The sequence below is a fragment of the Lytechinus pictus genome, chromosome 8 (genome assembly GCF_037042905.1).
Source record: "Lytechinus pictus isolate F3 Inbred chromosome 8, Lp3.0, whole genome shotgun sequence".
In the NCBI taxonomy this organism is placed as follows: Eukaryota; Metazoa; Echinodermata; class Echinoidea; order Temnopleuroida; family Toxopneustidae; genus Lytechinus; species Lytechinus pictus.
The window spans coordinates 2,957,555-3,101,733 of NC_087252.1; the positions used below are offsets into that span (position 1 = coordinate 2,957,555).

Below are 144,179 nucleotides of genomic sequence, written 5' to 3' on the forward strand. Positions count from 1 at the left end.
CCCAGACAAATGATCGCTCTGGTAAAAATATATATACAAATGGTTTTAGATACACTCTAAAAAACGAAGTGCTAATTCAGCTCTTAAAGAGCGTGTATAGTGACTGCACTTCGGAGTGCTGATTTTCTAGTTCAAATTTGAACGAGAAAATCAGCACTCCGAAGTGCAGTCACTATACACGCTCCTTAAGAGCTAAATTAGCACTCCAGTTTTTAGAGTGTAGAAGTGACATCCAAATTTATTTTGTAAAAATGACAATGATGATGATAAATGGCAATAGTTATGATGATAATACGACTATTACTTCTACTCCTTTCCTATTACAAATGGTAATAGTGATAATAATAATCATAATGATAATAATCGTAATTCTTATAATGATAATAATATGAAATGATAATGATATCATCAATAACACTAAGTATAATCACTAGTAATTAGATGACGATAACAAATATTAAAATTATTCTAAAAATTATATGATTATTAGTGCTGATAATTGTACGAATTTCAAGAGTGCTCAATTAACTTCAAATGTGGTGTAAAATTGAACACTTTGTGTTCGAGATTTCTAACACGATTGACTATCCAAAGTTAAATATTAGATGAAATGCTAGTTCATAATACCGAACAAAAATGTTAAAAGCTACTGAAATAGTTGAATCTAATTGGTTGAGAGCAAGTTTGCCAAAACTTTCCCTGACATAAAGAAGATAGCATGTCAGAGCCAAACCAACATAACCGACTCAAAAACGACCAATTGTATGTCTTTAGTAATAACGTAATGCCTTTGGTAGGTCTCGAGTCGGATTCACGGGTGTAGCTGTGGTGAAAAGAAGCATATCTTACATCTATTGTCGACGGCAGGATTGGTTGTACAGCAAGCATTCCGTTGTGGTAGTTGACTGCAACGCCGATACCGGTTTCTTTGAACATGACGACGACACCGTGGATCTCGACATCGAGTTTAAATTCTGTGACGCCCACGGCACAGCCTGGAAAAAAAAATCGTTGAAGTTTGTAAGGTTGTAAATATCACAACTATTCTACATCGTTATATCTGGTGTGTATGGATGTTTCACATTTTTTTTAAATTTCTCAAGACTATCTCAATTTTTATTTGCTTTTTAATTAAGCTGAATTGTTATTAAAGACCTGAGGCAATATGTAACATCAGATTCTTAAGAGGTTTCAAAATCTGATGACAAAAAAGGAACGAAAAAATCAAAATAAGAGAAAGAGAAAATAACTAACATTTAGTCTCTGCCGGGCTTTATCCTCAGCAATGCTTTCCAATTCTCTAAATTTAAGTAAAATTGCATGCGTCATCTTTTCATAGAGAGCAGGGGCTTCCAATCATTTAAACATGACAAAGCACTATTATTCGATTGGAAATATATTCGTTTATTAGCTGTATCAATCCTTACAAAACTATCAAATCAGGGCCGGATCTAAAATTCAAAAGGCTGGGATGTCAAAAAATGCATATCATTTGAATTTAGTGGAAATTATATTTTACTATTTATCCGACACTGTGGCTCAGTGGTTGAGCGACCACCTCTTTAACAGGAAATCGCTCAAATCCGGGATGAGACCTAGCAACCCGTGAAAAATGAGACCTTCTTCCTTTTTGTCAGCCTCTCGTTTTAGAAGAGTTTTATGTTTTGCTCGACAGAAAAAAAAAACGATCACAGGAGCTAAAGTGGCAACATTGGGTAAATAAGTATTATTATCACCATTTACCTCAATTAGGCTACGTCATAATGTGATTTCGAATTAAAGGGATACTCTGGGCTGAAAATTTTTATTTCTAAATAGAGTAAAATTCACAAAGCAAAATGATGAAAATTTCATCAAAATCAGATAACAAAAAAAGATATTTAATTTCAAAGTTTAGCAATATTTTGAGAAATCAGCAATATACACGTCATCATGAATATTCATTAGGTGGGCTGATGATGTCACATCCCCACTTTTCTTTTTCTTATGTTATTACAAGAAATCATAATTGTTTCATTTTTTCATAGATGTGTATATGATTTGTCTCCATTATAATGTAATAAGTTTCAGCAACAAATAACTAATGCACTTAATCAGTTGTTAATCCAATTGTTTTAGTTCTTGGTAGAACATTTTTGAACAAACCTAATTTCATATATAATAAAATACAAAATAACAATTGGGGATATGACATCATCAGTTTGCTCATTGAATATTCATGAAGACATGCCTAGAACTGTTTTAGCGGAATAATGCAAATCTTTAAAATTCAATAACTTTGTTATTTGTTATCCGATTTTGATAAAATTTTCTGCATTTTGCTCTGTAAATTTTACTCTATTTATTAAGATATGAATATCTTGAGCCTGGAGTATCCCTTTAATAACCGCCGTACAAGAAACGAGTTTGTTTTCCACTAACCTTGTAAATCTGTGAAGGTCTGCTGTGAAAAGTAAACTGACTGCCATTCTGCATTGTCTTCCGTGCCCCTTCTGTAAACGTCCATACCGCTGCTGGCGCTAGCATCCACAAAGATGGCATCCGAACCGCTATCCTGCATGGCGACCGAAGATAGTTGAGTCACATCAACTTCCCTACCTAGTGGTTTCAAGTAATTGAAAATTGTTTGTTTGTATTTTTCCCCATATAGAAAGACAAAATATACATGTTAAATATCAAACATTGGTGATGTGACAGATAATCTATTTCAGGGGCAAAAAACTCAATTCACTTCAATTCAATACAAAGAAGAAATACAAAGAAACATTGAATGTGAGTTGATGCGAAATCAATCGCGTGGCTTTGCACGAAGGTAATAACAAAACTTGTAAGGCTGAATAGTCTAAAAAATAATAAGCAAAACATTGATAATAATATTAATAAAACATAAAATTTCCTACCAGTAATAAATTAAACGTAGGAAAAAAGAAAGAAAGAAAAACACACAGTTATAGTACACTAAACACGATTTGAAGGGGGTGGGGTTAAATATGGCACAAGTCATACATTGACATCAACTGTTAAAGTTAATAATAATTTACGAGAACATTTTTATACTGTTTTCTATAGGAAAATGTATATTGTGAATTAGTTATTATTAGTGGCATGGCACCAGTGCTAGTGTTCTCCATGGGGCATTTTTTTTGTTTGAAATTATGAAGTTAATGTAGGCCTATATTGTTGTTTTATGTAATTTTGCTAATTCTAGAGTAAGGTGGACCAATATCCTTTTTTGTCTCCTAAGGCCAAAGTGTCATAATAAACTAAGAAAGTACAAACAAATAATCATCTAATCTTTAAAACATATAAAAGAATGTGCAATATCAATTTCAAGAAAGAGATATAAAATCATCTTTACCGTTTATATCCAGTGTCTTTATCTGTCGCCCCTGGAGCTCGAAGTCAAATAGACCTGTCTTAGTCCCACTCATAGCATAACGAAGTAGGGTGTACTCCCCGAGCCCGTTGAATGTGAAGTTAGTCCTATCCATTGTGATATAATGAGGATCACCAAACGACAATGCTGCAATAATAATGATGATAGGAGAGTGACCATGTAAACATAAGTATGCATTGGTAAAAACAAATGAGATGGGGTAGCAGAAAAGAAGAAAGATAAAAACAATAAGGGGGAAAATACTGAATGGCAAGTAAATATTGAGGAGGATAAGCAGATGAGGATGACGAAGAAGAAGGACAATGACAAGGGGTCAAAGTAAAATAACAGTCAGAAAAAATCTTAGAAAAGAAAATCAACAAAGAACAAGGAAACGAGAAGGAAATAGATGAAATAAGTTAAAGATGAAAAAAAAGTAGGATGAGAAGGAACACTAGAGAAGTAGAAGAAGAAGACGGAGAAGAAAGCCAAAGAAAGTTCTTTTCAATGTAATTTAACGATTTTATAATGAAGAAAGTTAAGAGAGTAATTAACACGATTAATGAGGCTTACAATTTTTCATGTTTTATCGACGTCCAAGGCCCAGCTTAAAGAATGCTACAATTGTTTGAGGTAAGTTACAACTATGAACGGGTGGTCTCAGAACCTGAAATGCATCGGTCAAAGTATTGCAAACAATTACGAACAGGATTAAAGAGAAATATTTACCTATAGTTGGTGGTTCGTAAGCAACACAATCAGTGGTTGGTCTGACTTTAGTGTATTCGAAGCATTCCTTCTCGCTAGCCCATCCACAACAAAAGTGCATGGCAATGACGTCGTTGGACCAATGGGAAAGTTCTGGAACTAGATATCTCTGCCTGTAGGGACTTGCTCCTCGAATATGTGATCGGCCTGCCATACCTGCGTACCTCGTGTCACCAGAGTGCATCAGGAGGTTGTTTTCATCATAGCAACATTTGGTACCGGACATAGTAATACGACTACAAATAAAAGAGGAAAGAAAAACACTTGCACGAACAAATCGCAGCAGATATTTCTTATTCTGGGCCTGTAACACAAAGTTTAGCGATTAATTGCTAATTTGAAAGAACAATCCTAATTAGCCTAGTCAGTTTACAGAGCGAAATGCGCAACGATGATCTTGATAAGCCATTTCATTAAGTTATCAATCGCTTACTTTTGTGTTACGGGGTCCTGATGATGAGTAATATGTTGCAGTTGCGTATGTACGAGGGGCATGTGTCGCTAGCTACCAATCTCAGGATGACGCAAAAATAGTAAAGGCTTAGGGGGATCTTTGCTGCGTCATATTCCGGACAGGCGCATGTTTAGCTACATAGCCGGTACCAATGTACAACAGGGGTTTTGGTAACAGAAGCTACATAGGGTTTTAAGAATACATATTTTGTATTTCATATTTCGTCACTAATTTAACCAGCTACATCAAGACCAGCACCGCCACCACCTATGACTGGAGTAACACCACCAATGGCTACAACAATCACGAATAACTAGTAACTACTTGCTAACACTATACGAAGTGTGAATAATGACGAATTCAAGGTAAAGAGTAAGCGAAATTCAAGGACCTGTCTATACTGACCGTTAAACATTACGTCCTAGAACATTTAGGAAAGTATTTGACATTTGGCAGTTCTCCAACTTTTTTTATACCATCTAGAGAGATAGCTGGCCGTTTTCTGTCATTTGCTACGATCAGATGAAAATATGGCTGTCTAACAACGTTTGAGGATAAAACAATGTTTGTCTGATGTAGTTTCGTGAGACAGTAATAAATGTATATGACAGAGTCTTGTTGTGAAGTGGAGGGGACAAACGAGAAGACGCCCCCCACCCAGAAAAAAGAGTGAAATATAAAATAATCAATGTGGATTTGGCGCTTTAGAAATACTATATATTGTTATTATTATACAATGACGAGAAGGAAAATGGAGAGAAACAATAAATAATAAAACAAAATCAAAAGAAAAACAACTACGATAGAGCGATCGAGAAAGCCAACAAACCTTGCATAAGCGCTGAGAACGCAATATATGGCTCCTTCATTTTCCGCACAATTTGCATCCGTGCTCAGAGTATTGCAGGAGGGGTCGGTGACGAAGGTCCCTACATCTTGTGTTGCCTGTTCTAAGGTGCACGGACAAGCCGGAAGGTTCTGAAATAGGAAAGTATGAAATGTCATTATCATTATTACGTTTGGAGTCACCCGTGCCAGGGAGGCGAAAAACGTACTGAATCACTAATGACCCGCAGGTTGACCCCTACTCTTATACGAATGGTGCAGTGGGTTCTTAACGCACAAAGGAGGTGACTCTGTTCGGAACTAGGCCCACATTTAACGTCGTATCCCAGGGACGGGGTGTTTTTCACTGTAACATAGTTTGCATCTATGAAACAGGGGAGGGGCATGTTTACACACAACGAAGGCTTCATTTATCGGTTCCATGATAATTGCTCCGCCGACAGTTGCTCCGTCGACACTTGCTCCGCCGATAATTGCTCCGTCGACACTTGCTCCGCCGAAATTTGCTCCGCCGATATTTGCTCCGTCGACATCTGCTCCGCCGAAAATTGCTCCGCCGACAATTGCTCCGCCGACATCTGCTCCGATTATACGACAATTGCTCCGCGACAATTGCTCTGCCGATAATTGCTCCGCCGACATCTGCTCCGCCGAAAATGGCTCCGCCGTAAATTGCTCAGATAATGCGACAATTATTAATTTATTTTTTTATTCGTACTTTCATACGCATAACAATTGTAGCACAGGCTGAAGGCGTCAATTTACAAATTTGTAATATAATTATTACAAAGTAAACTTAAACTATGCTTGCATGATATATTATATGACATACACAGGGGCCGCGGAACGGTTTTCAAAGTGGGGGGCTGAGTCAGAAGTGGGGGGCTGACCATGCTAAAAATCACAATCATATGGTCATTCTTACGTTTTTGTACACGGTTTTTGAAAAAAGTGGGGGCCTAAAGCCCCCAGCCCCCCGGTTCCACGGCCCCTGATACATGCATATAGAAAGAAATAGTAAAAAGGGGTAAGCACAAATGAGGGATATATATTCGTAATACTTATTCATGGTGGGGGGGAGCATTTGTGTAAGTTTTATTACGTGCCTGGTGATTAAAATGAAAAAAATACGCGTTTTCATGTACTTATTATAACAGTACAAAAAAATTAGATATACCCCATTCTTAGCGTCAAAATCGCTCAGACTGGCGAAATATGCTCCGAAGTGGAGACATTTGCTCCAGGTGAAATTCAACGGTACCCCACCTTAATTGTCGAAAGCCTGTACTGTAGTCACCCAAAATGTTTACTCTCGGCAAATTTTGTCCCACACAAACATGACCAAGACATTCAGTAAGTAAAAATTAATATTCAAGAAAATACCAACTTGTGAAAGGCTACATGTCGTGTCACCTTCTCGGCACACCCCTCCACTCTGGTTTACATATCCTCTCGTATACACAGTGCTCTCAGTCTGGTCTCCACATCCACATTATGTCATAAACACCGTAGGTTTTTAGATTATGATAATACCGTATATAATAGTCAGTTGCTTTTTTGTTTTATGTTGATCATGATTGTTTTCTTCACTGATAGAAAAAGGATAATTAAATTTAAAAAAATAATCAAAAAATAAAATCTATATGGTCCGCCAATAGTCGAATTATATTCATTATGATGTTATAATGTAAGTAACAGTTTGTTGTTGATGGGGGATATAATTTTACACGTAGTTTCAAAAAATAAAACAAATCAAACAAGATTTTCTTCTATAAATGATATACCTTCATCTGTATATGGCCGCCTGTGTTTTTCCAAGAATGAACTTTATGAGAAGAAAACGTGTGTTCATGTACTTATTATCATTATCATTGTACCACCATTATCAGCATCATTATCATCATCAGCATCTTCATCATCACCACCATTATCATTGTCGTCGTTTTGCTTATGCGGAAATCAAACAAAAATGATTGTGAAAAAGGTTATGGAGGGAAAGAGAGAGAGAGAGAGGGGGATTGAGTGAGAGCTTGAGGAAAAAAGGAGGTGTATGGCTTATTATTTCTGAATATCGCGATTTCTGATTATTCATGGGATTAAAATAGAAGGATAAACTTAACAAGTTCTTGTCATACTTTTTTTTTTATATTTGATTTACTGATCAGAACATGAGATAAGAAAAATAATGAAAAATGTACGCTCTCGACAGTTTTATTAACGTTTTCCAACCAAAACTACACTTTAATGACTCCAAACACCTTCATTTTCACACACTCGGAACTATGGACACGGTACACATAGGCGGATCCAGCTTTTGGCGAAAGGGGGAGGGGCGTACTGCCGAGCGGCGCACATATTTTTGCACTTTACCGGCGCCATAAAAGAAAATGTTGAAAAAGGGGTAAAGTCTGACCCTGTCAAATGCTCTTTTCAAAATGTAGGATTTCCAGTCATGCCATTTTGCATGACCACACGCATATAATATTTCCGGGGAGGGGGGGGGGGGGGGCAAGACTCGAACATATTTTTGAAAGAAAAACGATGGAGTAAACGGACCGAGCTGCTCAATGGGGCGATTATTTTTTTTTACAAGTGTGATAAAAGTATTTGGTGCACATCTCACATATGCACATTTTTCATAGTTTTCATGAAATGTTAAGGAAAAAAAAGTGTTTTCACAACAGCTGATCGGGAATTCCCCCCCCCCCCTTCCCCCCTTGCTGCGTACGACCATTCCCTGAAGTCCACTTAAACATATCTCATTATAACAGAAAATATACATCAATTTAAACATATAATCTTTCTAAAACATATATAGAGAGAGATTGAAAAACTTATTAAAGAAAGAAACAAGCAAAAAGTAACACAAATTATGCATGTTATGTGCGATTTCAAAATCTCGTGTACTAACCCTTTTATTGCGATGAGGCCAATACTTTTGTATATTAATTGAGGTACAAGTTTTTTTTTACTATATACAATGATACTACATCATGAATCATTTAGAATACATCACCAATCCAGGTTTATATATTATCATTCAATTTTCATGTACATGATGTATAGGCCTATATACAGAATTTGGTATTGATATATATATTGTGATGCTTTTCACTAAATCTAATGCAATTTGCAATGATGAGTAATTTTTATCTAATTACTTTGACGAAACTGGATATAATGCGTATGACCTGAATTCAGAAAGAGATCCTTCAAGACATGCAGAGCTTTGGAAATAGTTCTCCAGTTTTACAGGTATCGTTATCTTTGTTTTTAACTTCTTCCTGAGTGATCAGATGAATAATATTTAACTTAATGGAAGATGAAAATAAATCAAATTTTGTGGCGTAAACATTTAAACGTTAAAACAAAGATATTGACAAACTGTATTTATACATTCAAAATGATATTAAGTGGTTTAAGGTCTAACGAATATACGTCTGGTTGCGTAATTATACACTCCCGGTATTAGCAACAGGTTTTAGCAAAGTTATGAACTAAAATATCGAATCATCTTCATAATATTAGTACTCCTTTTCTGCGATGTAATTTGATACTCATCAACTGAGATTAATATTTCAGAATTACTTGTGATATGCAAATAATTGTCTATACAAAGGAGAGTCTCATGATGGTGCGACACTAGGAAAGGAAAATATATGAGAGAATCGGGGTTCGAGGTTAGCAACCAAATATACCCAGAAAAAATAAACCACTAGAATTTGTCAGAATGTGTCGAAATTCTGCAAATAGGTCAATCTTGTGACTTTTGGAAAGGTACTTTTGGGAACTTATGTAATGAATCTCTCACGCATGATTTCACTGGAGTGATGATTATTTTTAAGTAACACATGAACAAAAAATATTGATCAATTTCAGCAACGTCCCTGCTTAAAGAGCAATGCTTTCAATTGTTACGGTGCATTGAAAAAAAGTTAATAACGTTTAATACAAGTTACTCAATGGATAAAAAGTTAGGATAATATTATCTGAATGCTACTGAAAAACATTTTTTTTGTAAGCAACCATGGGCAACATCTTTAAAATACTACTGAAGGACTTGATTTAGAATCGCACCACGTGCTTAAGACTCTGGCAGCGCCGATTTATAACCAGATAGCGCCGATTTATAACCAGATGGCGCTGATTATTCTTGACCGGCCCCAATTTAGATATAGGTGGCGCTGATTATCCTTGATCGGCGCCGGTTAAGACTCTGGCAGTGCCGATTTATAACCAAATGGCGCTGATTATTCTTGTCCGGCGCCGATTTAGATTTAGGTGGCGCTGATTATTCTTGATTGGCGCCAGTTATATGCAGTCAGCGCACTGCTGATTATTTTTAAACGGCGAAGTTGTTGGGAAAAGGGTAGTTAAAAGAAAATATAAGGAAGATGAGATATGATTGTGCTTTGCTGGGGGATAGTCTTTCCTTACTGTTGCTAATATGATCAGTGTATATTTTTTAAGCGGCGCCTTTTCTTTCTTTTACTTTTCTTTTCTTTTTTTTGAGCGGCGCCTTAGGCGCCGCTCAAATATTATGGGGGGGGGGGGGGCGTGCGCCCCCTGTGCCCCCCCTGGATCCGCCACTGGTATACATGTTATTGAGAGTAGTGTCACTTTCAAAACCTTTCTTAGCTGCAAGGAATACTGAATCTCATTTCCACAATGTGCTCTGAATGCACAATGCCTGTGTTTCTAATATGTACCCAAATTACCAAATTTAAAGAACACATGTTAAGATCTAATGAATCAGCAAAATAATCCACCTTCTATCATGATCAGCAGGCATAACAGCCTACTCTTGAATACTTCAATTACAGTTTGTCGAAAGAAATAACACAAAGAAAAAGAAACATATCGAATTGTAACTCTCGTAAATATATCAAAAATATTCAATTAACGCATCGCGCTCTCATTTCTTTTACGAGATACCCCCCCCCCGAAATATGGTTCATGTTTACAATTTAAAAAAGGCGTATAAATGTCCCCTTTCCAGGTCAATAACAGCTCGCGCTTTGTGCTCGCATTATAAATTAAGTGAGATGCGTATTGGGTTTCATGAATTTGTAACTATATTATTGCTGGTATATATATTATTGTCTTTTCAAAATAACATTATTTGTTTAGACGTAATGAGAGAGATACATACATATATTCATTTATTATAATATATTTATATTGTCGCTATTGCACAGAAAAGAGCAAAAATACAACCGAAGTCTAGTTTTATAGTAACTCACCAGTAACGTAATGAGCCAACAACAAAAAATGGAGGGGGCCAGACAAGGATGACATTTATTTTCCTTTCCTTTATTCTTTTTTTTTCATTGGTAGGGAGAATGGGGGGGGGGGGGGGATCCGTGCCCCCTAGCACGCCCCTCCCCCATCTGTACGCCAGTGATGATCATACTTTCGTTTGAAACAAATTGAAAGAAAAAAAGTGTAAGGGTAGATAAGGCCCAATACGTAAATACAAATTATTGATAAAAATATTAATAATTATAATGCTGATAAATATACAATAAATCAAGCGGTCACCAATAAAAATAAACAACGTGAAAGAACAAAACGAGAAAGAGAGAGAGAGAGAGAGAGCCCGCGCGAATGTATGGTGTATAAGTTGCTGGAAAGCAGAAGAGATATTGTGTCCAGCACCCCCCCCCCCCAAAAAAAAAAAAAAAAAAATATATATCTCCACCGCTCAAGACCGGAGTGAAACCAATGATAATAATATATGAACAAAAATCCAGATTCACAATTTCAATGGGGAGTGTGTCATTCCCCTTCTCCGTTTCAATTTGTCAAGTGGCAGCGGCAGGGAGAACAATCTGTTTTGTTTTCAAAGCAGAAAGCTGTGATGATAGGAGGAGAATAAAATAAATAAAACATTAACGAATAACAAGAACAAAACAATTTGTATCAGGATGAATCTCTTATTATTTAACATAGACCAACTTGGAATAATAAGATGTTCATGCAATTGTCGTATAATCGGATCAGATGTCGGCGGAGCAAATATCGGCGGAGCAATTGTCGCGGAGCAATTGTCGTATATTCGGAGCAATTTTCGGTGGAGCAAATATCGGCGGATCAATTGTCGCGGAGCAATTGTCGTATAATCGGAGCAATTTTCGGCGGAGCAAATATCGGCGGAGCAATTGTCGCGGAGCAATTGTCGTATAATCGGAGCAATTTTCGGCGGAGCAAATATCGGCGGAGCAATTGTCGCGGAGCAATTGTCGTATAATTGGAGCAGGTGTCGGCGGAGCAATTGTCGGCGGAGCTATTGTCGGCGGATCAATTTTCGGTGGAGCTGATGTCGGCGGAGCAGATGTCGGCGGAGCAAATATCGGCGGAGCAAATATCGGCGGAGCAAGTGTCGACGGAGCACATATCGGCGGAGCAAGTGTCGACGGAGCAACTGTCGGCGGAGCAACTGTCCGGAGCAATTGTCGGCGGAGCAATTGTCTTATTTTGCGTAGCAATTGTCGGCGGAGCAATTGTCGGGTCACCCTTCACCCCCCCCCCCCCTATTTCCCAAATCGTGTACAAAAACGTAAAAATGACCATATGATTGTGATTTCTAGCATGGTCAGCCCCCGCACTTTTATTGAAAACCGTTCCGCGGCCCCTTTGTATGTCATGTAATATACCATGCAAGCATAGTTTAAGTTTACTTCGCAATAAATATTATAATATACAAATGTGTAAATTGACGCCTTCAGCCTGTGCTACAATTGTTATGCACAATTCTTCTTTTCTTCTTCTTCCTGTAAAGTACAGACTGCCGTTGGCATATTATCATACTCGTGCTTGTCAAGTGCCCAGATGAATAGTGCGATTAAAAATCTCTACAAAACTATGTGCGGCTAAAAACAGAAGAGGCCTTAACGAAGCCTCCTTTGCTGCACCTCCTGCTTGAAAGACGCGAGGGAGGTGCTGTGAACTATCTTTGCTGGGAGTGAGTTCCACATTCTGATAGCATCAGTAAAGAATGTTTTTTGATATATTTGTGTTCTGGCATATGGGATTTGGAACTTATCAGGATTTCCACGTGTACATGGTCCAGTTGATGGAATAAACTGGTCATCCGGGATGTCAATAAGCTTGTTGATGATACCGTAGACCATGCTAGCTCTCTGTTGTGCCCTTCTTTCCTGAAGCGTAGCCCACTGGAGTTGCTTTAGCATATCTGATACGCTGCTGGTACGTCGAAAGTCTCCTAAAGCAAAGCGGGCGTAACGGCGTTGTACCATTTCCAGTTTTGAGATGTTCCTCTGGGTAAATGGGTCCCATACCACAGCAGCATATTCCAGTACTGGAAGGACAAGTGCTTTGTAGCACAACACTTTCGTCTTGAGAGGGCAGTCCCTGATATTTCTCTGCAGGAAGCTGCTGACTGAGTTGGCAGACTTAGTTGTTTTGTCTACATGGTGATTCCACTTCAGGTTTTCTCGAAGTTTACACCAAGGTATTTTGCTTTATCAGTCTCCACCAGGGGGGTTCCATGAATGCAATATGGTGTTGAACTCTTGATAACTACCCTCTTATTGGTAACATGCATAACTTGGCATTTTTGCGGGTGAAATTGCATGAGCCAGTCATCTTCCCATACTTGAAGAGCATCCAGGTCCCTCTGAAGCTGTTTAGTGTCCTCCTTTGTCTTGACCTTTCTGTACAAGATGCAGTCGTCAGCAAAGAGGCGCACCGTAGACTGTGATGATACATATTCAGGGAGGTCATTAATGAAGAGGAGGAAGAGCAGAGGTCCGACCACGCTACCTTGCGGCACTCCTGAGAGAACGGGGGCTTCATGAGATGTAACTCCTTCAATAAGAACCCTCTGGGAGCGGTTGCTGAGTAGATGTTCAATCCATGAGTGAATATTGCCTCTGACTCCATAATAGTTGACTTTGTACATCAATCTACCATGGGGAACCTTGTCAAAGGCTTTTGACAAGTCCAGTAGAATCACACCAAGCTGATCGCCAGCATCAATACCCTTGGAAAGGTCCTGAACAGCATGTAAGAGCTGAGATGTACAGGAGCGCTTCTTGCGAAAGCCATGCTGGGCGTCACATAAGATGTTATTGCTATCCAGGTGGTCAAGAATGCTACTGCAGACAATGTGTTCCAGGGTCTTGCACACAATAAATGTCAGCGAGATTGGCCTGTAGTTTTCTGCTTCTTGAAGACAGGAACTACATTAGCTCTTTCCAGTCATCCGGAATAATGCCTTGGTCAACAGATGCTTGAAAGAGAATAGTGAGGATAGGCGTGAGTTCTGTCGCAAGTTCCTTCAAAAGTCTCGCTTGCAAGCCGTCTGGACCTGTTGCTTTGTGTATCTGCAGTGTTGATAGCAGATTGTCGCACTATCGGAGCAATTTACGGCGGAGCAAATGTCGGCGGAGCAAATATTGACGGAGCAGGTGTTGGCGGAGCAATTTTGAGAAGAAAACAAGTGTACAAATAATTTGCCATTGCTCGCCATTTAATTCCATACGAGGCATCAAAACACATAGGCAATATGCCTAAATAACATAAAAGGTAATGGACATCAACACAATCTGAATAATGTCGTGAGACATAACAAAAGACTACATATGCATTAGAACTGTGGCATACTGAAAGATATGGTCACGTGAACACCAGGAGGGTAGTAACTCCTCCCTGGGGCTGTTGATCACGTGACCCACCCGCAGGATATTAGTTCTCACGGGTATTTCCCCTAAATCTTGGTAATCAACATCTTTGGAGCATATACTTTGATATTAATATTGGTGATCTGTCAGGTTTCAAACAATTTGTTTCTGAACACAAACCTTCTACACATTGTATAAGGCTATCCTTTCATGCTCCTCCTTACCATTTCCGTGTAACAACCAAAATTAGCCACATTACGTACTATGCTAAGTCTGAAAATACATATGACATGTATATGCATATATCCATACTATGGTTGTATCCGCAACCATGTTGTATCTGTGCATGCTTCCTTGATAAACGCTGTAATTGCCCGCCCAACCTTATGCAAGCCAAAGAGTTACCTTCAGATTTCCTGTGCTCCTAATTTCCAACATAAAATCAATGTCTCTCCCAACTTCCCAACCAATGCTTACATAATTCTTCCCAACCTCCCAACCATAATGTAATGTCTCACAGGAACATCATAAATCGTGGTACACCACATTTCCTAAACATTTCCCATGCTCCTACATGTAATTACATCCTAGAGCTCAAGGGCTCAATGTCTCTCCCAACCTCCCAACCATGCTGACATAATTCTGCCCAACCTCCCAACCATAATGTAAAATCTAAAAAGAATATCATAAATCTTGAAACACAAAATTTCCTAATCATTTTACATGCTCTTAATTCCACCAAAGAGACTCAAAACTCAATGTCACTCCAAACCTCCCAACCATGCTGACCTACTGTCGTAATTCTGCCCAGCCTCCCAACCATAATGTAATGTCTCACAGGAATATCATAAATCGTGATACACGAAGTTCCTAGATATGGTTATTCTCAACAGTAACTCAGCTCCACGTATAAAGTCAGTTGGTATGGTAACACTCAACAATCATTTATTGTTCCACTGCAATGCCTCACAATCATGCAGCCCGTACACACTTTTACCTTGTGTGTCTAAATTTTGTACCATAGGTCCTCCCCTCTCGATATTATAAAATAAAACCCCGATATCATAACAAAGTACATAGGGTGGGAGGGGAGGGAAACTTGTTGCCTCGATGGGAGTTCAAACTGCAATGGCTTTATACGAGCACATGTCACTATAGAGTCGGGGGTAATAGTATGGAGCGCTTAGAATCATTTGTATTAAGCGTGATATGAATGCTGCATATTATAATGCAAGTTCCCCGCTGTGATTAATTCACATGATATGCAACTAGTGATCAGATGCACGTTCTAACTCAATTTAAAATATTTACATAGTTTAGCACCTGACTTATTCTTCAATAAAGCTAACACTTGTCTCTCTCAAAATTTTACTGATCACTACCTTATCGGCGGAGCAATTGTCGCGGAGCAATTGTCGTAAAATCGGAGCAAATATCGGCGGAGCAATTGTCGTATAATCGGAGCAGATGTCGGCGGAGCGATTTTTGGCGGAGCAGATGTCGGCGGAGCAAATATCGGCGGAGCAAATATCAGCGGAGCAGACGTCGCCAGAGCAAATATCGGCGAAGCAAATCTCGGCGGAGCAAGTGTCGACGGAGCAAATATCGGCGGAGCAAGTGTCAACGGAGCAACTGTCGGCAGAGCAATTATCCGGAGCAATTGTCGGCGGAGCAATTGTCTTTATTTTGCGTAGCAAATGTCGGCGGAGCAGATGTCGGGTCACCCATTTATCTGTTCCTGGTGGACTCGAACCCACGACCTTTTGTTCAACAGTCAGGCGACTGAGCTAACTCGCTTCCTCATCAAAAGGTTCTAGGTCCCTTGATATTCCTTTATCGCCATTATTGCTTTAACGATTCCGAACCTGGTGTCTGATGAGGCATTTGCCTCGAGAGTGCTCAGAGCTCAAAAGACCAAAGACTCTTGAGATGGTGATAAATGCCGATCTAAAGTGCCTTAAGGTAGTATCTGTGAGTGTTTATATTGGGCAAAGAGCAAGCCTAGGGTGTCACCAGGCGATGTAACTCTACAAAATATAATGCCATGAACTTAGATTTATATTTAAAAATGCTGTTTAGACAACAAAAAACAAGTAATTTTCCATATAAATGTTTTAAAATTGTCGAGATGATAGCTCTTCTAATAATTGTATTTTATAGTTGTGATACACTTGTGGATTCGGCATACACCGATATCCCTTTTTTTCATACCTCGATAAACGGTCCTTTGGCGTCGTCTGCCGTAAGCCAGTCATTGCATTTATCTGTGGCCCACAAGACTGGATCCTCCTGATAGGACTGTTCCATTAGATAGCCCAGGGGATGAATGTCGCTCCATAGGACACGTTCACGACTGAATTTAGGCAGAAAAAGTTGGAATGTCTGGTCAGTATAATAACATTTTTGTGCATCAATATTTGGTAAGTATTTTAGTTTTAAATGCTATATTCTAGATGCTTATGTTATCATTAATTGAAAGACTTCTATTCTGAAGTGGATGACTGTTTACAAAGGGACATACAAAACAGTAAAACATTACGTCAATATCTAACTGGGCTAATATACGAACTTTATTGTTAGAAAAAACAAGAAAATATTGTGTAGGAAGTTCAGGGTGATTTGATAATGATGTCCTTGGAATAAGAGGGTGTGGGAAGGGGGGGGGGAGTGATGATTAAATATCACCTACAATGTATGCCGGTATTGATTGATCAAACCATCGCAAATAATTTAAAAAAGTGTAAAAAAGTGTAACATTGAAAGGGAGAAGATATAATTCGAATGTTAAATTTGAGAAAAAGCCTGTCAGCCTTAAAATGTCTACCCATATGTAGACCTGGCTGAAGTGACAACTTACCCGTTTGCATTCCCAGTAATCCTGATCACTCCGAATGCATTGTCTTCCGTCACTTCCGGTTGTGCCGTTGGAGTGAACGTATGCGAGCCATCATCTGCTGTGCTATTAGTTATCAGATACACTGTTTCCCATCGCGGTCCAGGACTGTCCTCGCGGTATGCTAGAACATTGATCGAGAGGGCGCTGTCCGAGCTGCCAAAGCTTTCTTGGTCTGGTTCCCAAGTAATAGTAAGAGAGTTGTCGGCCACATCCCAATTGAAAGAATCTGTGTCCCTTCTTGTTATGGTAGGCGTTATTCTCCCGCTTTCAACTAGGAATGATAGAGGATGGTACAGTCAATGAGTTTTTCCCGTTTGCCCTCTTAGCAATGTGGCTATATAAAAGGAAAACATGTAGGTATATAGCGCGATAGAAATATGGAATTCAAATTAATACGAATCTGATTTCTGGTGTTGAAACGTATTTCGCGTGATTATTCTGATACTCACGGAGGGAATATATGGTTGAAGGTGAAGAAGCAAGTTCGTCATCGGCCTTTACCACTGCAATGGTCACCTCTCCGACGAGGAAGAAAGGGTCAGGGACGCAATATGCCTCGTTGGTGTTAAGGACCGTCGCATTGACTTCCTGGATGATCTCACCACCATGGGAGAACACACAGGTCTGGACTCGCTCTACCGCCCAGCATGGTCCATAGAGGTATATCCTTTCGCCTCCCATCATACCGCAGCGGGCTGGGGTGATTGACAATTCTGAAAACGGTTTTAAAGACAATAGGGTTTTCATGTGTATATGTTACATAAATAACATTGGCTCACTAGCTGCAGCGGTTGTTTGTTACTGTGGACGAATGTGGTAGACCTTTATTCAAAATCAGTTGATTAACATTCGTTAAAATACATATTTGGACCATCACACACTAAAGTTGCAGACAGTTTTTCTGGCATCACAATTTCTCACACACGCCTAATCATGAAATCTAATAATTCATGCACTTGCTATCACCGTCTTTGACGTCTTTTTCCCATAAAAGATAATTTCACTAGTCCCATCCCTTTTTCCAACTTTTCATTCCGATTTTGGTGAGACTCGACGTCGATGTCATCAGTAATATTTTCTCATCATCCCATTAGCGTTGTAATCATCACACGTACCATCATCAGTCTCGTTTTTGTCTTCATCATCACTACCACATCTACCAAAGTGATCTAAGTCTTCTTCACAATCATTATCTTTTAAATGTATGCAACGGCAGTCTTGACAACAGTCTTCTTTCTCCCATTCTTCCTCCTAATCATCATTATGAACAGCAACGCCACCCATTTATTCGATAATGTCCCTCCGTTATTACCTGCTCCAGGTCCAGTTTTGCAGACTGGATCAATGATTGAACTGCTGTCTACCTTGTATGCGTAGACTCCATCTACGTCTACGTTGCTGTCAGTAGGCAATTCCCGTAATGTATCTTGATCGTAGTTAAAAACTTCGGAAATCTCACCGTCTGACATCAGAAACCCAACCTGATGGATAAAACAATGAAATTTCCAAATTGTTTCTCAATCTTATATGCGCCAATGTCCCAAACAGCACAGCTCACAAGTCCGCGCCTTCCCGAAACACTCAGCGGGGACTTTGCTTGCATTCGTTACCCTGATTGCACTGTGGGTAGCTTCAGGACTGTTTAAAGGACATGCCCACCCAACAAAAAGTTGATTTGAATAAAAAGGGAAAAATCCTACAACCATAACACTGAAAATTTCATCAAAATCGGATATAAAATAAGAAAGTTGTGACATTTTAAATGTTCGCTTTATTTCACAAAATAGTTATATGTACATCCTGGTCAGTATTCCAATGAGGAGACTGATGATGTCCTCCACTCACTATTTGTTTTGTATTTTATTATATGAAATATTCTAATTTTCTCCTCATTGTCAAGTGAAACAACGATTATTTCCTCCCTGAACATGTGGAATTATCATTGTTTAATACGAAATGGTTCAGTCAAGTTGGCCCTTATTGACAAATCCGTAAAAAAATGAAATGTTTAATTGAAACAATAAAAAACAAAAGAAATAGTGAGCGAGGGACATCATCGACTGTCTCATTTACATGCCACTGAATTGTGCATAACACTGTTTTGTGAAAAATAAGCGAAACTTTAAAATGTCATAAGTTTCTTATTTTACATCCGATTTTGATGAAATTTTCGGCGTTATGCTAGTTAGATTTTTCTCTATTTATTCAAATCAAGATTTTTCTGGGGTGGACTTGACCTTTAAGGAAAACGCTGTAATTTTCTGGAAATTTAGTTGTCCCTGATGGCGAATTCTTAAGAACAGCAAGGGCAGGCTATCCAATGTGTCAGAAAGTCACTAAACGTCCGAACTTTTGTCGAGACAAATACTTTGATGGGGACATTTTTGTGTTATCGAATACCAGAGAGAGTCTTTTTAGGAATGGCAAAGGAAGCGTACAGGCTCTTTCATGGGATAGGACGCCCTGGAATTCAAATTAATTATGTATGATGGCCCTAAAGGGACATCGCAAATATACCAAATCGCGAATATTCACGACGAAATTGGCGACGAAATTCACGACGTCGCCAATTTCGTCGTGAATTTCGTCGTCAATTTGAATATTCACGACGAATGGCCAATGTCGTCGTGAATTTGTTTTGCTTGCCTGGGCGGTATGCGGGTTGAAACCAATTCGTCTGCTGCTAATTCCTCCACTGCAGGGTCGATCTACATTCATTTAGTCTAATGCAATTCTGTCCATTAACTTTTCGCCTAACAACCATATGGTCCAATAACCATTTGGTCCAGTCATCACTTCGTCTATAATCACCAGTTCGTCTATGACAATTTCGTCTCACAACTAGTTGATCTAATATCAACTTTATTTTCCTTAATTTCGCCCAATTAACACTTAGTTCAATTAGACCAAATGGCATATGGAATAAATGGCAATTGGACCAACTTGGTTATTAGACAAAATGGCAGTTAGACCATGTGGATAGTGGACGGACTGATGGTAGACCAAATGAAAGCAGACAAGTTGGCATTAGACCAATTGAAAAAAAAACATTGAAACGATAGAACGATGTCCACTGCTATCCATATGCTTAGGCGGATCCAGGGGGGAGGGGGCCGAGGGGCCCGCCCCCCCCCCCCTATTGGCAGAGCAAAAAGGGAAAGAAAGAAAAAAAGGGAGGGAAAAGAGAGTAGAAACAGAAGAGGAGGATCGAGACGAGTGAATAAAGTAAGATGAGGGGAAGACATGGAAATAAAAAGAATATTTCATGTCACTATATAAAATTTTCGCTCGCGCTTCGCGCTCACATTGTCTGTAAATATGACAGTTTTATGGTCTGAATATCAACATTTTCCGCTCGCGCTACGCGCCCACAAATTTCGATTTATCAGGTATACCTATTATTTTCGTGTATTCCATAAAGTTTTCAAAATATCCCTTTTCAGGTCTGATTGTCAAAACGTATCAGCTGGCGCTACACGCTCGCATTTTGATCGTATGTCTCAATATTGATTATACAATCCCCTTTTCATGACAATGCAAAGATTTAGGCTCACAATTTGCGCTCGCATTAATTGTTAAAATATATTAACTGATGCATCCTATTTATAATTACAAAAGTGCTTGAAATGTCCAGTTTTCAGGCCATAATATCATCAGACTTCACGCCCTCATTAGGCATTAATGAATAAGATATTAATTTAATAATTGAATTGTCCCTTTTGTTTCATCTCGCGCTTAGCAAGAGGAATAGGAAGACATTCATCATTTCCATATGTTGACATGTCCTACATGTCCTAAGGATGTACCGGTCCTATGTCAAAACTCAAAGTAATTATAATGAAAAAATCAGCTCTGTGCAATCCATATCCACTTTACAATTTTCTTACAAAGTGCTTGAAATATAGAGCTGAAATTGACTTTTTTTTCAGACCGGAATATCAAATAGTTTAAGCTCGCGCTTCGCGCTCGCTTTGATTTTCATGATAAAAGATGTATTTAGAATGCCCAGATTCTAGGTCTAAATATGAAACACGCGCGCGCATGTTTATTCAGATATTCAACTTGTTCTCTATTTAAATCATTATCCAGTTTCAGATCACAATATAAACAATTTTCTGCTCGCACTTTGTGCTTGCATCATTAATATAGGAATTACTCATTCTTTTCCAAATTTACAAAACATGAATAGAGTGTCCCGTATTTAGGCCTAAATCTCGATTTTTTTCGCTCGCGCTTCGCACTCGCATCAATTGTTTAGTTATATAGCTATCCTGTTCACGATTACAAAAATTGATTAAAATTTTCCATTCTTTATGTAGAAATGTCAAAATTTTTCAGCTCGCGCTTCACGCTCGCATCAATTGTTTATTATATACCTATTCTGTTTAAGTTACAAAAAGTCCTTAGAATTTCCATTTTTAAGTAAAAATTTCAAAAAAATTCAGCTCGCGCATCGCGCTCGCATTATTTGATTTTTAAAATATATAACGTCTTCATGACTAACTGCATGCAGTCTTTAACAGGTACCTATTCCACCAGTTCATTTCTGCTCGCGCTTCGCGTTCGTAGTAATTATTTATTTGCATACACATCTTTTTTAAGAGAACAAACATTTCCCAGAATGTACAAATTATAGGAAAAAATACATAATATTTCCAAAAAAAATTAGCTCGCGCTTCGCGCTCACATTATATAAATAAGGATTATGATATTATATATTTATGTTGATTTATAAGAATAAAGCTAAGACCACCCCTTCACAGAAACCAAAAATCATCTTCGAGCGGCCGATCGGGGAAAATATGGCTGAACAATATTTGGCCCCCCCCCCTATCGGCGAAGGCTGGATCCGCCCCTGGAACACCTAACAGGCAATGCGCGCGCGAAGCGCGCGCGAGCGAAAATTTTATATAGTGACATGAAAGATTCTTTTTATTTCCATGTCTTCCGGCCCCTCATCTTATTTTTTTAACTCGTCTTCCTCCTCTTTTTTTTTTCCTCTCTTTTCCCTCCTTTTGTGTTAAAAATTGGGCGAAATTAAGGAAAATAAAATTGATATTAGACCAACTAGTTATGAGACGAAATGGCCATAGACGAACTGGTGATTAGACGAAGTGATGCCTGGACAAAATGTTTATTGGACCATATGGTTGTTAGGCGAAAGGTTAATGGACAGAATTGCATTAGACTAAATGAATGTAGATCGACCCTGCAGTGGAGGAATTAGCAGCAGACGAATTGGTTTCAACCCGCATACCGCCCAGGCAAGCAAAACAAATTCACGACGAAATTGGCGACGAAATTCACGACGTCGTGAATATTCGCGATTTGGTCTATATTTGCGATGTCCCTTCAGGGCCACCATAATTATGCGGCTGGTTACGCCGTGCATCGCCCTAGCAAATGCTTTTACTGTAACGTGTAAATTTTATTTCTTAGTTCTTTCATTGCGACACCTAGGCGGGTGGTCTCGGGTAAAGGCATGATTATACGTCGGGCCGCAACGGCTGGGAAATGCACAAGTGTTCAATAAATTATAAGATCGAAAGTGGAAACAAATAAATAAAAGTTTGGAGGACTAAAAATCACTGCATTTTAATTTTCATTTTATTGAAAGAAAACTACCTGACCCCATGCATGATTTACGAGTAAATATGAATAAAGTAACTTTGTTTGTGAAATCATGTGCAATTATTTCTAGGCGACATGGTCGATTACAAGTCTCCATCTAATTCACCGTGACCATAATGTTTGGGAGGTTTCTCAATAGTACCGGATCCACTTACCTATAATAGATAAAAAGCAAACAGTGCAATGGCCATTGGCCACTACTGATGATTCATATCTCGTTTTTGATAAATTGGCATGCTGATTTTTTTAATAGTACTTACTATTGCAATGCCGATTTTGGAAGAACCGAAAAGGCCAGTATTTTGGTCCCCTTGCATCAATGTCCCAACTACCCAGTTGATGGTTTCATAGTTGAGAAAAACGAACGACTCTTGACCATCATGGATAAGCACTGCCTGGAAAGTATTCCTCTGTTTTTGAATAACGGGATAAAAAATACAAAAAATTAAATATATATTAATCGATAACCACATTTTAAATTTATTACAGTACTATTTGGTGTAATAATATGTTTTATTCAATCACGTGAAATGATAAAATAACGAGCAAGTGTTTTCGGTATGCAGTTACAGAAATCATGAATATTCTTACTGATAGTTCGAGTTATTGAATCATTGAACGGGAAATGCATAAAAAGAAAACGTTATAAGGATTTCCCTATTCCATAAGTCACTGACATGTTATACTGATTAAGTATTATTACAAGTGTATAATTAATTTCACAAACTATTCCTATATAAATTTATGAGCATGATGGTTGATTTTTGGCAATTCAGCGCAATCGAGGATATGTACAATACGCGACAAGCACCAGGGTGTTTCTTTTTTCAAGAATTGTTTCTTTCCTAAAAGGAAACTTACAGGGTCTTGGTCACCAGCTTGGTCGTAAAATGAGACTTGGTCCCATGTGACGACAATAACTACTTGAGCTTGAAAGTTGACATTGCTCCGGAAGTAATTACGGACGTCTGTCGTAGCTTGATCGAGGGTTGACGTAGTGGTTGAAACGCGATAATATATGTTTCCACCGTCACTAGATATGTCAACGTCTGCCCAAAATGGAAATATTCCGTCAGGGTCCTCGACAACACCGTCCTCGTCCTTTTTTACAAGGGATAAAGACACACACGCACACACATTTACTATTTTCTGTGAAACGTGGTATATATCATTGAATTGATTTAATATTTTTATTTATTTATTTATTCCATTTATTCGATTTAAAACATAAATACATGGTACAAAGCTCAAAGGACAAAAATGAACATGTTAAAAAATATATATCCCAAAGTTGATAAAATATGATAAAGCAAATAGGCGGCAACAAAAGATATGGTCCTTAGAGGTAGCCGTTATGACAAGGTATTTATCAAAATGAACATGTTTACCAAAAAATATATACAGAAGATTACAAAATATGATAAAAGGAAATAGGTGGCAACAAAATATAATTCTAAGAGGTATTCAATTCTGGTTTAAACTCTTTGTGATAACCTACACTTGATTTGCTTTAACATATCTATAAAGTAAAGTTTGCAACACGTCCACGAAATCTTAGAGTGAATTTCTTGTTCCTGCTGGTTTTGGTTCGGTTGAACGCGGATACGAACCAGGAGCCTCAATAGCGCAACTTAAGTCATCAACTACTCGAATAGGACCATATACACTGATGTAGGCTCGTAATGCATAATACAACATTCCGAGTGGTGTAGTCTTGTAAAAGACCAAATTAATGATAATTACTCTTTGTTAATCTATAAAAATTAAATTAAACAGTTTATTTTCTGTGATGCCTCACAGGGTATAGTTCAAGACTAGTCATTTATAACACGAAGTCTACAATATACTTCTCAGTGATTCTTTTTCTTTAGATTGCTACTCTTCAAGATTTCATTTCATTCTGGGATATTTTCTAAAATGGAAAGCATATTTAGTTTATAATGAAGGATAAACTTACTGCATCGTAGTAAATTGGTAAATTCCTATTTTTAGGTACGGTAGACTCCACGTAAATTGCATCCTCAAACGAGATTACCCCATTGTCCCCTATCTATTGAAGAGCAATGCCACAACAATACAAACGTGCAAAAAAGAAGATTAGTTAGGAAATATTTAAGAATCAATATTATCATTATTATTATTATTTTTTTTTGGGGGGGGGGGGTGGGTCGATGAATGGAAGCATACAAAGAAACTAAGTTTCGAAAGGCTTTCAGAAAAAATACATACACATGCAAACAATGGAAAATACAATATGTCAGAACAATAGAAAACTATGCAATATAAACTTGATAACTTTCTGCAATAATACCTCTTAAAATTAATAATTTATGAGTATAATTATCGTTGTCTGCGTTCTGCTATACCCCCATTTAGTATTCGGTACATAACCATAATATTTACATTTTGAAATCAGTGATCGTTGAATCTTGAATGAAGCCCAATATTAATGCTAAAAATAAATAATTGGAAAAAATACTGTTTTTCCTCTTAAAAGGAGTAAATCGATCAAGATGCCTTAATTGCGGGTATTTACGTTTTGGAGAAAAATTAATAATAATAATAAATACAATATCAACTTTCTTCAAAATTTGTAAATAAGTACGACAAAAATAATAACATTTATAGGGAGCTTTGTGATGGTGTTTTAAAGCGCACAGATAAATGGCTGACAAATAAACAATTAATCCATTAATAAAAAAAAAATCAAGAATAAAAAGGGTGCACAAAGATTTTGAATAAACAACATCATTGTATCGTGTTCTTTCTGCTCACTTGAACTTTACTGATACTTTGCGACCCGAATAAGCTTACTTACGTATAATACATTATGGTATTTCCCACCAAAAGGGAAAGCTCTATCTAATGTCACGCGTTCGGCAAAATCGTTTTCTTTTCTGAGAGCGGTGTCGCCATTTCCTGTTCCAAATGGGTATACTAATATGGAAGAAAAAATTATGATAATTGTAAATAAAATATTTCAGTTGTCAACATGTTAAGGGTTAGAAGGGAAATAGGAAATTTGAAATTGGTGATTAAACTTTTTGACATACAAAATGCATTGTTTTGATGTGTTGAATATCGTGAATTTCACTGATGTTCAGATTTAAGCACCAATAAAAGAATGAGAAAACAGAGAAAATGAAGGTTAAAGAGTGAAACATTGTATTATTTTCTAATTATGCCAAAATCTATTCCAAGATAATATGCTTACATGCATGAAAATGGTCAAAATCTTTGATCGCTCGCTTCGCTCGCTATCATCTTTTTAACACCTTTTGGTCCATCCGCCAAATCAGGTGGGTGTTTCATAAAGCTGTTCGTAAAGTTCCGCACTATTTTACGAAAGACTGAAACAAGTTCTTAGGTCAGCTATATAGCGACATACCAGTCAGCACAAGAAAGGGTAACCAGTACATCTATTTGTAACTTCAGAACAGCTTTATGAAATACTGACTCAGCCCTTAGAGTTTTTGACTCATTATTTGCACTGCATAATAATATATGAGTCAATTCCAAGACGGCTGCATTCAAAAGCAGTAATATAACAACACATATTCTCAGTCAAATCAAGGTCAAAGAGAATTCGTCTCGGGAGTCCATTAAGATTGCAGTCTTACGAAATTGTAGGAGCCCTTGAAATGTTCTTCTGCACTTAATTTCTGTGCAAAAACTCTCAAATGAATTTAAGGGGGATCGACCCCCTCCCCCTATCGAGCACGATAAGATGAACTAAATTTGATTGTAAATTTCTTGTTGCAGTTGATTCGCCTACACACTACACACTAAGAAATCCCGGTGCAAATGGAGTGTACGATATTTGCGTATACACCTCGTGATACCATCAAGGTGCTCGCGGGATCTTGCTAGCGTGCCCGGTCCGATCCCCAAGTTAGCTCTTATGCGAGAGTTCGTGTCTGTTAGTCTGCTGTACGCCCATGTACCACCACCAGTCTCACTGATAGACGTACATGTATGGTATAGATAGAGTTGGTTTTGTGATCGAAGATTACCCGAAATAACAATGCGCTAATGCCACACTTAAGTGAAATAATTGTTAAAATATATATTCTACAGTATGCACCCTAAGGGGTAGACGTGTACGCCCTCTTAGGTGTAGTACGTGTGCACAGCTAGGGGTACTCGTATAGGGACAAGCCTGTGCACCCCTAGGGGTGTAAAATTGAACCCATATTATTAAGCGTATACGACATCAATGTCTAATATCTTTACAAAAATGGTGTAAACGAACAATCAATTCTAATATTTAATGGAGTTTAGAGCGCAGTGCGAAATCGAACTGAAGAAAACAGTGGTTATGTAATCACTTGTATTTATTTAATGGCCCTATTCTCGAACCAACTATAAGCGATACAGAATGATCGGGGTTTTTATTACCCTGTAGTAATTATACATTTTTCTGCAAGTTCAAAGAACATTCCATTTTGTTGAATATCCTTTTTTTCTAATTACTTTTTGTGTTCCTGTATTTGTTTCTTTTGAAGAGCATGCGAGTTCGCAATACAAAGCTCCGACAATCTATTAAATTCGATGTGTTATCACTTTCATTCACATGATAATAAATGATAAGACGAGTTTCACATTTTGTTAAATAATTGCATGTATTTCATAATTTGGGCAGACCAGAGAGCTAATTCATTTTAAGAGACTTTACTGAATTGCATGTTTAGTTATTATTGCGGGAACTATGCCCCAGTTTAATACCTACTGTGTAAGAGGAAAGCATGGAAGAGGCAACAAAATTTCAAAATTACGATACTATTATGTTTTATTTGCTATTTTGGTCATCTTGCGAATTCACTTTGTGTGCTGTTGTTAAAACTTCAACAGCGACATAATTATTATGATAAATATGATGAGAAAGTACCTAAATTGAAACCGTTATATGATACAATTCCTAAAGTACATGTATATTGCTTCTCATAACTTCCTGGCCAACGTAGGTACACGCAATTTATTACCATTCTTGGCGATAAAAATGTAAAGAAATGCCCAATGTTGGTCGGACACATAATTACCCTCATGGACTATTATTTCCCAATGTTTTGTAGAGTGGAGTTGTTATTCATTCCCCTTAAGTTATACCCTCTACAAATTTGGACACCCCCAATTGTTCAATATTCCTTATCTTGATGCACTTACCTTCGATACAAAATTTCAAATGTAATCTTGTGTATTTTTTTTAGAAGGCCAGTTTTTATAAGTAAATATGGTAAATGTGACCTGCAAACTTCAACCCATCTTTAATGTCGCCATCAGGAAATGTTCTCTGAAATTCAACTTGAGGTTATACAGTCAAAATGATAAATAATTAGATAGCACATCTGGGAAAAAGGTAATCCTATTTTCTCCATGACATTAATTAAAATTTGTTGAGTTAAACAAAATACAACAACAACAAAATGAGATAGCTTTTCTTGGATACCGCTTTTTTTTCCTGGACTGCCTGGAGTTTAACCCAGATTGCGTAATATTCTCGGGACAGTGGCGTAATGAGCAAAAACTTGAGGGGGCCAGATATGGCTTATCGGACAATTTTTTTTTAAAACGGGCGAGCGAAAATTCAGACCTTTTTATTAGGCCTACACAAATCCGATTATGTGACATATCTTTACATAATATTAATAAAATATTTTACCCTTCTCTCAGTCCTTATTCTTTAATTTTCTCTTTTTAATTGGTTTTGATTTCTTTTATTGGGGGGGGGGGGGGGCAAGTGCCCTAAGCCCCCATATGTATACGCCACTGTCAAGGGCCATGCATGTCTGATCACTTAATTTCAAACCCGCTTTCTCCAACCTCTTTGAAACTCTCACTGAAATTCTTGTACACTAAATTAAGTTCTGTCTTGTCGGGCTATTGTTGATCGATTTTGGCAAGCTTCATCTCAACTTAGACTTAGGATCTACCTATTCAGACTTGATACAAATTTCATAATCATTTTGGCCGACTTATTGTGGGTGTTGACTTGAGGAGCAGGGTCACCTACAGTAACTTTCTTTCTCAGACAACTTATTTGTGGTAAAATAGAGATCATAGGATATGAGAATGTTGAAATTTTAGTCGAATTGTAATAAAGACTACTTGATCAAACTATTGTAGTATGGGTAAGGGGCATGGAACAATGTTATTGATACCAGGGGAGCGTTTCATGAAAGGACTTGATCCAATAAGTCCCGTTTTATCCGACAGTTACCATAGTAACAGTGCTTTTAAGCCAATCAGAATCAAGGAAAGTTGTCAGATCTGACAACTTGTCGGATGAACATGTTGATGAAAGGCTCCCCTGGACTAGAGTTGGAGTCATTAAAGATGGGCATGCAGTGCAGATTTATTCGTAAAAAACTGCACCTGCAGATGAAGGACCGCAAGAAACCATTGCCACCTTATGATGTTGGTAATGGCAAATAAATCCATGCATTAAAGAGAGTGTATATGTGTAAAATTTTGTGGCATTCCCACCGTGAGTTCTGACGAATTTTGTATTTTTTATCCAAGATGAACGGACTGTATCGGTGATACCGAGTGATAAGGCTCAGATGTCCCCGGACCTACAAGCACAGCGTTATAAACCACAATGTTTAATTTATTTTTAACGTGCAAGTCATGCAAATGGGATGAATATTATGTCTCTTGTGTGTTCATGTATGCTAGGTAATGAACCAGAATTGGCGAAAACATCTTCAAGATATATACATATAAAGTCTAATAAAATAAACGGTGAACGTTTCCTAATTTAGTACTTATACGAGAGATCCAGATCATGGCTTAGACTCACTTTCATTTCATTCCAGGGGACAAAGTAATTAAATGACAAAAGCTCCCCCTCTCCAGTAGACTTCTTCTTTAAATCCATCATGTCCATGGTATTAGTAAACCATCCATCACTAGCGTACCTACGGGGGGCCGGCGCCCCCCCCCTGACGAGCCACAACCCATGCAAAGGACGTATCCCTGCCCCCCCCTGACGAGCTTGAAAAACTTGTATTTTTTTGCTTGTCATTTTGTTTTTCTGGTACGAAATCCTTTATTTGTGATTGAATATCTTTTTTTGTTGCTTGTCAATTTTTTTCTGGTACGAAATCCTTTATTTGTGATTGAAAACCTTTTTTTTTTTTTTTTTTTTTTTTGCTTGTCAAATTTTTTGGCGGACGGTTTTGCCCCCCCCCCTGTGGAAAATCCTAGGTACGCCACTGCCATCCATGGATAGTATAATATCACGTTTTGTATATATTTTTAAAATTATTTAGAATTATTTTATTCTTGGAACACTAGCTGGTACTGGTCTTAACATCGTGGATATTTAGGCCTGTAGTGCATTGTGGGTAACTGTGTTATCTTATTAACCGCCATAGTTCTGGCTGCTGACCCATCCTAATAAACAGTACGTATGTCAATTACCCGGCAGGTAAAACATGCACAATGCGGATCGCTCCAAAAGCGGTCCCTTTCGATATAAAATTTCATTTCATGATCTATACAATAAAGTTTCCTTTTTAACATGTTCTTCCATTCATAATGCAAACGATATGTTTCTTAATAGCTGTAACAACCTTGCTTAAAGTGCTTAATACAGGTGTTTTTAGATTATCATGACGAGTGGCTAATGATTCACTCACATCATGGTCACAACACCGAGACCGACTCGAGACAGATAAAAATATTACTGTTTGTTAACAAGTGCACACATAGTTACCAATAATGCGTGTAGCATTTGCAATTATTTGAATGTAGGATAAAAAGCAGGATTTATGAAATTTCTTCACGGGGATCGAACCCCGTCATGCGCATAGACTACTCGGTCACGACACCTCCGTTACGTTAATAATTAACGTAACGGAGGTGTCGTGGACGAGTGGTCTATCATAGTGAAATAAATAAATAAATAAATATTTATTATCTATTTATTCATTTATTTCACATCTTTATACAGGGTAACCAATTCAGCTATTCACGATAACAACATTCACAAAGATAAAAAGCTGCTTTGCAATTTGGCCCTGTTAATTAAAAAGCATACAAATTATAATGGTAAATATTATGTACATAATATGCAAAATAGACAAGAAATGACACGGTCGACTTGGAGTCGTTTTCGTTGGTGGGACTCTACATTCTAGATATTCAAATCTAAGTTCATTTGAGTCATTCCAATCATTGCCATGACATTTAAAACGGGTAAGGTATTCAGTGATCTCTTGTCATACATTAAGCAATGATCACGCGTTTTTATTTTACTTTGGTAAAAATTACACAACACTTTTTTGTCAGTTTATAGCTTCTTAGGTAACGTATAATGTAGGCAGTGCATAAAAAGTAGCCTACTCGAATATTCAAACATCAGATATACAACGATATAGTTCTACTTACATTCCGAGTTAGCAATCCAAGCTAAGCATAATATTAAGAGAAGGCGGGTACAAAATGAGTTCTTTCTCCTTACACCAATCATGATGGTCATTTAAGATTTTAGAACAGATCCTCAAAAGAGTGAGGCATGGATTTCAAGTAAAATCATCAAAATATTCCAATACGTCGTATCAATTCATTATGATAACGGTTTCCCGTGTAATGAAAGACCAGATTCCCAAATGACTAGTTCGTGGAGGAGAATTCGATGGCGCCTTCCAAAAGTAGGCCTATATGTTTCCCCGTTGGTAATATGCAGACGATGGGAGATGATTGAAGCAGAACCGATCATAAAGAATGTGTTGAGAGGGGCAGGCAAAAATGGCGGCAAACATACGCGGAGGTTAGAGGGCAAATAAGCGGACTTTGGTAAATGGGCAAACAATTATCAATTTTTATGATGATAAGTGTAGGTTGGAGTTGGCATATCATGTCTGTTGGTGGTTTATTCGAAAGATCGGTGCCTGTGAGCATGTAGGCCCAGTATTTCAAGAGATGCGTTCAACTTGGACCGTACCATGTTGGCAACGGTGATGCGTTTGTTTACAAGGGCGTGATGAGTTAATGAGTAACGCATGACTATGGAATGCCGATTGGGGTTTTTTAATGAGTCTGATCATGGTAGTTTCAGTTTACTTCTCAAAGATCTGACTCATCGGGAACAAAATTTGGGGCATGTCTAGAGACTTGTTGAGGTAAACATACAATCACTTTCCGGTCCAATTTAATTTTGAAATTAGAAAATCGGACATTGAATTCTCTTTTTTTTAATCACCTCTTTACTGATCAATCATAAAAAAAATCAAATAAACAAAGGTAAAAAATATAAAACCCAGGCTATCGGTTCTTACCGAACACGATGCAGGGTGACAATAACAAATTATACAATATATATGTGATTATAAACATGAATATGCAAAAATGAACAAATATATTAGGATAAACATGCAAATAACAATGACATGAAGGAAGTGCGTACTTGGAAATGAATGATATATGCCTAATAATAATGATTTGTCCTATACATCTGCATGCACAGAATAAAGGATTCTCTACTTCTAATATTTTTTTTTGTGGAAGTGGGTTTGGATGTCATATAATGGAGCCAACATATAGTTATCGAGACTGCGTAAAGCATTTCCATTTATTTGAATGTAGGATAAACAATCACTGTCGATTAAATCCAAAATTTATTTTTAAGTAAAAGTTGGATACGATATATGCATAAGATGGTCAAATTTTCCCTCTCACTCTACCACCACACGTATGGTGACATTTAGGACAGTAGATGCAAAATATTTTTGTTTTTGTATTTTTTTTCTCCAATAAAGTAAGGCATGAATTCCTAACGTTTCCCTATATATCTGTATATATATATATATATATATATATATATATATATATATATATATATATATATATATATATACATGTGAGGGTGTGTATGTGTGGGTGTGTGTGCGTGTGTTTGAAGTTATACATGTACAAAATATTTGGCAACTCTTTTATTTAAATATTTTGTGAAAGAAATGGATGAAGAGAACAATGGTAGGCGTAGCTTAAATCAAGGTTCCCCAGAACTATCTGCCCTTTGGAAAAATTGGTTGATGCTTTGATGCTATTGTACATGTATAATTTCACACATTTACTTTCTCCTATACGTGTACTGTATCAAAGCAATAGCTTTGACCAAGCTGAGGCATGGCGGCTTGTCATTTATAATTGTTCAAAACCCACCTACACCCGACAAAGGAAATTATAATTGGTATAGTGTCGAAAATATGACGGTCAATCGGATCGGGGTCGCCCTAGCCACTAACCCGTCTCTGTGGTCTAGTGGTTAAGGCACCGGCGTTCAAAGCTGGGGGCCCGGGTTCGATACCCGGCAGATACATTTTTCGGCATGACCAATTTTTCCAAAGGGCAGATAGCTCTGGGGAACCTTGATTTAAGCTAAGCCTACCATTGTTCTCTTTATCTATATATATGTATATATATAATATATATATATATGACTAGCTCACTTGCAAAGGGGGTTAGGTCCATTTTTCATCAAATTTGATTTTTATGTCTCAATGTATAGATTTTTAGTAGCTCTATAAGATGATACCAAAGAAAAGTTGAAATTCCCATTAAAAAGTGACTTGACATGGCAAAGAAATATAACTTTTTTTTCAAAAAGGGTGAGGTCCGTTTCAGTTTGGTTGCAAAAGTGGTTAAGTCCACACATAATTTTTAAAGAAAATTATATCTTAAAACATATGAAGACAGGTAGATTTCTTTTCTACCCAATGTTATGTTCTTATGGTAGGGTAACATGGAATTTCAGTTCCGCATTAGAATATTGCAATATGGACGAATTAAAAATAAATGATTTTCTTGGAGTGGACCATGCCCCTTTTGCAACCAAACTCTTCTGAAAAACTCATTTGTCAAAAGGAGTTAGGTCCATTTTTCATAAATTTTATTGTTTTCTGTCTCTAAACCCCTAAATTTTTAGGCTATCTGATGATACCAATGAAAATTGGAAAATTCAAATGAAAACGTGGCAAAGAAAAATCACTTTTTAAATCAAAAGAGATTGGATTCATTTCAGTTTGCTTACAAAAGGGGTAAGGTCCACAATGATATTTAAAAAAATATATATATAGACAAAATTTGAAGGCAGGTAGATTTCTTTTATACCCAATTTTATGCTCACATGATAGGGTAGTACATCATGAAAATTTAGTTTCTTATAAGAATATTGCAATAAGTGAGAATAAAAAAAAACATGTTTTTTTGCTCGGAATGTACAATGTGGACCTAACTAACCCCTTATGCAGCTAAACTCTTCATATATATATATATATATATATATGCATATATATATATATGCATATATATATATATATATATATAATATATTCTGAGTATACTCCCAAGTAAGTTGAAGTAAGTGAAATTACCCCTCAGTTTTAATGATTTTTATTTCATAATATCCACTCGCTCGATTTGAAAACAAATAACCGGGACAAATAAATCCTAACACATATTCCCATCATTATCCGTTGTCTGATTCAGCAATAATGATCCTTACTTTACGTTATCATGGTTATGACTATTAGCTTGACTATCCGTATAATATCGACAAGGCAATTAAGGGATATCGATGAAATACAATGATAAGATAAACAGTGATTTATCACCGGTTTATTTTAAAGATAATACACTTTTTAAGCGTTAGGGTGATACAAGAAAAAGCATTGCAATCGATCTCAACTATAGCGAATCAAATTATCCATTATATTTCAAGGGGAAGGCAATAGAACACTGCACTTAATTGCAAAAAAAGTGATAAATTATATGGTGACATGGAATCAACTTTCATGGATTTTCTTTGTAAGTGGTGTCAAATTACTTTTTTAAAATTTTCGTTTTCTTTAAAACAAGCAATTGGGAATGCATAATGATTTCCCAACAAACATTTATACACAAAAGTAAGTGTTCTGAAGTATTATATTTACAACAATAAACAAAAGGAATATCACTTTTGTTGTCTCAAATCATTTGCAAATCAAAATGATACGGTTTGGAAAACAATACACCCCTGAAATGTGTAGGGAAATAATTTAGATCAGAAAAGAAAAAGCCTTATGACTTTTTGTTTTACTTTCAACCTTTTACATATTCTAAAAAAAATGTTAATCTATATATTTTGATTAGGTTAATAGTTATTCCATTAATTTGTTTATTAATTCATTTATTAACAAGATTCATATACACACATTGGTGGATATCGTTGTAAGAAATAAATATTTTCCTCTCATACAGTGACTTTTTCTTTAATCTTGCCTTCTTTCTGTAAAGTGGTTTAATAACCTGTCACGGTTTGTTTACCCAGTGAGTGTGTGTCACTGTATGGCAAACACGGAAACAAGTGTTTGGGGCTAATGAGACATGATTTACCCATTATTTTAATTTGCAATAAATTAAGAAAAGGTTTAAGTCTTCAATCTCGTCCTAATGGCGAATTAAGGACAAACTGAAATGCTTTCAGAATGTGTCTTAGTAATTGTTTGTAAGTTGACATTTATGAAGCAATGACCGGTGCAGTGTTTGTGAACATTATTTTTCACTGCCAAACAATCAATATTGGATATATTTATGAGCGGGTGTGCTACTACATGTACGACATTGTGCTATTGAACAAAACATTATAAAGAATAAAAAAAAAAAAAACAAGTTAACGTATACATGACAGACTTTGATCATCGAACTTTTCATAAAGTGGTGTCTGCGTCATGATAATAAACCAATAAAAGCGATTAATACCGTATTTCTAAGCATTTTATATTACCATGGTTCCAACACTTGCTATATGCATATCCTAGCACGGTTATCCTGATTTCGTTTTGATTATATAGGCCCTATTACTTTATTTCCATAGACACTCTGAAACTGGAGAGATTTCTAAGCAGGTTAAATAATCAAAACGACTTCCTTTTGTTTATAGCATTGCCGTGATTATTACGTGTGCTTTTTTTTAATACAGTTTCACTCATATTGACGTTTATAATAATCATGGATTATAATTGAACATGGGAAATATATTAATGCACAGATATGCTTCGTGTCACGATAATTTGAAAGATACATCACATTCGACCCCATCAGTAAGTTTGTAAACCTGACTCAAGGTCTGCTATAGGCAAGTTTTATTCAAATTCTGAACTTAGATCACTATAATTAAACAAACTATCCCAAGCTCACTTAACAGACCACTAAACAAACAAATACCATACCGCGTCATCTCTTGTGTATTTACAGGTTAATCTTTAACAACGACATCCAAACTCTCGTAAAAAGAAAAATACAAGAAATAAAATTTATTTAAGGAGATACGATCGTGCGTTGGCCCGTATTAGTTTAGTAATGGCTCATACATCAAGCATGCCTCACGTAACTGCGAAGTTAGTGCATGTACTCAGTAAGAGCTCTGTAGGCGGGGAAGCAATGCCAAAGTTATGAATCTTTTGATAAGATGGACTGATGCTATGTGCTTTAAACAGCGAAACATATATTTTGAAAATATTGTTTAGATGTGAAGTTGTAATTTTTTTGTCTTTAAAGAGCAGAGACAATACCGAGGAAAGCAATTATATTTTTATAACTGTATTGTAGGTAGATATGAGCTTTAATTAAAATTTGGAAAAAAAATAGTAGGGCGTAGATCAAACTATTCAAACAATAACATAATAACTATGTATATCATGATATTGCCTCCTTAATTGAAAGCCAATATAGTTTTTAATGTCTTTCAGTCTTTTTAGTTTATGTCTAGAGTAGAGAAAGAGTTAAGGATATAATTTGCCAGAAAATGTTCGTTGGATGGGAATGTGAAATCAATGTTTCAGAGATCACAGACCCCTTACCAAAATTGGACATTGTCTTTTCCCCCTTCAAAATCAGAAAAAGGAACTCTTTTAGAATCATAGACCTATCAAGGTTGTGACTTTTAATTCTAATCATTTGGGGTCAAAATATCCCAGTTGCATCTCATAATCATCGTATTCATTTTAGTACAACTGGGGCCCGTTGCAGAAAGAGTTGCAATCAAACGCAACTTCAAAAATCATGCGCAACTTGATTTTCAACCAATCAACAGCGCGCATTTGGGACTTGCGATTGATATGTTGACTTGCGTTTAAACGCAACTCTTTCTGCAACGGACCCCAGGTCATAACTCGCAGCTATTAATTATGTTATTTTTCATAGAGATATGAATAATAAATCTATGTGGTTTTTAATTGCGGGCATCTTGCAAATAAAATTGCTGGGATTAGACTACTCTTTAAGTGTTCCCCCAAGAAAAAAAAATATTTCCTACATTCAAATTCAATTCAAGATCATGGTTTATTAACAAAAACACATGTCTTGCAATAAAAAAATTGAATTTCACCATGTTTCACATCATATTAATTATAATATACATTATTGGTAGCACATTGCGAAAACCGATGTTTTTCATTTTCAAAATCTTCTTATATCAATATCAACGTATTTATTTCATCGCTGAACTCGTACTGCAAAAATGGTTATAAATATAACTGCTCATTGAGCAAATATTGAAAATGAAAGAAGCGGGCTCACAAATGATAGACTCTAGTTTGGGGTAGGTGGCGCTATCCAAACCATTGTAAAGGGCGCCTTGAATTCCCTATCCTTTTAAATCAGGCATACAAAGTATCAGTTTGTAGTTGCAAACAAGAAAAATAAATCATTGATAACGATTTCTAAAAGCCGAAAATCGGGTCGGTATCAATTATGAATGTTCAATGCCTTGCCGAGTATTGAACCCCGAACATTCCTCGCGTAGTATGACCTTAGACCAGTCGGCCACGGCACCTGATCACGTGAGATCAAACGATTAGATATCACAAAACCATGACATCATTAATCAAACAAATAAAATGAATAGATTTGTTAAAAAAAAGTTTCCGATAGAAAATTCATTTCCGATCGGATCATAAAAAATAGTTAACAGCGGCAGCCCGGCCCACGATCTATTAAGGCCACCGCACACCTTACGACTGGTCGCGATCCGATTTCAGAATAAAATGAAGTAGAATTCGATGCTTATAATGAGACTTGGAATATCTTACTGTGTAGGCCTAATGTTCTACATCATCTTACGAATACCTATTTTCAAATATGTGACTATGCTATCATCCTTTTTTAGAATAAAAGCGAATTTAATATCTAGTCGTAATGACGTCATAGCAGTCGCACGATTTGCTACGATTTGAAACTAATTTGGCATGTGCTCCAAAATAAAGGCTTGCAATCTCTTAAAATTGTTAAATTAGTATTCTTTCAATTAATTTTAACCTCAAATAAAATGATATGTTCCATTCACATTTTCAGAAAATGAGCAAACTGCGATTTGTTCCAAAATCGGATCGCGAACATTTGTAAGGTGTGCGGTGGGCTTTAGACAAAGCACATTTCGGAGTATTTCATTTTTATTTCGAACAATAAAATATGGATTTTCATAATTTTTCATTTTTTTTTCTTATTTCATCTTTATCTGGTATAACAAATTATGTAGTGGATTTTTAAAAATCTCGATTCTGTGCAGGATATGTCATACATTACTTTTGACACAAGAGGTCGCTGGTCAAACACTCTGAAAAAGGCAGGTATCAGTTCATATTTTCAAATGCAACAATGAGACCTCTATGTAGCTAACTGCACCCTGAAAAGTGCAGAAAGTCTCGTAGTGTGCAACTTGAACCCGGTAGGAGGAGGTCTCATTGTTGCATTTGAAAATATGAAATGACACCAGCCTTTTTCAGTGTGTATGACTAGCGACCTCTTGTGTCAAAATTAAAGGTCAAGTCCATCCAAGAAAAATGAAGATTTGAATAAATAGAGAAAAATCAAACTAACATAACGCTGAAAATTTCATCTATTCATTCATTAATGTATGGAATATCCTGCACGCCATCGAGATTCAATAAATCTCCACTACATAAATAGTAATACCAGATAAATATTATTTGCATGGTCAGGTGTTCGATGACAACTGCTCCAGCGACAATGGCTCCGATGGAAAATCTGCACGTTAAGCCAAACGTAAAATCTATATATGCTCCAACAATATTAAACCCTAATCCATATCCTTACATTATTCTGAACCAAATACTCTATTACAACCCCAACTCTAACCTTATGCCCTCTGATATATTAAGACCGGAGCAAATGTGTCATCAGTTTGGTTCCCTAACATGTCACATGACAGGTCACATGGGCAAACACGACATCACACCGATCAAAGCCTTTACGTCATTGTGCGTAGATATGTACCCTTTAAGAAAGGTGTTGATTTTCAACATTTTGCACTGGAAAATATGTTCCCTGAATGGTGCAAACTTGCATGTTTTAGGGTGCGAACGGGCATTTTAATACGGAGAGCACACAGGATCAATAATTTAGCATTTCACAGTGAGCCAGACTGGTTTGGGTGACTCGCCGTTTTTTTGCCGTTTTTTCTCTCTTTTTTCTCCCTTTTTCCCCACAGGAAACGGCTAGAAAAGGGCGAGAAAACGGCTAAAAAACGGCGACAAAAAAAGTGTACCGACTATGGAAAGCTAACTGTATGCAACAATAATTTTCATCAGAATAAAATGGCGAATACCTCCCTTGTGGAAAACGGCTACAAAACGGCTAATAAAGGGCGAATACCTCCCTCGTGGAAAACTGCTTCAAAACGGCTAATAAATGGCGAATACCTTGTGGTAAACGGCTACAATACGGGTAATAAAGGGCGAATACCTCACTTGTGGAAAACGGCTACAAAATGGCTAAAGGGCTAATATCTCCCTTGCGGAAACGGTAAAACGGCTAATATAAGGGTGATACCTCCCTCGGGGAAAAAGCCTTCGAAACTGCTAATAAATGGCGAAAGGCACAAAAGTAATAATAAATAGGACTAAACAAGTACAAATTAGCAAATAATGTACCACACAAGCGAGTGAGTGTACAATTGTGACAACTTGGAATAAAATTGATACTGCCGTAATGTATGGTGATATACACTGTATAATTCCGAACAATCTTCATTTTTTTTCAATCATATCAAACCTTTTCTTAAAATTCATCAAACTTCCACCATAAAGTAATCACAAATACCTACAAAATATGAAAATTTAAAAATGGCTGAAATCAATTGGCCTATATCTATAAAAAAAAACTCATCAGATTCCGATTGCGCCCCTCTTCGCATGTGACATGATTTTCACTTGTGGTTCGTATACCAAACATGTGTTTGGTATATTATTACAAAAATCTATAATTAACTAATTTTCACCATATTTTGTTATTTTTAGAAAATAGATACTTCATAAATATGATTTTTTTTCATCATCTTTTTCTTTTGGAAAGATGTTGCAAAGTGCTAAATGTATGCAATATATACTGTACTGTACTGTATTATTTTCTTTATCTTCTTGGGCTTGTTACCACAAAAGACCACAAATAGTAGACGGGGATTTTATATTATGCCCCCCCCCTTTCCAAAAAGTGAGGGACGCGTCCCCCTCAGGTTCCCGCCCATGAAGACGGGAAAATAAGAGTAAAGAATAAAGTATTCAATTAAGTTTCAATCGAATTCAATTAAATTTTATTTTCTTCTGATTGACATTTAATCAAATTTCACATGAAATATAAAAAAATATTGAAATAAAACAATGAATGGAGGCCTATACAATATGTAAATTAGATTTATGAAAGAAGGCGTAACCCCCCCCCCCACAGAAAGCAGGTATGTTATGCGCAGGGCCCGATGGGAGTATAGTAACGTTCATAAGAGCTGAAGTGGCTACCCCGGGTAAAATAACAATATTTTTATCTGTATGAAATGAGAATTATTACTAAATATTCCCCATGAAAACGAGAGCTTATTTCCAAAAGGAGTTCTTAAGAAAGTCTTAAGTTTATAGAAATGTTGAAAATATATATTCTACGCTTTCTATAGTCGCTTTTTCCCATTTTATGGAATGCATATCACACATTTTCACAATTTTTTAGCCATTTTATGCAATGCATGTCGTACTACCCATTCGCCCTTTTCTTTTTAACCCTTTTTTTCTCCGTTTCATGCTCTCACCTCTTACTACCCATCCGCCCTTTCTGTTTTATTCGCCCTTTTCTCTCCGTTTTCTCGCCCTTTTCTCTCCATTTTATGCACTGCACGCCTTACTACCCATTCGCCCTTTTGTCTCCGTTTTCTCGCCCTTTTATCTCCGTTTTATGCAATGCGCGCCTTACATGTACTACCCATTCGCCCTTTTGTCTCCGTTTTCTTGCCCTTTTCTCTCCGTTTATTAGCCGTTTTCTTTCAGTATCTTCACTCCTCTAACAGGATCCTTCGCCGTTTTCTCACCGTTTTCATGGGGAAATAAATAGCTCCGCTTATATTGGACAATGATGGCACTCCATAATAATTCAAGGTTTACGTAGGAAACCTAATGTAGCCGTTTTTTGGCCGTTTTTTCTCCAAAAATTCTCCCTTTCATCGCCCTTTTCTAGCCGTTTTCAAAACGGCGAAAAAACTGCAACTTTGAATTTCCCATAGGTTATAACACACAAAACGGCTAAAAAAGGGCGAAAAACTGCAGTGGCTCACTGTGTTTGTTTATAGCCGGTGCCCACACTCTTAAAATGTTGGGCAACATACTTTCCACACAACAATTGATTTAAAAAATGTATCCAACCCTGGGTAGTTTTCAACCAATACTGTGTAGTTTTCACCCAAAGCACATATTATTGGTTTAAAAATACCTAGAATTGGATAAAGTTTTAACAAATTGTTGTGTGGACAGTAAGTTGCCCAACATTTTTAAGAGTGCAGTGTACTTTTGGTCCAATCGTGAACGATTTGTGTTGGTGTGTAGCGCCAGCTTCAGGCGAAGGATGCACGCGAATGTCGCGAATGTAAATAAAAATAATAATAAAGAAATAAAATAATAGATGTCAACATGATATAAACTTAGTCAGTTTGGACGGGTATTATTTAGCAAAATTGTTTCTCTTCTTTCTGGAAATGCATATGTATTATCGCTTTATTCTAAGACTCCTCTGCTCGCTGCCCTCATAATTGCGATGTACTGATTATTGAGAAAATGTAATTGTTTCTGACTAGATGGATTATCTTTTTTATGGGGATTAATATGGAGTACTACTAATACAAAATATAAGGGTTCTCTTCCCAAACCCGCATAATTTATCAATCATTTTCCTTTCACTAATTGAATGTATTACAAAGGTAGTGATATTTTTAAGTAGGGAAAGTGGGATATCTTGGACATGTTGGAGATTATTATTTCTCCATCTGGACAAAATATCATCCCGTTGAACATGAAGAGGGCATCGTAGAACATTGTCCTGACAGTCTACGCTGTTTTACCATAAGTTGTATATATAGATGCATGGATGTCTCTTACGCACACCCTAAAATACTTTGTAAACATGACAGCGAATTTTTGCGTGAAAATTTACCCATAAGCCCCATAAGACATGATTTTTTTAAATACAAAACACAAATTTGTAAAAATGTATGTTGATGTTTTCGCTTTTCAAGTGTGATTCATTTGGAAATTTAAAATAAGTTAATTTCTTCATTTGATTTTGAATAGATTCCGATATTTTTATTTTTCTTGTTTTTTTTGTAAACAAGATACAGAAATTGAATTTATGAAATATCATTTTGATGCGTGAATCAGTTAAAGATGATTTTGTTTGAGTTAGAGCATATCATCAATGTAATGGTGTAATAATCGTGAGACACTCAGGCAGATTCACCGAATGAGTGTATTCTTAATCGTCATCTTGAACGCGCATTCCCATTACAATAATGTTCAGTATGTGCTACACCTATGATAACACAATGACAATGGGCCCCTTCAAAAATCTGCCTAAATCCACAACATTCCACTCCATATATAACTTATACTTGGTCTCGAATGACCCCAGGTGCCCTTCCAAACAAAGTCGAGTTTTCCTGCCCGACTTCCCGAACTTTCAAAAACCGCTTGTGCATTTAGCATTTAGTGATGTGTAATGTACCTCCATAGGCCTCATCATTACTACATTATGGTGCTACCGATTATTTTAACTTTTTTTTCATTTCCATTATCTCCACAATGCCCTAGAAAAATTTAGAACATGCACGGATGACATAACCGGTAACATTATTATAATGCATTATGCATAATATATATCAGTAATATATTTAACAAAAAACATTATAACGACACAATTAGCTCTCGCATTAACCACATTAATACACAAGGCCTACATCACATTGTGCATATAGGCCTAACCGTAAAAAAAACCGTTACACTAATTTTTAAATCATCATGGCTTAACCCACTTGGTGAACTATGAATTGTTGCTATATTAGCCAACTTTTGGCCATGCAAGTATCATTTGGTTTGTAGTCCATACGGTCTTAATTTCCATTCATCTAATTATTTTGGCGCGTTTGGATCATTCGTCATTATCACAGAGACTTATAAGACTTAGACCAGCCGAATACAGACTGAAAATTGGACAGAGTGGTAATTGGCTAAATGGCAACATGGACTAAGTGGCTAGTAGATGATATGGTTTCAGAACTAGGATTAGGATATACCTTGCATCGGGGATGTTGTGATCAAGCAGAACATAAACAAAGTTTCAGCAGACCGACTGGCTGTTCGAGTGTCACCAGGTGCGAATTTAATCCTGCATCTGCATATTTTTTCCCCCATTTGGCCGCTATTTTTCTATTTTCTCAATTACAGGCATAATCATTAAATATATTACCAGTGCACATTCAAGTTTTACTGGTATGATGGCCTCCGTGAATAAAGTACAGACGCGGGCCAATGATCAGTTCATGTACTTGGCATAAACATGATAAATGCAGATGATAACGTACCACTCCCCTTTTTTGCAAGTTTAATGTTATGGTGGAAATGTGTCCATTTCTATCAGTCAATACGTTTTTCATCTTCTCACATACTTTGATAGAAACTATGGCTGATAAAGAACTAATAACCAATTTCTGTCTTCAATATTTTTTGTCAAAATACAATTTTGGAAATCCTGAATCAATATCATGTTCAGTTAACGCAAACTTTAAGAAATTAATTTATGGAACTTACAGTTTTTGTATGTCACATTTGCCAATTTATTGTAGTCTTTGCTGGATATTTTTGTTTTGTTTTGATTTCTCATGCATATGCAAATGATTAGATAGAGTGAGGGTATATTTGGAAGCAACAATTTAGTCATATCCTGCCACAACTATCATTTAAATTTCATTTGAGTTGACGAAACCTCTTTTATAATGTTGGAGATCACTTTACTGAGTCTGAAACCCTTACGTTGCTGATTTTCATAACAATAACGCTTTAGGCAATCAGTATGATATCTTAATGATCAATGTAGTATGTGCGACTTTGACGAAAACACAGCAAATATGTTTACGAAAGTGACGCGAAGGCTTTTTTTGGCTCGGGCTTTGTAATTGTGTATTTGAATAAGCAGACTACACAGTAAACACGCTGTGAAAAGTTATACAACGCTGAACGCTGTTTAATATAATGGACATTACAGTTGTTGATTAAATGGATCAAACAATTTTAATATTTTTTAACAATAATGTTTTGTTTATAATATTCAATTCTCAATTGATTAAACATGGTTGTTTAAACTCTTAAACAACCACTGTAAAGTTCATATAGTAAACAGTGTTGTATACAATTTTAAACAGCGTGTGCCCAGCAGTACGCTTAAATAGTTGAGTTTGGAAGCTTTTTTTTTAGTATTTTGGAGAAAGTGAATGAAGGTAAATGAAAGTAAATAAAAGTAACTGGGAATATCAATGGCGTTATGAGCAAAACAATATTAGACCAGAAAATGCACAAATCTGCAATTCCATAAGCTGGAATCATAGGAATCATGGGGAAAGAGAATGTAAATATTGGATATGAAATATAATAACGCTCAATAATATGAATGTGGTCTACAAACTATAAGGCTTTGCCTTGACCTACTAGGTTTGTTTAGTTTTATTTTAACTATCAATGGATATGTGATTGAAGCTGGCACGGGTCGATAGTGTTGGTCAGACGACAAACCTTTTTATATGCAGTTTGTGGTTTAACACCCCCGAGGATGTCCAGATGTTTGGCGATGAATACCAACGATGAAATGATTTTCCATCTCTCTCACCCAGGTGAATATCTATTAATTAGTTAATTGATTAATTTACTTATTCATTTATTTTATTTCTAGTTAAGGTAATACAAACACATAGAAGCCTGAAAGACCACCGACTGGTCACCGTCACGGGTTGCGAAATTTGGAAAGTAAGTGGAAACTGTTTTACTACCATTACGTTATTTACTTGTGTTTATTTAATATAAGCTATTTGAAACACAAGCCTAAACACCAACATTTTGTTTTGTTTAGAAAACTAAACGTGACTAAGTGCTCCTAAAACCGTAATCTAACATTACAAAAAAGAAGAAGAAAGAAATCAGTATGCCCCAACCTCGAATAATAAAAACAGGGAAAAGGAAAGCGAGAAGTTGTCAGAAAGCCAGCAAAAACACAATCGAGAAACGGAAAGGAAAGTTTGACAGTCTCGGGTAACTTTATCAAGGATACAATGGCTCCTTTCCCTTTTGTAAAACTAGTCTGTAAGTATTTATACTTGACAGGATATTTCAGGGAAAAAATTATGGCTTAAAGGGATTCGAATTTCGCGTCGTGCTACACTTGCCTCGCCAACTTCATCAATAGGGAAGATTGTAACTTCGAAATGCAAGGACATTTGAGATTGTACAAAACTATTTTTGAAGAATAGAAGGATCGCCGAAAATTTGAGGCTTTTAATAAACATTTGATTGGCAAAGAAGATGAAGAAAACATTAAGTGGATTTGTTTTGTTTTTGTGTGTTTGTTTCGAGCAGGCATTTGATTCTCTTTGGCAATTTTACAGCTGCTTGTCGGATGTTTATATGTATGTGTAATGATATAATCTTTTCATTTTTCGCTTGCCACGTGATTACGTTGTTGGCCGGATATAACCATGATAGCGGTAGGCCTATATGGTAGATATATCCATATCCTCGGAATTTGAAAATTAAAATAATTTTGGCAAGTGACTATAGTATCGTTTCAATTTTCAAAACATTTTTTTTCTCGTTTTATGACAAGACAATAAAACCTGGGTGGTTCCATTTGCTCTGTCGTCAAGTACTCTGCTGTACATTTCACACATTAATGAGATGACCAACATCAACCCTGGATTGACCACTATGCCCTACATGTATCCTAAACCTTAACCTTAACCTAGCATAAAACCCTGTTGAAATCCTAACCCTACATCTTAGACAAAATTGAGCCCGGAGCAACTATTGCAGAAACAAATTTCGCATCACCACTTGGGTTTCCTACATGTGTTTAATATAATTTACATTTATTTCATTCTCTATCATAAAAATATAATACAAAACATAGTTCATAAACAAATGAAAAATTATTAGCGGAAACTCCGCCTTATTATCAAGCCTGCATTTTTTTAAATTTCCAATTGTCCCAAATGTCCCCAATGATGTCCCCAATCAGAAAGTATTATCATCTGTGTAAGAAGATTATGTTTTCTCATCTCTTTTGAGTGGTCTTATATGGTTTCATTATACGTCGACTCCAATGCTCTGCCTTTTGGACGTAAGGCCCGGTGAGGGCGGTGTACCATGTCAACATTAATCTGACCGTCGACACAATTTAGAGGGGAGTTGAATACGAACATTTGGCTACTCAGCTCGTACTCAGCTACGATCCGATCTTAAAGTATCCCACGAAATCGCTTGGACGAAAACTCTACTTCAAATTTTCGACTGATTCAGAACAGGAAAACAGGAGGAAGAGGCTTTATTCAACGTTATATACGAAAGACTATTCATCTTCTGAGGGAGGAAACCACACTTTTCATCAAATCTACTCAAGCGCGCAGACGGACACAACTGTGGAGTTTCCGACTTCAATACCCTCAACAAAAACCAAACAAATATCTCACTCTGCTGTTATTATCCCATTCAAACTTGTAGAGTAAAGGATCGGACGGGGTCACATATTTTAGTATCTGGAGCAGCCGAACAGCAATGGAGGGGCACTGGAGTGTTATGGTGCTTGTATTTACCGCATGCCTGGGACCGCCCATGTGTTCAAGTGAGTAGAACCTTTATCAGTACTGTATAATATGAATGTCCAAGTTTTTTTTCCCACGGTCTTGAAGTTCGAAAGAAGATGCAATTCACCAGCTTTCGACATCGATTATTAAGCAATATATGGTCTATACAATTTTATATTGCATAAAGTTTATTCTAGACTTTACAAATCATTAATATGTAGTATTATGTCACTATTAAAATATTTCTCAATTATTTCAATATGTTCCTTTTTTAAAAGTAGGTACAATTCAACTGCACATTCCACGTAACAGCAACATAGTTTCCCTTGCTCGAGGATATAAATCAAAGGGAAAGCGCTTCCATTTGTTTTCTTAAACTGCATTCATTATTTATTGATATTATTGTTGTAATCTTATTACATTAGGTGTACTGTTATCGTTTTAATCATCCTCGCCATTATAATGTGCAATATCATCTTTATTATAATGATAATCACCACCGGCATCATTACTATGATTATTACCATTGTTGCCACTTGTTACACCTGTGAACTTTTGATCGACCACTTCATATAAATCCCTAAAACCTCTTTCAAAACTGCGGGGTTTAATATTCCATTTATCTGTATAACCTATGCTGGTAGAAACTTCCGCTGTATATGACAGATGACTAGGAGTAAAAAAAATAATCCGCCAATCATGACATACCAGTAAGACAGTAATCAAAATCTAGTTTGGCTGGTGGTTCCATCTAGTGAGAACAGCAGTTACGCTTTTTTTTAAGAGGGTTTCTTTACTACTCAAAAAATATTATTTTCAAAATTAACCAGACACGAAGTCCACAATGTCACCTTGAAAAGAAAGAAAGAGAGAGAAAGAAAGAAGTTATAAGTCAAGAAGCAACTGCATGTTTTTTGGTTAAGGGATGGTCCGGGCTGAAAATATTCATATCTAAGTAAAATTCATAGAGCAAAATGCTGAAAATTTCATCGAAATCGGATAACAAATAACGAAGTTATTGAATTTTAAATTTTATAAATATTTTGTGAAAACAGTTATATACACATTGCCATGAATATTCATTAAGTGGGCTGATGATGTCACATCCCCGCTTTCTTTTTGTTATTTTATTACATGAAATCATAAATGTTTCATTTTTCAAACATGTGTAAATGATGTGTCTCCGTTATGATGAAAAAAGTGGCGACAATAATGCACTTAATCAGTTGTAGTGCTTGGTAAAAAAAAAAAAAAACATAATTTCATATAATAAAATACAAAAGAACAAGTGGGGATACGACATCATCGGCCCACATAATAAATCTTCATGACGACGTGCCTAGAAGAACTGTTTCACCGGAATAATGCAAATATTTAAAATTCAATAACTTCGTCATTTGTTATCCGATTTTGATCAACTTTTTAGCATTTTGCTCTGAATTTACTATATTTATTGAGATAGAAATATTTCCAGCCTGGACCTTCCCTTTAAGTAATATCACAAAGAGTGTGAGTTTAAGTCAATTATGTGAAACATCTCCTGAACTATACATTTTTTTTTGCCCAACAAACGCGGGTCGGTATCGGTATTGTCCTTTTAAACCGATGTTAGGTAAAATATTGGGCAAATGTTAACTCAAGTCATTTTAGATTCATGAAATTAAGATATGATTAACACATGCTAACATACCAGCTTAAAATCATTATAGAATTGTAAATAAATAACAAAGGAATATGCATGAATCGTTATACTGACGTGGCGATCACCGGCTTCCTTGTATTTCATTCCAATACCCTTTTTACCTCAATGTTATTTTTTTGTTTCTAGGAAATCGCCAAAGTAATAGCGAAGTAGATTAGTCTCTTGTTATTAAACATTCGTTATCATCGTTGATTTTAAAGATAGTCGAGGAATGTTTTAATGTTTGATCATGTTGGCTTGTCAATATTTACCTCACTCCATGAACATGTAGTAGCATGTATTGGATAAGGATATAGATATTTAATTCATGTAAAACAATCACAATGTTATCAACTTGTCGCAGACGACAAATATAAATGAGGCAAGATATCAATAATCAATTAGATGGCGCTGTTTTCCAGAGGTGAGTTCTTGTTTTAGAGATAGGGGCAAACCCAAAGTGAATAACAAAACAGAACACAATTCAAACGCATATGCTGGAGACATTGTCAAATAATTTATCTGTGTGTGATGAGGGCCCTCTCTTTTGTTGCTTCAACTGGCGTACAGATTAGGGAAGGGGGAGGCTTGGGGTGCTCTCCCCCCCCCAAAAAAAAAAAATAAATAAAAAAATATGTAAAGATATTTCACAAAATTTGATTTTTGTATTAAGAATGTCGGAATTGTTGCACGCTCGCTCGCAACTTTTTTTTTATAGGTTTCACGCAATAGGCCATATCTAGCCCCTTCTAAATTTTTGTCTCATTACTCCACTGGTGGCACCACATTAACCACAAGACGGAACACAATGTCCTCATTTTTATATTTCTAATCGTGCTTGCGGCAAAGTTTTTGTGGGCTAGTAATGAACTCGAACTTTAGACGCACCATGTCAATATTGATGTCGCAAAAACTATTGAAAACGGTCGAACGGGGTGTAAAATGATATCATACGATCTTTTGAAATTTGACTTTTAGAAAAAAGAGATGGATCGTCTTGAAATATAAAGTGTGTGAATTGAGTCAGAAATGTCATTCAGTGGAGGTTTCCTTACCTAGATGAGCTCCATTGTATATGTTTAAAAGAAGTCAAGGGTCTTGAGAATCGTGTTAAAGTTAATGTGATATCATGCATTCCCTGCCAAGTACAAGTATTCATACTTCCCGATAGGTGTGCCAAACGGCATATAGAAAGAAAGTACATTATGAAATCATGATCAGAGATGTGGATTCAATCAGTCGCATGCAGGGTGAACACGAATTTCGGAATCCTTGAACAGAAAATGAACCATAAGCGATTTCCTCAGTAGGAAGATACGACTTACGCGTTAAAAGAACTTCCGAAACATTTAATAGTTTATAGTTCCAATTTCTCAGAGGGCATGGTGAAATTGTATTTGTACCACACCTCCCTGATTATTAACAATTTATCTTGAAATGAATTGAATTGAATTACGATTCATTATATCATCAGCTCCAAAGCAAGATGGGATGACCATCGTAAGCTCCTAAAAATCAATTTAAAGGTGGCAATTATGGGCTTGGTACTTGTATGTAGGCCTATACATAGTTGTGGTTAGCTGGTCAATATCAAGATCATTCATTAGCTAGGAATACTTGTTGTATTTCTTTATGATGTAAACAAACCAACAAACTCCCACATGGTCAGTATATTGTGTTGACCAGTGCGTAGGCATGGGCTGAATAGGGCGCGTTGGTACTTCAGATTTTGGCGCGGGTTGTTCATTCGGGTGGGGTTGTCTCTTGTCCTCCGTTTGTTTACATAGCCTCCGCTCAAGGACTTCGTTGTATTTTCTCCTGCCAGGTAAATATCGTACCAGGCACTCCTGCGATTCTGGATCTTTCTACTGAAGCATGTCAGCCAAACCCACTGCCGTCCTGTGGGATATTGAAAGAGTATAAACATAATTCGCCCCTATATCCCAATTTACCATGGTTACGACGATAGCAACGCAAGTACAACTGTCGTATCGACATGTTTTGGTAGCCCAAATTCCCCCCTCCCCATGCTAGCCCGATTTTCCCATTGGCAGACATGTGATCCCCAACCCAATAAATTAAAATACATTTTGTTCTTCATTTTCTTTATCTTGTTCGTAAATTATGATTATTGCAGATGAATTAAGCCCTTATTGAGGCATACACCCATCTGTTTTCCTACGACGTTTGAGAACACACACGAATGAGTCAACCAGTGGAATGCTGCTTTGTAAAGCATCGTTTTCAGGTTTTCAGACGAAATGATCATTTCGCATTTAGGATTATTTCATTCTTCTTATTAACATGCATTACCTTTAGGGTAAATTCCATCTACAAAACGCATTTTTGTGTGAACCTATGAACCACTTGTTAACGGTGAGAAAATTCATAATCATATTGTGTTCTTGTCTCCGTCTACTAGGCAAGTTTGTGGGAAGGGAGATTTTAGGCATCGTTCTACCATGGTCTTATAAATTCACCTTTACACAATCCGGATCATTATGCCTATAAATTACCGAAGATTGCAATCGATATTGTATATCCAAAATTGTATATTTTCGTTTTAAGTCCAACATCCACTGCAGTTTATAAAAGACGACAAGTGATAGTCACTGCCTTTCAAACATGATACAAGAGATACAACCAGTCTTGCAATTAACAGGGATTATGTTCGGGGTTGTTAAATAACTAAAACAGAAATAAAGATGAATTCCAAACGAAGATTAGTAAGAAAAAAAGTAAGAAAGATAAAAAAGAAATATGACATACAGAGAGACAAATTACGCCACCGTGAAAAATACATTTTAATTTATCATTTTATCTATTCATAATATAGATTGAAATATAGAAAAGGGTAATGTGGGGGTAAGAACGAGTAAATATTAGGATGCGTTGTTATCAAACCATGATGTTGACATAAAGATGATAATGATATTTAGGTTCCACCTTTATGTGACATATAGTTCAAAGATTTTCTAAAGGTCACTGCAAGGTGTAAGTCCAAATGTTTATCACATCCAAGCTGAAGAGTAATAAATAGAGCCTTCATAATCACTTGTATTTGACAGTAGCCTAAACAAAAGTCAAATGTGCCAAAGGCAGACAATAAAACAGATTTCCAAACTTTATCCCTGATGTACTATTCTAGTCACCTGGTCTATACAATGCCTTTTTGTTCTTAGAATTTGAATACTCTACCGGTAAAGCTTACGCAACATCTACATTTGAAAATGATAGTGCTTATCCTAATGAAAAATCACAAATGTCATTTGAGAAAAGTTGATCATGAGCTAACCGTGAACTGGCTTATTTTCTTCGATTTTGGCCCATCGTATGATAATTTCACGGCGCCATTTGGCAAGACTATTTCGTGATGATGGCCTGTATCGTTCGATTCACTTCCACGCCTAATACCGTGTGAGAAAATCTTCTGCGGAATGCATTTCCATTCGGTATATGTCGGGGAGTTGGTGTTTGGGTGTTACACCTTTCTTTGTAGTAAGTTACATTACATTTTACAGTAGATGACACGAATTGTCATATCGTCATTTCATTCTTAGATGACAGTAACAATGACACATGGTTCACATTTAATTAATTCAAATGATACTAGAGTATAGCGTTAATTACCTAGCCCTTCCCCTAAAAAATAAATAAATATAAAAAATAACATAAAAAAATGAAATAAAATAAAATAAATGAATAAATAAATTATAAATACCAAATTAAAAAAATCCGAATAAGTAATAAGCAAAATAGAGTAACAATTTATCAGATATCTTTAAATTTTAATTGATAAGACAATTGCTGGCCTCGTAAGATATTTGGAAGTGATTACACGGACCAACGCTGGCATCAGTTAATTGTTCCAATGTCTTTAAATATATACACTATATATATATGCAGTTAAAAAGGTAAATATTTTTTTTGTATGAACGTGGTATTCGCTCCAAAGACTTCACGCGCCAATGAGCTAGTCCCGTTACAAACATCGCCGTCAATGGCCCGAAATTAGTATTCAATAGTCTGAAAGAAACTTTGGTATGCGGTCACGCTAAAAGCGCCACAAAAGATTTTAAGGGGCATTTGTAGGGGTGGGCCTAATCTGGAAATGGGTTATTGAGGGGTGTGTGGTATTGACGTTGGTTATAGTAGCCTGTACTTCCGATATTTGCATAATTCCCAAACATAAACACTAGGTTGTATCGACAGAGCCTACAGTGTAGTTACATGTATATTACGAAGAAAATACGCAATGCACGCTCCCGTGTAGTGTTTACTGTTCTTAGGCCACGTTCCAATAAAACAAAAATCATTTGCGACGACTTCTTGATTTGTTAAGGTTTTTGTGGGGGGGGGGGCATATCACAATCTCTCAAAGCCCAAAGCTGTTTGTACCAAATTTGAAATTCGAGGGTGGGGCCCATCTCATCAAGACCCACTGCCAATGCAGAAAATACACAATAGGCCTACACTACATCAACCAACTCCCTCGCGGCGCCCACATGAATTCTATTTGGTTCTAGGTGTGACTTTGACATCGATCCACATTTTATTATCAATCTGGGTATAAGATTGTAATCATTTAATACCAGAACAGACATCATTATTCACGTCTTTTATACGAAATATCAGCTCTTGTGATGTCTAGGCGTATTTTTTCTTCTTTTTTATGAATTCAGGGATACCATTTGCAGCATGATGTAAACAAACCACCATTTGCTGATATTGCACCAAAATTTAGGCATCAGAGGAACTTGACCGTAGACCGGAAGGAAATTACATAGTACAGGCGGAAATAAAAGTGCTGTTTAACTGATTTGGTAAAAGTAGGCTTGCAAATCAAAACTTCCGGAATCCGAAAAAATAACATCAAACAGCATAAAACAGAAGCAATATTACTCCATCTGAGTTTCTGTATGCAATAGGCAATTTATGTTACTACATGTACATACAATTCAATTGTTTTATAGATCCAATATTGCTAAAAAACGTATTTATCATGTACAAAGTCAATACAACATCTGTTTCATCTAAAATTCATAAAAATGATTTATTATGCTCACGTTTATTGACAACAGCCGTTTAATATTATGCTAATAATGACTGAAATAATGTCCCCGGTTAATTTTTTCAAAACAAATATATATAAATAAAATAAATTACATAAGAAATTGATTTTATTGATATTGGTACCATAATTGTTTTCTTTTACAGTTGTTAGGAATGGCATCAAGAATATTTTCACCACAAATTAGCTTTCTAGGAGCTTTATTCAGTGAATTAGAGATAAATAAATATGATTTCATCAATAAATTAGCATAATTGATTCACATGAAAATATATATTGTGCAATTTAACTGTGCAACGACGTAGATAATGTCATTTTCTACCTTCGTGCACATTTCTATCACGATCGCGCGAGCTTGGGGAGGGGGGGGGGGCAGAAGCGGATCTAGAGGGGGGGTTGGGGGGTTGCAACCCCCCCAAAAAAAAAAAAAAAAAAATCCGGGGACCATTTTTTTTAATCTTATCTTTTTTTTTAAACTTGTAATTTTATTTTATTCTATTTCTATGTATTTATTTTTCAAAGATTTTCCCTACTGTGGGAGGGGGGACACCCCCCTCCCACACCCTCCCCCCTCGCTCGCTCCGCTCGCTTTGACTCGGTCGCTACGCTCCCTCGCATACCACCCCAACCCCCCCTTTATAAAAAGCTGGATCCGCCCCTGGGGGGGGGGGGGGCGGCTAAAAGGCCACCATGACTTAAAGCTCGAAAATAGCCCAGGTAAGCTAGGGTTAAGCGAATTTTGTATTTCATTACCTTTTGGTGTTAGTTTCCTTGAAATTAAGGGACGTGGTTGGGGTATCATTGGAGAAACAAAAGCTTTTACAAAACAAAAAAGGGCAACGTAATAAAAGCAAAACATAACAGTATGGAAATAATGAATTAACTTCCACACTTAATCGACTTTGATATTTGTATTGTTTATTAATCTCTCCAGATGTGGTATACGCATGTTTACATTTTCGTCGTATGGAAGATTGAAGATTCTTTTTGTAACCAACCAATTAAGTGGAAATCTCCTATGCAATCAGTAAACTTCAACATTTTCACAATTAAACCAATATTATGACACCACAATCCAAAAACCATACACCAAAGCACTTAAGTTGGACGTCAATACGAGAAGCTTTCCTTGTTGGCCAAAAAACTCTGGAGGTGAAGATGGACAGGAATGAAGTTGGTTTTGAGGGGTTTTGTGTTTGATAATCAAAGCCTGACAGTATATGGAAGGCCATAATCACCATAAACCAGATTTAAAAATACATAGTTTGCTTAGTCAATATCTGAGAGTTTTGATTGATACTGTGTGTTGTATATTGATATATTGAACAGTTGAAGGCGTACGCAGAGGACAGATAAAACAAAACTTATATAAGAGTAAATATATATATATATATATGTATGATAAAATTCACGTATATCACTAATACCAGAATTCTCTTAGCGTGCTTTGATTATACAACGTTAAAAAAAGAAAAAAAAGAATAAGATCAGAAAGACAGGAAAATAGAATAGAAGACACAGAGAGAAAGGAAGAAAGAAGTGGGGGTATTTAATATGAAGAAATGCGAAATAACTAATAGTAATTTGTTTAGAAAAAAAAAACATAAAGCAGTCAAAATATAATTGACTTTATATTACCACCTTTCCAGCCAGGGTTAAATCTAGTCCACTTCAAATTGTTGCCGTATAAATCTATGACGACGCAAGTAGACCGCCGAATTAAATATTAGTGTGGGTGCCTTTCAAATTGTAAAATTCATGGAAACCCGTCAATACATAGGATTAAAGACGGTTCAAGTGTATACTGTTATGTAACAAGCCAGAATAATCACTCTTCACAATTCCTTAAAAAGCATACAGTTTCGGTCGGTTGTTCGAAGAGGGTCGACTGATGGCGTACTAATACAATCATGAAATTAAAATGGTATAATGGTAATAATAGTAAAAAAAAATACTTCTCCAATGACAACGACGATGATAGTGCTACTACATTGTTATGATAGTGATAATGACATGATAATGGCAATAATTGCAGTAATAGTCATAATGATGATGTATATAATACTCATGAATGTAATGACAATAAAGTTCTTGACGATAATATATGGTGTGCTAATGGGATAAGATTCCGTATCCTGTCGGTATATTGGAAAGATAATTGAATAAAGAAGGTAGCCTTCTACTTAATTAAGTACCCTGAAACTCCATATTCATTTTTAGAATGTATTTTCTTTCTTCTTCCTGTACGCATCAGCAGTGCCAGTAAAACCCAGCTCCACACTCTTGTTTTAAACTTCATTCGCAATCTTCACACAACCTTCTCGTCAACCTGTCTAACCATGTACCCTAAGGGTCCATGGTCTCTTTCAACTCTTCAGTCAGTTTTACTGCTATCAGCGATCTCCAACCACAAGAGAGATAGAGAGAGAGAGGGAGGGGGGGGGGGGGGAGAGAGGGGGGGGGGGGTGCATCATAATTAAACTTCATACACATTTGTGTCTAACACTAATTTTTTTCCAGTGTGGGCTGCATAAGAATAAAAATTGCTGAACAATAAAGCGTGGTGAAATCCCAAAACTGTAATGTTGAAAATATTATCCATGCACATAAAAATTTACTGTCTTTCCGAGTAGCGGGAAATTATCGTTCATTTTTGTTCGGAACTATAGGTTAATTGTTTAATATGTTAGTCAAGATAATGAAGAAACTTTAAATTTTTGTTTGTTTTTGGACAAAGGTCCTTATGAAATAAAAGCCAATCGGATATATGAAAACGTCCGAAAAGGAAGCATTAATAGTTCATAAATTTTCTAAACAATTGTCTTAAACAGGGTATTCCTCATTTTCCTAACCTGAGGGAATTCCAAACGATTCATAACGTGGACCCTGTCATATGTATGCCCAAAATAGCTCCATTTTATATCTTTACCTATGCACGTGGTTTTCGATTGTTTATAGTCGAGAAGTCTGCAGAAAGTTGCTTTCACTTATGTCGGGGAATTCCTGAAAACCTAATACTTATTGCTACTTGCCTCGGTAAACTTTTACAGCAGTACGGTCCAATCTATGTGCACCCCCAAGAAAAATTAAATAACACAGAAGAAGATTGGGATATTTTTAAAGGCATACAAACCAGTAGCCTTGATAGCCCGACCTCATGTCCTCAAGATATGGCCAGGTTCATTACCCAAAATGCATCATTCTGATCAGTGTAGTCTTGTGATATAGACCCGCTTGAAGGATAGCACCGTCATTAACAACTAAATACATTAAAATCACACTAATTGTGTTTCCACTATCAAAAGGGTTCCTTTCCTCTCAATTTTCTCTACTTAAACAACTATGGAATAATTTTCCTCTATCTAAATAATTGTTATCTCAAAATATTTTTTCATAATACACAGCTAATGAGAGACAACACACGTTTTTTTTAATTGAATCATAATCATAAATCATTATCAAGGTAAAACCGCAATATTTACAAATTATTATTACAGATCAGAGTTATTGCGTCATAAACAAACTTAAAATCAATTACCATTTGGTATACACTTGATTTGGTACCCACTTAGTCTAATCCACACATGTATAAATTTCCATTTCGTTTTTTGAATTATTTTTCATTTTTTGTGTAATAAAATTGGATTTACAGAAAGTTCATAATGATCACATGACAATTATAGACTAAGTTGTGCTAAAAAATGATACTAGACTAAATGGTTTGAGACGGATTGGGATTAGATCATGCGGGATGAAAATGAGATCAACCGAAATATATACGAAAATGTTTAGACCAGGTGGCAATTGACCGATTTAACCACTCCTTGGCCCATTTAGTATTGTTCCCGGTTTCCTTAGGACTTTCAAAAAAATCTTTACTGGAAAGCGCTATTCAGGAAATCAAAACATCCGATTCCTCTGTCATTTGTAAACTTAAAAGTGTGTGAAGATTCCTCTGATCAGTTTGACAAGTTTGTCAAATAGGAATAGGGTTCATGTAATTACAAACATGACCAACTCGATGCATCACTTGGAGTATATATTATATCAGCGAAATTTCAAGAAATCATGCAATCCTTTTTCATTCACTTTGTTTTACTTGCCTTTCTTTTCTTGATTTCTCGTGAGTATACTCCGCCGCTTTAGGTATGTGTCTGTCTGTTTATATCTTTCTCTTTCTCTTTCTCTTTATGAGTGTATGTGCGCGGGAAAGGTCTGCCACACCCGTCCCTCTCTTATAGTAAAGCATAAAGCGATTGGAAATCTTTGAAAATTGTATTTTCGTGACAGGGTGACAGTGTGAGCATGATCACGCCGAAAACAACATTGCTTGTTTGAGTTTTCCTACTGAAATAAATTATAGTATCTTACCCTGTTTTTCCTGTTTGTCTCTTTCTTTGTGAGTGTATGTGTGTTGGTGAGGGTGTGCGTGAGCGCGTGCGCGTGTGCTTGATTGATAATGAAGTCAAATCAATCGGTCTTCTCGATGGATAATAAAAACGAACTATTCGGATAATTGGCAAATATACAGCCGAAAATGTTTATGTTTTGAATCTGCAGCACAAGTCAAATCATTAAAAAGAAACAGTAACACAATATCACGAGTTATGATAAAATTAGTAAACAACAAATTTCCCTTAAATTTTAAGGGCAGTTTGGAAGAACGTCCATCCAGAAATGTGATAATATACGGAAGTCATGCGCTTTATGTATGATTGTATTGTATCCTATGTCATTGAAAATGCAACGAAAAATATTTGTTGATGTACTTTCCTTTCCAACCTATGTATATTAATGACAAAACATAAATAATTATTATGTGATCATGTGCTTGGCATTAGTTGCATATATTTGAAACAGGATTCTTGGAATTGACTGAAATATTTTACTTTAGAAAATACAATATGTATATGATAATATAATATGAACGATGCCGAGTAAATATTTTTTTTTCTTACAATAACACGTAAAACTGAAGATGTACAAAATGCGTACCGGCTTGTTTCTCAAAGTAAAAATATATAACCTAAAACATAAATATTGCATTCATAACCATAATAAAGAAATAAGGCCCAACATTGCTATAACTTCCAGTGAATCTATGACAAAGAAAATGGAACGTTCAGCCAAGTTATATGTCACCTATATTCTACATCCCTTCACCTTAGAAGACTGTAGAATGGTTGGCCAGTTATAAGTAAGAAACATACAGGTCTATCCAACATACTTTTATATAAGCCACTGCCGAAAAGTGTGACGACACATACTGGACGAACTTTTAGTAGGCGAGAGACTTCTCATAATCTTTGAACATACGTGTATATACACACACATATACATAATTATATATACGTGTATATTGTTCAGAACTTTGTATCAAGCATAAATGAGAAAACTGTAGGTCTAGTGATAAGTTTAAAGGACAGTTGATATGAAGCCTATTTTTATACACGTATCAAAGTTCTATGTCCGACATTCATAAGATAAGCGCGTGAGAGATTAAAAGATATGCACTTGTTTTTGGTGACTTTTTAACCAAAGAATATTATTGCTAACCGTAACTAAATTACCTTTCTGCCCAATAATATAAAGAAAGTTTCGCCTTCACGACGCACGGCGGATAAAAAAGTAAATGTACTGAAAAGGCCTGTTAAATGACAATGAACAACTGGGAGGTCTTTGTCGAAAATTGTTGAAACAGAATAGCGCTTTCACTCTAAGTTTCGGAGCTGACGAAAAATTACAAAATAATATGTTGTTTGTTTAGAGTCCGACCCCCTATATGTTGGACCTTCTGGAACTTTTTGTCTCTGATTTCTGGTTCTTTTGACAGTCTGTGATGTTCTCAAAGGACCTTGATTTGCTGAGTTTATAAAGTGAAGTAAGACTTGAGAAAAAAATGGGCTCGGACGTACAAAAAGGTTGATCATTTTACGGATCGCCCAACTGCTCTATTGATTGACAGATTTTCAGCAAATATTCATTGGGTGTATTTTGTCATGACGATCATTTGACAGCATTTTTTCTATGTTCTTGAATCCGTCGAGCTTGGTGGGAGCAAAACCCCCTTACTGTCATTTTAAGACGAGATACTCAGAACTTCGGGTCTATGCGTATATGTGTTGCATAAACGGAAATACCATTGGTTCTACACGGACTGGCTTTTCCGTCGGTACCCACAATCGATATTTATGCATATGTATATATCATTTTTGTTTATTCCATCTTAGGATGATGTTTAATATACCACGTTAATGTTTAACCTTGCATTTTATTACCACTTTCCCTTTTGAAATATCTAGATGCAGTTACTGTGACAACGATAGAGCGAAAATCAACCGTAGAGGGCGCCACCGTGCAGCTTTCTTGCACGTATCTTCCTCACACTACCCCCGAAGACTTCGGATACCTTGCATGGTCGAAGGATGGCACAACATTTCTAACCTACGCATGTGAACAGTCGTGTGGGATGCAGGAATCGACATCGACCCCAATGGGCAAGTACGACCTCAACGTTGACACGAGTTCGAGTGGGAATCTGACGATTTTCGACGTTGGTCTGGATGACGAGGCCACGTACATGTGTTCAGTGCTTACCAGTGACCTGGTCGTGTATTCAAGCACAACTCAACTATCTGTTGATGGTAAGTGACCAAATAATGCGGTTACCAATGTATTGCAGATACTTCGCAGTCTTTGTTTCTGTTATGGTAACTCCCGTAGGAACTCGGCAGGTCTGGAGAGCCTTTTCCTGGTAAACATCAAGCTGATATATAAACAATTACAATTGAAGCATTTTAGGAACTGTTATTGTTATTATTTCAAATACATACCCACCAATTTTCTCTACAAAAATTATATTTGGATAAATTTGTTATTAAATGGACTTTTAAAAATGATACAAAAGTTTGTATGACTTCTGGTAGGGCAATAACTAGGCTAGACCGGTTTGAAATGTTTACGCTTTACCGAATTCCCACACTTCTAGATATTTAACTCGGAAGCAGTGTGCAGAATTTCAACAAAATCCTTATCTCGCCTCCCTAAAGTCAATATTTTTGTTGAGCTCTTATGTTTTCCCTTAGCGGTCTGACCTCGAAGATGTGAATAATTTGTCAGAGGATAAGAATGTCAAACAACACGGTTGTTATTTAATGTGTATTAAAGGTTCGCATGAAAAACGACAGGAATTGGAATTTGATCTGTATACAATTGTCCTCCAAGAGAAAGAGAGAGAAAAAAAAATTATCCTACATTTAAATATTTTCAATCAAACAACTTTCAATTAATATTTAAAAGAAGAGCATGCCAAATACTCCAATTGCAGCTAATATAAACTAAAGCTAATTTAAACTCATTATTGAAATAGGAGCAATCATACTAAAAACGAAGTCTTTGGGACACACATTAACGAATATATGCACTTTTGAAACGGCAGATATTTTCTAGTTAAATTACATTTATACACTTAATAATAACAACCATTAAATCAAAAGACGATCAGTCACTGGTATAAAAGCCTACAGTCATAGTTCAATTTCAACCCTGAAAATCTGAAGTGTTTTACTAATTCAATGGGATATTCTATCCTTAAAAGTACAAATTGAAGTGGGTCATTTCTTTCCGAAGTTAATATTCGATTTGATGATAAGCTGTATGGACAGAGATCAATATTGTATCAATCAAATATCATGACTAATGATATTAGGAAACCAAAGGTCATGTGTATCTCCGTTGCCGGGCTATTTATATATCTTTGTTTATTCATTGCTGGTTACACTGTTTGCCTCTTGGTCGACAGTTTTTTTTGGTTTTTTTTCAAGTTCAAATTAAAATATCATGAACAATAATATAGAATGTGAATTTCATTGCTTTACTGATATTAAATACCTTTTTAAGAGACACCACAAGGAAAAGAAAAGCAATATAACCAACAACCGTAAATATCACGCGAAACCATGATTATTAAGATACTTTGAAAAAAAAAACATACGTTTTGAACCACCCCTCCCCCCAAAAAACACCAAAAGTCACTGTTTGATCAAAAACAGTACTACGGGGTACACGCTTTAAAATATGATTATATTGGGTTCTTTATCTTTTTTCTTTCTTTCATAGAAAGATTTTGTTCAAAATCAAACACGAAAGCAATGCAATTTACAGAAAAATCATGAAGCGAACATATTTACAACAACCGTACATGCGTACTACTATCTAATGATAAAACAAAATTATGATGTTTTTGAGTGAGAACCCTTTCAATTTCACAATAGCGTTTCAATACGTTCTTAAAAGAGCTACAACACATCCGATCACCCTTACAACGTGTCGAAAAAATAAAATATTTAGCGTAAAGAATATAACGGTTAACAGTAGAGTATTGAGCGATAGGGCAACCAAACAAAACAAAAATCGTATTCAAATACTCGTCATTGTTCAAAAAGAGGTTTGGAAGTTTTGAATAAATTGTTGAGTTACAGGGCAGTCCCAAAACAGATGTGAAATACTTTCAACAGAGGAAGAACAACATGTACATGAATGAGATTCAGACAAGCCAATATCGTAAAGATGTTTGTTTACCAAAATTATCCGATCGAGAAGTTTATATTGAAAGTAGCGGAGTTTTGTTGAAAGACATCGTTTAAAGGGAATCATATACAATCTATTCCAATTATTAACCGGTTCATTTAAAATGGATGCCCATTTCGGTTGCGAAGTCGGGGACGTTAAGATTTTATCAACATGAATTATATGGATAAACTTGCATACCTTAAAAACATTATTTATATTATATAACAAATATTCTTGAGTTCTACTCTCAACAAGATGTTGACGAAAATTTTTCCATTCATTGGGTACGACTCCAAGCAATTAAAATTTCTCGAATTAATTGATTATTTATTTGTAATATTTTGGGATCATCGTGTTTTAAATTACATGTCCAAAACAATTCTCATCTTAATCTTTGGGGTCTTAATCTTTGCAGCATGTCCTGGGATGGAAAAAAGTAACAGGTATATTTATATATGTGTATAAAATGTACTTTCAAACCCCAATAGTCAATTAACTGCATAATCTAATGAGATTTTTGTTCCAATGTATGACGACAACGCGAACTTGCTGTTGATTGTATTTCTGTCATGTTAGTTTGCCATCCCTAAAGTATACATCTGCTATCCTTTTTTGACTTTCCTATAGTTCTTATTCAGGATACTGTAGTCTCAGACTACAGGACCGCATACACCAATAATTCGGTCGTGCAAATCCAAGTTGAACAATCCTATCAGTTTCGCTGCTCCCTCGTTCTTCCAACAAAACCTCGCGTTGAGATTGTCTGGGAGGGACAGCAAATAGATTTCACAATGGATGATCAGGTCGATGAACCGAGCAGTGACGACAGTGGCCTAGTGACGTCACATCGTGTGGTCCACGTGACGGGAGGCATGCAGGATTCTGGGAAGGCTTTAAGCTGCTTAGCAACGCATCCCACGACGGGTCAGACGGTGGTTTCTAGGGTTGTTTTGGATGTCCAAGGTAAGACAAATTTCGAGAAAATAACTAGATTAGTAATGAGCTTAGTAAAATTGATGCACTAATTTCTTATACTCTAGTAATACATATTATTATTTCCTACTAAGGAATAGCCCATTTCACCCTCTCATCTCGTCATTGTTACTAGATCCTAGTTAAACTACTCAGTTACTGTATATATACTTATATATTTAAGAAGTACCATCTGGCTCATTTTTTTAACCAAGGAGCCGCAATCCAAATCTGGACTTAAAATATGGTGACACTGAAAATGAAAAATAATAATGAACTTCGCAGCATGATCTCCTCGCGTGACAAACTATCGCGATAAATATCAGTAGAACGGGCCTTAAGTTCTTTTAAAATTAAAAGAAAATATTTACTTTTACTTTTTTCTTGGTACCACAGCATGCCCGTTGTCTGTCATGGTCCACGAATGCCCGACATCGGTAATTTCCGGGAACTCGGCAACTCTTCGATGCCGTTCGGCAGCTACTTCGCCTCCACCCGTGCTCTACTGGCTCTACGACGGCGTCCGTGTTCAAAATTCCACATCGACCATTGCCGAAGACGGTGCGAACGTTTTATCGCATACCAAATTATTCGACAGATTAGACTTCAACAGGGAGTTCAAATGTTGTATCGAGTCCACTGCAATGTGCAACCAGCTATGTTCCGATTCATGCAGACCAGATATTCTATGTAAGGATGGAGGGCAATTCAATAATATCCAGTTGTGTATAACTGTTTTTGGTTAGAATATAATAGAAATACACTGGTAATGATATCAACAACAATGATATTGACAAAGGTTATTGATTTCTAATGATAACATTTTTACTAAAATGTGATATGGGGTTCCAGGAAAAATAATGGATCTACATGAACATTGTGCTTCGGTTTCACCTTAACATGTGGTGATTCGCCGTAAGGTTTGTCTTATCTTTCCTAATTAAGTTGTTCTGGAACAAACCCGTGCGTTTTGTTACCCTATAGTACGACATGAATTCGTGATATCAATTATAGTATTAATGATTCTGATGATGATGTAGTCTGATAAATCGCTAAAATTTACCCAAGCATGACGCAACAGAAGAGCAGTCAGCTACAGTTCATGCATTTTAATACCAAAGAACCAATATTTTACCTCTATATGCAGATCCTGTTTCGAATGTGGTGGTCCACTCCAGCGTACCCATTGACAGCGTGATAGAAGGAACCCGGGATTTTGAAGTCAATTGCACTGCGAGCGGCAACCCAATGGGGTCGTCCTTCATCGGCTGGACGCGTATAGACGAAGATGGTAACGTCGCTGGACCACAGAGGGAATCGCCGATGAAGTTTACCGCGGTTAGTCGGTCGGATGCCGGAAGGTACCGCTGTACGGTCGACAACGGTGTGGGTTCAAGCCGCTTTGAAACCGTGAAGATCATAGTCTACCGTAAGTCTTTGGTAGTGGGTTAGACACTGGCGTAAATCCGTGTTGATTGGTGGGGGGGATGACTGAAATATTTTGGCATTTTTTTGCAATCATGTTTTTAGATATGCAAGGAATTGTCATTGATATGTCCACAGTGGCGTACCGTGGGTCACGGCATTGGGGAGGGGGGCACCAGTAAAATTTTTGAATCACTAAGTGAGTGCGCGAAGCGCGCTAAGTTGCCAGTTATACTGACCTAATAGAGACATTTTAAGGACAATGTCATTAAACGGATATGTATCTCACTGATCAAATAATGCGAGCGCGAAGCGCGAGCTGAAATATTTTATATTCACACCTAAAAAGGGACAATATAATCAAATTTGTGTAATCATGATAGGTACCTGTCTCGCTAAACAATGCGCGCGCGAAGCGCGAGCTGAAAACTTAGATAATTCAGACCTGAAGTGGGGCATTCTAAGGTTTCTTTGTAGGAATTAACTAGGACCATACGTATTTCATTAAACAAATGATGCGAGCGCGAAGCGCGAGCTGAAAATTTTTGATATTCAGATCAGAAGGGACATTTTAAGGACTGATTTTAGGAATTCATGAAGAGCAGACATATCTCACCAATCCACTAGACTAGTGCGCACGTAATCACGGACAGGAAATGTTTCATATATAAGAAGACCTTAACATGGGGCAATCACTTTTGAGTCATGAAAAAGAAGCATATGTCACTACATAAAACAATGATAACTCAAGTGCTAGGAAATATATTTGGTTTATATTGACTTGAAAACGGGATGTTTTAGTACAACAGGATTATATATCTCGTTAAACAGACAATGCTAGCACCGGGAACAATAAAAAAAAAGACGTAGGCCCTGGGCAAATTATGTTTCATAAAGTTGTAATGTAACATAACATAATTATAATATAATATAACATTATAATGAATATTTTCTTCTTTCCCACTACGTTTCTCTTCCTTTCTCCCTTTTTTCTCCTTTCCCCCTTTCCCCGTTTTTTTTTTGTCAGCCGATGGGGGGGGGGGGGGATGTGCCCCCCATGCCCCCCGTATTTACGCCACTGTATGTCCATATGGCAAAACCCCTCCAATATTATTATCCTTTTTTTTACCCCATGATGGTTTAATGGTTTTATTATAGATTACATTAAAAAAAAATTGACATTCCATCTTAATCCCTTCCCAAAGACCCCAACATTGATGAATTGGAAGAAACAGGGGTTTCTCTTCAATGTTATAATAAGGACATAAGTATTTCGTTTGGAAATGGTGAAATGGCTCTTTATTTGCATTTTATGATTCAATAATATTGTTTTATTTGTTAAGCGGTATTTTAGGAAGAATTTTCACCAATAAAACAATTATCTCTTGTGATTTTTTTTTTCATTTCTTTCGTAAAAAGTGGGGGGGGGATGTTTGTACAGGCCATCCCCCCCTCCTCGAAAAGTGGGGGGATATATCCCCCCATCCCCCCCGGGATTTACGCCAGTGGGGTTAGAATCATCGAGTCTAATTTCGATTCCATAGGAGGTCATATGGAGAAAAAGAAATGGAATCTTTTTTCATTTGGGCAGTTAAAGTAAATATGGCCAAAATACATCAGAGAACATCATAAAAAAAATCTAAGTGTCTTTTTTTCTTCATTAATTTTCACCTTATTTGTGAGCGGGGCCTTTTGTCTGGTGGACTTGGGTCGTTTTTAGGACCATATACATGGTAGACTTCTGTACTACTGAATGTATACAATTGATACACAAGAGATTTGCTTTATATATCAGACAAATATAGTGCCACTTTTCTTTGTGTATTTTAGGTTTTTTTTTCATAGCTGATGTTATTTGGGATGAGCGAGCGGGTGTGGGTGTGTGGATGTTAAATGTGAGGACATGTGTATGTGTTGCAAATACTTAAAAAAAAAATAGAGTTTGCAAAAAGACGTATCATTCATGTTTTACAGTTCCATCTTCCTCCATCCATGACACCAAGAAGTCTTAAGCACACAAACAACAGTTCAAGAATGGGTAGGGGTGGGTATGGTCTTTCCCTTTTATTTTTTTAATCAAATAGAAAAATAAGAAATACAGAGGATCCCCACTAAAGTTCAGTTTGAGGGTGTAAATGGAGTGAGAACTTTTCCTTAGCAAGGACCTTTATCTCATGCTTGCCAGAGATTTTATGGTAAAATGTTGCTTGCCAGTGATGGGGGGGGGGGGGGGGGGACAAGAAGTACATGTATAGACATCTGCAAGTTAACTTCAACTTATTACTTTTTAAACATTTTAGACCAGGTCCAAAACAAAAACAAGATTCCACTTTACATCTGATCAATATTGAACATACCTATCTCCTCACCCCCCCCCCCCCAAAAAAAAACACAATAATAATAATCTAAAATTGAATAAAGTTAAATATTCAGACGAATAATGTTAATCCGTCACAACGATTGAACAACATCTCTGTCAAATAAAATATAAAAACACCACTAATATAATGCAGTTAGTGAATGTACAGAGTTGAATGTAATGAGAGAGGGCGCTGTGATATGAAGGTAAGAAAAGCCCAAGTCCTGGGCTTGGGCTTTTCTTACATTCATACCCGTTGTTTATCCCCCTTTATTTAAGTTACTTCTAAGATGATTTCAGATTTATCATTTATACACAAGGTGAGTCATTGTATAAGGAACAATTTCCCATATTTAATTCAATTTCGCCAAAAATTGGACTTGGGCCGTTTTTATATTCAGATACTCTTGCAACTGTACTTAGCCATCTATGACATCGAATTCCCATCGGACGAATAAATAATATCGTTTCAGAAGTTTTAGACAACATTTAAATCCTAATTAATTGTCATAGAATACCATACGCCATAGACTTTCAACTGTTGATCATACCCCCCTTGTCATTATATAGATCCTCCAAACATCACCAACGAAGAATACCGTGCCCATCGCAACGAAGGCGAATCAGTATCACTGACCTGCAACGCAACGGCGAACCCTAGGCCAAAGATCACATGGTACACTCCCGATAACCGAACGATCAGTGGCCCGCCCTCTGCAGTAGAAACTACAACAGAGCAAAGTGACTACTCTATCAACATCAGCAGTAGGCTGGATATAGTCAATATAGTTCCGGCCGTCCATTACGGGATATATTGGTGCGTAGCGGAAAATGACTACGGAAGGGCTGAGATAAGTGTGACTCTCGGCGGAAAGTGTAAGTATAATAATCACAAAAGGGACTCTATTCATCTAGGAAAGGTTTTCACTTGATTTTGAGATAATCCTGCTAATTAAGAAATGAGGCACTCATGATGGGCTCCTTATAATCAATATATCAAATATTGTAACCTATCCTGTCTACTTACCAGTGCATATTATTTAAGAAAAAACGTGGCATTGTAAAGACTCTTCTGCTGCTTCTGAATATTAAAACGAAATATCACTTATCGGAGGCATACTGTTGTATGTCCACTACAAAATAAACCCAAGATAACAAGTATGACCACATAAAACCTGTCTGATATTAGAATACCATTGCCCTTCTGATAACTTATTTTCCTCGAACCTACAGCCAAACCCGCCCCACCAACGGCAGTTAGTTTCATCCAAAAGACAACCACCCAGACATCCCTGGACGTCATCTGGCGGCCGGGGCACGATGGAGGCGCTGATGAGACATTTACCGTGAGGTCATGTCTAGTGGGAGCCAATGAGAAGTGTACTGTTCATCGCGGTATAACAGATACGCATTTCAACATCACCGCGTTGCTGCCGTACTCGCTATACGACGTCACAGTAACCGGAGTCAATGTTTTCGGGGAGAGCGAAGCGTCACAACCTGCTCGAAATTCCACAGCTCGTAAGTTTCCTATTTTTTTTTACTCACAAGTATAGAGACTGATCTCGGCCTTTGCGCAACCCTCCCTAAAGATGAAGACTTTGTAAAAGCGCCGTGATGTAGCGGTTCTGACTCTCGTCTTGTAGTCAGAGTGTCTTGAGTTCGAATCCCACCATGGCCTAGCGTCCTTTCGCAAGGCGTCAATCAACACTTTGCCACTCTCACCCAGGTGCTAATTTGTTACCGATATAAAATAACTGTCATTGTGGTCGGTTTGGCAAGTGTGCGCCTAACAGGCTACTAAAAGATATAAATCGAGTGACCGCGTAATAATAATTCTTAAGCGATTGAGAAGTCGCAGATTGATAAAGCGCTATATAAAAGCCAATTATTAATATTATTATTAAAATTATGAAATTTACAGGAGTATCACCAATTATTTTGAAACCTTTATTGTTTATGTTTTTCACAAACGCATCAGAATATAACTGTATGCAAAATCCAGAGTTGCACTTAATGTGAACTCGACTCTTATATCTGTGAAATGCTCAATCATTTTCTATCATGTGTTTAAGTGTTGTATTTACATACAAGAACTCATGATAATTGTTGATTATTTACCAGCTCGATCAATATTCAGAGGTATTTCACGTTTTAGATTAATTGTGGTATAATATTTTTTTTTCTCTCTATTCATTTCCGGTTAGCTTTGTCACCTGATCAACTAGGTAAGTTTACAATCGTGTTATCTCATTTCTTTCCATTTAATCACATTATGCTCCTCAATCTCAGGATATCACATTATTTTAATTTAGTTAAGTCTTATGCCTTTTTATCAAATTGATTTAAACAAACTGCGTTTTGACAAATTGTTAATTTTAAAGCTATTATGTAATCTTCCTTTTTCGAAAGGGTTAAAAAACGGATACAAAGACATAGATAAAACACTGGTTAAACAGGGCTACAAAACGGTAATCAACGTATTGATTCCTTCATGGCCGTTATTGACTATGCCTGCTTTTGTTTTTCTTTTTTAAGAACTTTCTACTGCATTGTCATAAAAGTTAATGATGACGGTTGATAGACGATGCGATGGATATGACGATTATGATAACAATGATGATGTTGAATGACGGTGTGTATAGTATGTAGATATCTCATGGACAGATTACGTTTATTATACCTTAGTAAATAACTTCAACCCTCTTTGTATCCGAATCCAGGTGTAGTCGCTACGTTTGACATCACATCTGGGTATATTACTGTTAAGCGCAAATCAAACAACACAAGTCCGATTCCTAATGACCTCTGCTTTGACTTGGAGGTTAAGGTGATCGTTACTCGACGCGAAGAGGCGTGTCTGAAGCTCAACAATCCAGTCAAAGTGGATACTGTAGTCTCACAGTCACAAATCTGGTTGCTTAGTTGTGGGCGGGGCGTGTGCAGCGAGGGGGATCACGTGATGTTCCCAGCTCCGCGTAAGTTGTTTTATTTGATATGCAAGGGAAATACGAGGATATGACAAATTATCAGTTTATTAAAAAAATTAAGCAGCTAACGCAAAAAAAAAAATTATTTACTTTTACAAATTTCAGCATTTCACTTGTTGCCGTATGTTGATAATCTACAACTACCTGACTATACCATGGCCCTGGGAAACGTGGGTGCTTCTCCAATTTGTCATTACCAAAACCATCGTTATTTCGTAGCGAAATGATCGCTTTTATTTATTTCTGTTTGTGTGTTTTTTGCGTGTCTAATTTTATCTCCCCAAAATTATCTTCATAATTGGAGTGAAAACCCTTTTTTTTTTACTTGCCAATTTTTTTCCAATCAACCACCCCCTCTTCAAAAATTGCCCTAAGGTCCCTTGGTTATTCCAGTTTGGGGAGCAGAGTGAATTTGATATATTCATTGCATCCATTTTTGTTTTCTGAACAGCCTTGGAAAGTAAATCGCCAGAAACCAATGACCTCGACATCACCAGCCTTGTCGCTATCGTAGCGGGCGCTGTCGTGTGTCTAGTCGTCATCCTTATCGTATTCGCAGCATGGAAATGGAATAAAAAGAGAGGTAAGACTATTGTTGGTATAGTATCTTGAAAATTACAACAGATACTGATATCAGTGCTCTATCCATATCTGAATATATTGCGTACATCTCGATTTGTTTGTCGTCACACTTTAGGCTGCTCTTGACGTATCGGAATAGGTAGAAATTACCAGGTTCCATGGACAGTGGCCTGCTAGCATTGCATGTAGACTATGCTGCTTTTCCATTTCAGATTTCATGCATGCTATTTTTTAAAATATATATATATAAAAAAAGATATCACCAACTTCACATCATCCACATTTTTTGTTGAACAGGGCTTTCGTTGTTATTATCTCATAATATGTAGCCGATATCCAGTAATGACAGACAGCCAACTATTAAAGATTCCTTTAAGCCTAAATATTATTTTACAAAGTGTTAAAGGGGAATCCAACCCAAATAAATTCTTGTTAAAAAAATGAAAGGTTGAACAATATCGGATAAACAATAAGAAAGTTATGAATTTTTAAAAGCAAATATTGGTAATCAGTATACCAATGGAGACTTTAAATTTGCCGCATATGTGGGGTCATAGTGATGTAAGGCAAGGACCAGTCTTCCATGCCCTCCAAAACATAACTGACCAAAATGGCATTTTTCCCAAAAGTTTTACTTCAAGTTATATTTTACTTTCATGATGACATAAAACAATATACTATCTTGATGCCCCAGGGAAATGGGTACTTGGGAGAAAACCAGAAATACCTGATAATTGAGTACATATCCTACGGGACAGCTGTCCTTGCCCCTTGTCATAATTTACTTCCCAAGTTGCCAAATCTGGAATCAACATAGTCTTATGAATCTCAATTTTAAAGCGGTCATAACTCTGTTATTGCTTTTCCAATATATCCTTGAAACTTCTGTTTCATTTATTTTTCTCTTTTCCTATACAACATTTTATGGCCAAGACTTGATTCCCTTTTAATGTACTGTTGACGGGTTTGTTATTTAAAACAATAGGTCTATATTATAGATATTTGTTTTAATTAAAGGGGATTCACCGGGCTTAAGATAACTATAAATGACTAGAGTAAAATTCTCCAAGCAAAATGCTGAAAATCTCATAAAAATATGAGAACAAATAACTAAGTTATTGGATTTTAAAGAGGAACATTTTGTGAAATCAGTTTTACGCACGTCGTCATGAATATTCATTGCATAGGCTTATGATATCACATGACTTGTCAATCAATTTTTTTTTCTTGGAGGAAAAAAATGTGAGGATATGACATTATCAGTTTGCTGATTGAATATTCATAATGACATGCATACATCTGTTTGCCCTAAATAATGTGGATCTTCAAAATGTATCTTTGTTATTCATTATCCGATTTTGATCAAACCTTCAGTGTTTTTTTTGTCTTATTTTTCGCTATTTGTTGAAATCAGCCTGGAGTACTCCTTTAAATGGCATGAAATTAACACTAATCTGCTTAATAATGCAATTGACATACGAATGACTCCCTTGACCTTGTATCGCAGGTCCTATGCTGCACCAGCAGATGAGCTCTCGCAAACTTCCAACTTTACCGCGTGGCAATAGTTGTGGCCCGCCCTCACCGTCTTGTCAAGAGGCAATGGAGTCTCAGGTACATGTACAAAACTAACCTTAAAAAATGAAGAAATAACTTACAGCTTATTGATGCTATTCATGCACCCCATTTACAGATAACACCAGCATTTGCTTGAAATCTTGGACGTCATGTAAAACATTGATCTTATGTTAATTTAATCACTTTCGAAATGTTACTAAATAGTGCATGAGTATGGTAAATCAAATAGCCATCAATTTAATTTTTATTAAAGCCCGTATAAAGGTTTGGTGAAGTGTCAATAGTATAAATGGTCCATTTGAGCACCTACCTTTCATATTAAGTAATTGGATAGGAGAAGGAAGCTACAAAGCATATTTCCTTAAAGTATTAACCCATTCCATGATTTAAATACACCCAATTTCGATGTTCAATTGCTGTATTTTTTGGTAAAACACATTTTTTCTCCAATCCTTCACATCATAACAGTTTGAAAGCATACCTATTTTTATAATCTAGTTCTGAGGTGGACTATTGAAATGGACTTTGGAGACTTGGAGACTTCAACATTGAAGATCAACTTCTAACGAATGTTTGTATGTTTTATAAAACACACTTTATAAACATATAAACATTTTTTTTTCATATTCCTTTCCAGGTATACGACGGTCTCGAGCTGGGATCAGTGAACCAATACATGCATCCTTATGCTCAATCAACTATTCCTGCCAACAAACACTGCAAAGCTCCTTCTAACTGCCCTCCAGACTCCGATCTCCAATATGGCGACTTAAAAACCGATGATATACCGCCACCAAGCGGCGATAAGGTGAAACAGAATCACATCGAAGGTACCTACACGACTACACTCAGTTACTTGCCAATGGGTTCCCCTACCGTTTTAAAGAAATCCGAGCGTAAGCCGAGCAGCCCCGTGGATAATATGGTGACGAGCGAGCCAGCCTTCATTTATGTGGGTAAAAACAATGGTGAGCCGGAAAATTCCGATGTTCAAACGGCGCTGCTCGTCGACATCGGAGATGAACGAAGGTCGCCGAGCGACAGCGATGATGGGTACTACTCGGTTCCGAAGAATAGCCGAGTGGCGTCGATTGATGAGACAACCCCGGCGCTCGGGGTCTATTGAAGCTGCACATGCACTTTTCCTGTGAGGAATGAACTAAAGAATAGTCTACCCAGGAGTGATACGCTTGTCTTGTCAGCGTCATGGCTGCTGGAGTTGATGGGACACATTCCATTGTTGAGAAACGCAAGGGCATTACGAATGCACAAAGTTGAAAGACCGGCAAGGTTGTTTAATGAGTACTAGCGGAAAAGGAAGCTGTTCGACCTATATGATTGTATGATCCATTTATCTAAAATCACAGCACGCTTGTACCGCCGAGTGATTTCAAGATACATGTATTTGTTTGGTATGTTCGTATTGGAAAAAATGAGCTAAAGTCGGCATAAACTTTTATTTTGTGGGAAATTATCGTACCAATCTGAATTTCCAACTTTTCACTAATCAAAGTCAGAGTCTATGTTGCAATCATTATTAATCAATGACTACGAACACTTGATTATTTGAACAATCAGAATTGTAATCAATTTTCAGCATTCCATGGAATATTTAAGATTCGGTTATTATCACCCTATATATTATTCTCGAGCAACCGATATTGTCTGTTTTATGTTCGTCAATTTACACTAAAATGAAGAGATCGTAAATTTGTCATTATACATTTAAAATGAACAGGTCGAAAGATTTTCCTTTCAGGGTTATCAATCATGTTATCATCTGAGCTGCTATATAAAGCTGGTAGTATTTTACCTATTATAAACGCTCCGTTCATGCAATTTACGCCTTATACAATGTAAGATATGAAAATATGTTATTTGTTAAAGAAGGCTATGCCAAATTTCTGACTAACGATATGCATTTGCTTATTCCATCCTTTGCACGGTAAACATTCCAGTTTAAATCAATTTGTACTTTAGTTTAGATATAAGTTATGCAATTTTTTTTTTTTTGGGGGGGGGGTTAGAGTTGTAAACACGGTGTAATTTTATAAAATAATTCAGTAAAAAGCATTTCGTGGGAATTATCGTACAATGTTTCATATTTCAAATCGATCCCGTCATGGAATGGCCGATAGTCAACGTTAGTGCTGCCTATACTATCAGTACTAGGTTGTCTAGTAAACAAACAGGCCGGGAAAGGGTCTAGTCGTGATTCATAAAGACACATGTGGTACATACCGTGTGAGTAAAAAAAAAAAAAAAAAAAAAAAAACGAAGAAGAACAAAAACCCACTTTACACTTCAAAAATCCCCAATTTAATAAAGAACTGTATCATGAACGCATATGGTTGGAAAAGTATCCTTCCCCAAATAATTTGAAACCATATTTATGTAACCATACTTTCGTGAATGCAGCAGCCAAAGATTAATTGATCAGTTGGAAGAAACATAAACATACACAAAATAAATGATGAATACTTGTTATCATTGAGTTACATGTTTGTCTAATTTAGGTGTTTCTACATAAAGGCCTCAAGTTAATAAAATGTTGTAAATACTAATATTATATCAAATTAAACTATACATGTACATGCTTTCTTTTAAACTGTTCAATTGATTATAAATATTCAACCATTCCTTTTACACTTATAATTTATTATGAGACTTGGTTAAATGTGATAACATAAGTTCAAAGCAAGCTGCGAAATTTGTGTACTGTCATATAATCTAACAATATATATTTTGGCCATATTTTTTAATTGGAAAATTTGTATATAGTGTAGATAATACTGATCCAGGGCCAAAATTAGTCATTAAAAATGACCCATTATATATTGTGTGTAATCTGTCCATAAAGTAGAATGTGTATTTTATGTAGTAATAACGTCATCATTGTAATAAATGCAATTGAAATATTCCAAAATATGTAATGACTATATTCCACTTCTGTTGGTCGATGTGTTTCTGCGATACTCTACCCCCCCCCCCCACCAGTCCAATCCCTTATATAGTTTTCCCTTCGGTTTAAGCTTGAAATGGGGCATGTTCTTTGCTTGTGGATGGGTCTTGATATTTGATGGGTTGTGTTTGTGAGTCATCTTATTAAAGGACAAGTCCACCCCAACAAAAACTTGATTTGAATAAGAAGAGAAAAATTCAACAAGCATAACACTGAAAATGTCATCAAAATCGGATGTAAAATAAGAAAGTTATGGCATTTTAAAGTTTCGCTTCATTTCACAAAACAGTTATTTGCACATCTCGGTCGGTATGCACATGAGGAACTGATGACATCACTCACTCACTATTTCTTTTGTATTTTATTATATGAAATATTTGTATTTTCTCGTCATTGTCATGTGAAATGAAGTTTAATTCCTCCCTGAACACGTGGAATTCCATTATTTTAACATTTTGTGCTTCAGGCAAGGAGGTCCTAATCGTCAAATTCATAAAAATTGAAATATTGTATAATTCAAATAATAAAAAAACAAAAGAAATAGTGAGCGAGTGACATCATCTACTCTCTCATTTGGATGTAACTGGCTCCTTCATATAACTATTTTGTTAAAAATAAGCGAAACTTTGAAATGTCATAACTTTCTTATTTTACATCCGATTTTGATGAAATTGTCAGCATTGAGCTTGTGTGATTTTTCTCTATTGATTCAAATCAACATTTTTCTGAGGTGGACTTGGCCTTTAATTAATATTAGGGGAGGGGGTGATTGTATTTGTGTGTTTGTAAGGGTGCATGGGTAGAGGTGTTGGAGAGGATAATTGAGAGGTAATGTTAAATCTAAAGTGCGTCATTTTAAGGGACAGTGTTGTTCTCCCCCCCCCCCCCTCTCTTCTCCTCTCTTTCTCTCACTACCTCATCTTCACATGTACATCAACACATTCACCAACCCATGCACGTTTTAGGAATGCATTCCACCCCTCTTTTATCTCCTTTCCCCTTTTCTTCCCAAACCTCTCTTTGTCGCTCTTTCTGTTACTTGTTCTTGTCTTCTTGTGTCTTCTCCTTCTTTCTCCCCTCTTTCCCTACTCCTATTCCTCCTGGAGTCCCATTGCCCTCGTTCTTGTTCTCTATATCATTGAATTTCTTTTGACATCTTCGGGGTTTCAATATACATTTTCATACTCTCTGGCTGAGACACACACACAACAAAAATTATTGAATTAATGTCAATACAAGAGTACGAATATGCACTATGGTTAGTATTCAAATAAGTTACAATTGAATAATTACAATTTTCCTTTCTCAGTGGAATAAAAAGAAGCAAATGCTGTTTGCAACGGGGCGTATAGTTATTATGTACATGATAATTATGCTTGGAAGTTCATGAATTGATAGAATGAAATAAGATTCGGGGTCTTTAAAAGATGGAGTTTAATATAACATACTGGGTGGACAATGTGGAACAATTCAGTGTTTTTGTAGTTTGGATGTAGAGTAGATCATTTGCGTTGAAATCTGAAGAGAGAATGAGATACAAAGCAAGGGTGTGTTCATTTGAATTCGGGAGACAAAAGTATCAAAAATTCCAGAATGGCTCCTGACCGCCATTTTGAAATAAATCTCAGTTTTGGAGGGCCAAAAACAACAGTGATACTGAAAAGTGAATTATGGGGGCTTAGATGACAAGTACACCCGAAATGAGGAAAAAATCCAAGAAGCATAACACTGAAAAATTTAATCCAAATTGGATGTAAAGTAAGAAAGTTATGACATTTGAAAGTCTCGCTTAATTTCACAAAACATTTATGCACATCCTGGTTGTCAAGGGGGAAAATGATTAATTCCTTCATGAATTTATGGAATTAGCATTGCTATATGGTTAAGTCAAGTGGATCCTTGTAGTCAAATCTGTAAAAAATTGAATATTCTATAATTCAAACTATAAAACAAAACAAATAGTGAGGAACATCACAGACTCTCTCATTCGCATACCACTGAGCAGCTGAGTTGTGCATATCACTGTTTTGTGAAAAATAAGCGAAACTTTAAAATATAATAATTTTTTTTTTTACATCCGATTTTGATGAAATTCCAGCGTTATGCTAGTTATTTTTTTTCTATTTATTCAAATAATTTTTTTTTCTGGGATGGACTTGACATTTAAATATAGTGAAATCCAATTTCGCGATTATTACAATTATGTCTAATGATTTGATCTTTATTGGGCCTTTAAATCCAAGAATGCCAGCATATTTTCTAATTATCAGAAAAGCATAGTATTAAGGCCTTGAAGAAGGGCCTGATCACACTTAAGCTAGTGATTTACGTATAACATCATGATATTATTATCAAAATATCTGTTGATGTTTATACCCCCCCCCAAAAAAAAAAAAAAAAACATAATCCATATACCTTGATTCTTATTTTATTATCAAATTATTCTATCATGGCTCTACGGTTAGTTGGCTTGCCCGAGTTTAATCTATACTTTCGGAATTGGTATACTTGACACATTTTTTAAATCTATACCTCAAGGTACATCATTAGCAGAACATTTAGTGTTACAAATGACCCGACGATCCAAAAAAATGTCAATGTGCTTAGCAAAGCATACAGAGATTATATATGTTAACGTGCAATTAAGTTGTCGGTATTTAATTAAAATAGAATGAGGGTTGATTTCACTTTCTTTTTTCGAGAGAGATAGAAAAAAAAACTCTCAAGCGATCCATATTTACAAAAAGGCATTTGATCATGCATTAAGAAGAGTACACAAGGTTGATTTGTTTTTTTTAGTTATAAAACATGGCGAAAACAATCTTCCGATATTGTTTTCGCCATGTCATATAACTATCAAAGCTGAGCTATGCTTCTTTTATTTATGAATAAGGAGCATCGTGTTTTTTTTTTTTTTTTTTTTTTTTTTTTTTTTTTTTTTTGGGGGGGGGGGGGGGTAATTTAAACATGGTCCATGATTTAAAGAAGCGAATAGCAGCTATGTTTATACACGTCGCTATATAAAGCACCGTATTGTGTATTTGTTACCCTTTCCAAGCATTTTGGTTTCTGAAAAAAATCCGATAAGACCTTAGTTCCTATTTTTGATCATAAATTATGCCATATTAAATTTATATAGAAAATATTAATCGGCAATCACCCTAAACTTGAATCTTCGAATATCAAAATGATTTCAGGCACCACGGAATATACAAATCGATATAATTTATATGACGTTCGAAACATGTTAAAGTCTTTCTTTCTGTAGGGTTGCAAACAGTGGTGTACCTAGGATTTTCCACAGGGGGGGCAAAATCGACCGCCAAAAAATTTGAAAAGCAAAAAAAAAAAAAAAAAGGTCTTCAATGAAAACATGAAGGTTTTCGTACCAGACAAAAATTGACAAGCAAAAAAAAAAAAAAAAAAAAAAAAATTCAATCTCATCAGGGGGGAGGGGGGGGGCAATAAAGGTCTTCAAGCTCGTCAGGGGGGGGGGGGTAAAAAAGGTCTTTTAAGCTCGTCAGGGGGGCAGGTATATGTCTTTTGTATGGGTTGTGGCTCGTCAGGGGGGGGGGCAGAGTGCCCCCTCTGCCCCCCCCCCCCCCCCCCGTAGGTACGCTAGTGGTTGCAAATCGAATTCGGAAAGCAAGCTCTTGCTAAATATGCGTGATTCTTATATTCAGTACATGATCATTAGCCAAATAACTATATCCTGAAAACCAGCTCCAGGCACTTCCTTTTAAAGCGTGTCTCGTCCCAAATAAAGGAATTTTATCGCATAAGATATTTTCTTTTTATTCTTAAAGTAACCTTTACCTTCCAAAAATCAAGTAATATTAGATGTGCTTGTAAATGCCAATTGTGATTCACACACCATTTGTGTTCATTCTCCCCTCACGTCCGTGATTCTACCATGGAGCTCCATGGTTCTACCGATCCACTCCTGTTATAACGATATGCCAAGCTCAATCACCATGATCACACATAATTATAACTCTCATAGAATCATCAATAAATACATGTCTTTGTAAATTGTCAATGTCAAGAATGAGAATTAAAAAAAAAAATCGTTAATTGATTTATTCTGTTCAATCATGTTTTTCTTTAGAAGAAGAGAAACATTTCCGTTTACAGAACCTAAGAGCGCATCGAATGCTAAATAAAGAAACCGCTAATATTACTGAGACCAAGGCTAGGAGAAAGGCCAAAACATCTAGCATATTACGCTGTATAAAGTTGAGCCCAATCAGTGGGCTTCTCATGTAGCCACCTCCATGCTTCATCACGTGATTTACCCAGAATGCAGCGCGATCGCCAGGATGCATCGACCTACTTTGCAGACGAGAGGACAGTAGCTTTGCCACCTCCGAGTAACTGCGAATACGAAAGGTAAAACATTCATAATTAGCACTGTGAATACGGGGAAATTCTGAGTTCAAATCTTTCTGAAGGAACAGACCAAAATTCGTGTTGTTTCCAAAGACATAGGGGGTGTTGCAAGAAAATATTTGCGATCAATTGCAAATATTCTGTTGCAATTTTACAACTGACAGATCAACGTTAGCTATAGCAAATCAGATTTCAACTTCTTGTTTTAAGGAGCAGATTAGCAATCAATCTTTAATTTGCAATTAACTGCAAGACATATGATTGATTTAGGGACCAAAAATAGACTTGCAATTGATCGCAAGTTTCTTGCAACACCCCAATAGAATACTATCGGTCGCTTTGGCGTCACTTCCACGATAGCGAGAGTGAAACATATCTAAAAGAAACGCTTTTTGTAACCAGGGATTTAATAGATGTTTAGGAGAAATTGGGTTATCGAATACATTATTTTGATGATGTGGAAGTAGTATTGATATGTAGGAACAATTCACAGCACTCTTTAAAAGATGAACGTGATATGAGCGTTGAACAAAAATAAGGTCATGGATGCGATTATATCGCTTTATCCATGGGCGTCAATCCAGGTGGATGGAACAAGAGCAAACGTTAAGTGATAATTAATTGAAAGGCATGTGTTTCATATCATTGTTTTTGTTTTCTTCAAAATATATTGAATACAGTACGAAATGTCCTTGAAATGTCGATAGGGATTTTTTTTAACATACAATGGTGTGAACTGGATCCGGATTTGACTGCACAGCCTAAAGCCCGATTTCAACCATATCCCTCAAGGTTCTAAAATAGAAATCTACTCCCGTGCAATAACCATGAAAAATAAATGATTAAATACCTATTGTTGTTGAAGATTGTCTTTATTGCATCGTCTAGTACATCAACAGTTACTTTGGTCTTGTCAAGGACTTTCCCAAAACCGTGATGCGTCAGTCGAGACCCCTGATCTATGGCATCCCCTGTGAGTGGTATTAGAATAGCTGGGACACCATGGTACATGGTCTCGTAAAACCCGTTGTTGCCGCCATGGAAGATGAATAGACGTGTCTTCGGGTGACCTGAAAGACCACACAATTGCAAAGTTTGAATGCGTTAAGATTACCAACGACTTTTGTGAAGATTGCCAACTTCTTTTGTTAGTTGGAGACAATCTTTAGCATAATCTTCTTCAAAAACAGAACTCTCAGTAACCCTAACCCCAACCCTATCCTTACCTAAAATATCATTCTGTGGCAGCCATGGCATCATCTTTACATTTGACGGTATCTTGAACTTAGGTTCACCGACGAACTGCCACAAAACCTTGTGCTGCGGATACCGACCAAAGACCTCGGCAAATGGTTCAAGGAATTCTTGTTTGATTTGGGTAACATAAGTACCGAGTGTGAATAAGATGACGCCACCATCGCCAGATGACTGCATAAGGGCCTCTAGGTCCTGGAAAAATAAAGGAACAGTTAAGCATCAAAATTGTAGTCCTGTGGTATTTACTCAGAAATTAATAAATTTATATACATTCATACCGTTGAAATCTGGTGGGAAAAAAAAATCATTTTTTTTTTTTTACAAGTTTACACCTAGTTACCAATAATACATATAGTATTTCCATTTATTTTAAAGCAGGATAAAAGAGCATTGTATATTAAATGCCTTGCTCACGGGCATAGGTGCCGCGGCCGGGGATCGAACCCGGACTTTATCATTTATAGCCAGGCGCCTTAGACCACTCGTCCACGGCACCTCCATCGTTTAACCGAGTATATTAATCTAGCTCTCTCTCTCTCCTTTATGTGTACGTTTTTTCCTTTTTCTTCTTTTTTCTGTCTATTTCTCCTGTTTGTTGTTGTTAATGTGTTAGTTTGTTCAGCTTCGGTGTCTGATTATCCGGGGAGAAGGGGGACTCATGGGGCGGGAGAATGAAAAAAAAAATACACTCAATCATTCAATTTGCTAACGTTATGTGATAATTTATAATTGCTTTAGCTGCATACAATAGTCGTTGAAAATGCTTTTTTTGTATGATTTTGGATTATGTCTCTGTCTTGAAATTATATGTTATTTTTTATTCATCATTTGATTTGTGTGTTCACAGCCGCAATTGATTTGTTATGTTATTTTTTGTATAATATTTTCTATATTATGTATGTATGAATTTCATTTGAAGTGAATGAATAATAAAGATTACTACAAAACAATAATAATTTTCATAAAAATACGTTAGAAAATAGATGTATCCCTTACCTGAGGGCAGTGGTGAATTTATTTCCCACATACGTCAATTTAAAAAAAATGTACAAGATTTCAAAATGTGTGGTTATGATTAACGGTTTCCCCCCTTTGAACGAGGAATAGATTTCTTTCACAAACACATCAAGGGTCCAAAATCAAACCACGGTAGGTAAATACTAAATTTGATTTATTTACCCAATGACAGATTACAAACTTCGAGCAAGTTCAATTATTACCAAAAATTATTGAGGTCAATAGAACCTTGGGAGGAAAAGGCAGAGCCAGTATTGTTTACAAATCATTCAAACATCGGTGGGAATCACATTGACTTAGATAAACTAATGATGAATTCTATGAAGGAGGATTTTCGGGCTAAAATTAATGTAATTCTTTCATTAAAAAAAAAAAAAGAAAACAAGTTTTTTTAAGAAACAAAATATCTCCGATAGAGGGTGCTAGATATCCAAGATTTGAATATATGAAATGTTCACAGAGAAGTGGCGGTTGGAAGATCTAAACTGTCTTTACACCTCCGTTAGCTTGGTATGTTAGACAATACTAGATTATAATTCACATTACTTGCCCTTGTTTACTCAACGAAAGACAAGCGTTAAAATTAAGTTGTGTTTGTTAGTCTTCTTGCACCAAGCCTCAGGGTCCCGTAACACAAAGGTTAGTGATTAATCGTACTCTTAATTTTTTTTACGATTGATTGTACATTTTATTCAATGCAATCAAACGTAAAAAATGTTACAGGATGATTATTGAGCTTTGTGTTACGAGGCCAAGAGCTTACATCTGGTAATGGTGCTGCCGGCCTTGCAGTGATTCCTCCGATGGTGATGATATTCGGGAGGAGCGGCAGCGGGTACTCCACCGCAAAATCCATATTGACCAGGAATAGATCGGTGTAGGTCCCAATGAGGTCCGAAATAGATCCTTGCAGATCTTGCCTGATCTGATGTCGTTCTCTGACTGTGTTGAACGGCCCATGCATGTACTCTAATACCTGGAATAATATTTGATTGGCTACTACGTTGTTTACACGCTGTAGATAAAACAAAAAGCGAAATAAGATTATTTTAAAAGATGTTCCATTTGGATTTCAACTTTCAGCGATTGTCATATAAAGGAATGAAGACGTTTGGTGTACATTTTTTTATTATGGTCTAACTCTAAGGATACAGAATGTTGTAGCCAACAATGATGTATGTGGTAAGAGAAGACAAGCAAAATCAGAAGAACTGAAAATGGGAGTTAATATTTGATGGAAATCTAATTTTGTAAATTTATAAAAGTTATGCTTCTGAGATTATTTTTAAGGCATCAATTTAGGCCTTTGATGACAAGAATGAAGTTTGCAATCCAGTATATACAAATGATAATTTCCACGTGTGTAATATAAAGGGATCTAAGTTGAGAAGGTTAGTATTGTTGGCTTTGTCATGCAGTAGATCTTTAACAGAATTTCTCTGCTACATAAGTATCTAAAACTGTATTTTTAAGGGTGCAATTTATGGGCGCAAAATGCACATACATACACACACAATGTTCTTCCACACACAATATTATTTTATGCAGTAGCCAATGCGCAAAGTGTTTATTTCACATTTTAATGGGCATACTTCATCATTTGGCGCACAATTACATTTATCCCAACTTGTTGCATTTGATCTTGAAGGATGCGATTTGGGAAATACATATATATTTTTTAAATGAACTGAAACATTTTGGGAAAAAAATCATTCAACCATGCTTACTTGTAGAAAGGACATTTTATTCGTATAGGCATTCATACAGTCTGGAGTGTAAGCCAAATTGACTGGATTTCGTGCGTACATGGACAGCATCGTCGGCACAGCCATTGGGGAAGACAACACTGCGGTTGTGTTCAGTTTCATGGCCACCATCAGACTGCACAACCAGATCATGTCATAGACGACCACGTCGAACTTGCCGTCTTCGAGTTGGTGCATGACGTCGGGGTTTCCGAGGAGGTCTTCGCAGTCGTCCGCCGCACCTTGACGATGGGTTTGCATGAGGTTGATGATGTATGTCGCCGTACTTGGTTCAAGGGCATTCTATGAATAGGTGGATGGTGAAACGACAATAGAGCTTGATTAAAAAATGAGTTAAATCTACTTTAGACCAAAATTGATTTTTGTTAAATACAAACATATGTATCTTAGACGTGGGAATCAAATGCAATATATCGCATTTGATAAAAAAAGGGAATGGTTGGTAAAAATTGATTGCAAATTTGAGTTTTGTTCCGATAGGAGCTAAATCCAAAACAGTTTTGTTCCAAAGTAGCTGCAGTTATTTGAAATTTGTTATTTTCCTATCTTAAATGAAGTAATGCATTCAATTTCGTAGGTACATGTTGTGGATACAAGTTCACACCATCAGTGCAAATTTTGACGAAAATAGAAGATTTTTACATTGTTTATGAATATTTTTGGATTTAGCTCTTTTTGGAATTAGATATCGAAACGTCACCGTCCTTAGAAAAGATGACAAAATATCATATTTCTTTCTTTTAGTAATTTTCGATGCATAAACATAAGGAAAGATGTGAAATGTACTCTAACATCCATATTTATGAGTTTCGTGTTCAATTTATAATATCAAAACTGTCTTAATTGACTAAAATTGACATTTTACTGGGGTTTTAATCCAAAAGGAGCTAAATCCGTGAAAAATAACATTTCATTTTTTTTAATTGATACTAAATGCTAGATTTTTGAAATGATGATTTAATTAATCTTAGATGGTAGTACTATCATCTATATCAAAATAATTTGCAGAAAAATACCAAAAGTGGATTTAGCTCCTTTTGGAACAAAACTCTTATTGCTCCTGCGACATTTGCTCCTGTTTCGACATATCAGACATGTCAGAGGGCAATATTATAGTTGGAATTAGATTGTAACATAAATTTTGGTTCAGAATAATACAAAGATAATGATCAGTTTATAGAGTTATGGAGGTTGAATTGTAGGTTTGGCTTAACTTGCAGATTTTCCATCGGTGCAATTGTCGCCGGAGCAAACGTCATGGAACCAAAGAAGTGAAATTTAAATACTCTTTATATGTATATATATATATTTGACGGAAATGGAACACATGTTGCCCCGTTTTACATAATATGAAATCAAGTTGCAATTATTTTCATTATGCTTTCGATATTGTCTAAGGTGGTAACATTTCTCCGTTCATATTTCAATGCGTTAACGAGGTGCTTGAATGACACTTTTATATATACTTCAGTTGAAAATACATTAAAATGACAGCTTACGATAAAAAAGTGCACCTACAATCTAAGTTAATTTCATATGGATATTGGCTAATCCTATTTGAATTATACATTTTTTTCTATTATGACGTTTGTATCTTTAGGGATTTATTCAAATTTAGTTTGCTTTATTTATAAGATTGTTTATAAATTTGCATATTAGCAATGAGATAATTAAACAATGACATGAATGCAGATGATTTGATTGTTGATAAAATCTAATCATATTTGATAAAATCTGAACAATTTTCGGTCAGGCTTATATTAATTTGCATATTAGCAATGAGAAAATTAAACAATGAAATGAATACGGATGATTTAATTGTTGATAAAATCTAATCATATTTTGATAAAATTTGAAAAAAATTTGGTCGGGTTTATATTCACTAAAATGTGAGCAAGGATTAAATTAACTAATTGGTCACTACTCCATCTAATGAACACATGTAGGCAACACAAAATGGTTGATCAGTCTTTACCTTTGAGAAGGCCAAATGTCTTTCTTTGACAGACTTAATCTGCTCAGTCGATTGATGAAACACAATGAAATTTAACTCCGAGTCGTCAGGATTATCTGCCCGGTGAGCATACGCTTCGCTGACGAGAACCGTCACATTATGACCATGTTTAACTAGGTATTTTCCAATCGTCTTCCCGACGAAATAGTGCGATCCTTCGCCAATGCTTGTGGTGATTAAGACGTTGCCCGCCAGCAGGCTTGGAGGCAGCGTAAGAAGCACCACACAGAAACATATTAATGGGACTGCATTCGATCTTCGCAGAAGAAAAGATTGATTCGCCATTGTCTCGCTTTCTCCTTGAGCGGACGGTCTCCGTGCTCGAGATTGATGTCTCAAACATCAAATAAGGAGTGTAATCATAATATTTGTATCAGCCAACACAGTGCCACCATGGAGACTCTGATAAAAACCGTGCATAATTATTAATCTCATTGAAGTCCGTTGCTTGAAAGCGGATAATGCTTTCCTTCCGTTCGAGCCCTTGGTAAAAAATAAATATGAACCTTATACCGTGACTACCGTATATAGCTACGAGATGAGACGAAGCCAATCCTCGTTCTCCCACTGACCAAGTTTGTACTAACCAGCAGTCGTGTTGTCATTGAAATGATGTGAATTGTCCCTCAATTTTGGAAGGAAGGTCAGTGCTTTATATTAAGTAAATAGGCCGTTGAAGTGATCAGTTGAGCTTAGTCTGCCTGAACAGACCCTTATTGGTATTTTTAGCGGTGTTCGCAATTTCAGATCATGGCACACATATGGTAGTCGTGTACTGTACATTTCAAAATCTAAGTTTGACATATTTGGTTCGTACTTGGAACTTGCGTATTTCTGTTTGTATGCATCCACATTCGAAAATGACTGTAATTTCAAATTATTTTGACAATTTTAGGTTTGTGCTTGTCATTGTCCGAACCCATGATCCCGTCTCGCTCGTTTTTCTTTCTCAAACTATAAAGAATATAAATTAAACAGATGCAGTTATTTTTTCGTCTTAAACGAAATTGACAGTTAATTGATTGACGCACGCTGGAGATTGCCTATACCAGAGAATAGATTTATATAGAAAAGGTAAAAGGAGTATTTAAAAAGAGTTCACTCGTCTGTGAGAATTTTTAAAACGATGTTTAATTTGTATTTTCAAACAGTTCCTATGTTTTTAAGAATTTCATTTAAATGTTAGTCAAATTTCCTCGAACGGGTAAGCCTTAGTAAATATAAGTATTAATGTAAATCTATATTAAGTTCCTAGTTCCCTTTTGTTCTGACGGCTTTGATCATGGAACATCAAAAGCGTCAGAACATGTGTGGTTTATTGCTTGTTCCAGAGCCAAAAGATCATTTTAAAGAGCTAGGATTTTTGTTTATATTCATGTAATGAACTAATCACAGCCGTTTCTTCCAGCGTACACTCTTTTTCACCGAGTGGGGGCGTTATAAATCCAAATAGAGCTCTCAGATTGAGTACATGTACTATTTCTGGTTGAATACTCTTGCGAATAGAGGGAGAGTAAGTGCAAATTAATAGGCATAAATATGCGTATGATTGGTTTCGATTCCTGGGAATTCTTATATTCCCAATTGTTTAAAGCATCAACTGAATTAATCGGAAAATAGATACATGCTTTTAAAGCGACAACATTCTAACGGGAAGAATTTGCATTTCCGAATAGCATTTTTTTTTCAGTTCCATGACATACGGGTATTATTGATGGTTGGGATGTATCATGTGCTAGTTAAATCCTGAAACAGAGAAATTCACTACAACAATGTAAAAAATCGGAACAAGCAGACTACACCATTGATAAAAGGAGACACTAAAAACTATTTACCAAAGGTGGCGCTATGATATTTTGATGAGGGTGGGGTGCGAAATTGAGGTGATGTAATTTCTATAAAATAGAATCATATGCTTATTATAGATTTACATGGCCCAGATCGATATCTCATTTTTTAAATAAACTAATCGTTTTACCGTTATCCCTCTGTGTTTGCTACTTAAAAATCATGTGCTCTGCCCGTGTAGCGCTGCCACCAATGGCCTCTTCAAAATAACAGCAATCATCTGTTTTGGAAACATATCCGCCACAAAAATGAATATAAATTTATACTAAACATTAAGAAGATGTATTTCCCGAATTTGTGAATCTTTTTTCGGCAAACCAGCACAAAACCAACAATAATTCTACAAAAATAAATGTACTCTTCCCCCAGTTTTGAAAATAGATCCTAAGCTTTGCAGCTACTTTGAAATATTGAGCCCAATCATTAAAAAAAAGGGAAGTCCTTCGTTTTTTCCAGATATAGGATAATACTGAAAAGGTCTCTTTTCTGTAAATCATTTTCCTTATTATAGTCTTATCTGTGTATTATGTAGATGGTGTTATAATAAACTGAAAATGTACCTTTATTTATTTATTTATTTCACTGAGACCCATGTAGCAGAATAAGCATGAGTTTTGTTCACTATATCAGAGGTTCCTTTAAATTATTTGTCGGGCTTTATTAGTGCATATTCAGACTTGTAACACTTAATGTGTCATCGGTCGTAATTTTGACAACCCTTAAAGTTTACATGAAAAACAAGGCACATACACATACCCATACAGCATACTTGCAAACACACACCTACGCACACACAGCGTCGCATTCCATTATAGCCTCCCACGCCCATGCACACGCCCTCACACCCACACCCACGACCTTTGCACACCCACACACATCCAGACAGTCAAAAATCCCTCTCTCTATCTCCCTTTGTCTTTTATCTCATTCAATTTTTCTAGTCAGGTTTTATATGCGTTGGCATAGTTGGTGCATGTGCAAGCGATTGTGCTGAGCTACAGGCGGGAAATTTAATCTACATAGTAAGAATTTACTATGTCGATATCAATTCTTATAATCTGGTCGCACAAGCATCGGCAATTTGTATTGTTTACAATTAACAAACATAAATATTGCATTGATAATTATGCCGGAAGAAACAGTTAACTTTAAATCGTGTTAAAAAATTCTTTTTGACCTGAATACTTAAACATACGCACAAATCTTAATTACTCGGCATAGGCCTATTGTGACATTATGCGGAGACGCCGTTTCCATTGGTTGTGTAGTTTATCATCATGTGCTTGTAAAGCTGTTTATTTATTCATTCATGTATTTGTTCGTATGTGCCATTAATAGAACTGCGTCAATCAAAATATAGTACAAGTACCATAATACATTATATATTTGTACGTCATAAAATTAGTACTCTTGGTACAAACCTGTAAAAAATTGTTTATTGGTACTTTGAACAATTGCAGCAGTCTATATACTATGCCTATAGTGATTCATATATGAGGATTTTATTTTGAATTTGATTTGATTCGATATCAAACATGATAAGTTTATTCCGCTAAATATTTAAGAGGAATGTAAGAAAGCTGGTGTGGTTTATGACGTCACAAAAATAAAACTACTCTAGATGCCAAAGTACCACCGGTCGGATTCTTAATATGCACACCCTCAGATTAACCTTTGCCAATAATTTCACATAATATCCAACTTGTTTGTGTTTTAATCATGATATGTTCCACATCATATGTATTACTTACATAGTTACATTTGTAAGGAAGTTTGAGCTTTCATGAACTTAAATTACTTTTACATTTGATTTTCTATTAGCTTTAATTAGATACCAAACATAACATGTTCATTCCTTAAAATATGAAATTCATATTTAAGAGGTATGTGAAAAAGTGGGCGTGGCATATGACGTCAATAAAAACAAAATGCCCAAGGGTGCTGTTGCACCCACAAATGTAATAATTTCACCCACAAATGTAATAATGCACTTTACCCACAAATGTAATAATGCACTTTACCCACAAATGTAATAATGTTGGATCGCCCACAAATGTAATAATGACTCTACCCACAAATGTAATAAATTTGAAGGGATTTTTGGCGAATCCGTTCTAAACTAAAATCCTATAGTAATGCGTTCATATAGCACAAAAGTGCAAAGTCTTTTTTTCCAGACCCGGTTATTCCCAAAAAATATAATATAGGTCCAAACTAGGATACGATAATGATATTCCAGTGGAATAAAAATGAGAATCGAGCTTAGTCTTTTCTCCAGACCCAGTTAATTAAAACTGGTGGAATTAATATCTTTGTTGTTGTTTTAACTTATACGGTGAGTATTGTGAATATATGCGCTATGAGTAAATTGAGAATCAAGCGTAGTCTTTCTCCAGACCCGGTAACTAAAAACTAAAACCCTTTAGTAATGCGTTCATATAGCACAAAAGTCCAAAGTCTTTTTTCCAGACCCGGTTAATTAATTATTTATAACATAAGTCCAAAGTCTTTTTTCCAGACCTTGTTATTTCAAAAATTATAATATAAGTCCAAAGTCTTTTTTCCAGACCCAGTTGTTTCAAAAATCATAATATAAGTCGAAAGTCTTTTTTTTCAGACCTAGTTATTTTAAAAATTATAATATAAGTCCAAACTAAGATACAATAATGATATTCCAGTGGTATAAAAATGAGAATCGAGCTTAGTCTTTTCTCCAGACCCAGTTAATTTAAACTGGTGTAATAAATGTCTTGGTTGTTGTTCAAACTTACACAGTGCGTATTGTGAATATATGAGCTAAGAGTAAATTGAGAATCAAGCGTAGTCTTTCTCTAGACCCGGTTACTTAAAACTAAAAATTAAAACCCTATAGTAATGCGTTCATGTAGCACAAAAGTTCAAAGTCTTTTTTCCAGACCCGGTTAATTAGATATTTATAACATAAGTCCAAAGTCTTTTTTTCCAGACCCGGTTGTTTCAAAAATTATAATATAAGTCCAAAGTCTTTTTCCAGACCTGGTTGTTTCAAAAATTACAATATAAGTCCAAAGTCTTTTTTCCAGACCCGGTTACTTCAAAAATTATAATATAAGTCAAAACTAAGATACCATGATGATATTCCAGTGGAATAAAAATGAAAATCGAGCTAAGCCTTTTCTCCAAACACTGTTATTCCAAAATTATGAATAACAATACACCAACAACAAAAAACAGTATAAAGACCCAATAATCTTATTAATGCTGGATAACATGGACATATAGCATAGTCTTTCAGCCAGTTATTTTTTTTTCAAAATAACGCTTATAGTAATAATACGAAAGACTCAAAATCTAAGACCAAACAATCCTTCAACCTAAGAACCTGTTTTAAAAAGAGGTATAGAGCGTTGTCTTTATTCCAGACCTAATCATTGAAAAAAACGACGAAAATAAATCTTCTAACTTAAGACCCTATCATATTCTTATTCTTGTGGAATTACACGAGTTTTAAAACGTACTCTTTCCTCCAGACCCAGTTATTTAAAAAAATGAATTAAAAAACTTCAAATCTAAGAACAATCTTCAAAAGTTACACCCTTACTGGGTGTAACTGGGTGTAAAAATATGTATTTACCCCACACCCATTTTTTTAAAATAATACTAAGACCCCTACAAAACGTTTCAATAATGCATGGGTAAAGCAAACATCCTTTCTCCAGACTTGGTTATTTTTTGAAAAAAACAAAATAGTTTTTACAAATATTCTAAAACGAATACCCAATAATCTAATTACTGTGGAATAATATGAAGATCGATTGTAAACTTTCCTCCAGACACAGTTATTTCAAGAATAAAAAAGAAATAAAACCCAACCCCCAACAACGAATCTAAAAGCCAGCAAGCTTCCAAATTAAGACCATGTAGGAAAGCACATGTTGAGAGCGTTGTCTTTATTCCAGACCCAGTCATTTAAAAAATAATTCAAACAATCTTTAAAACATAAGATTTTGTCATATTCTTATTCCTGTGAAATAACACGAGTATTATGCTTAGTCGTTTGTCTAGACCCGGTTATTTAAAAGATAAACAAATGTTGAAAAAAACTCAAAGCTAAGACCAATTTTAAAAATTAAACCTAGTTAAAATGCTTGGGTTAAGAGTGTTGTCTTTACCCCACACCTAGTTCTCTTAAAAATACAAATTAAGCGAAACTTTAATCTTAAAACTTAAATCCCAGCATCTTCCAAACTATAAAAACCCTGTGATAACGCATACCATGAAAACGACAAATTAATCATAGGCGTTAATGTTCATATCTGAATGATACGCACATTAAAACACAAGATAACAATAACAACAACAACGTTATTCTAAATCAATGATATTGTGGGGTCTTTGTTAATATTGTTTGTTTGTTTTTCTTGTTTCTTATAATTTCCTATTTTGAAGTAACTGGGTCTGGAGCAAAAACTAAACCATATTTCCATGCTATTCAATGTTGATAAGATTGCAGGGTCTTTGTTTTGTTGTTGTTGTGTTTTTAACGATTTTTATAACTTGGTCTGGTGGAAAGTCTACGCTATATGTCCTTGTTACTGGACATAAATAGGATTGTGGGTCTTTTTTTTTAATTATTATTTTTAATTTACTATTATTATTCTTATTTTAAAGCTCTGGGTCTGGATGAAAGACTGCACTATATTTCCATGTTATTTAACATGAATAAGAGAGTGGGGATCTTTGTTACTTTTTGACTCTTTAATTAACCCTTTGCGTGCGACGGGCTTCCACAGAAGCCCAGCGAGTCGTTCACTTAGCTACGACGGGCTTCTACAGAAGCCGAGATATGTTTGGTTTAATGATTTGTTATTTTGAAATAAGTGGGTCAGGAGGGAAGACTACGCTATATTTCCATGTTTTTCAACATCAAAGAGATTGTGGGGTCTTTGTTAATATTGTTCTTTATGACTTGCTATTTTGCAATAACCGGGGCTGGAACAAAGACTACACCATATTTCGATGCTAATCAATGTTGAAAAGATTGTGGGGTCTGTTTTTGGTTGTTGTTGTTATTTTGTTTTTTAATGATTTTTTTTAAACTGTGTCTGGAGGAAAGACTCTGCTATATTTACATTTTGTTCAACATTAATAAGATCGTGTGGTCTTTTTTTATTATTATTATCTATTATTTTTTATTTGTTATTTGAATTATTTGGGTCTGGAGGAAAGACTACGCGAAACTTCTATATTATTCAAAATTAAGAAAATTAAATTTGGGATCTATGTTTGGAAGATTGTTTAAATGTTTCATACAACCGGGTCTGGAGAAAAAAGACTGTGAATTTGCGCTATATGAACGCATTACTATAGGGTTTTATTTTAAAACAGATTCGCCAAAATTCCTTCAAATTTATAACATTTGTGGTTAAAGTCATTATTACATTTGTGGACGATCAAACATTATTACATTTGCGGGTAAAGTGCAATATTACATTTGTATATTACATTTGAGGGTAAAGGGTTTTAGTTTTTAGTTTTAAGTAACCGGATCTGGAGAAAAGACTACGCTAATTTCTCAATTAACTCTCAGCGCATATATTCGCAATATACGCCATATACGTTAAAACAACAAAGACATTTATTCCATTAGTTTTTTAATTAACTGGGTCTGGAGAAAAGACTAAGCTCGATTCTCAATTAACTCTTAGCGCATATATTCGCAATATACGCCATATACGTTAAAACAACAAAGACATTTATTCAATTAGTTTTTTAATTAACTGGGTCTGGATAAAAGACTAAGCTCGATTCTTAATTTTATTCCACTGGAATATCATTATTGTATCTTAGTTTGGACTTATATTATAACTTTTGAAATAACCGGGTCTGGAAAAAGACTTTGGACTTATATTATAATTTTTTAAGCAACCGGGTCTGGAAAAAAGACTTTGAACTTATATTATAATTTTTTAAACTACCGGGTCTGGGAAAAAAGACTTTGAACTTATATTATAATTTTTGAAACAACCAGGTCTGGAAAAAAGACTTTGGACTTATAATAAATTTTGAATTTACTGGGTCTGGAACAAAGACTTTGCACATTTGTGCTATATGAACGCATTACTATAGGGTTTTAGTTTTTAGTTACCGGGTCTGGAAAAAAGACTATTCTTGATTCTCAATTTACTCTAAGCGCATAAATTCAAAATACGCGCCATATAAGTGAAAACAACAACAAGGACATTAATTCCACCAGTTTTAATGAACTGGGTCTGGAGAAAAGACTAAGCTTGATTCTCATTTTTATTCCACTGAAATATCATTATCTTATCTTAGTTTGGTCTTATATTATTATTTTTGAAATAACCGGGTCTGGAAATAATACTGGACTTATATTATAATTTTTTTTTAAACCGGGTCTGGAAAAAAGACTTTGAACTTATATTATAATTTTTGAAACAACTGCGTCTGGAAAAAAGACTTTGGACTTATTATAATTTTATAATTTACCGGGTCTGGAAAAAAGACTTTGAACATTTGTGCTATATAAACACATTACTATAAGGTTTTATTTTTTAGTTACCGGTTCTGGAATAAAGAATTTGCTTGATTCTCAATTTACTCTTAGCGCATATATTCACAATACGCGCCGTATAAGTGAAAACAACAACAAAGACATTAATTCCACCAGTTTTATTTAACTGGGTCTGGAGAAAAGACTTAACTTGATTCTCATTTTTATTCCTCTGGAATATCATTATCGTATCTTAGTTTGGACTTATATTATGATTTTTTAAATAACCGGGTCTGGAAAAAAGACTTTGCACTTTTGTGCTATATGAACGTATTACTATAGGATTTTAGTTTAGAACGGATTTGCCAAAAATCCCTTCAAATTTATTACATTTGTGGGTAAAGTAAATATTACTTTTGTGGGCGATCCAAACTTATTACATTTGTGGGTAAAGTGCATTATTACATTTGTGGGTGAAATTATTACATTTGTGGGTAAAGTGTTATTACATTTGTGGGTGAAATTATTACATTTGTGGGTAAAGTGTTATTACATTTTGGGCGTTATTACATTTGTGGGCGATTATTACATTTGTGGGCGATTATTACATTTGTGGGTGTCACAGGTGCCCAGGTGGCACCCGTCGGATTCTTGAAGTAGACACCCCATACTACAACTTCCAGCAAAAGAATCGCAGTCATACCCAACTTGACGGTCATGCAATAATTTTGATCATATCTACCCGACTATAATTACTAAAGTGGGAAATGTATTATCCCTGAAACACAAACATAAACTGAATGAATGAAATTAAACAAACTATATATAACTAACGTAAAAATAAAACAGACCATTGTCAGACTATCTTTTCTCGGGATCCTTTATTTATTTTGCAATGATTTGTGCATTCCTGACATATCTTGGGGAACCTTTTGAGTGACTTTGGGTAAGGAGTGGAAAATGATTTAACACATCAATTGTAACATTTATACAAACTTCAAAACCTTGAAGGCTATGAGGAGTTTTTTGTTTTGTTTTTGTTTTTTTAATCATTGATACTTTCAAGCATCATCTATTTCTAGAAAGTGAAACATGTCACCCCTTCAAGAGGAGATGTAGAGAGGTCAACCAAGCACTTCCTTTAAGTGAAGTATATATGTTTAAGGCGAGAATTGTCACAATGGCACTGTAAGCTAACAGGTCATATTTTGCCTCAGGGATAGGAATCCCTGAAACTTAATGTTCATCTCAAAGTTCAAGTATGACTTCCACCCCCATTTTTCGGGGAAGGGGGGGGGGGGGTATTCATGGTATTAAAATGCATGTTAAGTGACATTCATTTTCTCACTTAATTGAGTGCTATGCACTCTGATATAACCTGAGAACACTCAGATTCAATACCTCAAATCAAGTTTGTGAACTGTTTGTGAAGTATTCATAAAAGTGGTATGCCATATTTTCTTGGAAATGTGAAAAAAAATTGTGCATGTAAACATAGACTGAAATTATTGACCCCCTAGATATATCTATTAAAAAAAACATAATAAAATTAGCACTTCATACGGAGAAATACGATTGATTACATTTTGTTTGCATAAGATTGCATTATAATTGTTCATCATGACACATACACTGTAAAAAAAAACCTGATTTTACAGAAAAAACTAGATTTTGCAGAAAGCAATAACAGAATCATTATGTAAATTTATAAAACAGGACTATTTCTACAATTTAACAGAACAGGTCTCTTTAAAAAGGGGGAAATGGTATTTTATTCAAGGAAATTTGTAAGGTTCCATACACCAAATACCAATTTCCTGTAATTTTACATGATATAATGTAAGATTACGCAATCTGGTAAGATTACATGCGTTCTCGAGACTCCGCGGCAGGAACTTATTCTATTTTTTAATGATAAATTTTCTAACAGTGCATAATATTAGCTACCTACTAATGCTCTTAAATGTGGAGTGGTATCAGTTTTGTTGATATGTGTGCGTCTTACAATTATACTGATGCATAAGTGTGAAATTGATATACGTTGATATATTACAATAAATGTATGTGCATTGATCGTGGATTTGACTAGCCCTACATTATATACATAAATCACTATATCATTGTCACGCCTGACCCGTTCACCGATGAGAGTATGTTACATCTGGTACTGATAAGTAGATTAAACTTTCTTTCTTAGGAAATATATGAAATCATGCATTTCTTTTCCGAAGTATCTCAAAACTATTCCACGCTTAAATTGAAAGTTGTCCCACAAATGCAGTGTAAAGTAGTGGACAATGCAATAATTTATATACATTATTAAACGCATTTACTATTTTTTATAGCTTTTTATTCATTTTTTTCCACTCATCTAGAGAGAGTTTTAGGAAGACAAATGGCTCTCATGACCAGGAGTCAATCTTGATATCTAAAAAAAAATTTGAAAAATATATAATATTTATTTTGTCAAGTCAACGTTGATTATGTAATAAAATTTTGATTACAAATAGATTGCCAAGTTATGTTTAATTTGTCTTACGTCATCAGACATATTTCAATGTCTTTTAATGTGTGTTCCCTAACAATACTATTTCACTTTTTTGTGATGTGGTCACAGCTTCTCTAAAAGAGGCTATAAAATAATGGTAACTATTACTAATACCCTGACCAATCATATGGAAGTAAATCATAAATATGTGGTGATCACCGAATCAGGACTTTCCAACGCAATTCCTCGCTGGGAAAATGTTGTAGGACCTGAATTACAGGATATGTATCCCCCGTCACGGGAATTTAGTATAATATCTAAAGTTGAAGCCCCTTGCCATGCTTGCAGTGATGAATCACGTGCTGGCTGTGTTGGATTTAGAGAAGAAGAGTTACCAGGTGGACTGGTTTGATGATTGGGTGGAATTCTTGGGAGAGATATTGGCTTCATCTCCATGTATTCGTGAGAATCCTGGATGGGTTGCTTAGGAACTACATCACTTCGGGAAACAGCGGGATCTCCAGCAACACCAGGTTTGGACTACAGTTAGGGAAAATGTATAAAATTGAGTAATACCTTAAATAGTTGACCTGGAATTCAAAATAGAAATATATTATTATACCACAACCAATATGCTCTTGCGACTAATAATAATACAAAAAAAAAACACAATCAAGTAGTTAGCATGGCTGTAGAAAATATAGATAAACATCTAATGGCCCACTTATGTCAAATGAGTTTCGATTTACATCAGTTTAATCGCTGTAGATGCACAATGTATATACAATGTCATTGGGTAATACGATTTTGAATGTATCTATATAATATATATTCCGTTGTATCAAAACATGGCGTAGGAAATTTAGCATATATATTATAAATGTTTTTTTTCTTCTTCAACAATATCACACGGAATGGTATAGTCATTTTTATTTACCATTGTACAATCTGCATATAATTAAATGTGACGAACCTTTTTACGATTTAATTTTACGATTTGGTATAGATGATATTCTAGAGTGGATTTTATTTAAGCATACATTCTGTTTTATTTAAAATCTCGGTGAAAAAAATAGAGCTTGATCGTTATGATTTTATCAACAATATTGCATGGAGTGGTATTACCAATTCTATTTACCATGGTAAAATCAGCATGAGCGGGTTCTTGGTTCGAGTCCTTCTGGTGTATGATGGTCATTGAAACTCCGTCCGCATTCCCTGCATATAAATAACAATTTGAAAGTAAAATAATAAATTATTCGTGAGAGTCATTGATAGACAGTCATGAGAACTCATATTTAAGACAAAAAGATTCTGTATATTCTGAGTTAACTACGTGGATATTTTTTTTAATAAATAAGTAATCAAAATTAGCGGATGATTTGAATGGGAAAAAAGCCTAGTAGGGCCGCACCAACAAGATCCGAATGGAAAGCTGGTAAACTTTTGATTTGACAAAAATGTGTTTCAACTTTTTTTGTCAAATGTAACACAGATATTCAGCAAGCATCTTAACAAGAAAACGACTTACCAATTTTTTTTCTATAACCGATGATACTGCAAACGCTTATAATGAAAAGCACGAAGCTCGAACATCCAACAACAATAACAGTGTGCACTGGCTTCCAATCTTCAAGTTAATATGAACAAGAAAACAACACCTTAATAAGTCTAGTGGAAAGATGCCTTGTACCAAAAATTATCAATAAACATATTTTTGTTTTCTTTGAATTAAATCTGATTCGAGGGTTTAAAGAGAAGGATGATATCAATAAAATGTTTATTTTACGATCGCGTTTCGTTAACACTAAATTTTTCATAAGATTTTCCTGTGACGATTCCTACATCCCATCGTTTAATAGTCACTTTAATAATTACAAAACTACTATAGCTTTACATGGACATCACCACTCTTCCCTAACACCATACAAGCATGCCAGGGTCCCGTCTTAAAAGAAGAGTTACGATTGAGCCAATCAATCGTAACTCTATGGAAATCCATCAGTGTCATAATTTGTTCCACAATAAATTTGCACAACGTCCTCTGTGAACACAAAGAAGTAGAGTGAATTTTCAAGAAAACAATGAATACATGAATATACATCATACTAAGAAAAAATGCTTAACAAAAATCCATAATAGATGTTGACGTTGCTGGCCGTCCATAATTCTGATTGATCGGATTATTACAACTCTTAGTAAGACAGGGGCTAGGTTTCACAGGTGCGTGTATTTACTGTGTATTAGGATAGCCGAAAGAACTCATCTCCCTCCCCTGCCAAAGGCATTTCATGAACATACAAGATTGATTGATTGATTCATTTATTTCCACACTTCATAAAAAGAACAATACAGTGTAAAGATGATTATAACATAATACAGTACAATATATTCCAATGCATAAACAAAACATACACTACACAAAACAATAAACCAAAATCTGAACAACACTTAAATCAGACAAGAAGAGAACAGTATATGTATATGTGGGGGATCATTTAAAAAGTTAAAAACTTATAACACAATCCCAATTTTGTCAATAAAAGTTTGAGTTTTGCAGAGAAAGACTAGAAAAAAAAAGAAAAAAAATGTAGTTGAGGTAACTTAGTTTAGGAAATTAAAGTTTTTGTAGAAGAAACGTTTTAAGTTTATATTTAAATACATGAAAGGATAATGAATTTTTTACATCTTCAGGGAGACTGTTCCAGAATACAGGATCATATTGAATGATTGACTTTCGGGATAAGGATAATTTACCACATGAAACACGGTAATCAGATTTTCTTCTAGTATCATAATTGTGAATATCAGAATTTTTACAAAATAAAGAATCAAAATTTATTGGAAGTAATTTCTTGTAGTATAAATACATAAAGATACCAAGATTATAACTATATAATTCATACACAGGCAATATTTTAAACTTAAGAAAGAGTGGAGCAGTGTGAGCTCTGAAACAAGAATAAGATATAATTCTGATTACTCTTTTTTGTAAAACTAAAGTTCTATCTAATACATATTTATTTGAAGACCCCAAACAATAATTCCATGATTGAGTTTTGATAATATTGTAGTGTTATAAAGCATTAAGAGAATATTTTGTGGGACAAATTCACGTAATCTATTTAAAACACCTATATTTCTAGAAATGAGGGAGTTTATCTTGTTAACATGACTTTTCCATTTTAAATTATCATCAATGTAAATTCCAAGAAATTTTACTCTCTCCACCCTTTCTACTTCAATATCATTACTATATAATTTAACAGATTTTTTTATCTACATTGTTTCTACTGATGATCATAAAATTTGTTTTCTGAATATTCAAAACTAAATTATTAACAGAGAACCATTCCTGTACTTTATTAAGTTCAATATTCATATTTTGATGTAAATAACCTATGTCACTGTGGCTAAAAAATATATTTGTGTCGTCAGCAAAAAGAACAAATTTTAATAAATTAGAACAGATATGAAGATCATTAACATATATAAGGAAAAGGAGAGGACCGAGGATTGAACCCTGCGGTACGCCTATTGATACTTTTTTGAACTCAGAATGACATGAATTATAAAGAACACATTGCTTTCTACTACTTACATAATTGTGTATTAATTTAAGGGCAATAAAAAGATAATTTACTAAGTAATATGTCATGGTTAATATAATCAAACGCCTTTTTTTAGATCAATGAACACTCCAAACGTTATTTCGTTATTCTCATAAGCATTTATAACGTCATTTAAGGAATCTATCAGAGTATGAGATGTACAATGTTTTTCTCTAAATCCAAATTGTTTTTGATAAAGTATCTGATTATTATTAAAATATGTAATTAGCCTAGTACAAATACATTTCTCCTGCATTTTGGAGAAACATGATAATAAGGAAATAGGTCTATAATTTGAGAAAACATTTTTTGGACCAGATTTATACACAAGAATAACTTGTGATATTTTACAACTATCAGGAAATATACCTTCTTGAATACATAAATTGAAAGTAAAGCATAATGGTTTACATAAAATATGAATAGTCCTTTTTACAACAACATTTTCAACACCATCAATTCCTGGGGCTTTTCCATTCTGTAAGCAATTGGCGATGTTAATAATTTCCTTGTCAGTAATAGGTTTGAGAAATAAAGAACAAGGCAGGGTGTTTTCAGGTAAGAAATATAATCAATATGACCTCTTGCAATGTTGTTTGTGATAGTATGTCCAATATTGGTGAAGTATTCGTTTAATGCATGTGCAATGTCATTTTCATTTCTGATTTCTATTTCATTATTTATAAAAACTAAATTATTATCAGAAGTTTCAGGTTTCTGTTCATTTAATAAACCATTTATAACTTTCCATGTTTTGCTAAGATTGTTTTTTACTTTACTAAATTTAGAATAATAAAATTATTGCTTAGATTTTCTAACAAGACTCACATATTTATTCTTAAAAGATTCATATTTTGCCTTTTTATTATCCGTAGGTTTCTTTATGAAGTTTGCAAACAACCTGTTCTTGTTTCTATACATACGTTTGAGTGTAATATCAAACCAATCATTCTTTTGCTTTCGGCTTACTATTTCTTTTAATGGGAAACTAAGTTCATATATTTCAAGAATAATTTTCATGAATTCATCATATAGCAAGCTAGGGTCAGCAATATCGTGACTGTCATAAATACATGAAAAGTCAACCTCTGATATTCTTTGTAAGACCCTAAGGATGCCATCTTCAGTAATTTGCCGTTTATAAAACTTTTTACTCGACTTCGTTGGCAACGAATAATCAAAAATAGAAAATATTGGATAATGATCAGAAACATCACAGATAACAGAACCATAATAGAGGTTACATGAGTTATTAACAAAAATATTATCAATTAAAGTTGATGAAGTTTGAGTAATCCTGGTGGGTAGACTAATTAGTGGGGAAAATGAAAATGATGACATAATTTCAAGAAATTCATTAATATAATTCAATTGATCCATCTTTTTTATATCAATATTGTAATCACCCAAAAATATACAATGTTTCTGCTCACCATTAACCTTTTCAACAATATTGGTAAGAACGTTAATAAATTCATTGATTGATTTTTCAGGGGGTCTATAAAATACTCCAATTATGAGGTTTCTACCCAGGTTAGGAATTTCAATAAAGCAACTTTCACATGTATCACAAAAAATATTAAGATCACATCTGTTTACAAACTCAATACTATTTTTGATACCAAAACCAACACTACCGCCATGTCTTTTATGACGGCCTAATCCGACATATCTATAATCTTTAAAAATATGTTCTGGTGCAGTGTTCTCTTTTATCCAGGTTTCAGAAAAAGCAATTACATCAAATGGATGATGTAATGAATACAATAAAGTGTCTATTTCAGAATAATTTCTATTCAAGCTTCTACAGTTAAGGTGCATAATAGAAAATTTAATTTGAGAAAACATAGCAAGCTCAGTCCTGAGCTGCTCAGGGGTTAATTGACACTCACACTCACTTGTCATCATTTCCCTTAGAATATTACCTCAGGAGAAGAGAAAAAAAGAGGAAGTCAAGAAAGTAAAAATACATGCAAGTAATTAAATCAAAATATGATGTATATATATATATATACATATGTACAAACATAAAAATTGCAAAAGCAATGAAATTTCAAAATTAGAAGCACTAATTTCGAATAGTCCAGGAACCACAATTACATTGAATTAGACCAGATCATAGTATAATTACGCCCAATAGGCTTTGGTTGGTAAGTATGGTTTTGGTATTAATAATGATGTCCAATTATGATACAGATAATCTACAAATTTTTCGGACAATCATACCAATGTGAGTTTCGAAAATGAAAAACAAAACTAAAATCCAATATTACATGTTTATTATCTTCAATTACTTGCTAAATTTAAAAATTGATGAATACAATTATATACCTTCCGACTGTCCACATTTAGCAGTGCTTGAATTACTATACAGAAGGCTTGTCACAGGACTGTTTCCGACAGTTGTGGATTCTAAATAGATAACATAAAACACGTGTTAAAATGAAATTACATTCAACACCAGACGAAAATGTAAGGTGTAGATGAGATGAACGAATGATTATAATACTGAAAACATAAAAAATAAATGTGCGATATAATGAAAACTTCCACCATAATATTGAAAATATAAATGAATTAATTGTTCTATATGCCCTATTGCGCATTCGTAGATGTTTACTGAATAAAAAAATGAATTTTTCGTAACAGTTTTCTCTTTGCTCTGTGTAATATTGAACTATAAACAACAATATATTCTTTATACTGCTTTTAACTGTACACTTATCGGAGTGAATATAAAAAAAATGATTGTGTGAACTATCAGTCTAAAATAACCCTTGTCCGTGTTTCCTTTTGGATCTCCACTAACAAATCTTTAGTCGATCTAATAGAATACAAAACAAATTTAATTCCCACTCCTAACTGCACCATGCCATGCATCAACTCGTTTAAATTATATACTAATTTGTATGACGGTAATTTGTTATGACATTGTTTTTAATAGTTATTTTTTAATGTTACAAGAAGATAATGTGTACACGAACACACCAAGCTCACCTTCCTTTTTTATGATGACGGATGCGATGATTTGGTCGGAATTTTTGACAATACAAACGAGCTCTATTTCACCATCATCGTCATCCATATAAGTTGATGAGAAGTCAATTGTTAGTGTTGGCAAAGTAAGTCTAGTATCCTTTGAGTCATTAATAAGCTTTAGAGGTCGAACGCTATACCATAACATGTCCATGCCCTTTAAAACCGTCCATTCCAGGTCCACAGATGGCTTCACCAACGTACTGGTCTTACAGACAAGCGTCTTGTTTTCCCCTTCTTCAACAACGATTGATCCTCCTTTCGGAATTATTTTATCATCTCGGTCGTAGGCACCTTCAACCAACGTCAAGCCTTTTGCTGGAACTAGTAAATAGGAGTAAGGACAACACATAAGTTTGTATCATAAAATAAATAACTTGATAACAAATATGTTTATATTATTGACAATCATATCTTTGGGAAAATCAAAATCTACTCCAAACATTTAAGCAAGTGAATTCTTTTATGGAAATGCCTTTGGAATAGTGGCCTCAACTTCAAATACATATTTTTCCGTATTAGGACAACTACCCCCTGGACAATCACCCCCGGGCAACTACCCTCCCGGACAATTACCCCCGAGGACAATTACCCCCCGGACAATTACCCCCTGAGGACAACTACCCCCCGGACAACTACCCCCGGACAACTACCCCCCCGGACAACTACCCCCCGGACAATTACCCCCCGGAAAACTACCCCCGGATAATTACCCCCCCCCCACTCAATTACCCCCTGGACAATTACCCCCGAGGACAATTATTTATTCTCGAGTATCTTGGAATCAAACGGTCACCGCTGTAAGAAGCCGTAAATAGTCAGCTTCATCTGCAAATCTTTACGAAATCCAGAACTCGTACGAACGCATCATCCGTACGATCATTATTGTTATGTCACATTCCTTTTGGCAATCTTCGTATGACCAGCACAATTTATATTTCTTAGCTCGCCATGTGGGCCGCCGGAAGATGTGATTGAAGCTTTTACATTCCAATGTAAATATCGCGCGGCTCAATAACCGCTTCTTCCCGTGCGTTCAGGCGTGCTAAAATAGAGGGGGAAACTAAGAACACGAGATTTGAATGAAATTGTAGAACTATATTAAAAAGGTATAAAGTGATATTTTGGATTTTGTATTTGTAGTTGTTATTGTTTTTTTAAATGCTGAATAAAGAATAATCCAGCTTATAACATCCTTCTGGGGTTTGAACTTCTTTTGTAACAATAATCGACACGGCGCAAATCCTACATAACAGTTTGCCTTATTATTAGGTTTTGGTTTAACTGTTTTGTGTTTGAACAGAGGTATTATCATAATTATCTGGCGCGCGCGAAATATCTGTAGTGTTGATTTATTTTATGAGAATGCTCTACTTAATCAATGGCAAAATTAAAAGGGAATTTTGGAGATTTTTCTATGCAAACCATACGACCCGCCATTGATTTGGTACATGAGTCCGTCACTATTTGCAAGGATGGAGTGGGTACAGACCATTGGCGGAGCCACAAAATTAAAAGAAAAGGGAAAGAAAGAGAAAAAAAGAAAAAAAGAAGGGGAAAGAACGGAGGAAAAAAGAAAAAGAAAATAGGAGGGTGACGAGTGAATAAAATAAGATAAGGGGAATAGCCTGTTCGATGAGATACATAGCTTGCTCAATATGCTGATATGTAGCTTAAAATAAGTATTGAAGTCAATATACAAAACATATTTCATCTCGGAAATCGAACTTTCATTATTTTGTGTAATTTACAAATTCATTTTTAAAAGGTGCTCTGTAACAAATGTCAGTTTCATGGTCTGAATATTTTTTTTTGCTCGCGATGAGCGCTCGCAAATTTTGATTTATCAGGTACCTTTTATTTTCGTGTATTCCATAAAATTGTCAAAATATCCCTTTTCAGGTCTGATTGTAAAAACGTATCAGCTAGCGCTGCACACTCGCATTTTGATTGGCGAGTTATATAATGTCTCAATATTAATTATACAACAAACTATACTTAAAATCCCCTTTTCATGACAGTGTATAAAAAAAATTATGCTCGCAATTTGCGCTCGCTTTAATGGTTTAAATATATTAACTGATGCGTCCTATTTATAATTACAAGAGTGCTTGAAATGTCCAGTTTTCAGGCCATAATATCATCAGATTTCGCGCCCTCATTAGGCATAGATATTAATTTAAGAATTAAATTGCCCTTTTTTTCATCTTGCGCTTAGCAAGAGGAATAGGAAGACAGTCATTGACATGTCCTAAGGATGTCCCATTCCTATGTCAAAACTCTTTTTTTCAGATCGGAATATCTCGCGCTCGCTTTGCGCTCACTTTGGTTTTCATGATAAAAGATTATTTAGAATGCCTAGATTATAGGTTTAAATATGAAACACGCGCGCGTATGTTTATACAGATACTCAACTTGTTCTCTTAACCACCAAGCTATTCTGGTTCACGGCTGTCACGATGAACTAGAATTTAAATACCCTCAATCCTCTTCTGTTATGGTTTTCATTAAAGATCGAGCATGCGATCTTAAACACATAGGAGTAATGCCGAAAATGTATTTACAAATTATGATTTCCTCCTATTAAAGCATCTTTATTTACTGTATAGTTATATAGCTATCCTGTTCACGATTACAAAAATTGATTAAATTTTTCAATTCTTTTCGGCTCGCGCTTCACGCTCGCATTATTTGATTGTTGAAAAATGTAAAGTCTTCATGGCTAAGTGCAAGCAGTCATTTCATGAATGTTCAATTGTTGTATGAAAACTTTAAAATAAAAGGTAGTATGAGGGACGCTTTACATATTATCTGATGCATATGTGCTTAACCAAAATGGGAGGTTTAGAGGCGCAAGCTCTGAAGTAAAAAAAAATGAGAGAGAAAGAGAGAGAGAGAAAGGGAGAAAGGGAAATATCAAAGAGAAAAGAAAAAAAAAAGTTATTAAGATAATTGAAGTAGAAAATATTTTGAAAACCTGTGTCACCGGCCAAGACTTACAATGGATCCCGCTTGATTTTAACATCGATGCCGGAGAGGAGGGGGAGGGGTAATTGTACTATGGGGTAATTTTCCTGGGTGTAGTTGTCCAGGGGGTAGTTGTCCGGGGGAATTGTCCGGGGGGTAGTTGTCCGGGGGGTTATTGTCCGGGGGTAGTTGTCCAGGGGGTAGTTGTCCGGGGGGGTAGTTGTCCGGGGGGGTAGTTGTCCGGGGGTAGTTGTCCGGGGGTAGTTGTCCGGGGGGTAGTTGTCCGGGGGTAATTGTCCGGGGGGTAATTGTCCGGGGGTAGTTGTCCGGGGGGTAGTTGTCCCGGGGTAATTGTCCTCGGGGTAATTGTCCTCGGGGGGTAGTTGTCCTCAGGGGGTAATTGTCCGGGGGGTAATTGTCCTCGGGGGGTAATTGTCCGGGGTAGTTGTCCGGGGGTGATTGTCCAGGGGGTAGTTGTCCTAGAACCATATTTTTCCATTCAGTGATGTTTAATCGGGTAGATATGACCAAAATTATGTACGGATTTTTTTTTAATTTGCAGTATATGGTGTCTACTTCAAGAATCCGATGGGTGCCACCTGGCCATCCTTCTTTGGCAATAGTTGACGTCATAGGCTACGCCCACTTTTTCACATTACCTCATATTTTACGGGATAAACAAGTCATGTTTAGTATCAAATTTAAGCAAATTAAAATCAAATGCAAATATAGGTCAGCTAAAGGTCATTTAAGGTCATAGGTCATATTGCATTACAAATGTAAGTAATACAAGCAAGTTATTTATTATATGCACTATTTTACTAAAAGTTAAGTTGAGGGTCAATCCGAAGGTTCATTAGTCCGAAAACGAAATCAAGTTCGTTCTTCCAAAGGCACGTTAATCCAAAGACGCAAAAACGAAATAAGGTTCGTTATTCCAAAGGTTCGTTAATCCGAAAATGAAATGAGGTTCGTATCGTAATTCCAAATCTGAAGTTTTAAAAATCATTTTTGTTTAATTTTGGGCTTATTATGTCATACTGTTTAACAGGGCATCCCACGCGAGATGATGCGAGCGCTAATCGCAAGCTCAAACTTTTGGACATTTTAATAAGAAATGAATATTAAACATTCCGAGCAGTTCTCGTAAAAAATGATAAAGGTATGCGCATCTAAATAAAGAATTAACGCGAGTGCGAAGCGCCAGCTAAAAATTTATGATATTCCAGCCTGAAAACTGGACTCTCTTAGCATTTTTATAACTAGAAAAAAGGGTGAGTGCCGTACTTACCGCCCTTTTACACGGTAAAATAAAACTTGTAATTTGCACGATGATTCCAGTGGAAAATACGGCTAATGACAATTATTTAGCACGTGTGCTACCAAGCTAGAACATGATTAGAATCACGAACGCTAATCACAGTCAAGATAACAATAGCAATCATTATTGCAATGATGATCAAGATTCACGTGTTAAAAGGCCCTTCATAATAACTAACCGCCCTTTTACACGGTGCAAAATCGTAATGTGATTGATGATTCCAGTGAAAAATAATTATAATGACGAATTTAAGCACGTGTGAAACCAAACTAGAATCACGAACGCTAATCACAATCACGAATTCAAATCCTACTCCGGAGGTGAATTCCAGTTAAGTGTCACTCAAATTACGGTACGAATTTTACGTCTGATAGGGTTGACCTCCAAAACATATTTTGAGGGGCGGAGCATACGTGACCATTCACGCACTCACAGTACTGTAGTTTCTGTTTTGCGATGCAGTGCTTTGATTGGGTTTGATTGACAAGTCACCAAGGACACAATACCGCCTTCTCTCAGGAATTAGAATTCAAATCACAGTTTTCAAATGAACGTGTGAATGGTACAATGATTCTAAAGACGAATTGTAATCATCATCACAATAATGATTCGGAATCCTTGTGTGAAAAGGCCCGAACGCAAAGCGCTAGCAAAAAAAAAGAAATTGTGATTTTCTAACCTGAGATGTATTATGTTGTACTTCAAAAATAGTATTAACATTGAAAAAGTGCACATTTCATAAAAAAAAAAGCATTTGCCCTTTTTGAAAAAGTGCATTTTTCCTACGGGGATTTTTATTTCTTCATAACCAGCAGAAGATGTTAAAAATTACGCATCTTCCCCTATAAATCCCTTATTTGGAGGTTATTTCGTTTTCGGATTAACGAACCTTCGGAATGACGAACTTTCGGAATATTCGAAACTTCAGAATAACGAACCTTCGGAACAACGAATGTAACCCAAAATGTTTTATTTGTATAGATTATTTGAAATCACATGCATTGTTTGATACCCAAAAATGTATGTTACACGTTTTGCTTATTTGTGATTATAATTTCTACATTTGATTTTGGATTTGCTTTAATTTGATATCAACCATGATATGTTTACTCCACTCAATAGAAAAGTAATACTTTAGAGAAATATAAGAAAGTTGTAGTTAAAACAAATTATGATAAAATTTGTTGCATTTTGAAATTGTTAGGTATCACAATTATCTGCGATGAGAGTAGTAAGACACAGAAGCCAAATGCTATTATTTTTTATCAAATTATAATTTAATATTAATTTCTGAAACAAATGGAACGCAAAGGGAATTATAGAAAAAATTTAACTTATGTGTTCCTCGGCAATAAACGTTTGTCTTGTCATGCTTCTCACTTTCCACCCTTTCACACGGTAAGCTTCGGAAAATAATTCCCGGTATACTTAAAGCCTGGTATATTTGTATATTAGTTTGATTACAGTAGATTATTTTACCATTGACAGTCAAAATGGTTTTACATTCCGCAATATCCTGATGATAAATCATACTTAGATCATATTCGGATTCATCCGTAATAAAACATTAAATTATGATTTGATAAAAAAATATAAGCATTTTGCTTCTGTGTCTTACTACTCTGACCGCAATTAATTATGATACTTAACAATTCCAAAACGCAACACATTTTATCATAATTTGTTTTGATTACAACAGAGAGTGTTTTACCATTAACAGTCAAGTTGATTTTGCAGCCAACATCTTTGTCAGGATAACGCACAATGAGATTGTATTCAGCTTCATCCGCCAACGAAACATTCCATATTGTTAAATTAGTATAGATCATGAAAGCATCTCCGTCACATGGGGTGCATTTTACAATGTAATTGAATAATATTTTCGAGTCACTCCGTCTTAAGGTTATATGCAGTCCATTTATTAGGTCGATTTTGATGCACTGTAGATTGATGTCATCCCCAGCACTTACGGTTCTATGTTCATGTTTTACACCTTGAATAAAAAAGCATTTCATTTTTTCGTATTATTAGTAAATTGTATTAACCTCCATTGATATATTGATCACTAATATTAGTTACCCGTATGGAGTATGTAGCTGTATGATATATACTTCATCATCTTCACATACTGTTTATTCCTATATTACAACCAATCATATATGATCGAATAATAAATATACACTGTAAGATATAGGGCTATTTCAGATAGTAATGGATAGACTACATTTAAATGTACTTTACATATTGTCTTAATTTTGGAGATTTATATAAATAATCTTCCCTATAGTGACAGTATGAATAAGATGGGTACAATTTAATCATGTTATATAGATAAACGGTATCCACTGCTCATGATTACTTTTATTTGTTAATGTATACAATGTTTGCCAATATAGATAATAATATGTTTCTATTATGGTTTCAAGAAGTCCTGTGTATTTTTTTCATGAAGATTGAATTGGCATCTAATCAAAAGTAGTCAAAATTCACATTATTTATTAAACGTGTATTTATCAAGACTATCTTAAAGCCAGTGGAGTAACTATGGGCGGGGGAGGCATGGGGGGGGAGGCACGTGCCCCCCCCCCAATCGGCTGGCCAAAAAAAAACAGGAAAAATGAGAAAAAGAGGAGAAAAGGAAAATAAACTTGGGAAAGAATAAATTATTGTTCATTATAATGTTATACTATATTATAATTATGTTATGTTACTGTATACTACATTAGAAACATTTTGTTTTCATAACATTATGAAACATAAATTGCTCAGGGCCTATGCCTTTATTGTTCCTGGTGCTCGCATTGTCTGTTTAACTATATATATTAGATCAAATATTTTTTTTCGGAACACTATAGTTTTCAAGTATATTTGAGAGACCTGACGTCAAATCAAATCAATATACACCAAATATATTTCCTCGCACTTTCGAGTTATTATTGTTTTATGTAGTGACATATGCTTCTTTTTTTATGACTACTAAAGTGATTGCCCGATCTTAAGGTCTTAATATAAAACATTTCCTGTCCGTGCTTACGTTCGCATTAGTGGATTGGTAAGATATGTTTGCTCTTCATGAATTCCAAACTAAAATCAGTCATTAAAATGACCTGAACATAAAAAGAATTCAGCTCGCGCTTCGCGCTCGAATCATTTGGTTAAGGAAATACGTATGGTCTTGGTGAATTCATAGAAACAAGCCTTATAATGCCCCTATTCAGATCTGCATTTCCTAAATTTTCAGCTCACACTTCGCGCTCGAATTATTTGATTAGTGAGATGCGTATGATAATCATGATTTCATTGACTACAAATAGTGCTTCATAACTTGGCGCTTGGCACTCGCATTAGATGTCTATGGTGACATATGTATACTCGTACTGGATTCCTTAAAATATCCCTTTTTTTGAGTCAATATATACACAAATTTCAGCTCGCGCTCGCATCATTTGATTAGTGAAATACGTATGGTATTCGTGAATTCCTACAAACAAGCCTTAAAATGCCCCTCTTGAGGTTTGAATTACCTACATTTTCAGCTCGCGCTTCGTGCTCGCAATATTTGATAAGTGAGATGAGTATGTTAATCATGATTACAATGACTACAAGTGCTTAGACTACAATTTTGTTTAGATGTAATTCTAACAAAATCAGCGAGCGCTTCGCACTCATATTAGATGACTATGGTGAAGTATACTCGTTATTGATTCCTAAAATATAGTCCTTGAAATGTCCCTGTTTGGGTTCAATATATACACAAATTTCAGCTCGCACTTCGTGCTTGTATTGTCTGTTTACCGAGACAGGTACATAATTATCATGATTAAAAAAAATTGGCTTAAAATGTCCCTTTTTAGGTCTGTATATCAAAAATTTTCAGCTCGCGCTCCGCGCTCACATTATTTGATCAGTGAGATACATATCCGTTTAATGGCACTGTTCTAAAAAAATGTCTCTATTAGGTCTTGATAAGAGATGGGCTATGTGGTTAACCCAAAAGTGATTGATTCCAACTTGAATACTTTTTTTAAAATCAATTCTTTATTCATTCATATCTAAAGAGGTAAAAAACATATGCACAATGCAAACAATTATTTGAAGTGCAGAAATACTGCAAGATAACATCATATCATGAATAAGCGAAACATTGCCTTGATTATCTATTATCATTAAATGAAAGAGAACTTATAAAAGCAAAGAGGCCTTGTGAAAAAATGGTCTGCAAAAGAAATTAAGATACATATTATATGATAGCTCTATCTCTTGCCTCCTAAATGCCTCTATAAGCATTTTGACAACTCTCTCGGACTGGCATGTCAAGTCACTTCTATTTATATTTCATGCGTTCATGACAATTAATAGGCTACCATTTGCATACAAATATATACCGCTAAAGTGAACCTGGACTGTAGAAATAGTACAAATTGCCTTTTCTCTGAAAAAGTATTATTCTGGATTGAAGGGGGAGGGTGATGGATCGATTTTTGGGAGGTAGGGACATGGGACATTTCGAGTCTCTTGGGGGTGATATCGGGGCATTTTTTCCCTTAACTTTGGAGGGATAAAGGCTCACACATCCATCTCCGGCACAGTTTCATATGTGAAAACTAGTGTAAATTATCTTACATCTTGAAAAATATGAATTGTGAAAAGGGGTGAAAAATTGGGCAGATTGCTCAAAAGAAAATTAGCCCTTCTTCCTACAATGATTTGGTTAAATAATTCAAGAACTCTCACATTTTACTTTTTGCGATAGTTATAGGTGCACTGTAAAAAAAATGAAGTGCTAATTTAACACTTACATTGCTTGTATAGTGACTGCACTACGAGTGCTGATTTTCTAGTATAAATTTGGACTAGAAACTAAGAAATCAGCACTCGTAGTGCAGTCACTATACAAACAATGTAAGTGCTAAATTAGCGCTTCATTTTCTACAGTGTGTAGTCGTGAGAAAAAAAACGTCATGCAAAATGTATGCACCATAACAAGTACAATGACCTACTTACCAACAGAGCAAGTTACGAATCCGATTATCAAACAAATATACAATTTGCACATGATTACTTATATTGTTCACTCAACGAGAATGTAAGTATTCTGTAACAGAACGCTAGGGGAATATTACTAGTTGCAAGGTTTTAAGTTTGCACACTTTATCCCTATACTTTTCAAAACACAAAAGACTGTTAAAATTACATGGTGTTGGCGCTCTTTAAATGGGACATGCATTCAAAATTGGAAGCGTCCGCCCATTTAATTTTTTAACACATTAAAGCTCGGCATAGAAAGGCGCAATAATAACGATAGTTTACTTAGCCAAAACATGGCATACCTCTAATTGCAAAATTTTCTGGATATCGGTTTCTATATCGTTTTGCTTTGAGGGTCACAACAATTGTGAAAGAAAAGGGACCACTGAGAAAGGTGGATTCCAATTAATTTGTCCTCTTAAAAAAAAAAATCGGATATATTACTTTTTGAGAAATTCAATTTTATCTTATATTCATTGAACACGTTGGATATCCGACAGATTCGACCTTTTTACCTGCCAATTCTACAGCAAAATAAAGAAGTTATGTCTTTAAATGTCGGATTTTTTTATAGCTTTTTCACGTTTTTCTCCTAAAAGAACCTTGTACAGTTCGTAATGTCTTATCAACAAATTTCAGGGATAAACTCTTTAATCGAAGAGGACATTGGTAGATGGTAAATAAGACAGCGAATATATAACTGAATATTTAATCTGTTAAATTGCATCTATAAGTATGATTGAATGAATACTAGTAGTAACCGATGTTGAAATCCGAATTAGTCATCCGGCACTAATCTTTCATTGCCCTTCTTCTCTAGCCAGCAGCCACCTTGAAGGTAAGAGCCAGTCTGAAAACATGATCAAAATTAACATGGTCAAGTGAACTTTTTACAACTTTACCATAATAATAAACAATTTGATTGTGGTCATCTGCGAACAGTGGCGTACCGTGGGTCACGGCATGGGGGGGGGGGACTAGCAATATCTCGAGTCACTTACATGTAGTTGGCGCGCAAACCCTCTAAATGGCCGTTTATATTGACCTAATACAGAGATATTTTAAGTACCGTGCCATTAAAATGATATGTATCCCACTATACAAATAAAGGCAGCGCGAAGCGCGAGCTGAGCCTTTATCATAGTCACGTTTAAAGAGGGACGTTATCAGTAAATATGTGTAATCGTGTTTCATATCCGTCTCACTAAACAAACAATTTTTGTATATATTGCCTTCAAACAGAGATGTTTTAGGACTAGTTTTCAGGAATCCATGGAGGCTGTACATTTTTCACTTATAAAATAAAGCGAGCGCGGATCGCGAGCAAAAAAATCTATACATTCGGACCTGAAGAGGGGCATTGTAAGGCTTGTTTGTAGAAATTCCTTAAGACCATACGCATTTCCATAACCAAGTGATGCGAGCGCGAAGCGCAAGCTGAATATTTATGACATTCAGACCAGAAAAAAAAATCATTTAGAATGATGATAATGATGATGGGTTTTTGTATAGCACCGGTTTCCGCCTTTGCTGGGCGCTAACGGCGCTTGCTCAAAAAGGGAATATTTCACAATTATCAGTGCCTTCAATCAGTGCTTAGAATCATAATTCGTACAGATACTGTCCTAGTAATGCTACAATTGAGTTATTTTTGCGATGATGTTGGACTGGGGAACAGAAAGGTCTTCAGGTAAGACTCAAAAGCTGATTGGTTCTCTGCTCCTCTGATAAATTGGGGAAGGCTATTCCACAGCTTTTGTCCAGACATGCAGAGAGCTTGGTCACCCCAGGTTGTGTGGCGGAGAGATTCAGTCAGCAATGCTTGATCTGCTGATCTGAGACTGCATGTTGGTCTATGCTGGTTGATAGAAAGCCAGTGTAGGTCACGCAAAATTGGAGTAATGTGGACTCTCATTTTTTGAAGGGACACAAGACGTACTGCCATGTTTTGCAGACACTGAAGTCTGTGTAGTTGATGTTGAGTCAAACCAGTCAAAATCGAGTTGCAAATGTTCAGTAGGGTTGTTACAAATGCCTGAGCAAGGAGTTCAGCAACTTTCTTAGTTGCATGCTTGCTGATCCTTCCAAAATTACGAATTGAGATGCAGGCAGCCTTGGAAGTGCATGTGACATGCTGCTCCATTGTAAGTGAGAAATCAAATACCAGTCCAAGGTTTGTCACTTGATCCAAAGGCTTGATTAAAGAGTTGCCAATTCTTAGATGGTTTATTGCCAATTTGGCTCGTTGTTGACGAGATCCCACTCCATCTCCGGTGTCTTGCTTAAGAAGCTGAAGTTGGAGATCGGGCGATAGTTTGCTCATGTTCTCTGGATCAAGTTTTGACTTCTTCAGCACTGGATTAACTCGTGCAACTTTCAAAACTTCTGGTACTTTTCCGGATTGTAGAGAGGTATTAATGAGTTATGTCACTATAGGGATCACAGTAGAAGATCAGGATTGGAGCAACAGAGTTGGGATTGAATCAAGATCACATGATTTTGGTAGTGATTTTAAAGACTGTTTTCTTAGGAATTCATAAAGAGCAGACATATCTCAACAATTCGCTAATGCAAACCTATGCACGGACTGTTTTTTTTATATTCAGACATTAAAAGGGGACAAGCACTTTAAGTAGTCATGAAAAGGAAGCATAATTATGTCACTAAATTAAATAATGAAATATTGAAGTGCGAGGAAATGTTTGGTGTATATTGATTTAAAAACAGAATGTTTTAGTTCCATATAATCCCCTTGAACATGATTATTTATATCCATGATTATCTATCTCATTAAACAGACAATGCGATGGCCAGGAATGACGAACACTGGCCCTAAGAAGATAATGTTTCGTAAAGTTATGAAAAACAACATCTTATGTAATACGAAATAATATACAATTTCTTCTACTTTCCTGAATACGCTTATCGTTTATTCTGCCCCCCCCCCCTTCGCAAACCGATGGGGGAGGGGGGGGGGGCGTAGTTAGATCTGTAAGCCACTGTCAGAGGAAATACAAGACAAGAACATCGGATAAATTATACAAGATTTTAGACAATCCTAAAATACTTAGATTATTACGATGATCTAAGAATGCAATTCGTTTCTTGTAGCAGGCTCTTACGAATAGATTTCGATGGACCAGCACCTTCTTCTGTAGTCAAAATTAAAAAAAAAGCCTACACTATGTCTCCAAGAAGTTTCAAGAAAGTAAAGTGACTTTACTATATCAGGAGCAATGCCTTTTTGCCTTGATGGGGGCTCAAAATCTTGATTTTTTTAAATAAAGGTGGGGGTAACTTCGACAGTCCATGAGAGGAGTAGCCTTTGATTTTCCGTCACTTCGTTATATGTACTGTAACTGATATACAAATCCCCCTCCTTCCTCTCCATGATGTTTCAATAAAAATAAAAGTGGTTTTACTATACATCAGAAATGCCATTTTACAACATTGGGGGCTCGAGAAAGCAGGACAGGCTCCTATGCGACTATGCTTTAAAGTGCCAGAACGTGCATCTAATATGCAGAAGATATTATTTGACCCATTTAATCATAGTATAGACACACAAATCATGTTCCTTGATTTTGAACAAACTATACTGTCGGATTCTTTAAGTAGCAACAGCAATTTTAGACTCCATTTTAAAAGCCATCCTGGATTGTTTTAACATACTGGAGTGGACCACTGAGTTTCCTTGTACCTTGTCAAAATGCTTCACGCAGAAGGATGTGAAATGAACAATGTCCATCTAAAGTATCATCAGCCATTTTAAACTCCACTGTTTTCTGGTTTCTAGGGTAGATAATGAGAGAGTTATATCAATTTTCAGTGAATGGCGGCCATCTTGGACACCATCTTAAAAAATAAAATATTTTCGCGGACGCGGATTTTGGTAGATTTTTAGTATGTTATACTTGAGGTCAAATAGTACAAAAAACCTTTGGAAAAACATCTGTTGCAATTTGTTCCGGGTAAGGGTGTTTTTGGTCGTATATTGATGCGTCTATACAGACCAAGTAGGTATTTGTGCTCATCCACTTCTGGCTACCTCCTTATTCGAAAAGTTTCGAAAACTTGGGGGGGGGGGGGTCATTTGCTTTAGTATGCGTGCCCTACTTTGTGGAATAGCCTTCCTGAAGACATAAAACTTTACCTTTGTTGAAAACTCTTTTAACTCTTAGCGCTTTATGCGCCTTGAGCACTCTACAGAGTGGATTTGCCGCTTTACAAGTCACATTATTATCATTATCATTATTATTATCTAAACAAGTGCACACCTAGTTACCAATAATGCATGCATCATTTCCATTTCGTCGGCGGTTATCCGAACCGTCGTATCAGTCAATTTAAGTAAAAAAAAAAAAAAAAAAAAATCGATTTTGAGATTTTTGCAGAAAATTAAAGTACAGGTCCTACTCTATTCATAGCTAAATTTCTAGGCAGCAATTTTTTTTTCTGAGATACGAGAGGATTTTCACGGCGATGCCATACATTTTTTTGATAAAATGCGAAAATCCCATTGGAAACGTGTACCATAACAGAGCGATACGACGTTTTGACAAGCCGCGATTTCAATGCGCGCGGTCAGCCAAACTGTCGTATCGGCCACCTGCACTGCATTGACTTTGCACGTGAAAAGCGATACGACGTTTTGACTGACCGCGCGCATTGAAATCGCGGTCAGGGTTGTTGAATTCCCTATGGCGTTTTTGTACGGGGGAAATCTAATTATTATTATCAACGATTATGAGATAACTTCGTATGGTAACGCTCTTGCGCATGCGCACTTCATTCTAACCATAATACAGACGTTGAAACGTTTCAAGGAGTTCTATTGAATAAAGTTGGTTTTACCTTCAATCAATCGACTACTAAAGTCTTTATTGTGATTTCCCTGTACGGTCATGTCAACTGGCGACGTGGAGTAAACTGGCGGTATTCAAGAGAAAGAGTAATTAAAGGGTGTAAAAGGTGTACACTTGCACCCAATAGAGCACATGAAACTTTCACAAGTTTTAGGGAGCAAAATGTGTTTGCTCCCTATAAGGTTGACAAATGCATTATATTGGGTGCAAGCGTAAACAATTTACATCCTTTAGGGCGCAATCTTGCACCCTAAAGGGTGCTGATATTATATCAGTCTAGGGGTGCAAAATTGAACCTTTTCCCTTAGTGCGCATACATACATTACTAGATGACACGTAATTGAGTTGTCGCTCTTTAATAACGGTTGTTATCTCTACCCCCCCCCCCCCCCCCCCCATTTTAGTATATGAACTGTTTTCACTTTCTTTTTTAAGAGAAAAAATATAAACCAATCTATTTTTACGAAAAAGCTGTTGATCATGTATACATACCACTTGTGAAGAAATAAAAATGAGATTGATCAATTCAGTCACCATTTTAACATAATAATAATGCTACGAAAGTGCAGTGTATCGAAATATCTGGAAATAGTTGTTTAAGCTAGGTTATATAACTATCAAAGCTGAACTATGCAAAGGTTATTCTAACCTTAATTGGTAGCAAATTCTTTCAATCGAATAGCAGCTATTTATGCACGTCACTGTATAAAGCACAGTAGGCCAAATGTGTATTTTTGCCCTGTCCAAAAACGAAAAACGATGCCTTAGTTACAATTTTTGATCATGATAACATTATTGAATTATATTGAAATAGCTTTCAAGGAAATTAAACTAAATTGAATATAATTCAACAATAAAAATTATTTTCGACATGACCAGATGACGGAATATACTACGGAAATATAATTTAAAACACGTTCTAAACACGTAATATTTTTCCCGAATTAAATTTGGAAGGCAAGCACTCGCTAAATTTGCTTTATTCTTTTTTTTACAGTACATGGCTATCCAAACAATTTTGTCCTGAATATGAGCTCCGTATTCTTTTTCTCATCTCAACTCGTTAAAAAAATATCAGCAAGTAATAGCATTTGAACAAATACAGTTATGTTCCGGTTTACATGAAATTGACAATTAATTTCTATTCTGATTTAATTGAAGAATGGCAGAGATTTTTTATATCACAAAATAAATTAATATGAAAAACAAACTAGCTATGGCATGCAAATACAATGAAAAAAGTCATCAACGAGCTTTGCATAAATGTGAATAAATGCACCAATTAGCCCTACATCTATGAGGCGCCGATTGTGCCACTATTATATAGAACAATTATTTGTTATATAATCATTATTTATTAAATAATAACTATTATTTATATATAATTAACATTTTATTTGTAAATAACTACTATTATATAAAATAACATTTCTAATTATTTATATATAATTCCAAGTAATAATTCATTATTTGTAAATAATAATAGTTCGACATTCCATTATTTATAAATAATGATTATTTGTTTTTCATTATTTATAAATAATGATTATTTATTTTTCATTATTTATAAATAATGATTATTTTGTTTTTCATTATTTACAAAAAATGATTATTTGTTTTTCATTATTTATAAAATAATGACTATTTGTTTTTCATTATATATAAATAATGATTATTTGTTTTTCATTATTTATAAATAATGATTATTTGTTTTTCATTATTTATAAATAATGATTATTTTTTTTTTATTATTTATAAATAATGATTTTCGTTTTTAATTTTTTATAAATAATGATTTCACATACTTCATTATTTATAAATAATTGCAATTCGTTTTCCATTATTTATAAATAAGTTTTATATTATTTATAAATAATAATTATTTATTAACAATGCCAGTGCACATTTCTTTATTTATAAATAATTTGTTGAGTTTTCCATTATTTATAAACAATGATTATTTGTTAAATAATGAAAACGTCTACTTCATTATTTATAAATAATTTTTTCGAGTGCACCATTATTCTCATTATTTATAAATAATCATTATTTAATGTTCGAGTTTTCCATTATTTATAAATAAAGATTATTTGTTAAATAATGAACTATCTACCTCATTATTTATAAATAATGAAAATTAATCGTGTTTCATTATTTATAAATAACAATTTTGTTTCAATATCCCATTATTTATAAATAATCATTATTTATAAACAATCTTTACAGTTTGCCATTATATACAAATAATCATTATTTATATACAAATAACCATTATTTATAAATAATGGAAAACTCGCTATAACATGCAAATATGGGATCGCCCATGATATGAATATTCATGATGCGATTTCCTTTTTCGTGATTTTTCTTCACAAATGTTTGTCCATTTCCTCTTCATAATGACATTTCTTGAAGCAATTTTCTAGGGATATGGTCTGATTGTAATATTCTTCATTTTCTATATAACTTCGTCTTCGAAGAAATATCAAAAAGTGTAATTTTATACGATTTGTCCTACAGTTCACAATCCCCATAGGCGCGCGTGTATTTCACCTTTTCCATCGTAGGGACAACCGGTGAATCGACGGAGTGCTCTTCATCGAACTACTACGTTGGTTGGTCCCCGGAAGTGGCGGGCGGAATTTAGCCCGAATCCTCGATGGAAGTGGATCAAGTGCATATGAGCTGAGAGAGTGAAATATCAGTGTACGACCGTGCATCAGGCCCTTCTACTTTTTATAAATATTTCTTGTTGCTTTTTTTGTTAAGTTAATTTTTCCTGGTGTAGAGATAAGTTTCAGTTCTAATAATGCACTTCAAATTCATTTTGGAGTGTCTAATTGAGGCGTTTGGGGCAATTTCACCCTGGCCCCAAAATGCTCGCAACGATAATACGGGGGCATGATGACCCCTAAATTTTTAAAAACTTATTTTTCTATTGAAAATTATCACAAAATTCACCAAAAGTGTGCACGAAAGCCTTCGTATTTCACTTTTAAAACTCCAAAAAGTGCCCAAATGACAAGCTTGGTCGCTTCGCTGTGTCGCTTTCAACTTGAGAACGTTTACGCGTCTGCTCCCCCCCCCCCTCCGAAAGAAATTATGTATACGGCCATGCTCTAAAGAGCCTGGCACATTGATTTATGTATACTTTCATTTTCATTATTTGTATCTCATTATCAACATGGCCTTACGCATAATTTTTTCCGGGGGGGGGGGGGGGGGAGCATGACGCGCGTAAACTTTCTCAAAAAAATCTTGAAAGCGAGACAGCCACGTGACCAAGCCCAAATGACATTATAAATACAGAAATGTGCACTGGCATTGTTAATAAATAATTATTATTTATAAATAATAGAAAACTTATTTAAAAATAATGGAAAAACGAATTGCAATTATTTATAAATAATGAAGTATGTAGTGTCATTATTTATAAATAATGAAGTATGTAGTGTCATTATTTATAAATAATAAAAAACAAATAAACATTATTTATAAATAATGAAAAACAAATAATCATTATTTATAAATAATGAAAAACAAATAATCATTATTTATAAATATGAAAAACAAATAATCATTATTTATAAATAATGAAAAACAAATAATAATTATTTGTAAATAATGGAAAACAAATAATCATTATTTGTAAATAATGAAAAATAAATAATCATTATTCATAAATAATGAAAAACAAATAATCATTATTTATAAATAATGGAATGTCGAACTATTATTATTTACAAATAATGAAGTATTAATTGGAATTATAAATAAATAATTAGAAATTATATTTTATATAATAGTAGTTATTTATAAATAATAGTTATTATTTAATAAATAATGATTATATAACAAATAATTGTTCTATATAATATTGGTACATTCGGCGCCTCATATACATCCGGTAAATACCTAAAAGACGCAACAGTGCGTAGATTTGAAGCTTTCGTTAACAGAGAGAGAGAGAGAAAAAAAAATCTTTCAAATCGAGCCGAACGAGATTGACCAGAAAAATAGTTCTTCTTCTTCTTCTTCCGGGTGTAGTACAGACCTCTTGGTAGAGTATTTTCGTACCTTGTGTAGTGCTTAAAAACTAGTGTGCCATGCTGCATTGCCAAACCTCAGTAATATGCTTATGAGGTTAAAGGTGTATGTACATATAAGGTAAAAGTGCTCCTTGTGCAAGTAAAAACTAACTCCTTTTCCATCTAAGCCTTGCGCAGCGTTACCCCGTCCAGCTGCCTCTTAAACTGTTCCAGAGAAGAAGCAGATGTTACACTGGCAGGGAGCTGGTTCCAATGGCGTACAACACTAGGAAAGAAGGAGTTCTGAAACCCAGAGATCCTACACAATTGTTGTCGATATTGAGTATGTCGTCGTCCAGATGATCGTAGTGCTGGGTAGAGGTAAGGTGGTTCAGGTGGGATGGCAATCAGTCCATGAAGAATACGGTAGAGCATGATCACTTTCAGATGAGCTCTCCTTTCAGCGAGAGACTGCCATTTCAATGAGTGAAGCATTTCGGTGACACTGTGTCTGGGGTGGTAGTCTCCAAGTGTAAACCGAGCAGCACGCCTCTGAACCATTTCAAGTTTCCAGATGTAGTCTTGGTAGTGAGGATCCCAGGCTGTTGCTGCATACTCAAGGATAGGTCGTACATATGTCCTGTATGCCTGGTCCTTGATTTTCTTTGGGCAGCCATACAGGTTTCTCTGGATGAATCCACGTGTACTATTTGCTTTTTTACATGTACTGTCAATATGCTTCTTCCAGCTCAGCTTGGAGTTGATGTGTACTCCGAGGTACTTGGCATTGTCAACAGCTGGAAGTTCAACTCCATGAAGAGAATAAGGCGATTTGATGACATTTTTCACCTTATTGGTCACTCTCAGAACTTCACACTTCGATGGATTGAAAGACATCTGCCACTTGGCTTCCCAATCTTGCAGGTTAGTGAGATCTTCTTGGAGTGCGTCTGCGTCAGATTGCGAACTGATGTGTCGGTAGAGAAGACAATCGTCGGCAAACATCCGCACCTCCGACTGGACACAGTTAGGCAGGTCGTTGATGTAGGCCAAGAAGAGAAGCGGGCCAAGTACAGTCCCTTGAGGTACGCCCGAGTTGACATCAGCTGGGAGAGAGGTAGTTCCTTCAAGAACCACCTGTTGGACACGATCTTTAAGGAAGGCTCTGATCCAACCAAGAAGATTTCCTTGGATGCCATAGAAGGCTAGTTTTCTCAAGAGTCTTTCATGTGGTACTTTATCAAATGCCTTTGAAAAGTCTAACAGTACTGCATCTATCTGCTGTTTGTTGTCAATCCCTTTAGCAAGGTTGTGTATGGTCAGTAGCAGTTGGGACTCACAGGAGTGGAATTTTCTGAAACCATGTTGCTTTTCAGACAAGATACTGTTAGATTCCAGGTGATTGATGGTTTCAGAGAATATGATGTGCTCAAGGGTTTTGCACACAAGTGAGGTCAATGAAATTGGTCTATAATTGCAGGCTTCGTGCCGGTTACCTTTCTTGAAGATTGGTGTGATGAATGCAGCCTTCCAGTCTAATGGAATTGCACCTTGATGTAGGGTGGACTGGAACAGTAAAGAAAGGACAGGTGCAAGCTCTGTAGAACACTCCTTCAGGATACGTGCAGGAAGGCCGTCAGGTCCTGGTGCCTTGTATGGGTTGATCTTGGACAACAATTTCCAGACTCCTTCAGAACCAATTTCAATGTTGCAGATCTTCGATTGTGGACTAGCTCCCATGTCAGGAATGTTGTCTATGTCTTCTTTTGTAAAGACTGAAGAGAACTGATAATTCAGGACAGCAGCCTTTGTTTTGCTGTCACATCGAGGGACGCCATCTCTCAAGAGTGGGGATACTCCAGAGTTGTCACACTGCTTATTCTTAATGAATGTCCAAAATCTCTTGCCTCCACTGGGACCTTCTCCACATATCAGATCTGAGATGTAGGTCTGGTAGGTTTTACGGCATTCCCTTTGCATAGTTTTCTTAAGTTCCTTGTAATTACGGTGTTCTGTGTTGTCAATCTCGGCTGCGGCAGCTCTCGATCTCCTGAATGATCTTTTCTTCTTTCTGGAGAGACGTTTCAATTCTGTCGTGATCCAGGGTTGGCTAAATCTGCATGAGGTCATCTTCGATGGTACATCTTCCTCGAGTGCAGATAAGATCTTACTTTTTATCTCTGTCCACTGACTTTCGACCGGGGTATCTAGAGAGGTCTGGGCCAAGTAGCTATCAGCAAAGCTTACCATTGCTTCTCTGATGGTGTCCATGTTTGCCTTCTTCCAAAGATAGACCTTCCTCTTGATTGGTCTCTGAATCTTCGCCCTTATGTCAGCAACCGTGAGGACCATATCATGATCACCGATACCTGGTGAGGGGATGCATTTCCTGGTTAGAGATGGACGATTTGTGAGGAAGACATCTAGGATTGATTGACCTCTCGTTGGAAAGTCTGATATTTGGCTGAGGCATAAGTCTTGAAAGGTTGCAAGGAATGCTGAGTTAACACCGAGGTTGTACTGGTGGCCTGTCACAGTCTCAGTCTGCCAGTTAATGTCTGGCAAATGAAGATCACCCGAGATCCAGATGGCCGAGTATGGGTTGTTTCTTACGACGCCACTGATAGCACTGCATATTTCCTCAGCACTGGCTATGTTGTTGTCAGGGGGACGGTAGAGACAGATAACTATCAGCTTGTGACCACCAACGATTTTTATTTCAGCAGCCACAATTTCCTTGTTGGTATCAGTGGACACTTCTGATACGATAATATCTGATTTGGTTGCAATAAGTACACCTCCGTACCCATCATTTCTGTCTTTCCGGATAGCCGGTAAGTTGTAACCCGGCGGGAGGATTTCTGAGCTAAGGATGTCTGGCCGTAACCAGGTCTCACTGCCAACAATAATGTCTGGGTTGCAGGATTCAACCGCTTCCCAGAAGGCTTCCTTCTTGTTCCGGATGCTCTGAAAATTGACAGTCAGGACTTTAAAGGACTTACATTTATTTTTCTTGGATCTCCTTGCTCTTTGTGGTGATGAAGTCCTGGGTGGTGAGTCTAAATCTTCGATTGTTCCAATCGAGATAAACGATGAAGTATCTTAACATGTGCTGAATTCACTTTGGCCATCCGGGAGATCAGAGAGAACAGCAAAGCTGTTCTGACTCTCAGAAATATATGAGTCCAGCAGGGAAGATGAAGTGATGGGTTGATCACATTTTGCGCAGAACCAGGTAACATTCCTGTTATTGAGACTGTTGTATGTGGCAGTTGACATTCCCATGCAATCTGTATGGTACCAAACATTGCACGAGTCACATGCAACAGCTGTCCTTTTCTTTGACCATCTTACTGCCTTCGCATACACTCCACATGGATACTTTGGTGTGTACGGTCCTGGGTGGAGCTCGATGTCATGGGTGAGGAGAAGTACACTAAGATACAGAAGAACCGACTTACTACTAATTCTGCTTGCAAAAGCTACAGCATACATGTTTCTTTTTTGAAAGAAAGAGTTGGTGTTCAAACTTGAAGTCAATCCGGCAGGTAGGTTTCCCAAAGATGTAACATGGCTTCCTACGGTCAGGCTTGAGGCTGGGAACCATGTTGTCATTGGGAGCTGTTCCCAGGAAGGATGCTTGAGATGTGATTTCAAGGATTTATTTTTTGTAAGTATACAGTTCACAACAAGGACTGGGACAAGTAGAAGGGCAGCAAAGATTTTAGGGTTGCCCATGTTAACTTTAGGTGTTATTAATATGGACCAGTCGATAAATGCATGTAGTATACTCACAAACATTAGCATACAAACAAGATATATTAGTATGTTATGTGTATATAGTCACTGTAGATCTATACTTATCAATGGCCTGTCATCAAGCAAGTTTCATGTTGTATATATGTAGTCACATGGGTTCCACTATTCTTGCATACAATAATACAAGTGCAGGGTTCTATCCAAGTAACACAAAGCTTGTATTGTGTAGGAGGCAGGGTTTCAAAGAGTTGTAGGCTAATCCCTTGACAATGGAACAATAAGCATCTGAAGAACTGCAATGACCAGGCAGATAGTGGCTTCACACCACTGTCTGTACACCAAATATGGTGTCTGGGACCACACTGAGCCTTTGTGTAGTTAAGCAGCTTCCATGGTGAAAACTCTAAGTTGGAAATTTCCAGCTTTGGTCTTGAAAAAAAGTCTCTAAATTCACTCTGAGTCTGTGAAGTCTCTGATGACCAGTGGGCAGATCACTAGTGAAGAATGGATGAGGAGATAATTTTGGACCCCCAAAAAGTAGAAATTAATGAGGAGCTCGCCAATGCAGCAGGCACACAGTACAGCACCCAGCAGCCAGTCGTAGTTGTTACATACACATGATACAGGAGGATGTACAATATATAATTCCACCATTTTTTGTGACGATCTGGAGCTATACGATTCAGGCAGAACACCCCTAGTCAGTGGCCACTTTTTAGAAGAAATAATTGAAATATGATTTATGACGGTAATTTGACAACGTGCTTATAAATGATTATGTATATCTTGACACCAAAATTGCTGCTCATAGTGGTTTGCGGTGGAGTCCTTTTGTATCGTAAAACCCCCATTTCTTTCAGAAAAAAAAATGTTTTTCCTTCCCACTAGATCCATTTTCTCACACGATCTAAATATTTAAGGTGTAGAAACCATTTGCAAGTAGCTAATAACATTCCTAAACTTGAAACAATGTTCGTTCGAAGCCACCGTCATACAATTTGTCGGGCATTTGAGGGCTCATTGCTGCTGCATCTTTATTTCACTCAGACTGCTACATGACATTTCCGTGCCTGACTTCAGACCAGTAGGCCATTTATAACATCTATAAATGAATTTGTTATACTATATTTTTTTTCGCTGCCACTGGTCGACTGAATGGCCCGTAAAACGCAGTTTACTTCTCCCGGAGAATTTTAAAAAGAATTGTTTCATGTATTTTCAAACATTTCCGTATAAGTTTTTAAGAATTTCCTTCAATTATGACTAAAAATTTCCTCGAACGGGTAAGCCTACTAGTATAAATCTGAATATATAATAAGTTCCATTTTTTTAAGGCTTTGATCATCGAACATCAAAAGCATCAGAATAATTTGTGTGGTTAATATTGATAGTTTGTTCCCATCCCAAATGAACATTTATGTTTAACTAAGACTTGAAATATTTTGTTTCTATAATCAGGTAATCAACTCATCTCTGCCGTTTTTCCAGCATAACATTCTGTTCCACCGAGTAGGGGCGCTATAAATACAAATGGAGCACTCAGATTGACTACATCTTCTATTTTTATTGAATACTCTTGCAACTGCGGAAAAGGAGATAGTAAACATAACTAAATATGCGTTTGACTGGTTCAGATTCCTGGGAAAGCAACAACATTCTAACGGGAGAAATGTAATCAGCACTTAAATGAATCCGAATAGCACTCTATTCAAATTTTTAAATAATGATTGGGCTCAAGGTTTCGAAGCAGCTGCAAAGCTTAGGATATATTTTCAAAACCGGGTGAAGAGTACATTTTTGGGGGTATAATTATTGTTGGTTTTGTGCTGGTTTGTCAGAGAAAGTTTCACGAATTCGGGAAATACATCATCTTCTTGATGTTTAGTATAAATTTACAAAAAAGTGCAAAATCACCACTTTGTGGTGAATATGTTTTCAAAAAAGATAATACAATATCGCTTGCTGTTATACGGGTATTATTGATGGTTGGGATGTATCATGTGCTTGTTAAATCCTGAAACAATTTGTCGATGATGCTGGCTTCCTAAATTCCTCCAGAGAAATTCACTTCAACAATGTATAAAAAATTGGAAGAAGCAGACTACACCATTAACAAAAGGAGACACAGAAAATTATTCACCAAAGGTGGCGCTTTAATATTTTGATGAAGGTGGGGGTGAGACATGGAGGTGTTATTTCTATAAATATAATTATATAGGGTTATTATAGATTAACACGGCCCACCCAGATCGATCCCTCAATTTTCTAGGCTTTTTACTTTTCTCCCTCTGTCTTACTACTTCAAAGTCATGTGCCCTGCCCCATGTAACGCTGCCACTGATCGTCTCTTCAAAATAACAGCAAGCGATATTGTATTATCTTTTTTTGGAAACGTATCCACCACAAAGTGGTGATTTTGCACTTTTTTGTAAATGTTCACTAAACATCAAGAAGATAATGTATTTCCCGAATTTTCGAAACTTTCTCTGGCACACCAGCACAAAACTAACAATAATTCTACAAAAAATAAATGTATTTTTCACCAGGTTTTGAAAATATATCCAAAGCTTTGCAGCTACTTCGAAACTTTGAGCCCCATCATTATTAAAAAAGGGAAGTCCCTCGTTTATTTTCCAGATTTAAGATAATACTGAAAAGGTCTCTTATCTGTAAATCATTTTCCTTATTATAGTCTTATCTGTTTATTATGTAGATGGTGTTTTAATAAAATGAAAATGTGTCTTTGTTAAGTTATTTATTTCACTGAGACCCATGTAGCAGAATACACATGAGTTTTGTTCACTATATCAGAGGTTCCTTTAAATTATTTGCCGGACTTCACTAGTGCATATTCAGACTTGTAACACTGAAAGTGTAATCGGTCGTTAGTAATTTTGACAACCCTTGAAGTATACATGAAAAACAAGGCACACGCACATACCCAGACAGCATGCTTGCAAAACACACCTACGCACACACAGCGTCCCATCCATGTAGCCTCCCACGACCCCTGCACACCCACACACACATCATAACAGACAAAACTCTCTCTCTATCTCCCTTCTAGTCAGTTTTAATATGCGTTGGCATAGTTGGTGCATGTGCAAGCGATTATGCTGAGCTGCAGGCGGGAAATTTAATCTACATAGTAAGAATGTACTATGTCGATATAAATTCTTATAACCTGGTCGCACAAGCATCGGCAAATTTTATTGTTTAAAATTAACAAACATAAATATTGCATCGATAATTATGCCGAAGAAACAGTTAACTTTAAATCGTGTTAAAAAAATAGTTTCACCTGAATACTTAAACATATGCACAAATCTTAATTACTCGGCATAGGCCTATTGTGACATTATGCGGAGACGCCGTTTCCATAGGTTATGTAGTTTATCATCATGTGCTTGTAAATCTGTTTATTTATTTGTTCATGTATTTGTTCGTATGTACCATTAATAGAACTGCGTCAATCAAAATATAGTACAAATACCATAATACATTATATATTTGTACGTCATAAAATTAGTACTCTTGGTACAAACCTGTAAAAAATTGTTTATTGGTACTTTGAACAATTGCAGCAGTCTATATACTCTGCATTAAAAAAAAATCAATGCGATCAGTTTTAAATCTGCTTGAGCCTAAATTACGGCGCCCAGTAAAGATATCACTTTTTTGAAATGTTAAAGAGTTTCCCTTTCCCCTAACTACCTTTAACAAAATTAGGAAACATTTGAATTGGGTTTAATTACCATTTTAAAGATCCCAACACAATCAACTCGATGAGATCTGTTGAATATTTGGATCAAACTGATTAGATCAACCTAGCACATTTTTGGCTTTATCATTATTCTATTTTGTTTCCCTTTGTTTGGAAGTGATGATGAGATGGGATTAATTCCTTGAATGCACTGAGCACTGAGAGGCAGCTCGAGCTAAAGCAGGGGTAATAATGATAAACAATGCGCCTCGGAATATATTATTTTTAGATAGATGGCGCTATATAAATGCCTATTATTAGTAGTATTATTACCATGGGGTTGTCCGGTAACCAGGGATGAAATTACATCCATATTTGAAAACAAACTCATAGTTAAAAGCCATCTGCATTGCTCATCATACCGATTTTCCTAGAATTCCCATCTTTTAGCAATGATTTATTTTGTAAATAATCTATGAGGCGCGTCTCCATCATCAGATCCTACAAAGCATTTCATGGGTCCAATTGTGTGGGGACATCATGTACAATAGCAAACCTATTATGCTTGTGCATGGGCCCATATATCTCTCTTTCATACTTGATGCTGGATACGATAGTCAAGTGGAACCCCAACAGAACCGTCAAGTCGGGTATGACTGCAACTTTTTGCTGGAAATTGTAGTATAGGGTGTCTACTCCAATATTCCGACGGGTGCCACCTGGGCACACTTGGGCATTTTGTTTTTATTGACGTCATAGGCCACGCCCACTTATCACATACCTTTAAAAGGGCCTAACCACTGACAAATCATTAGGAAATAGAGTCAATACGAAATTTGCAAAAGGTCAAATGACTTGCACAATATGATCCGTCCGTCATGAACGCCCGTCGGACTAATGCGATTAAAGTTCGGACAGCACAAATTTGACCGAACTCGTGATGGTTATTTACTTCGGATCATCGCAGTTCCAGTTTCCAACAATCCCAATTCCTAGACTCATAGCAGTTCTCTTGATTGCTAAACCAAAATAAATAATCTCTGTGAAGTTACATGTTTCAAAGTGAAAACACACAGTTGGTTAGTCTATTAACTATTGCTCTCCTATAGACCTCCCAGACATGCCGGCGTCTATTACATAACACCACAGGCATGCAGCCGAGTGAAAGATCTTACACCCCTTCTCCCTTCTGAGATTAGCTTTGATTTCCCTATGATTTGTCAATGAAAGTTCGCTTTAAATATGATTTTCATATTTTACGGATTTAACATGTCATGTTTGGTATCAAATTAAAGCTAATAAAAATGAAATGCAAATTTGAGGATACCTGCGCATCTAAATCACGCATAAGTCAGTTAAAAGTCATTTAAGGTCATAAAAAGGTCAAATTGCCCTACAAATGTAAGTAAGACATATAATGCGAAACATACCATGCTTTAAATACAAACAAGTTATATGCATTTTTTGGAAAAGGTTAAGTTTGAGAGTGTGCATATTAAGAATCCGATGGATGCTACCTTGGCATCTTAAGGAATTTTAGTTACATTTCACTCAAATGTGACTTTTCTAATAGCGGTATAAACATTATGTTTGAAAACACATTGAATTAAATGTTTGAAAATATATTAAATAAATATAAAAATAAAATCCACATAGGATCCTGATATGAATCGCTACGCATTTAAAACGTGTACAGGGCTATCAAAGGTCATTTAAGGTCATACAAGGTCAAATGTGGTCACAAATGTAAGTAATGCAACAATGTGGAATATAAATCATGTTTGGAATACAAACAAGTTGGACATTATTTTCTATAGGTGTATTTTGGCTGAGAGTTATGTTGAGGATGTGCAGATTAAGAATCTGACGAAGGCTACTTTGGCAACCGTGGGGAACATCATTTTTTTACATTATAAACCACGCCATCCTTTTCACATATGTCAACCTCTTAATTATGACTTATCTAGTGTACAATTCAATTATATTGTGTTTGGTATCAAATTAAAGCTTATGGATAAATTGAATGTACATTTAAAGGTTAGAAAAAAATGAAGCACATGTAAAGGTGACCTTTGGGTCATTTACATGAATGAAAGGTTGATGATCGCGCGAGTTAAACAGGACTTTAAACAAAACGTTTATCATTTTGTATCAAATCATTTCATGTGATTTCAAATAATCTACACCAATTTAAAATTTTACACCATGTCCTGTTATATTCCTCTCACAACTACCCTCTGTACCATACCTCTTCGACCAGATGCTCATAGGATTCCCCTTCACCAACAATCTCAACTACATGCCTCTGCTAGAGCTGTGTTACTTCGTTTCACACTTGCAGTGTGACCTATGAAATATATGATTCGACGGCCGACCAGCAACTGCATTAATCCTTAAAAGTTATAGAACAGGGTGACGCTGACTTGTATCGACAAGGAAGTTCTTTTAATTCCTTGGTAACAACCACTGTGTCATGAACAAGTACGGGTAGACCCAGTGACCTGTTCCATGTACTATCAGCTATCTTCTGAAGATGTAATGACAGTAGAAGCATATACATTTTTTTCTCCGACGACGCTGACATTTCTGTTTTACCAGTTATCTCATTTTTGGTTTATAAGTCTTTTGAATGCTGATGGAAAAGTAATTGACATTAAAGGTATTGCATTGAAGTTTGTAGAAAAAAGCTAGCTTTGCACAGACAATTCCCTATCAGGTTGTGATACCACATTGTGTCAATTCGGCAAGTTTTCCACTCTAAACTTGCTGTTCAGATAAGATCTTAATCTATAGAGTCCGATGCAGAAGAAGTGGACTGGATCAATTTAAACTTAAATATTGATATAATTTCAATTATCATTACGCCTCACACACTCCTTGTAAATATTTGTAAATAGTTGTGGAACATAATGATTTGTTATTTTTTTTTTTTTTTTTTTTTTTTCTTTCCCCTCTTTGTGTAATCGTTAGTTTTGACTTTTCAGTATTGTTTTTATATTCATGTATGTATTTCATATATCCAAAGGTCTGACAACAGCTCAAGCATCTGCTTATTTTGTCATACCACTGCATGTCTGCAACCTTGTTATAATCATTTAGGTTAATGTTATGTTAATCATCATAATCATACATTAGTATTATGTAAAATTTAATGTAATCAATTTTGTGATGGTCACACTATGTACATTGTCATGACATGCAGAAAAAAAAAAATAATAAATAAAAATTAAATGTGTAATACTCATACTTTTCTTCTTAACTAATATAACAAATTACGGTCTTTCTAAAATTACTCAGCACTACTTCACATTATTTAGCAAGAAGACATATGCTTCAAAGGTCATGAGCCTACCCCCCACTGACAAGTCAGCAAAAGAGCATGATTATCAATGGTGCTCTTCATCAGGAACTTTATCTGGAGAGTAACTGATCCAAATGACTCCCCTGCAACTTGCCTCCCATGTATGGATGGGAAGTATAGGTTGGGAGGGCTCTCCTGTACTCCCAAGGAATTATCAGAACTTGCTCCATGTGGATTTGAATCGGGATCATGTACCATGCTCTAGGCTAAGCATTTGCCACTTATCATGTATCGAATGTAAAAAGTATAATTCTAAATACAAGGAAAACTGAACATGCAGTTGAGACTTCAGAGGAGGAAATCAGTCTGGAAGATGAACGAGAGAACAAAATGTAGTGAAGTTAGGATTATGTAAAATGTCACATTTTTCTAATTGGATACTTGTCTAAGAATGTGAATTGTGTTGTAGAAGTTATTTTTTTAGGTGTATTGGCTTATGTGAAAAGTGGGCGTGGTTCGTGACGTCAGAAAATGAAAATTGCCACAGGGTGAGGAGGTAGAACCCGTCACATCCTTAATATACACACCCTCAACCAAACATGAGATATTCCACATTATATGTTGCATTAATTACATTTGTGGCACAATTTGACCTTTTCTAACCTTAAATTACCTTTAATTGCCCTGGAAAAAAAGTTTTAAATGCCTATAGTGATGCATGTATGTGGATTTTATTTTGAATTTGATTTGATTCGATATCAAACATGATAAGTTTATTCCGCTAAATATTTATAAGGAATGTAAAAAAGCTGGTGTGGTTTATGACCTCACAAAAAAATTACTCTAGATGCCAAAGTACCACCGGTCGGATTCTTAATATGCACACCCTCAGCTTAACCTTTGCCAATAAATTCACATGATATTCAACTTGTTTGTGTTTAAAACTTGATATGTTCCACATCATATGTATTACTTACATTTGAAAGGAAGTTTGAGCTTTCATGAATTTAAATGACCTTTAAGTGACCTATGCGTGATTTAAATGTCCATTCATCCAAAAATTCACATTAGATTTTCTATTAGCTTTAATTTAATACCAAACATGACATGTTTATTCCTTAAAATTTGAAATTCATATTTAAGAGGTATGTGAAAAAGTGGGCGTGGCCTATGACGTCAATAAAAAAGGAATGCCCAAGGGTGCCAAGGTGGCACCCATCGGACTCTTAAATTAGACATCCCCATACCACAACTTCTAGCAAAGAAATCGCAGTCATACCCAATTTGACGGTCATGCAATAATTTTGATCATATCTACCCGACTATGATCACTATAGTGGGAAATGTATTATCCCTGAAACACAAAAATAAACTGAATGAAATTAAACAAACTATATATAACTAACGTAAAAATAAAACAGACCATTGTCAGACTATCTTTTCTCGGGTTCCTTTATTTATTTTGCAATGATTTGTGCTTTCCTGACATATATTGGGGAACCTTTTGAGTGACTTTGGGTAAGGAGTGGAAAAGGATTTAACACATCAAATGAAACATTTATACAAACTTCAAAACCTTCAAGGCTATGAAGAGTTTTTGGTTTTGTTTTTGTTTTTTAATCATTGATACTTTCAAGCATTATCTATTTCTAGAAAGTGAAACATGTCACCCCTTCAAGAGGAGATGTAAAGAGGTCAACCAAGCACTTCATTTAAGTGAAGTGTATATGTTTAAGGCAAGAATCGTCACAATGGAACATGTCATATTTTGCTTCAGGGAAAGGAATCCCTGAAACTTAATGTTCATCTCAAAGTTCAAGTATGACTTCCACCCCCCATTTTTCGGGGAAGGGGGGGGGGGTATTCATGGTATTGGAATGCATGTTAAGTGACATTCATTTTCTCACTTAATTGTGTGCTATGCATTCTGATATAACCTGAGAACACTCAGATTCATTACCTCAAATCAAGTTTGTGATCTGTTTGTGAAGTATTAAGAGTGGTGTGCCATATTTTCTTGGAAATGTGAAAAAAAAAATGTGCAAGTAAATATAAACTGAAATTATTGACCCCCTATGGGCCCCTAACTAGAAAAAAAATAACAACAAACACATAAATAGAATAAAATTAGCACTTCATACAGAGGAATACGATTGATTACATTTTGTTTCCATAAGACTGCATCATAATTGTTCATCATTACACACACCGTTAAAAAACCCTGATTTTACAGAAAAACAAGATTTTGCGGAAAGCAGTAACACAATCATTCTGTAAATTCATAAAACGTTTTTTTTTCTTCAATTTAACAGAACAGGTCTGTTTAAAAAGGGGAAAATGGTGTTTTATTAAGGACATTTGTAAGGTTCCATACACCAAATACCAATTTCCTGTAATTTTACATGATATAATGTAAGATTACGCAATCTGGTAAGATTACAGGAGTTATCGAGACTGCTGCAGGAACTTCTTTTATTTTAAGGATACATTTTCTAACAGTGCATAATATTAGCTGCGTACTAATGCTCTTATCTGTGGAGTGGTATCAGTTTTTTTAATATGTGTGAGTCTTACAATTATACTGATGCCTAAGTGTGCAATTGATATACGTTGATATATTACAATAAATGTATGTGCATTGATCGTGGATTTGACTAGCCCTACATTATATACATAAATCACTATATCATTATCACGCCTGACCCGTTCACCGATGAGAGTATGTTACATCTGGTACTGATAAGTAGATTAAACTTTCTTTCTAGGAAATATATTAAATCATGCATTTCTTTTCCGAAGTATCTCAAAACTATTCCACGCTTAAATTGTAAGTTGTCCCTCGAATGCAGTGTAAAGTCTTGGACTATGCAATAATTCATATACATCATTAAACGCATTTACTATTTTTTATAGCTTTTTATTCATTTTTTTCACTCATCGAGAGAGAGTTTTAGGAAGACAAATGGCTATCATGACCAGGAGTCAATCTTGATATCTAAAAAAAAAAAAGATTTCAAAAATATATAATATTTATTTTGTCAAGTCAAAGTTGATTATGTAATAAAATCTTGATTACAAAATAGATTGCCAAGTTATGTTTAATTTGTCTTACGTCATCAGACATATTTTAATGTATTTTAATGTATGTTCCCTAACAATACTATTTCACTTTTTTGTAATATGATCACAGCTTCCCTAAAAGATATTTTTATAAAATAATGGTAACTATTACAATTACCCTGACCAATCATATGGAAGTAAATCATAAATATGTGGTGATCACCGAATCAGGACTTTCTAACGCAATTCCTTGCTGGGGAAGAAATGTTCTAGGGCCTGAACAGGATATGTATCCCCCGTCACAGGAATCCAACTTTTGTTGAAGTATGGCATCTGAAGTTGAACCCCCTTTCAGCGATGAAGCCCATGCTAATTGTGTCGGATGTAAAGAAGAAGGGTTACCAGGTGGACTGGCTTGATGATTGGGTGGAACACCTGTGTGAGACATTGGCTTCATCTCCATGTATTCGTGAGCATCCTGGATGAGTTGCTTTGGAACTACATCACTTCGGGATAAAACGGGATCTCCACCAACACCAGGTTTGGTCTACAGTTGGGAAAAATGTATGAGATAGGAATATTTACTGATTAACACCTTTAAATGTTGACCTGGAATTCTAATATACCATAACCAATATGCTCTTGCCAATAATTAAGAAACAATCAAGTTGTTCGCGTGGCTGGAGATAATCTAATGGGCCTCTTATCTCCAATAAGTTTCGATTTACATCAATTTAATCGTTGTAGATGCACAATGTATAAAATAATGTCATGAAGTGATACGATACTAATATATCTACTTAGAATGTATAATCCGTTACATGTATATTAAAAAATGGCATAGAAATTTGAGCATGATGATGATCAGCATTTGTTTATATATTTTTATTATAAATGTTGCTTTTTCTCGTCAACAATATCACACGAAATAGTATTCTCGAACGGGATCTATTGAAATATATATTCAGTTTTACTTAAAAATTCGGTTTTAAAAAATTGAACAAGATTGGATTGGTATTGCCAATTATATTTACCATGGTGGAATTCACATAAAGAGGCTCGTGGTTCGAGTATTTCTGGTGCATTGCGGTCACTGACACTCCATGTGCCATGTCAGCGACCCATGCTACAAAAGCAAATTTGAAAATGAAAGAAATTTAGGGAGATTTCATATAAAAAACGGATATTGTATTGTCTGTTTTGATTACATGTACATGTATTGTCTGCGAAGAAATGGGTAATCAACGCGGGAAAATAATTGGAAAGAGAGGCACTTTTAATATTCTGACATTATGGTTAGATATCGAACACTATAGCGAATCGCTATTAATTATTACTATAATTATGTTATTTTGGCAAAGAAGGGTATACTAAATTTGTGCAATGAAACATAAAACATAATGAATAGAGAATGGATTGAGCACCCACTGGACTGACTGGGTCAAATAAAGTTAACTGATGTATTAATGGATAGTGAAATAATAAATCTAGACAACGGATACACTGAGAATCACCAAAAGATCGCCAACAAAGAAAAAAATCAATGAAAATGGCAAATTACTAATTGCTAATTTCAAAGTCATCTGGCGCATATTCTACAAATAAAACCAGTTTTGTTCCCTTCTAATCTCTCATTGTAAATTGCGTTATTTGTAAATACATTAATGAAGCAGTTGCGATGAATTATACAAATATCTTGGATATGGTTATAGCTATAAAATAGCCTTGTAATCAGCATATTCATATACAATTCACTTAGACATGACAGACTACAGCAAATATCACCATCCTTTGGTCCTTAGAAAAGACCAGTTCATACATATTTTCATACATATCAGATTTACTTTTTCTGTGTCATTAATAATCAAACAACTTTAACGAATTTGATATTACATTGATATTTCTTGATTAAATTATTGAACAGAAAAACAATCACCTCTATCTGTGTTATGTTGTAAGCACTTGTACGAAACTGTTACTGCAACTAGGCCCAGAATCATTGCACCTAATGACCCTCCCAAGATGTATATAACTATATGAAGCAGAGCACAGTTGTCTAGAATCAAAACATAAAATTACATGTTATTTCTTCTGACAATTATGAATATTAAGTCTTCCCAAAATTGCAAGCGAGTCAAGCCAAATATATGTCTTTCCCAGTGGCGTAACGTGGGTCACGGCATTGGGGGGCACCAGCAAAAATTTCCAGTCACTTAGGGAGCGCGCGAAGCGCGCTCAGTTGCCATACTGACCTAATAGAGATATTTTAAGGACATGCAGTGCCATTAAACGGATATGTATCTCACTGATTAAATAATGCGAGCGCGAGGGCGCGAGCTGAAAATTTTTGATATTCAGAGCTAAAAAGGGACATTATAAGCAAATTTTTTTGTAATCATGATACGTAACTGTCTTGCTAAACAAACAATGCGAGCGCGAAGCGCGAGCTAAAATTTGTGTATATATTGACCCTAAACAGGGAAATTTTAAGGACTGTATTTTAGAATCCATTAAGAGTATAAATATCTCACCATAGTCATCTAATGCTAGTGCCATCCTTGCTGATTTTGTTAGAATTACATCTAAGCACAGTCATAAAGCACCTTTTGTAGTTATTGTAATCATGATTGTCATACGCATCTTACTAATCAAATACTGCAAGCGCGAAGCGTGAGCTGAACATTTAGGAGATTCTGACCTGAAGAGAGACATTCTAAGGCTTGTTTGTAAGAATTCCCTAAGACCGTACGTATTTCACTAACCAAATAATGCGGGCGCGAAGCGCGAGTTGAAATCGTTATATATATTGACCCCAAGCATGGATATTTTAAGGACTATGTTTTTTAGGAATCCATTAAGAGCATACATATCTCACCATAGTCATCTAATGCGAGTGCCAAGTGCATGCTGATTTTGTTAGAATTACATCTAAACACATGAAGCAATTTTTGAAGTCATTGTAATCATGATTATCATACGCATCTCACTAATCAAATGCTGAAAATTTAGGAAATTCAGAACTGAAGAGGGGCATTCTAAGGCTTGTTTGTAGGAATTCACTAAGACCCTACGTATTTCACTAACCAAATGATGCGAGCGCGAAGCGCGAGCTGAAATTTTTTTATATTCAGATCAGAAAAATTGACATTTTAGGGACCGATTCTAAGAGTCGGTATTTCTTCATCGACCATCACATCAACCTTATTCTTTTTTTTCTCTCTCTCATTCTCATTTTCGTTTTATACCTGTACTTTACAAATCTTTAATTCACTGAGGGGTCCACACTCAACAAGCCCTGCTTTTTAGTGGATCCCTCCATTTACTCAACCTTACTTATTGAAAAAAAAAAGAGTTATAAAGGTAGCCTTTTTTATATATTTTTTTTCCGAGAATGGCATACATTTTGTTGTATTTCCATCGTATATATTGTTATTGGTTAATTTGATTATCACGTTATTTAGTGTTTACCATAAACATTTATTTACTTTCTTGTATAGTCATATTGCTTGCAATGTATATTCATTTGTATTGATTTGTACGGTTATCATTTTATATCTGTGTAATTATTCCTTATCTTGTATTGAGTTGAGAAATGAAATAAAACTTAAACTTGAAACTTGAACTTGAACTTGAGTTCATGAAGAGCAGAAATCCCGGGAGAAATCCCACCAATCCACTAATGCGAACGTTAGCACGGATAGGAAATTTTGTATATTAAGACCTTAAAGTAGGGCAATCACTTTAAGTAGTCATGAAAAAAAAGAATATGTCACTACATTAAACAATAATAACTCGAATTGCGAGGAAATATATTTGTTGTATATTGATTTGAAAACGGGAGGTTTTAGTACAACATGATAAAATGTCTCGTTAAATAGTCTATGCGAGCACCAGGAACAGTGAAGACACAATGAAGCAAATAATGTTTCATAAAGTTATGAAAAATGCTTCTTATGTAATATAACATAATGTAATACAACATTATGTCTTTCAATAATTTCTTTTCCCCACTACGTTTCTTTTCCTTTTTTCCCTCTTTTTCTCCTTTTCCCCGTTTTTTTTTTTTTTGGGGGGGGGGGGGCAGCCACTGGACTCATACCGTTTCACCTCTTTGAATAATAATATAGTTTAAATGACGTGACAATACAACTAGAATAGTTAGGTGATCAAAAATAATTGTCAAACAACCTGTCAATTTAGATGCTGACTGTATTGAATATTAGCACTGAATTTCAAATTAACAAAACAGTTCTGTTAAGACGCACTGCTTATTAGGTAGCATTTACGGGAGCATTCATGTTAATGAAATATTGTAAATTAAAATCTATGAGCCATTCATTAAAGAATTGATATATATATATATATTTATATATATATACACATACATACATATATATATAATATATATGTATATGTATATATATATATATAAATCTTTAAAATGCCTGAAAGTAATAAAGGACAAGTCCACCCCAACAAAAACTTGATTTGAGTAAAAAGAAAAAAATTCAACAAGCATAACACTGAAAATTTCATCAAAATCGGATGTAAAATAAGAAAGTTATGGCATTTTAAAGTTTCGCTTCATTTCACAAAAACAGTTACATGCACATCTCGGTCGGTATGGAAATGAGGAACTGATGACATCACTCACTCACTATTTCTTTTGTATTTTATTATATGAAATATGAAATATCTTTATTTTCTCGTCATTGTCATGTGAAATGAAGTTTCATTCCTCCCTGAACACGTGGAATTCCATTATTTTATCATTTTGTGCTTCAGGCAAGGAGGTCCTAATCGTCAAATTCGTAAAAGTTGAAATATTGTATAATTCAAACATTAAAAAACAACAGAAATAGTGAGTGAGTGACATCATCGACTCTCTCATTTGGATGTAACTGGCTCGTTCATGTAACTATTTTGTTAAAAATAAGTGAAACTTTGAAAAGTCATAACTTTCTTATTTTAAATCCGATTTTGATGAAATTTCCAGCATTGTGCTTGTCTGATTTCCTCTATTGATTCAAATCTACATTTTTCTGAAGTGGACTTGACCTTTAAAGGTTATTCTGGGAACGTATTCTTGTATTCATTTGCGAGTACGCTAAACGTGCATTGTCATTAGATGTTTGTTTAATCATTAATGATCCGTAAATCAAAATTAGTATCAAAGTGATTAAGACATTGTGCATTTTCTTTGTCAAAAGCCTTCGAACATCAACTTGTAATGTAATAATAACCACTATGAATTAGTTAGGATTATTTTAGGTTTCGTGTTTTATAATAATCAACTGTTTTAATCTATTAATCTTATGTTGAAATTGTAAATTGAATAGTATTGTTTGTTCGCATGTCAAATCTCAGCTAAGATCATGATATAAACTCATTTATATCAACAGTAGGGGAAAAAGGTACAAAATGTACTTACAAAAAATTAACTGATGAGGCAATAAAAGAATAGACACGGCTAAATGAACATGGGGCTGGTATGTGATGCCAGCAATGAAAGAATGATTAATGGAATTACAATAGTAAAAATAATAATGACATTAATAGTGATAATACCAATAACAATAACGAATGAATATGAATATGCTAAGAATAAAACCTTTAATGAAATAAAATGCCTTGTACTGTAAATTTACAGTTTGAAAAATGATATTATATAGTCAGCTTAGACCCATTGGCAAATACCAAACATGACGGAACAATTTATTTTTATTCATTATATGGGATGGCAAGTACAATTTAAAAAAAAACGTATCAATAATCATAATAATCTCATAAATAAAAAAAATAATGCGATCTGCAGCCAATGACTGACCTCCATCTACTCATGCGGAATCTGTGATTACGAAATAGCACATTCAGTTATATTTGGCAAAGGAAATAAAAGAAAAACAATATCAACCTTGCATTTCTCCATCACTTGTCAGACTTGGATTACTTTCTTCAGGAGTTGTCACAAGATGTTTGATTGGGGGAGTTGTTCCTACATATTTTGGGGGAGTTGTTCCTATATATTTTGGGAAATAAAAAGAGTGCATATTATTAACATTCAAACTAGTATCAACTGTATTAAGAAATACCCTTGATTGCATTCGTCATGTTACGGCATTACTTGTGTCCAGGATCCCTTAACAATCAGGGGGGGGGGGGACTTTTTATTGCTCTATTGAAAATCGAATAAAATGTATAATACAAAAAAAATTAAAATAACATGATATCCTGATCTAAGATCGGAAAGGATTTGTATCTATTTGAATTTCATTGACATGACACAAATCTTACTCCACAAAGTGACCACGGTGACTGGAGCACATTACTTTCCATATATATTGAGCTGAATTTAAACAATTTAAGAACTTTATGTTGGAATTTTTTGTCATAAAACATATTTTCTCTCTAGACAAATATTTCGAGAGCGAAGCACGAGCGGAGTGTTTTTTTTTGTGTGCATTTAAACCTGAAAAAGAGACATCCGCCATTATACTCGCGCGTATGAACTAAATGCCGTAAACGCAAGCGTATATTTTGTATAAACTGACCAGAAAAACTGAAATTTTAGCGATTGTTTGTAAGAATTCACTTAAATATTATTCATATACTCCTAAAATAAATAATACTGGTCGAATATGGATAATGTAAACTCCTTTATCAATCCCTGTCGGTTTTTTACAAGGTAATATTAAAAGGAGAAAAACTGGGAATGGTTCGAGGGGGAAAAACAGGTAACAAGAGAAGGAAAAAATATCATATTAGCAAAAGGGACAAATAGAACAAATTTACATCTCTTCTTTGAAATAATAGAAGGGACAGAACTTTGAATACGCGTGGCTTTCATGTGATCAAGGAAAGAGAATGGGGAGAAACCAAAAAATGAAATATTCACTTGTGGCAAATGACAATACAAAAATATAGCAGTAGAGTTTCGGTATTTGTATCAAATTAAAAGTGGAAAAAAAAATAATGTTTTTAATATTTAGTGAATTTCACAATGATTATGTATAATTGAATAAATACACGGAATCTCTTTGATACAGGGTACAATCTAATTTTCATGTCATGGCTGAAAACAAATTTTCACACTTTTCTTTGAAAAAAAAAATCACTAATTAAACTCATGAATGGTTACCTTCATTTCTTAGGATGATTGATGTTGTTATGTGATGAAACGATGCATTCGCCACCCTACACATGACCACTACCTCCTCAATACCGCTGTATAATGGTGTAAAGACGATAGTTCGCGAAGTCACACTTAGTCGTCCATCATGGGTAACATTCTCATTCTCTTGTAAATCATCATATACATTTATTCGATCTGATACATCCCATTCCAAACTAACTGGTGGTTTCACTGATCCATTGGTCTTGCAGACTAGCGTCCTATTTTCCCCTTCTGCAACCGTAAGCGACATTTGCTTGTGTAGAACGACATTGTCGATTTGATCGATTACAATTAGTCCTTTAGGTGGAACTGAAATCATTTTAAAGATAATAATAATAATAATAAACTCTGGAACAATCTCCCCGTCTCCATCTCCATCTCCATCCGTAATGCATCCACTGTCGAATCTTTCAAAACACTCCTCAAATCTTACCTCATTAAGCAGTCCTCTTTATTCCATATCCTGTTCTCTCTCACTGTATTTTGCTACTTCTTTTTTTTTTCTTTCCAATGCGCTTAGAAACTGTTGTATTAAGCGCTGTACAAATGTTAATTATTATCATTATTATTTAAAGATATGCCCCTAATTGTGATTATTGTTGGTGTTATTGTTTTTTTTTATGTGCAACAGATTTGGCAATTTGCACATTATGTTAATCGAAACATGCTGATAGGGGGGGGGGGGTTCTATTATTTCATTATTGTCGGAGAAAATGTTTGGCCTATATTGTTTTTCCACAGGTTTTGCATACATGAAAATTCGCATCTCAATCATGACAATACAAAAGACAATTGCAACTATACAAATCAATACAATTATGGCAATAATAAAGAGGGTTGATTTTAAAATGAACGAATGAAATTGAATTAAAGTATAATAGCCATGCAATCATCCAATTGACCTGATATTACCAACAACAAAAAAAAAACGAGTAAAGTGAAATAGATACCATTTACTGTCAAGCTGATGAAACATGTCTTTATGACCGGAAGGGCTTTTAGAGTAACAGAATATATATCCTCATCAACAATGGAAACGTTTATTATTGTCAAATTACTGACAAGCTCATGATCCGTTCCAAGTGAATATCTTGCTGTATTTAGTCGGCATGTTGGTTCGGCATGTATGGAGCAAGAAAGGAATTCTGATTCATTACTCCATTTCCAAGAAATGTCCTCTGAGTCTATTTCACTGCCCCAATCACAGTACAGGTGAGCGCTTTCCCCAGCATTAACATGGAAATGCATGTACCTGGTTTGATTACCTAAAAGAAGAACAAAAAGTAAATTAATTAATCGTATCTTTGGTATCAATTATCCAGTGTATATTTTCATTTATTTCATGCAAGGGAAAAGTGTCCAGTAGATAAAATAAGATGCCTTGATCAAGGGTCATGGTGGGAATCGAACCCTAATCATTCATGATGTAGTCCAGCCCTTAGACCTCTCGGCCACGGCATCTCTGTCCTATTACAAGTTGGTGTTTTGTTTAATCACGACATTGCTTTGCATATATAGACCATTATGAGGTTTATTAAGAATAAGATAGATATGTAAAGCGAACATCGTTTTAAAGAAGCAAGGTAGTGAAATATGAATAATTGGTAACGGATTTATTATACCATACAACATTGTTAATGAATCGTAAATATTATAATTGAACGGAAGTGAGAAAATGAAGGATTAAAAAGTAATGTAGGTATAATTCTATTACATTACAGTTGTATAGATCTTCAGTGGGTTAGCATATTTCCAAGAGATAGACAGACCACACAAGACAAAAATAAAGCAATTTAAAATTCAAATGAGGTATAAATCAATGTTAATGAAATAATAATTCACCGTAGCCAATGCCATATCCACCTTTATAGCAAACTCCCATTCCAAAAAGGAAAATGAAGATATATAACTGACACATAATCAAAGCTAGGGATCACACACTATTAAGGCACAGACAACACAATTTACCAAACGAATTGAAATGACAATGTGCTCTACAGAAAATGGTCTCCCTATAACATTTGAATGGACTCAAAACTGCCAAAGTTGGCGCTATTTAAACTGACATGACATTTAATCATTTTACAAAT

At 35.6% G+C, this 144,179-nt stretch overlaps 6 protein-coding genes across 6 annotated transcripts in view; 1 reads left to right on the forward strand and 5 right to left on the reverse strand.

Annotated features, from left to right (window-relative positions):
• The window catches only part of LOC129266421 (sushi domain-containing protein 2-like), a 12,848-nt gene extending 7,273 nt beyond the window's left edge, over nt 1-5,575 (reverse strand). The window contains exons 1-6 of the mRNA XM_064103367.1: nt 5,428-5,575; nt 4,106-4,380; nt 3,359-3,523; nt 2,422-2,598; nt 850-995; nt 1-18 (exon numbers count right to left, since the gene is read on the reverse strand). The exon at nt 1-18 is cut by the window's left edge and continues 109 nt beyond it. Of these exons, the coding sequence (XP_063959437.1) occupies nt 1-18; nt 850-995; nt 2,422-2,598; nt 3,359-3,523; nt 4,106-4,370 (771 nt within the window). The 5' untranslated portion in view covers nt 4,371-4,380; nt 5,428-5,575. The remainder of the gene's footprint in view (nt 19-849; nt 996-2,421; nt 2,599-3,358; nt 3,524-4,105; nt 4,381-5,427) is intronic.
• Nucleotides 5,576-12,891: 7,316 nt separating this feature from the next.
• On the reverse strand, nt 12,892-31,543 carry LOC129267358 (protein mesh-like). Its single transcript, XM_064103234.1, has 10 exons — nt 31,008-31,543; nt 25,435-25,553; nt 24,574-24,666; nt 23,478-23,717; nt 22,877-23,026; nt 18,298-18,466; nt 17,435-17,698; nt 16,947-17,256; nt 16,301-16,442; nt 12,892-13,587 (listed from the first exon to the last, which is right to left on the reverse strand). The coding sequence occupies exons 1-10, from the start codon at nt 31,096-31,098 to the stop codon at nt 12,892-12,894; spliced, it is 2,274 nt and encodes a 757-aa protein (XP_063959304.1). The 5' UTR covers nt 31,099-31,543.
• Nucleotides 31,544-46,347: 14,804 nt separating this feature from the next.
• On the forward strand, nt 46,348-74,930 carry LOC129267359 (immunoglobulin superfamily member 10-like). Its single transcript, XM_054905073.2, has 12 exons — nt 46,348-46,811; nt 59,828-60,169; nt 62,724-63,059; nt 63,465-63,758; nt 64,216-64,497; nt 67,423-67,728; nt 68,086-68,373; nt 69,060-69,080; nt 69,576-69,830; nt 70,294-70,425; nt 71,932-72,038; nt 72,640-74,930. Exons 1-12 carry the CDS (start codon nt 46,745-46,747, stop codon nt 73,126-73,128), a joined length of 2,919 nt encoding a protein of 972 aa, XP_054761048.2. The 5' UTR covers nt 46,348-46,744; the 3' UTR covers nt 73,129-74,930.
• A 1,275-nt stretch (nt 74,931-76,205) lies between these two features.
• Nucleotides 76,206-86,188, reverse strand: LOC129266423 (UDP-glucuronosyltransferase 1A1-like). The gene is made up of 6 exons (XM_054904272.2): nt 85,369-86,188; nt 83,355-83,675; nt 82,391-82,642; nt 80,580-80,802; nt 80,204-80,423; nt 76,206-79,338 (listed from the first exon to the last, which is right to left on the reverse strand). The coding sequence occupies exons 1-6, from the start codon at nt 85,690-85,692 to the stop codon at nt 79,053-79,055; spliced, it is 1,626 nt and encodes a 541-aa protein (XP_054760247.2). The 5' UTR covers nt 85,693-86,188; the 3' UTR covers nt 76,206-79,052.
• Nucleotides 86,189-94,618: 8,430 nt separating this feature from the next.
• LOC135154843 (uncharacterized) lies at nt 94,619-112,270 on the reverse strand. Its single transcript, XM_064103035.1, has 6 exons — nt 112,176-112,270; nt 102,845-103,207; nt 102,179-102,259; nt 97,768-97,866; nt 97,375-97,454; nt 94,619-96,776 (listed from the first exon to the last, which is right to left on the reverse strand). Exons 1-6 carry the CDS (start codon nt 112,225-112,227, stop codon nt 96,435-96,437), a joined length of 1,017 nt encoding a protein of 338 aa, XP_063959105.1. The 5' UTR covers nt 112,228-112,270; the 3' UTR covers nt 94,619-96,434.
• Nucleotides 112,271-134,786: 22,516 nt separating this feature from the next.
• On the reverse strand, nt 134,787-142,392 carry LOC135154844 (uncharacterized). The gene is made up of 5 exons (XM_064103036.1): nt 142,054-142,392; nt 140,830-140,934; nt 136,852-136,971; nt 135,950-136,041; nt 134,787-135,462 (listed from the first exon to the last, which is right to left on the reverse strand). The coding sequence occupies exons 1-5, from the start codon at nt 142,337-142,339 to the stop codon at nt 135,118-135,120; spliced, it is 948 nt and encodes a 315-aa protein (XP_063959106.1). The 5' UTR covers nt 142,340-142,392; the 3' UTR covers nt 134,787-135,117.
• Between the last annotated feature and the right edge of the window lie 1,787 nt (nt 142,393-144,179).

What these genes read in the sequence shown, in the direction of transcription:
- LOC129267358 (XM_064103234.1), bottom strand. Translation starts at nt 31,098, where the DNA reads ATGACCATCATGATTGGTGTAAGGAGAAAGAACTCATTTTGTACCCGC. An exon ending in CCAAAATCGGCATTGCAATA is followed by an intron (nt 18,467 to 22,876) that starts GTAAGTACTATT and finishes TTTATCCATCAG; the next exon opens with GTTGGGTTTCTGATGTCAGA. An exon ending in TTCAACCATATATTCCCTCC is followed by an intron (nt 17,257 to 17,434) that starts GTGAGTATCAGA and finishes TATCATTCCTAG; the next exon opens with TTGAAAGCGGGAGAATAACG.
- LOC129267359 (XM_054905073.2), top strand. Translation starts at nt 46,745, where the DNA reads ATGGAGGGGCACTGGAGTGTTATGGTGCTTGTATTTACCGCATGCCTG. An exon ending in TTTGTCACCTGATCAACTAG is followed by an intron (nt 69,081 to 69,575) that starts GTAAGTTTACAA and finishes ATCCGAATCCAG; the next exon opens with GTGTAGTCGCTACGTTTGAC. An exon ending in CGTGATGTTCCCAGCTCCGC is followed by an intron (nt 69,831 to 70,293) that starts GTAAGTTGTTTT and finishes TTTTCTGAACAG; the next exon opens with CCTTGGAAAGTAAATCGCCA.
- LOC129266423 (XM_054904272.2), bottom strand. Translation starts at nt 85,692, where the DNA reads ATGGCGAATCAATCTTTTCTTCTGCGAAGATCGAATGCAGTCCCATTA. An exon ending in GCCACAGAATGATATTTTAG is followed by an intron (nt 80,424 to 80,579) that starts GTAAGGATAGGG and finishes GTGGTCTTTCAG; the next exon opens with GTCACCCGAAGACACGTCTA. An exon ending in ACAATCTTCAACAACAATAG is followed by an intron (nt 79,339 to 80,203) that starts GTATTTAATCAT and finishes TCGTATTCGCAG; the next exon opens with TTACTCGGAGGTGGCAAAGC.
- LOC135154843 (XM_064103035.1), bottom strand. Translation starts at nt 112,227, where the DNA reads ATGTGCAAATTGTATATTTGTTTGATAATCGGATTCGTAACTTGCTCT. An exon ending in CGTCATCATAAAAAAGGAAG is followed by an intron (nt 102,260 to 102,844) that starts GTGAGCTTGGTG and finishes TTATCTATTTAG; the next exon opens with AATCCACAACTGTCGGAAAC. An exon ending in TAAATGTGGACAGTCGGAAG is followed by an intron (nt 97,867 to 102,178) that starts GTATATAATTGT and finishes ATTAACTTGAAG; the next exon opens with ATTGGAAGCCAGTGCACACT.
- LOC135154844 (XM_064103036.1), bottom strand. Translation starts at nt 142,339, where the DNA reads ATGTCGCTTACGGTTGCAGAAGGGGAAAATAGGACGCTAGTCTGCAAG. An exon ending in AAGTGATGGAGAAATGCAAG is followed by an intron (nt 136,972 to 140,829) that starts GTTGATATTGTT and finishes TTTTGATTCTAG; the next exon opens with ACAACTGTGCTCTGCTTCAT. An exon ending in TTTATGTGAATTCCACCATG is followed by an intron (nt 135,463 to 135,949) that starts GTAAATATAATT and finishes TCCCAACTGTAG; the next exon opens with ACCAAACCTGGTGTTGGTGG.